We start from the raw sequence: 109,029 nt of genomic DNA on the forward strand, positions 1-109,029 counted from the left end.
CCGTTCCTGCGCCATTAAGATTTCCCTCTTGAAGAGTGCCCAGCCTTCCTGGGCCCCTCTGCCCTTCAGAACCGCCTCCCAAGGGACTCCACCAACTAGTGTCCTGAGCAGCTCAAAGTCAGCCCTCCAAAAGTCCAATACAGCGGTTTTACTGGTCCCCTTCCTGGCCTCGCCGAGAATAGTGAACTCCACTATTTCGTGGTCACTTTGCCCAAGACAGCTCCCGACAATTACATCCTCCACCAGTCCTTCTCTGTTTGTGAAGAGAAGGTCTAGCGGGGCACCACCCCTGGTAGGTTCACATTCTTATAATGTTTCCAATCTGACGTTTGATTTAATAATGGGATTATAACTGATGTAAGAAAGTTAGGTCACATGATCCCAAACCTGAGTACATTACTCTAGTTCTCAGTATGTATTGGTGTGAGATTAATGTGTTTGTATGCCACAAAGGGGCCAACTAACTTTCCTTGCTAGGTCACCCTGAAACAATTTGATTTAATCTTTAAAAATCTTAATTACCATAACCTCACACAGCCTGTGAATTTTCTTGGAACTGTCAGAAAGTTTCTTGTGCTTCTTATTCTGAGAGCTTTTAACCCAAAACATTTTAACTGTCTGTTGACCTTGCAATAATGATTACACCTCAATTATTGCACAAGATCTTGAAATACTGCTGGCCTACACAACAAAAAAAATTATTTAAAAAAATCAGGCTGCTAAGTGTAAGTAAATAAAACACACACACACACACAAGTACTTATGAACAATACTAACAAAGTAACTATTAGTATGAATAATGAAATCATGTTACACTCCATTTATCATTTTTTATTGCTACCATTTAGGAAAGCAGAAAAGGCAAGGAAGAAAACTAAAGCCTCAATGGCAAAAGGTTTAAGAAGCCAAGCCATGCGGAAGACTTCATGGAATCCCCTGTGGTGAGGTGATAGCTAACTGTATGTTTTTCATGTGGATCGGGGGGTTGTTCAGAGCTTGTGGCTTGGCTGCAGTACACCTGGCTTGTTTGGGGAATCACTGCTGAGTGGAAAAAGAATCTTAGAAATGTGTGAGAAAGCACCATTCTTCTTGATGGGCTATTAACTAACCTAAATAAGTCAGTTGGAATGGCTCAGCTGAAAATGAAGAGAAAGTGTCAGTCCCAGAGAGCAAATAAACGTGATTATTAAAATGTAAAGGAAGGGTGAAAGGAAGAGACAATGGTGTTGGTGTTAATGACTAAATTTGCAGAAACAGAGATGACAATGCAAAAGCTGCAAGATTTATGTGGTACATTAATATTCTATTGTTAATAATAATAAAAAAAAGTTCTTTAAATGGATAAATGATAAGAAAAAAATATGGCAGTCAACACGATCTTTCTGTCTCAACAATATACAACATGGAAGTGGCCAGGTAAAAGAAATTGGCAATGCGTATAGGAGTGGGAAGACAGACTAAAGACAGGATCATTACACTGCAAAATAAAAATAGCTAGTTAATAGTTCATAACAGGACTACAGCTGATTCAAAGACTGGATATGAGCAGTAGAATAACTGAAACATACAGCAGTAAATGACCTGGAGGGGGAAAAAAAAAAAAAAAAAAAAAAAAAAAAAAAGACTTTAAATTAGTACTGCAGAATGCAAAACTGGATGTTATATGGACAGCATATTCATACATCTATTGTTTGAACCCCCAGCTCTAACAAATTATTTCAGCAGAATACTACCTTCTTCCTCCTCATCCAGTGGAACCTCTGCCACAACTCCCTTGATGCTTGTGTCAGGCTCAAGTTCCACACTCAGTGACCATAGCAGTTTCAGATTCTTCTGCTTCCCTAAGGATTTTCTGGTATTTCTTCCCACCAGTTGTCTCACAGCACCTTGTGTCCACCATTATAAAGCCCCAAGTTTGTGGATGTCAGTCTGTCAAACGGATCCTAAAAACAGGTCACTGCCCCAGTTTTGTTAGCAGAACATCCCCATGCATAATTATGCCAATGCAACACAGGAAGCAGTAGAAAAGATGAGGGAGAGGACAACAGGAAACCTTTTAGTATGGTCACTGAGACAAGGCACAGGGCTACGAGGGAAAGCTGTTTAAAATAAACCAGCCAAGCTTTGGGGCATAGAATCATAGAATCATTTAGGTTGAAAATGACCTCCAAGATCATCAAGTCCAACTGTTAACCTAGCACTGCCAAATCTACCACTAAACCATGCCCCTAAGCACCACACCCACATGTCTTTTGAAGACCTTCAGGGATGGTGACTCAACCAGTTCCCTGGGCAGTCTGTTACAATGCTTCAGAACCCTTTGAATAAAGAAATGTTTCCTAATATCCAACTTAAACCTCCCCTAGTGCAACTTGAAGCTATTTCCTCGTCCTATCGCTTGTTGCTTAGGAGAAGAGACCATCCCCCACCCCACTGCAACCTCTCCTGAGGTAGTTGTAGGGAGCAATAAGGTCTCCCCTAAGCTTCCTCTTCTCTAGACTAAACAACCCCAGCTCCCCCAGTTGCTCCTCATAATACCTGTTCTCTAGATCCTTTACCAGCTTTGTTGCCCTCCTTTGGACATGCTCCAGCACCTCAATGTCTTTCTTGTAGTGAGAGGTCCAAAACTGAACATGTATGACGAGTACAGAGGAGCAATGTCAAACCTACACAATACAATTTCTTGAGTTTGACCTGATTTTACTAACCAAATAGAAAAAAAATAATAAAAGGGTTAATAGCTAAAAACAAAACAAACAAACAAAGAAAAAGGCGTGAGCCTTAACATGTAAGGTAAGTTTTCAGTTGTTATTGTTTGCCATGATTTTGCACGTGGAATTTGAAGGTACTTTGTATCCTCCTCCATAGGAAAGGGGCTGAAATATTTGACATAAAGGATGTTCTTTCCAAAAGAACTGGGCATTTATATATTTTTTGATAGTGTGAGTCCATTCTGCTGTACATTGTTTAGTTCAGTTTCACTCATACTTCCTGTGGGATCACTTGTTGGATTGGATAAATATGACCTTTTATATATAGTATGACCTTTTGGAATGATTGAGGGATGTGTTGAGGAGAACCTTGATTATTGTGTCTTTGGTGTTGTTGATGGTATTGCAGTTGTTGCCATAGTGAGATCTTGTTTGATTTCATGTTTTCCGATCCATAGAAAATTCACTTTTAGATTGTTAGATTGAAAACAGGAATAAGCAAGTTTTTTTTTTTTTTTTTTTTTTTTTTAATCTTCTTCCAGAGTAAGCTAAAATTCTTTAAGAATTTTTTGCGAACATTCAATTGCAGGATGAAATACAGCAAAGACCAATATATATTCAACGGAATTTCTCCTTCTTAATATAAGTAAATCCCAATGTTGTGGCTTATTCAAAGAAGTGGTCAAATTATTGGGGAGTGCTTTCTTCAATGAAGAAATTAATATTCAAAGAAGATGGAGACTGCTGTAAGTATTCTTTTCAGAGCTGGTACCTGGTTCTAGCCACCTCCTATTACTGTGTATGAGTCATGCTGCTGCTCCTGCAGCGTTCTGCTGCTGGAGATTCAATTAAACATGATACATCCATCTCCTGAACTTCCATTTTGACATTCTTCCACATATATCTCTACACATTTAAGTTATTATTCCACAGGTTTTCTCAAGCTCATTACAGTAGCATTTAAAGTCTTGTAAATTGTTCCTAGTGGTCTAAACAGTTAAAACACCAGTAATACGGTTGAGCTGAAGACATGTCACTTGCTTTTAGTTATGCAAAGCCAATGATTCGCACAGCACCACTTGATGTTCCTCCACACAAAAGTTAGGGTTAATCTTAATATTTCAAGTAGTATAAAACTCACTCTTGTCTCTGACAAGATTTGGGATTCTGCGAGTTGTCATTGTACTGATATTCTACTGCCCTTCTCTATGTTTACAGAATAGAAAAAGATCTTCTAAAACAATATATATATATAAAATAAAACACAGAAGTACAATAACAGAAAAGCATGACAAGTAATAATGCGTCTAAAATAGATTCTACTTTAATGTGAGACAGTAACAACACATAAAGATACAATGTTTTTTCTTCATAAAACTAAGTTCATGCCCACAGGGACCCTCTATATTACAGCCAGCTGAAGCTTCAAATTTAAACCATGCGTATATAGTTCAGTGTTGTTTTATACCCTGCTCAATAAAACAATGGCATAAATCAATTGCACAGCTGCTACTGGCATTTCAGAAACAATTTAGTGACAAAAAGAATCACCCAATCTATCCATCTATCCAATACCCATCACAATAACATTCATCAGAATATTACTGACAAGTCTGTTTCAGGGCTGATGGAGCAGATTCCTCTCTCTCTTATGGAAACACTTACTGGGAAATTCCTGTGTCTCTGCTCTGCATCAGAGGGACAATCAGGAAATTCCTCTGTGGCTACAAATTGTTACTGTGCATACTGTATCCTACTGCACAGAGAAATGTCCCCTTTCGACATCTAGCAATGCTGGAGGATAGAGTAGCGTCTTTTGGCTGTATAACAAAGGTGTTTTAAGTCAATATTTGGTTTCTTATTACTATCACCTATCTGCATCATTATTTCACTGATTAACCAATAACTTCATATTTCTAGTGGTGATGTTCATGTCTTGACTTCTGGTTTTTATACATATGATACAAAAATACTCATATGGAACACTGCAAAGTGTTTGGAAGCGGTTTGCTTGTGACTGAAATGGAGGAAGCGATAAGGTTGTCCCTACAGTCTGAAGGATAAAATCCAGGTGGCCATGAGAGGTGGTGGGTGAACAAAATGACTGTCTTGACACATCTAAAACAAAATGAAGTTATCAGCAAGGCCTGTTGCGTAAAAACCATAGTGCGAGTACAGTGACTGAGGCAAAATTGTACTTGGAAGGGGGTTCATTCCCTATTTCTGTGCTTTTTGCCTGAAGAAACGGAACATATTTCAACGACACAGAGACGGATTCCCGTGGAACCCGACGCTGCTGCCGCCTCAGGGGCGCTCGGGCACGCCGGGCCGAGCCGGAGGGGCAGGGCGAAGGTGCCGCCCGCCTCGCCGGGCACCCCCTCCACCGCCGCCATCCCCTCACAGCCCCCTCAAGCCCCAACGGCTTTTCCCGCCGCGCCGCCACGTGACGAATGGTGCGTGTGTGTGGGGGTACCCTGGCGGCCCCCATCCCGCAGCCCCGCGCCAGCCAATGGGGAGGGCGGGTTTGGCATCTCCCTGCCTCCCCATTGGGCAGCAGCCGCAGTAGCAGCAGCAGCAGTAGCAGCAGTAGCAGCAGTAGCAGTAGTAGCATCAGTAGCAGTAGTAGCAGCAGTAGCAGCAGTACTGCCGGCGCCCTCCCGGCCCCCCTCCGCTCTGCAGTCTGCTGCTGCTGCTGCTGCTGCTGCTGCTGCCGCGCCGGGGCTCGCGCACGCTCCAACCGCCGCAGTAGCCGCGGCTCTGCGGGGCGGGGCGGGGCGGGGCGGCGCGGGGCGGGGCGGGGCGCGGTGCCCGCCCGCAGCGGGGATGCTGCTGCCGCCGCTGCTGCCCGTCAGGGGACAGCGGGCGGCCGCGGCGCCCGGCGGCGTGAGCGGCCCCCGAGCCCCTTGGCAGCGCTAGGGCCGGGGTAAAAGAGGGGAGGGGGGGAGGGAGGAGGCGGCGGCGGCGGCTCCGGCTGCCACCTGCTCGGCAGCGGAGGCGCAGCGCCAAGGCGGGGGCGGCCGAGCCGGCCGCAAAGGGCCGCTGCCCTTCCTCCTCTTCCTCCTCTTCCTCCTCCTCCTCCTCCTGGGCACCGTCCCCCGCTGGCGGGGAGGCGGAGGGGGCGGCCGGCTGTGCCCAAGGGAGGGAGGGAGGGAGGGAGGAAGGATGCCCGTGCTCCGCAAGGCGCTGCGGGTCTCCAATCGCTCCATGCTCGCCTTCATCTTCTTCTTCTCCTTCTCCTCCTCCTGCCTCTACTTCATCTATGTGGCCCCCGGCATCGGTGAGTCCTGGGGGGGGGGAGGGGGGGTGCTCCCCTCTGAGGGGATGAGGCGGGAGGGGGAGGTTGGGGGGGGGATCCGCGACCCCTCAGCATCCCCTGGGCACCCCCTGGGCACCCCCAGGCACCCCCAGCCGCCTGCCCCGGCCCCTCCCGTGCCCGCCCCCCCCGCTGCTGAGGGCTGCGAGCGGCCAGCGGGGCGCTGCCGGCCGGTGTTCGCCTGGCATCTTTGTTCTGCCGGCTCCCAGCGCTCTAGAAGGTTCAGCTGCCGGCGAGAGGTAGGTCGGTGCCGTGGTAATAAAGCAGGCGTGGATGGCAGCTGGGAGTGGGTCAGAATACTTGTCGTGTTCGTCTGTCACCGGGACGGGTCTCTCCTCGCAGGCTTCCCCGCTTCTGAAAGCGCTGCAGCGAGCGGGGAGACGAGCTGCGTAAGAAATGCTGCATAGGGTAACTGCGAGCCTGGGCCGGGTTTTAAAAAACACACATCACAAAGCACTAGTCAACGTGCTGTTTGCTTAGGTCACTCGTATGTTGTTTCTGGGAGGGCATCGGGCTTTTTCTCACTGAATGAGCCTTTCAGGACAAGTCAGCGTTCGCCCTGAGATAATCTGTGTGGTGCTCCATATTTCACTGTGTTGTGTGTCTGTTGGCTAGGCTGTGCTTGCCCTTTTTCCCAAGGAATGTTGACACTTTCTCCGGCACTTCTGACTCCCAAAGTATCTGTGTAGCCATCTCACTGTATTGCCTCAGCGCTTAAAACTCCTATCTGCAGTCATTGCAACGAAATGTCTGTCCACACTGCTTAGGTGTCTGAATCCCTGCAGTAATTGTTTCCTGCTGACTGCTGTTTAGCTTCCTCAGGTTCATAATCTGTGTAGCTTTTAAACCACTTCAGGGTGCAGCTACTTCACCCATACTTACCTAATTCATTCCTGTGATGGAATGATGCTGCTAGGGTCCATTTAGACATCTTAGTTCTCCAAGACACTCGTGTAATATCATAATAGACTGTAAATACAACCACTTGGCTTATGGTTTAGAAAGCAAAGTGCCATTTCCACGTTTTTATAATAGAACTATTAACACACATAATAAGTGTAGCTGGAGTTTTACTGCAGAATCATTTAAATGTTTCTTCTTCACTGGATATTGTCTTAGCAGCATTTGCACAGGACCTTGTTCAGAGTCAGAGTCTCTAATAACTAGACTCTCTTAACTGACTTCATTTTGCTATTGAGTTAGATGTTTGTTCAGTTTTCTTTGTACCAGCAGAGAAATGAAAACAACAGAATGCACCAACAGAATTCTTGGGGTCGGTTACTTGGGCCTGACGAACATTTAAAAACAAAACACACCATACTCACCTAAACTGGTCTCTCTTGCTATCTGAGATGTATATACTGCAGTCAGCCCTTTCAAGCTGTAGTTTTACAATACAAAAACCTTCAGTAGTTAGATAAGTTTGTGAGATTACAGCTCGTTCCAGCTCCTGTTCAATGGCGTGCTGCCCTGTGTATGCAGTTGTTGTGAACTAATCCAGCTTAAACAAATAAAAACCCTACAACATTTTGTCTCTGATACTTCTCAAATACAGTTCAGAATGCTGCTGTCCTGTGCCGGTCTTACTGGGGTAGTGAACATATAAAATGGTAAAGGAAAGGGCAATAGGAAATCTTATGCTGCTGATCTAAGTGTGTCAACTTGCAGACGTGATGGTTTCCCAGGAATTTGCTCCTGGAAATGTTACTGTGTACAATAGAGAGAAAGAAGATCAAATACTGTCCTAAAATAAAACCCAACAGCCACCCTGGCAATTTTCTTGGAGGGGAATTGTGTAGGTCAGCGGTATGCTGGAAAGTGGGAGAAGAAGTATAAGTGGGTTATGGTGCAGAATGATTTCCTGAAATGCCAAAATGGAGTGAAAATTTGAATTCTTACTGGGCTGGTGGGGTGGAGTTCCCTCCTAGCACGCAGTTCTTGGCTTATCAAAGAGAGATGTCTGCACAAGGAAGTCCTTAGTGCTATGAGAGTTTTCAGAGAGGCTAGCACATTGTCTCTGTCTTTCATGCCCATTAGAAGACAGTATTGCTGCATTTTGTAATGAAACTGCAGGTTTTGTGAATTTGAAATACTGCTAATTTGTTTAGAGGGAAAAATCTCAAGTGCTTATTTTAATGTTTTTAATTATTTCTAAATTGTAAATATTTGCACAGTAATTATATGTATGTCACTTCTCTTTTTTTTTTTTTTTTTTTTTTTTTTTTTGTAGAAGGTTCACAGAACATTAGTTCTTTGGGAAATAGGAACGTCTGTTATCCTGTGTATTTCAGAATATGGGGGAGGAAAAGCATTCAAAGTCCAGGGTTTTGGTTTTGAGACTAAGGCATATAATATTCCACATAATATAATACAGGGCTTATGTGGTTGAGAAGAATTCATGTGCTATGTTTTTCCTGCACCTCCTTTCCCCACTTCCCCAAGAACAGAAGATAGGGTGGGGTAGAGATGGCTGCAACCTTACCTCAGCACCGCCTCTCTTGTTTTGGTAGTCAGAGGAGCTTGAACACTAATGCAGATTGATATGTGAGTGCTGATTAGAGAAGAAAACTACTTTTTCTGAATAGATGTTTAAAAACAAACAAACAACTAGAAGGATTAGGTAGCAAAATGAAACGGTAGAAAAAAATCTAAATGTTTAAAAATTTCATTTTAATGTGTAAATGAGACTTCTGTGCATTAGTCTCATGTATCTGATGGAAGGAAGCATCGCTTTGACAGAAGGACCATTTTTCTGACAGTGTTCATCTGGTGCTCCTTCTCCAGTACTTGAAATAGAAGATACAAGCTGAAGACACTGATTTTGAATTAATTAATGAAGATGGCATGTGATTCTGAAACTTCCTTGGAAGTTCCAATTATCTCTACATATTGCAGGTAGAGTCTGAGGAACCTACCTGAGAGCTGGAATCTTTGGCAACAATTGATTCTTATTCAGTGTTGCAGATACCAATACAGATAAAAGCATCTTTAATAGTCAATGTGTGGTGGTGCTGACAGCTATTGAAAACACATTTAGCTTCACATTTACATCATGGAGTGTCCCCAAAGATGAGGAGAACTGGACAAAGTTGGAAGGCTGTGGTAAGAGCATTAAGAGAGAGCATTTACTGATCTTATTTCACTGCCAAGGCAATCTGAGAATTCCCAAAGACTTTTTTTTCTTAGTAGGCTCTTCAATATTTCTATCAGCATCATAACTGAAATCATGCTGGACAGTATAACTGGTTTCAAAAAACAATCTGGGTTATTTTTTCTGTCTGGCTCCAGCAGAGGACTTTTACCAGCACCTTACAGCTCTCAATATGGTAGTGAACTGCAGTCTTGCTTGGCCAAGTGCACATGGTAGTGCTTGTGAGGACTGGTTTGGGAGCAGTGCAGGGATCAGGGAAGATGCAGTCTGGTTTTGGCATCAGTAACCAGAAGTCCTGCACAATGGAATGAGACTGAGGATAAAAAAAACAGCTACTGTTTTCTCTTTCCTGGTCTTCTGCTTATCTTATTGAAACCTTATGCCTTCTCTGGCAATCCTAACCGAGGGGCAGCTGTGCTGGCTAGGTGGAACTTCAAAACATCTCCATCAGTTTCAGCTCACAAATTTGATATTGTGAAATTGATATCACATTTGATATCATTTTTTTTTCTCCTATTCTGTATTAGGAAATCATTTTTCTAGTAGGAAAAGATTATATCACTCCTTCTGAACTTAAGCAGAAATGGAGGAAAGAGCTGAAAATGCTTTCCGCAAGATAATTAGTAGCCGGTGCTTCCAGGTGCACAGCCCATAGATATGGGTACAGCCTCTGTGCTAATGTTCTTTTTCCCGACATCTTTTTTTTTTTTTTTTTTTCCCCTGATGTTTCCAAAAGCTTTCTGTTTCTTTCTGTTTGATCACAGAACAATTTAGATCAGCAGGGACCTCTGGAAGTCATCTGATCCAACCTCCTGCTGAAAGCAGATCCTATTATATCAGGTTGCTCAGGACCATGTCCAGTTGAGTTTTGCATATCTCTAGGAATGGAGATTCTGCACTACCTCTGGGCAACTTTTTCCCATGTTTAAAAACACAGAGAAAATTGTAACACATAACTGGAATTTCCCATCTCGTGTCTTGCGTTCATTGTCTTTTCTCTCTTCTCTGTGTAGCTCCAAGAAGTGTTCAGTTTCATCTTCTGTATGCATTTCCACTACAGAGCTTAAGACAACAAAAAAATCACTCTCCCCATAGCCATTTCTACTTACAACTGAACAAACCTATTTCTTTCATTTTCTTCTTGTAAATCACGCGCTTTCCCCTGGACTTGCTCGGATATGTTAATATCTTTCTTTTATTGGAATCCCCAAAGTAGCTGGAATACCTAAATATGGTTTTCACAAGTAGCTGGATAGAGGAGAATTGCTGCTCTTGAACTTGGGGCTATGATGTTGTTTCTAATACAGGGCAGCATGCTGTTGATTGTGTTTGCTACAATGATGCACAGATGAGTCTGACTTTTTTTTTTTTTTTAATAGAGTGTGTGTCTTCAAGGCAGTAAGTTTAATACAGCTCAAGGGCTGCACTGAAACAGGAATAATACAGCTAGTCTGTTTAAAACAGAATAAATCCTTTGTTTGTCTTCTCTATGCTGTGTGAAAGTGTCATCTGATAAATGGATGATGGGTGTTGCAGGATGTGGTAGATGTTCGCATTTCTTTTTTTTTTTTTTTTTTTTTTTTTTTTCTGCTGGCTCCTTTTACTGCTTTCTAGGAAATCCTTCTTGCGGGTCTCTTACAAGTTTCTTGAATGAGTGAAACTTTTCTATCCCTTTGCTTCATTCTTTCTGCAGGAAAATGCCTGTGCTACAAACATGGTTGGAAGCTATTTTTGGCTTTACTTAGGTCCATCTGTTATCAAAGGCTTCATCTGGAATAAATTATTTCAGAATTAGCTATTGAATTATTTTTGACTTGCTGCATAATTGGCTAATAGGATGAGATTGGAGAGTAGGTAGAACAACAGAACAGAGTATCCTGAGTTGGAAGGGAACCACGAGGATCATTGAGTCCAACTGTATATCAAATATGTTAGAAGTTGTGTTGAAGATTATATCAGGTGTCACAGTGTCACACTTAAAATATTGCTAGAGAAAGCTTAATTATTGTTCGTTCTTCACCCATAAGTGGAGACTTGACCAATGAGATTTCCTCTTACTGGCTCTGATTAGTGGTTAAACTGACAGCTATTCAATCCCTCACAGCCAGAGGACTCACCAATTAGGCATATTCTTTGTGGCAGTGAGTATGCAGACATTGTCTGGAGTATTGAAAAAACACTGCCACTAAAACTAATTTGAAGCCTCTCTGTTATAGCCAATACAGATTTGTCCATCTGCACTGTCTGAATGATCCCTATTAACCTCCAGACACATCTGTAGTTATTCATATTTCCAACAGATTGAAGTGATCTGCACCTTTCTAATACGTGTTCCCTACAAGGAGGTATTCATACACAGACTCAAAAGCAGTCTCCCCATGCCCATGAAATAAGTTTGGAGTTATTGTTAAACTGCAAATTATGCAAAATTGGTTTTAAAGATTCAGCAATAAATCAAGTCAAAAAATGGTTTCAAAGCATACACATTTTTGCATTTTTCTGATTGTTTCATGTGCTTCAAAAACTTCTGATTAGCAACAAACATAACAATAAATAAAATCTTATGAATTATTTAGTCTAAGTTGAACACTTCTCTAGAATTTATCTATGCTCTCTGTAGATTTCAGTTTGCAGACGGGAACTAGTTTCCATCAGTCTTAGCTTGCTTTGGTTATTCTCCTTTACTGCAAAGTTATTTATTAAATCTGCTTAGTTATTTATTAAATCTGCTTTAAAGTCTCTATTTGTAAAAAATATTCCTAGCACCTCAATTCTTGACTGTGATGTTTTAGAAGCCATCTTAAATTGAATTCTCCTTACTATGTATTTAGATTACTGTTTAGAATTTAATCTGAACCTTGAGATGAGAAGAGATCCACATGAGACTTGTTCTAGAAAGCTGTGAAATGATTTCCCATTTACCATTACTAGTTGAGATCTTTCTGTTAAGCAGTTTGAATCAATCTCTCTTTTTTTTTTTTTTTTTTTTTTTTTTTTTCAGTGTATTGAATGTGCTTTTTGGAAGCCCTATGAAAACAGGTGTTGACTAGCAAATCTGTAACTTTGGAGGAAAAGGCCATTTGGCAAGACTTGTTTCCATAAAGCAGTGTCTATAACATTTTAATTTTTGCAGTGTTCCTGGATTCTCTATAAAATATCCCCATCTGAGCTTTTCAATATATTTTTTTTTTCCTGAAGATGAGTGTATAATGTTGTTGGGGTTGCTCTGTTCGTAACCTTCTTGTATTTTAAGTATTGAGTGTTAACTTTTTTTTTATTACTGTGGAATTGTACTTGAAATAAGGCTTTTTTATTATTTTATGATAAAGTTTATGATTTCAAAATGAAATGTGTAATCTCCAAGTCTGTTCATCTTTTACTCTTTGGTATCTTAAAAGTCATAGTCTGTGGTCTCATTAATGCTTTTCTGACTGTCTTGCTGAAATAATCGCGGCGCTATCTTCTTCCTTCTGTTCTTCAGAATGTCAGTCATTAGCCCAGGACTTCTGATGACTGACCTGTGGAGGTGCATCTCTGATCACTGATGTAGGTCTGGATCAATTGTCAGTGAAATCTTTATCTGAACTAGGTATGAGTTCTTGCTCACACTTGAGATTAGGTGGAGCATTTTGTACAGTATTTATTCCAAGGCATCCTATATGGGCACTGCACTTCTCATAACCATGCACATTATGTGACAGCCTGGGTTCTATACATTTCTTGAGTTAGGAGTGCAGTTTCTTGTTTACTATGGACCATGTGCAGTGAAATAAGGAGAATATGAAGAAAACTAGTTGTGAGTGGTTACATTGTGTTTTGTTTGATTAAAACTGAAAATTTTACTTCCTGTTATGTGCATCGTATTTCATGGTAACAGGCATGGTGATTGGTACAAATGCAGCAAGATAATAGCTGAAGGAAATCTTCATGACAACAAAGGCAGTGTTTCTGGAAGCCTGTGCCAAGCTCAGGGAGATAACCCATATTCAAGTACTACTGGCAATTGAAAAGAGGATTGCCGTGGAAGTTCCCAAACTGTAGTCCTCGGTATTCTGCTCTCGGTCTTGTTCTCTTAACATGCTTGCAGGAAAGACTTAATTTTCTCTGACATTTCTTGCTGTTGTAGTTTATCTGGAATGCTTTGCTGTCACAGCTGGGTGATCTGACACGTAATGCTCTTTTATGCAATGCTCTTTTACACAGGCCTTTGCTGACAAACCTGTGCTAATAGAGCAGATTTATTTTTACGACTAAGTTAATATCTTTGATTTCACATGATGCTCTTAGCTTCTAAAGTAATTAATTGGCAACTCAAGCATCTGCCATCACTTGAGCAGCTGTTGAACAGTAATAGATTATAAAGTCAGTCAGGCAGTGGCAAGGTGCGGTGCTTTATCAGTTTTGAGGCTGGATACTGCGTAGGTTTTCTTTTGCTTTGTGCTCTAGTGCATCTATGAATAGATTAGCATAAAAGAGAGACAGCTGGGATATTATGCTAAGATAAGGTGTTGTTGTCTGTTGCAGACCAGCTATGCCAATCAGAAGGACCGAATTATGAAAGATACATTGACACACAATATTTATTTTTCAATAGAAGAACCTCCTGTCACATGAGGGTGTGAGGGAGAGGTTACAGTTCTGGAAGATTAAGTGTGATCATTAATTTGATAGTGGAAACTATGGGCCCTGCCCAGATTTGTTGCAAGGAGTTCTCTGGTATAAAGAACAACTGCTGGAGTATTATCTTTCAAGTAAAGTGTTATCTTTATTTGCGGTAGACTCTCAAGCAGCTGCTACAAAATGTGTAGAGTAAGTGCATAGAAAGGAAGATACTGCATTGTGTTTATGTATTTGGGTGGAAGTTTATGGTGATTTGGCAAATGGATTGGCCGGGAAGATGAGGTGTTGAATTGGCATAGACTCCAAGAATAGCTTGATTCAAACATGGCAAGGTTAGATCTTCCTATTAGCAAGTGCAGTTTAGGACAAGGTGGCAGCAGGCTTTGCCTGGTTGTTTTTTTGGATCCTATCTGTTTGTGACACCTATTTTTTAGAGAAATATCTTTTCTAGCTTTGTCTGTCACAAAGGTCTGATATGTTTGTTCTCATTTTTCTCCTTTTCTGCAGAAGCAGCAAGTTCTCCTTCATAAACAGGCTTTCAAAAAGGGGAGATATAGGTGATTTTGCAGAAAATCTGTTCTGTCAAGGTTTATGTCTGCCTTCTCATCTGGTCTAGCATAAAGTTTCTATAGGAACTGAGGGCAATTATTGGCCCTCTTAACTTTTCTGTGGACTTGTTTGAAGGTCTTAGTCTTAGTTCTGTCCTTAGTACTGTGTCAGGTTCCTAAAACTGCAGCAGTAGTCTGTTAGGAAAATATTCCTTCCATTGACTTCTGGAGCAAATATTTCCTTTCAAACAGGAGCAATACTGGAGAATATGCTTGCTGACTACAAAGTGTCCATAATTTCTGTCACTGTTTGTCTAATAAGTGACAGAGCTTAGGGATATGGTTTAGTGGAGGGCCGTTAGCGTTAGGTTGGAGGTTGGACTCGATGACCTTGAGGTCTCTTCCAACCTAGAAATTCTGTGATTCTGTGATATCTCTGTATAACAGCTGAAGTGCATGCGCTCGATGGGTTTGATAGCAGCCAGAAAAAATAAAAATAAATCCCAAGGCTAATGAACATGTAAGTAGAAGGGAAAGCACCGAGCATTACTGTTAGGAAAGGTGATATTCTTAGGAAGCTTGAGGTTGTGGTGCTAATGGGGGAAAAAAAAAAAAAAAAAAAAAGGATCAAGAAGAAGCTAGTGAAATGACTTATGGGCTGTCTGAAAGAGGTCTAAGCATAGAACTCTGGGGGCATGCAATACTGAGTCTAATAGTCTAATATATACCTATAAAAAGGCTCTTAATTTTGTCACAGCTTAGTAAATGGGTGTCGCAGTTAATGCTACATTACCATGCTGCTTATGTTCAGACAGTGGTCATAGGTGTATGAAAACATCTTTTCTCTTGTAAAATCATAATCTGTGTTTCATTGTATAAAGATGTATAAGGTTGCACAATAACTGCTGTGGAGAAAAACAGTAATTTGACTTTGGGGAATAATTCTGGGAATGGACACCTCTGAAGGCAGAGCTCAATAAAAGTTTGAATGTCTTGAACTCTTGAAGAGTATTGACTTGTCTATTCTTGTATCTATCAGAGTTGTAGATCTAGCTTATATTGATTTTGTTTTATTTTGTTTTATTTTGTTTTATTTCCTGTTGCCCAAAATACATTTAAGTGAACAGTTTCCTACTTGCAACAAAAAGTGGTTTGTCTAGAAGCGTTGGTGACTTAATAGCAGAAATACACCCTGATGTGAGTCAGGTTGTACTTTAATTCAGGTTAAAACTGTGCAAAGAACAAAGTTGGATGTATCCTGATGTTCCGGGTCTGGCTTGGGTGGAGTTACTTTGTTTCATAGCAGCTCATATGGTGCTATCTTTTGGATTTGTGACCAAAACGATGTTGCTGAACACCAGTGTTTTAGCTGTTACCGAACAGCTTTTGTACAGCATCTAGGCCTTTTCTGATTCCCATGCTGTCCTACCCCCAGGCAAGTAAGTTTGGGATGGGTAAAAAGTTGGGAGGGGATGTAGCTGAGACAGAGAACCCATAGTGACCAAAGAGAGGTTCCATACTATATGATGTCATGCTCAGCAACAAAATTGTGTCCCCCTCACCCTGAAGTAGTGGTTGCTGACAGAACATTACTGGTTTTGCATCATTTTTTTATTTTTTATTTATTTATTTTTTAATCCCTTCACTTTATTAAACTGTCTTAATCTTAACCCATGAGGTTTTGCTTTCCCACTCCCTTGCTTTTCTCCTTCCATTTTTTTCCCCATCCCACTGGGGGTTAGTGAGCGAGCCCCTGGTAGGGGCTTACCTGCCAGCCAAGGTCAACACACCACACCTGATAAATGGGAGTTAATGTTATGTCTCTGTAAACCTGCTATTCTGTAGTGTTAGAAAGTCTTCCAACTTTCTTTCTGTTTAGGACTGAGAGTTGTCTTGAAATCAGATTTGGAGCTTTGAATAAAGGGCTGAGAGAGAGGAATATTTCATAATGTTGCTATGAGTATTGTAATTACTCAGAATGTTGACTTACTTGTGCTTGATGCCTATAATAAATATTTCACATCATTATCAAGCATTAATACTTTAAGATTGGCAGTGATTTGTAGCAGTTGTATACTGAAACAGCTGTTGGGGGTTGAAAGCAGTGCATTTTGATCGAAAGTTGTGTTAACTAGTGAGTTAACAGTTCTTTGGGGGCAGTTCTCTGGGACTAAGGAATTTCTGGATTTTTTTTTTTCTATCCAGTGTTTCTCTGATGTATGTATTTATGCATGTATGAGAGATGGATGCATAAGCATCTCCATATGAGAACATTTTTATTGGTAAATGCAGTTGATTCCCTGTACTGGTAAATGCTTTTGGTAAGCTAAAGAGAAATGAAGGTGTCATATAAAATTTATATTGACTTTTTATAGTTTTATATAGACCTGTGACTGAGTTTATAGTATTCTCGTTTTGTTGCTGTTACATTTCACTCTGTGGTTCTTCATTCTGGAGGATTAATGCTCACTAGCCATGAATTCAGACCGAGTAGTAAATACTGAACATGTTATAAATAGATGTTAGAATAATTTGGAAATACCTTATTTTAATTCAAAATTTCAATTGCCTTTTGTTTTATCAGCAAACACATATCTCTTTATGGTGCAAGCTCGTGGTATCATGTTGAAAGAAAATGTAAAAACAATAGGACACATGATCAGATTGTACACTAACAAAAACACTACGTTGAATGGAACAGGTAAGAATATTTCTTTTTTAATTTCATTTTAGAAGAGCTTTTTGGGATGCAGGGGGGAAACCTACACAAAACAAACCTTAAAGACACAGCTCGATCATGAAAGCCGAGACACAAGCACTACTTTTCAGTAACTAGAGAGAAGACCAAAGAGTTACTGTATATCAGTTCACTTCAGTAGGAAAAATGTCATAGCTGTAACAAAGATACCTTAATTGAATTACTGTTAATGTGGTAAAAAGTTATTTAATCATGCTGCATGGAATTGGCTACTTACAAAGTCAGCGTTGTCACCTGTCTGATGATACGTTACAAAATCAGTGGATAACTTTGTTTTTTACAAAAGTCAATTCTTCTTTTTAAGATTATCCTGAAGGAAACAATTCTAGTGACTGTGTTGCTCAAACAACAATGTATCTTCCAGAAAACTTCACTTACTCTCCTTACCAGGCTTGTCCAGAGAAGCTGCCTTACATGAGTAAGTTTTAAATTGACATTAATGTTTATCTGGTAAATTGGATTGTACTTAAAACAAAATGTAATTACTTTAAAAAAGTAATAAAAGTATGTAACAAAACTAAATTATTTCAATAGTAAGAATTTTAGTTACCCAGCTTTGGGAATCAAATAAAAAGTTCTGACAATATCAACTCAGTAACTGAAGAAAAGGGATGGTTATTGTACCAGTTGAAAAATGTGTATAAATTAGTATTTCTTGGGATACTTTCAAGGAATCTGGCAGATGAATTCTGCCAAATTAGTTAATTCAAAACTGTACTAGCTTCCGCTAAACTGTTCCTCTTGTGTGTTAGTTTACTGTCCAGAAGTGGAGGGATAAGGGAAGTCAGTTGTTGATGAGTCTAATTTTATCACATAATCTTAAATCACTAATGCAAATGTGTTTGCACTGAAGTGTATTTGGAATTGCCAGAATAGAGACTTCCATTCTACTTTGCCATCCTTCCTATAAACCTCATTGGCTGTACGGAAATCTACCAGAATTTGCCTTCATATTACTGCTCTCTTTTTCATCTTTTTTGAGAGATCTCTTCATTTGTACCGTGTTGTGCTGAATTTAATGAAAAATTATACTTTTAATAGACAGTAATTCACTGGATAAGTTACCATTCAGCAAGGAGATATATATCCCACCCTTTGGTTTTCATGCGTCACTTTTTAATATCTATCTGTGTATAGTTCTATAAATAGAACTTCTTTCAAGGTTATCTAATATAATGAAATGTTGCAGATGGTCCTGAGATGGTCAAAGAAAACAGCTTGTTGAATCACATATATTTTGACCTACCCAGTCATCTATGGTTGTTACAGAAGTCAACTATATTTCTTCACATGACTAAATTCAATTTGCAAAATTTGTATCCTGGAATGAGAATGGTAAAATCATATTTTGTCCCAAGTACATGTGCTCTTAAAACATGAGTAGCTAGTGGCTTCTGTATGACTCAGTCTTTCAGGTTACAATGCACTGGTTGAGCACTGCTACGCTACTTCATAACTGGAGCAAGATACCTCTACTTCAACATAAAAGCAGTATGAAAGAATTTTTCATATCTTCTGTAATTCAGAATCAGTATAATTTTAATACTGGCTTGACATGTAAATGGAATGCAGACGAGTTGTTTCAGCTATATGAAATAAAACTCTTATGTTAAGGTCATCTCAATTTTATACTAGTTTGCAAAGGTCACTGCAATTAGAAGTAGTGGCTCTCAGTGAGCTATAAGAAATATACAGATCTTTAGTATGATCACCTCAATACCCTGGGATTAAATGTACCTTAACCATTATAATGAATATTAGAATTTAATATTAATAATTATAATAAATATTAGTATTTAACAAATAATTTTCAGTGGAAGTTCTCCAGAACTTATAGATTCTAGTGTTCCATCAGGTGAATGATTGAGATTTTCTTAATATTCAATCTGCATTTACTCCCCTCTGCCTCCTTCTACCTACCCCCCACATCCAAAAAAATCATTGGATTTTTCCTTGTGCTTCTCTGTGATGCTTGGACAAGAGTTGGTTGCCGTCTGTATAACAAAATATTGTGTTTAGGAAAAGACAAAGTTTTTGTCGATCTTCTTATTGGTAGATAAACCAATTCTTTCAGTCTTTCTAGACTGCGTAGTTCTAAAACTCTTGTGATTCTTGATTTTGTACCATAGACTTTCTCTAATTTGATTTCCTTTTGAAACATCATACCCAGCTAAAGCCCTGGTAGGACTAAGGCAACAAAACAAACCAGTAATTACCTTCTCTGTCTTTCATACAACAGCTGTTAATGTATTCCAGAATGAGATTTGCCATTTTTGTGCAATTGCATTACAGTTTATTGTCTCATATTAATATGCAATCCATTAGAAACCATCAAAATCTCTTTATGCATACTGTAGCGTGGCCAAGTATATCCTGTTTTGTATGTGAATGTTTCATTTCTCCTAAAGTAACAATCCATAGATACATTTATATATTTAATTTCACTCGGTTTCAATACGTATCCCTAATTTGTTGATTTTTATTTTTTTTTTTGTCCAGATTCTGTTCTTCATAATGCTTTCTGCTTCCTTTGCTTTATTCTTTTTGTTTCTTTTCAGGTTTTATAAATAAATCTGTCTTTTGTTGTAGCTTGACAGTAATGGAAGTAGTGAATACTAAATGCAGATCTTTCCTTCTTCTGCACTCCCCACCAATGACAATGAAACACTACAGATACCTGTTCACCCTTCTCCTGCGTACTTTGATAGTACCAGTGTTTCAGGATCTACTATAGTTTACTATACTTTTTAAGCAATCTGGAGAGAATTTAGTCATGTTCCATAAAATTAAAAGTGTCCGCCTTCTCTAAATATTGTTTAATTAGTCCTGGCTCCTACATTTTTTTTTTTTTTTACATTTAAATATTTCTCATCATCCAGTGGTCACATCTAAGACTAAGATCTTAGTACTTCACATCTTCGTACTTCACATTGTGTATTTTGTGTATTGTTTGATTCCTTTTGTGGTGTAACAATTGATATTTATTTTTATTTTTTCTGTTAGATTCTTTAACTCAATTGCATGGTTCTTGATGCTTCTCTGTCTCTTGATAATCGAAATTGATTTGATACTGTAACTAACAGTTATTTGTTGTATTTTCCAAAAATTTAAATCTTTCAAAAGAGTCTAGGTAGCTAGTCAATTCAGTATTACAGCATCAAGCAATTACAAAATGTTTTCCTTCTTTCCATGAAAAGATCTCTTGCATGTAGTTGCAGGGGAGAAAATGGTAACAATTTATTTCATCGTCCTTAAAATTTCAACCTTTACCAAATACTTGAGTTTAAAGACAAAAAATAAAGAATGTTTTATGGTATCTGTCAGAAAGTTATTGTAAAATCTTTATTTGACGATCTAGTATTTTCTTGTAATAAGTACTAGCCTGATTTTTTTTGCTACCATATTGTAGTCTGTATTCAATATCTTGCTGAAATCCTCTTTGATCAGTATCCATTTGCAAATATTTTTCCTGTTGGGCTAATCAGTTCTATCAGTGGTAATTCTCAAATCTGTCCACTTGCTATAAATTGGTCTGATACAGTCAGTGGGTGAAGTCTGCATATGAAATAAATATATAGAATTTAAATTGCTGGATTTAGAATGTAGGTGCATATTTAGAATGAAGGTGCATATTCTTTTTAGAAGAAGTGCAGGCAGAGAGACACCTAGAATTTGAATGTCAGTTTAGTAGTGCAGATGAATTGGAATTGTTAACAGTAGAAGTAGAAATAGAAGGTGACTTTTTTTTTTTTTTTAGAAGAGATACAAAACTGAAATTGTCTTGTTCTTTGTCTTCTGAGATGAACATTTTGCTTATGGGATTCATTGAAGGGATTTTTGTATTGGGAAATACTGACATTAATTCTGTAAAAGCTTAACATTAAGAGGATTCTATGAATTGTGTGATGTTATTTTTTTCTCTCTTTTTTTTATTTTTTTTAATCTATATTGTAATGTAAATCAAATTTCCTGATTCTATTTGCCTGTGATAAATCTTTCAGAGTTAGATCTTAATTGAAATTAATTAATATAAATTTTTCCTCTATTTAGGAGGCCTTATTGATGTCAATATGAGTGAAATTAGTTTTGATGAAATTCAGCAGCTATTTTCAAAAGACTTAGACATTAAACCAGGAGGACACTGGAAACCAAAAGACTGTAAGCCACGATGGAAGGTGAGATATTTTTTTGCCTTTTTTTTTTTTTTTCCTATTTGTATTCAACAATAGTTAACAATTGTAAGCACTCAACCTTTTACTGTTATAGATTTATATAACATCTTGTATACTATATTGTATCTATTGTGCTGTGTTTAGGAAGACACTAGAGCTTGTAGAAAAGCATGAAATGGTTTCCTTGTAGACATAAACTTTTCCAATGTTTGTATTGCTTAATGCAATACAAATGATCATAAAAGGAAAATCATATTTAACTTTTACGTAATAACTTTTTCTTCTTTTTTTTTTAATTGCTTGAGCAAAATTCCAAGCTGCTTTCTTAGTGGAAATGACATGTTGTAGAACACTGAGCCAATTTTAAAGTAAAAATTAAAAAGATTGTATAAGCCACAGAAGACTTAATTTGTATTAAAACATCACAATTTAAAAATGTTAATATAATAGCTTGCTATAAATAATTTTTTGAAGGTGGCAATCCTCATTCCTTTCCGGAATCGCCATGAGCATCTTCCAATTTTTTTCCGGCATCTGATACCTATGTTGCAGAAGCAGCGGCTGGAATTTGCCTTCTATGTTGTTGAACAGGTAACAACACTTATTTGAAAAGTGATTCTTTGGGATTTATAATTTAAATTTAAAAATTGTTTCACTGCCCTTCTAAGCCTTTGAGTGAAAAAGGAGAGTTCAGCTCCATTTCCAGGATTATGCTATGTCCTTTTTTCAAATGCAGGCTGGTATTTTACGGGTGATAACATGGCCTCTTTGAATCTGTTGTCTTTATAAGTTTTCAAGGTAAAACAACAACAACAACAAATACACATTTTAAGGATAAGAATTGGAAATGGTTGTTTAGGGAAAAACATTTTACAGCACATGTTCACTGGAATCCAATCAAAGACAGTAACTTTAAAGTGTGTTCTATCCAGTTCATATATATGAAATATAGTGGTGGTGTTGATCCTAAAAAATTACCAGCTAGTACCAGCTAGAGACTAAGAGACTCTTCATAAACAGAGAGGAACGATTATGTAGGAAAAACAAAAACCAAAACCAACCAACCAAACAAACAACATAAAACACAAAAACAGCTAACCAGAAATGTCTGCAAGTCACAGTGAAGGAACAAAATAGTTCAGATTAACAGAGGAATTTGCACTGTTGTTGGCTGTAGTAGATAACCTCCCAAAGAAATTGCTGGACTTACTTTTCATGGTTTATCTTATATGATATTTTCATAAGTGAAAAATACCAGAAAACAAATAAAAAGATCCACTAAATTGTCATGAAAAAGTTATTTAAAATGCATTTGCTATATCAAAAGGTCTTGTAAGTTGTACTGTCTTGTTAGTTCAAAATAGAAATGTGGAGATTTAAACTGTGCTAGAAATAAAAATAATTTGAATTTAACTTCATAGAAGTTTCTAAGAAATTGGAAATTCTTATATATGCTTGTCATTAATGTATATATGTAAATGTTACGAAAACATAACAATTACAGCTTGACTAAACAGTCAACTGTTTTAAGAAACAAAATATTTCTTTTTAGTTTATATCAGTATTTCTTTACCTGGTAATATAATGCTGTATTGATCTAGTGCTGTAAGTTACTAGTGCTGTTAAGTTTTGTGCAAGGTAGAAGGTTGCCTAGACTTTTAAATCACAAAATAAGAATTGATGTGGTTGGTGTTAATCAGAACTACTGCTCTGCTTAACTAGAGGAATAACAGACATCTTTGCCAATACTTTTTTAGTGCGGAAGATGATGTATTTCTCATAGTGTTGAAATTATGTCTCTTTCTTCTTGACTCTTACAATTTCTTTTTTGTTTTGTGTTTGAAGACAGGTACACAACCTTTTAATCGTGCAATGCTCTTTAATGTTGGCTTCAAGGAGGCTATGAAGGATGTTGTCTGGGACTGCATTATATTTCATGATGTAGATCACTTACCTGAAAATGACCGTAATTATTATGGGTGTGGAGAAATGCCACGTCATTTTGCAGCAAAGCTGGACAAATACATGTACATGTAAGTAACTAACTTTATCCACATTTTTTCTTAAAGACTCAGAAACATTCTTGAATAGTGTATAACTTTCTAGCAGTTTTGCTGGACAGATCAATAGCAATGCATTGAAAGCACAACTGTGTGTTTGTGCTTCAGGTTGGCAACCAATTAGCTGTCAAAATTTTCAGGATTTTAGATGTATTTAAAAATATATACATTAATTGATACATTACTAATTGTTGATTTTTTTAATTTTTTTTTTTTTTTACAAATGGATAAAGAGCAATTTTTCCAGTTGAATAGTGTCAAAGTACAATAGTTTGAAGGCTTTGCTTCACAGTTCTTTCAGCTTTGAGTCTAAATCAGCCATCTTAAATATGTGGTAGACATGTTTCATGTGATGATACTAACATGAGCTACAGTCTAAAGAGCACCTTTCATGCAAATGAGACACTACTGCAAATATTTTATTCAACTTCCATTTGTATTACTTAATGCCTGTTATCTGTGAACCAGTTTCCCTTAATGGATACATTCCACATCTGTCCTTAATTTAGAGTTCTTTATGTTTTAGTGAAAGGTGTTGCTCAATGAGAAGGCTACTTTCCTAAGTCCAGATAATACAAAACTTGTCTTTTGTTTTCAGTCTTCCATACAATGAGTTCTTTGGTGGGGTAAGTGGACTGACAGTGGAACAATTCAAGAAGATCAATGGATTTCCTAATGCCTTTTGGGGATGGGGTGGAGAAGATGATGATCTTTGGAACAGGTGAGTGTTCAGTGCTTATTAAGTCTTTCTTATTGTTCTCTTATATCCACCATTTGAGAGCAATTCAGCGTTTTTTGTTTTAAATGAACAAATTCTGTCATTTCTAAAGAATTCAGTTTAGTAATATCAGAAAATACTGTGTAAAAGAGTAAGTACGACATTCATTCTTCCTTCACCTCTTTTGGCCTGGGGAGAGTTAACAGTCTTTTAAGAGAGAGGTCTCTTAACACAATAACAGATATAACAACAGATAACAGTATTAAGCATATTTAGTCTAATTCCTCTAGTCTTCTGTATGTTGCTTTTTAATTTTAATTTATATTTCTGTTGCTGCTAGCATTATAGAACAGCATTTTACAGATTGTAGAGCAAGCACGTATTTATTTAATCTTTAATATCACAGGAGCAGTGTCTGAGTGATAGTTTAATTTGTAACTGTAGTGATAGTCACAAACTGGATAACGAATGGCAATGTTTGTTGTATTACTAACTGCACACAGTAAACAATTGTAAAACATTCCAGTAGAGTTCTTAAAACAGATGTCAGCATGACTTCAAAAAGAGATGTTTTAAAGTAGTTATTTGTTTTCCTTGCTATTTTAATTGTTTTTCTTTTCATCCTGCTTTGCAATAAAGCAGGAAATACTAAATAAATAACAATTTATATTTCCCATTTTATTGGTTTTGTCAGCTTTATTTGTCACAGAATCACACATAATCACAGAATTTCTAGGCTGGAAGAGACCTCAAGATCATCGAGTCCAACCTCTGTCATTAGACTAGAAGTTTTGTTTTTGTTTTTATTGGAGATAATGTCAGTAAATGCAAAGACTTAGCTTTAAGAGATCTATTATGTAATTTTAATTTTTGTTGTAACTTATAAAAACATATTTGAACAATTGGGCTTGATGATCTTGAAGGTCTTTTCCAACCTGAATAATTCTATAATTCTATGATATTCTTTATAAAATTGTTTATTTATTGTACTGTAGGGTTCATTATGCTGGATACAATGTAACAAGACCAGAGGGAGATTTAGGGAAGTACAAATCCATTCCTCATCATCACAGAGGTGAAGTCCAGTTTTTAGGACGGTAAGAAAAATTGAAAACTAATCAAACACTACAGCTAAAGATGTAAAGATTTTTCATATATGTGTATATCTTCTGCGCATAAAATGAGCAGTCAGTGCTTCTAAGTGTTACTCCCTCTTTAGGGCTAAACTCTGTATTTTCTTAAACATTATTTATTTATTTATTTATTTATTTATTTATTTATTTATTATGAAAGTGATAGGGTTTGTATGTCAAAAGATATTAATGTCATTCTCTTTGGTCTCTTTGGTGAAGAAAGTTACTATTCTTTAATAGTTTGGGCATTAGCACTGGGAGGGCTTCACTAGTCTTAAATATCTTGCAAAAGGAAGCAGTACAGCTGAGGAAAATGACTCCTTTGTGAAAACCAACTTTAGAACTACTCAAGGATTGATTCTTCCATCATATTTCATTATTTTCTGAGAAAACAGATCTTCTTGTTTCCTGATTATATTGAGCTAAATTTTAGTTTTGTGGTGCCTTTCTTTTGCTACAAAAATGCAAAACACGTTGATAGAGTAGAATAGCAACCAGAATGCAGCAGATGAGCTACTGTTGTAATGTAATGTGAAGAACATCATTATTTAGCAGTTGAGAATAAAGCAGAAAACTGATGTGCACTGTAGACAGTAGTAAATATGTGATATGAAACTAATATATATATTAGTAGCCCATGAGGGAAAACTGCTTTTTAATCAAGTCCAATTTGGATGTTCGCAAATGCAGTTATCTCAAGGATGAAATGAATTTCAGACATTTTGCATGTGTGGTGATACACTGCAAAAGTACCTAGATCTTCTCTTATCTCTATAGTGAGTTTTATAGGGGAAAAAAAAAAAAAAAATGAATGTTCTTTAAAAATTGGATCCACAAGAAGAATATATATAAATTGCCCAGCTTGTTGTCTAGACTTAAGATGAACTTAGGTGCATGTACATACAATGTAATTGTATTGTATGTAATTGTATTAAAAAACCTGGTGAAAGTGGGTGGCTTTTAAAGTTAAGGTAGGTAATTTAGTAATTTCAAATGACTGAGAGGTACTTTCAGGGTTTAAAAAATGTAGCGTTTCAAAATGAACTGTTACAGTGTCATGCCTAACATCAATGGAATGGTTTCTTGCAAATCTTTCTCATGTTTTCTTCTTCCAACTCCCTCTACAGATATAAACTTCTGAGGTATTCCAGAGAACGTCAGTATATTGATGGGTTGAACAATTTAATATATACTCCTAAAATACTTGTCAGTAGATTGTATAAAAATATAACTGTTAATCTCATACCAGAACTTGCTCCTGTTAGAGACTATTGATGGAAATGGAATGACAAAGCAACCCTACTGGAGCAAACTTTTAACACTGGAAGATACTAATAGACAGTATAGACACTGTAAAACAAAACAAAACAAAAACAACAAGAACAACAACAAAAAAAAACCCTCACAACAAACAGCAGCTTAGAATTAGGGATTTTGACCATTGGATGATATGATGCATATTTGGGATGAGAAATAAAATTATTGTATGCACCATGCATTTTTTCTGAAAGAAAAGCCAGCAGCCACCACTCAGATGTTTACAGCATGAGACAACTGTTCAAGCCTTCCTCCTTCATATTCTCTATAATAACCACACAACTAAATAAATTGCAGAAAATAGACTTGTAGCTTCACTGGAAGTAAGACAGATCCTTCTTCCAAGTTTTTTTTTTTAAATACTAAATCGCTCCCTTCTTCCCTCCTCCCTCTCCATATTTAAATGAATGCTTTTGTTCCTTTTTAAAATGTGTTTTGTAAATATGTGATGTAAATTAATGTGTGTACATTGCTTTTAAATTGCTCAATATGCTTCAGTATGTATTTGAGTGCGTTCTCGTTTGAATTCTATTGGAATGTTTTTATTAGCATGAAAGAACAAGTGTAAAATGTAAGTATGCTTAAAAAAAAAGGTTATACCTTATGTGAAATGAAGGAAATATTAATTGTTGGCCAGCTATGACTGTAAACTGTTATACTAGTTTTGAGCTCTAGGCCTCCTGCATATCTATATAGAAGAATCAATTTCATATATATACTTGCTTGAAAGAAAGCTTTTAATTTTATTTATTGCCAGCAAAACTATATGATACCCTGCCTGCCATCTAAATCATATTTATATACATATTGCATGTGTATTATGGAAAATCTTGCAGTTGTTGCGTATTATGATCTACACAAACTCTTAACTGTTTCCGCGTGTGCCACTAGTGTCAATGTCAGGGATTTTAATGCCTAAAACAATGTGTCTGGGTGCATACAGTATTTCGGTATTGTTCTTTTTTTTTTTTTTTTTTTTTTTTTTAATCCTAGTAAACAGCACTTTTATTCCTCCAAAATCAGAAGAGCCAAATATGTATCTTCATTGGAAGAATATTAAAGTTAGATTTTTAAGAAAATAATAAAACATAGTTCTAATGCTTGCAGTGTGGGATTTTCAGAAGCACAATGTGGGCCAAATTGTTCCACTTACAATGGCATAAGTGGAACTGAAAGTAGGCCAGTCCCAAGTGCTTTTTAAAATTCCACCCATAATATATCAATATAGCTATTTAAGGGCCTATTCTGGTACAGTGCTGAATGCTTTTATGATGCACTAAGTATCCTCAAGTCTATGACTTCGAATGAGATTGAGGTTGCACAGTCCCAGTAAGGATTGGTCCTGTCTGTTTCTCTATTTTTGTGGTGTTAAATGTATGAGTAACTAGCCTCTCCTTAGCTTAAAACAAGAAACATATCTTCTTATTTTCTGTTTGCTTGTAATGTTAAGCTACCTATAACTATCTCACTTCTAAGTATTATCTTTTCCTATTTCTTTTTTTTTACATTCCTTGTTAATACTAAGGAAAAGGACTGAATCATTTATTTTTTATGTTAATACAAAGAATACTGACCAAGATCTCCTAAACTGTTTTGTTTGTGACAGTTATTCAACTCTTTAGGAACCAAAGACTGACTCCTGCTCCCATTAAAAATGGAAAGCAGTATATAATAAGGATTGTTTATCCATAGAGTGTTCTGTAATAGCGTTGACAAAGAATACTAACTCATTTCTATGTGTTGCTGCCACAGATAGTGTGGTGCTGTGTATATTTGAGTTTGTTTGCCATAAACATCTTTTATCTCTTTGATGTCCCAGCAGCAAATTTTGCCCTTAGTCATTTTTAAGTAAAGTTACAATCTTAGTTGTAGACATCCCAAATATTTTATAGAAATATAAGATATAATGGAAGTAGTTGAGAACAACTGAAAAGGGATATTTTAAACCTTATGGGAATTACCCTAAAATCTGCCAGTTAATATAGCATCATTTAGCAATGATGCAATGAAAATAACAAAAAGTATAAAGTGAACAGAACATCCTTCAGAAGCATGCTTAAGTGGTTTGATCACCTCCTGGTATATTTTTCTATAACTGGGTGTACAGAATATTCTGAAGAATATGGATAAGGGTAGAGATAATATGTATGTACAACTACATATTAGAGATACATATAGAGATAATAAGTATGAACAACTACATCTTCAAAATAAAATTGGTCTTATTTCATAACAGTAACACAATTCTTCAAGAACTGTTGAATAAATTTTTTAATCCTTCATATAATTTTGAAGTGATATCTGTTTTTCAGTACAAGTTCACTTACAGTTTAACAATTGTGATTATTAAACATCCTTTGGTACTGTAGGTCTTTACCATTTTCTGAAGCATGATTTGGTGCCCATTTGTTAGGCATTCTGTGAAATTGATGTGCAATTTTGAAAAAATTCTAATGCATATATATGTATAGATACATACATATATATACATACTATATTACACATATGCTGTGGCTAAACTAATATAACTTTACAGCTACAAGTTGTTAATCATGTCTGGTCTTAGGAAAAAATTGATTTTAAACCAGGATGTGAATGGATTATGACATATAGCTGAGTTCTTAAAAAGTTTACATTTTGATGCCCCAAAGTGATGGATGTTATATTATGAAATATTAATACTAACACTCCTCTCTAAATAACTGTGATCACTTTGTTGGGAAACTTTAAAAGTCACTATCTTAAATTACATCAAAATAGTGTTTGTATGCTACCTGCTTGAACTCAGTAGTATTCTTTAGTGAATTTTAACATAGACAGTGCCTTCAAACAAAATAAATGTGGTGCAGAACTAAGAGTTGTGCACATTCCTTTTGATATTTTCATAATTCTTGTAAAACATAGAGAGAAGCCGGTCACATTGGCTTTCGCTAATGGTTTTGCTGACCAGGCAAATTAAGGACGTATTCTCTTCAAGGAGTTAGAGGGAGAAGAAAGAGAAAGTATTTTTACAAGATTCTGAAAGTTTTGCAAATTAAAAAGTAAAAATATTACAAAACTATTAACACTGAAATCTGGTCAATATACATGATACTCTTAAGCCCATTTCTGTATTTTAAATTTAAATAGGAGAATATAAAATATAAAATCCATTTCAAACTAGAGAATATATTGAAAAGAAAGTGCAAAATGTCCTTTTTCTTGGATCTTGCCAGTCTATTTTTCTATTATGTTTACTAATGACTGTGTTGTAATGAGTTACTAATGAGCCAGTTACTTAAAAATATTAAAAGCACCCATTGCTTATCAGCAAGAGGAAGTGTACTTAAGATTATTTTATTTGTAGAGGTATGTAAGCTAGGCTTAATGAAAAATGCACTGAAACAAATGCTGGGAATTTCCTGTGTACTATCATATTTTTGTTGTTGTTGTTGTTCATGAAAATGTTTGTACTTTTTTATCATTGTCTTTTATGAAATATAATGTTCTAAAGATTGTGTTGGCTTGTTTATTCTGAGGTTCCGTGGAAAGGTATCTTTTGTGATTTCTTTGCAGACAAAGGGCTCGTTTTTCTAGTACATAATTCCTCAAAAGGACAACAAAATGAAAGGGAGTTTGGCCATCAAATAAATCAGGCTGTGGTGGGATTGAGCTCTAGGCTAACCAATTGTTTTCCCTTTATTGGTATTCATAAGCTTTCAGCTTTTGTTTTTGTTTTCCTGGGCTAAATGACTCAGCATTTTTACATACTTTTCCAAGAAAGCATTGCTATTTTGTTCAATTTCATAATGACTTTTCTCTTGTAGAGGTGTAATTTTCCTTATATATGGATTACAAGAATGTGAAATAGGATTCATCAATATTTCTCTTAGCATTAAATAGAGACCTGGTTTTCTCTGGAAACAGCGATTGTCATTCATACCTTTTCTTTTTTATCTTACAGTTATAAGAAAAGTGTTTGAAGGTTAGAGGTATGCAAGTCTTTTGGGAGGAAAACTTAAACTGAGGACAAAGTTACTTGCAGAACTTTGAGTTTTATGAGAACACACAAATATCTTCAAGTATGTTTGATAGATACACTTCTGCATGCTGGATATGGACTATTCTTGGAAGTTTTACTGGTTATACTATATTTAGAAGTAGGAAAGGAGACTTTAAGTACACATAGCATCCTTATGTGCTATTCTTCCCTGCTGTCACTCAAATGTTGCTTCTGCTTTCATATTTTCAAAAGCAGAATTGGGAGATGAGATTATTTGATTAATATGTGGGACATTGAGTTCCATGTGACTTCATCCATTGTGGGCTTCAGAAATACATAGATAATGGCAGGTGGTGGTTTGCATTTCCTGTGCACTTAATTACCATGAGACATCTTTCAAGTGTGTTTTGTTCACTTTGTTGGCAAGGAATGTAGTTTATTAACTTCATGGAAGACTTCAATCAATATGTTTTTTTCTAAACTTAATGTGTTTCTCTGAATAGTTTTATTCAGCAGAGTTATTGAAAACAAAGTCAATATATCTTCCTAAAGTTAACAAAGGGAATAAACAACTTGACAGTTATTGTTAGTGGTTTAGTATGAAAGGTGCTATGCAAATTCTAAAATTGTTACTACGGTCAGAAACTATGTTTTTACTCTTACCGTTTATGGAAAATTTAACTTACATATCTAAATTTTCATGCTTAATATCTGTTTCTATTCCACTGGCTCACTAACTACTGCTGTAGTTGAGTAAGAAAAGGGACTGAGGAGAGTAGCGATGGAGTAATGTCGATAACCAGCATCATTAGCTGTGAACACCACCTGGAAAAAGAAGAAACAAACACAAGACAAATAAGAATTGATCTCTAGTTATAAACCTACACCTAGATGAAAATATTGTGATTCTTTAATTTGACCTCCCACAAAACTTTGGAAATATCTTCTCATGTGGTGATGTGGCCAGTGATCTGTCCCACATATATAACTGTTTAAATATCCTTTGTTAAAAGCATACTTGCCACTTAAAGTATATTATTTATGTTTTTATCACACATTTATTATCCAAATAATAATTCTTATTATTAAATAGTAATTTCTTTGTTGGTATTGATAAATAACAATGATATTTTTTTTTCTTCTTGAACACTGTGAGTCTTTTTTTTTTTTTTTTTTAAATTAAGGTACAATTTCAAGTATTTTACTACTATCTTATTTTTGTTGTTCTTATGAAGTCCTAAATGTTGAGGAACAGAGTTAAACAGAGCTATCTTTACTCCAAAATGTGTAAGCAATACATTTCTTTAATGCTACTTGAGTATCTAGTAGATACAGAACTACTGCCTTTGGCTGTGACTCAATAATGACCTTCCATAGGAGTGTTATTTACAAGAACCCTTTTAGCATCTGTTCCATCAGCTCATGTTCCTTCAATTCCTCCCTATAGATTAGTAGATTATTTTGTGTTGAGAGAAGAAAGGTGGTAGTCAGGAATAGAGATGTGAACATTTTCTTGATGTTTAATCAATTCTCTTGAACGTTATGAATCTTGCATCTTATCTCTTGTTTAAGTTACAAAAAGCAAGATTGTCCAGTGTTAACCTTCATTGTCATCTAGAATAAGAATTGTCATCTCTTACCCATTTCAGGGAGGCCAAAGCAAAATTTAGCCCGCATGCTTGCCACTTTTTCTCAAGGAGATGAAGAATAGCAGCAGTTGCAAACTGTACAGCTGTATTGGTGCTCACTGATTTGTCACAGTCCAGCAAACAACTAATACAGGACTGCTGTTACTGAAAGTTCACATGAAGGATCTGATACTGTGAAGGGGAAGAACATAGTCCCCAGTGAGTTCTAAACCATGGAGCTGGCCTCAGTTGGTACCTGGTTTGGACCATCTAACCAGTCCCATGCAAATTAAAAAAAAAAATTGTTATATTTCATTCTGTTGTGAATTGAGGATCGAGGCATCCAGAAAACAATTCACACTTCCATTTATTTAGAAATCTAATTTGTAAACTTTGTATGCATCTAGAGAAATATTAGATATAAAACGCAGATAAATTCTTTTCCAAGGAAACTTAATAATCTACCTGTTCTCTCAAATCTAGTCTCAGAATGATAGGTAAGTATAGCCAGAAGGATGGAAAACTTTTTCATCAGTAATGCACCAAAGAGCTCATCAAGAGTTATGGGAAAGCTACTAGGTAGATTCCGTCATGAGTGCATTGTCACAATGCTCTGAGGCTGTAGATTTGAAGTGTTAATACTAAAATATTTTAAAGTGAAAAGTAAGTTCAATATGTGCTATTATTATTCAAATCCTACATATCTAATATATCCTTTGCAACCTATGTACAGAGGAAAATGAATACTCACATCAGCATGTTGATGGAAGGGGTTCAAGCCCAGTTTCTTCCAGTAAGAGGCTGTATCAAGCTCAATCTTGTATATCCCTGTTACAAATTGTTCTTTAGTTGTGAGCTCTCGGAGCTCTCCATTTTCATTGGTTTGTCTGTACAATGGGAGAAGAATGCACTTTTATATTTTGGTTAAAAGCCCTATAAAAATGTAGTTCTCAACAACTGAACTCAAGTGATGTTGCGTAGCTTAAGTAATGTGATGAATACTTCTATTGATCTGGAATGGCTTATGTCCATCTGTATTATGGATGCCTCACAGAGCTTATCTTGGCATTTACTACTCCCATGATCACCACAGCGGATGGCTGCCTGCCATGTCACTACTAGGCATGGTTTGGGGGTGAGCCAAATGTTGACATTATTGTTTGTGGGCTCTTGGCAGAGTCTTAGAGTTAATTAAATGAACTCACATGGAAAACTTCACCATTGCTGTAAGCAATGTGAAAGCTGTATGATGCGCTTAACTATGTAAGTAAATAGGGTCAACTCAACTTTTCCATAGCCTGCTATCTTTTTTAAATATGTTAAATTCTTTTATCAGTAGGAATATTTTTTACAGTCAGCTATTTGAAATCTACTATTTGAAGTGCCTGTACATCAGCCAACAGTGTAGCCTTATGGAATTCCTTGGTATCTGTATTAACTAGTTGGTTTTACATCCTCAAAAAATAGATGCTTTAGTTTGACTTAAAGATGTTTTCAATGCTAGCCAAGGTTATAGAACTGGCTTGAAACAACAGACCTTTGAACACAAACCAAAATCTGGGGCTCTAGAGACAATATTGAATGCTGTCTCTCGAACACATCTCTTGGTTGAAACTTATTTTTGTGGAATAAGTTACATAAAATTAGGTATTTCACCTAGGTTATTCACAAATAACTGCTGCTTGTATATGCTTCTAGTAGTCACAAACACTGTTTTGTGTTCTAGCTGCCAAATCCTTTTCTGAACATACTTTAAACTTACATGCAGAGAAAAATAAAGATTAGAATGTTATTTATATCTTTATCCAGTACACAACTTAAGATTTGTGCTTTAATATCACGTAGAACTATGAAGTCATTTGTATCTTCCAAGATACTGTCAGCAGGTTTTTTTTTTCTTTTTTGTTTTGTTTTGTTTTGTTTTGTTTTTGTTTTTTATTATTCCATTCAAATGTCTCTATTTTTCCTTTGTCATGGCTTGATTATTTTTAGATAACTGTTTCTCTAATAAGATTTCTCAGCTAAAACCAAACATATCTTTAATTAAGAAGAGCTATTTTAGAATCCCTTCCTAACCTTCCATTATTTATAAATAAATAAGACTGGAGAGGTTGATTTAGTATTATCACATCTTTCATATACCTCATCTTAAGGTTACTTTGTTCTTTGATTCAAACCCAAAGTATTTTTTAAGGCTATGATCAACATCCAGCTGTTCAGCCCAGTATGCCAGTATCTCTATAGAAAGTCCCTAAGCTCAAATTTCAAGGTATCTAACCTGAACATCCCCTTAATGGAAAATTACATACATTTCTAGTGACTGAATATTTATGAAGCTATCTTATTTGTGGAATGGGAGGCAAATTATTTAGGTAGGACAACATGAATACATCATTCTTGTTTGGCTTAGTTTGCTTGTGTAGCCTTCACTGTAGCTGTGTTTTTCAAAGACACATATGAGATCCCTGTTGCTTCTGCCAGTGCACTGCTTTACTACACCAAAGAGCCAGTTATGTATGGTTTTTCATGGACTTTCTACAAATGCATCTGAGTCTGGAATCATGCTAGAGAAATTCCTGCACTATGTCAGCTTTAACTCTCATGAGCCCTATCTCCCCATCTTACTTTTTTATTATTATTATTTATTATTATTATTATTATTTTCAAGATAGAATATACTGTATATCCTGGAAATAATGTCTTGGATGAGACTTTGCAAATATCTTGGTCAGAGAATTGTGGAAGAGGGATATTGCTTGTTGAATAGAGAAGGAATGCTAATTTTGGGTAGCCCCTAATAATTGTTTTCAATTTCATATTACATACTTCCATGAAAAAATGTTTTTGAGTTTATAAAATGTTAGTATATACTAAAAATTGATCAATTACACCCCCCCAAAAAACAAACAAACAACAACAAAAAAAAAAAACACAGAAAAAGTTATCTATATTTGAAATTATGCAATGATATTTTTTAAAAGACGTGGCAAGTTTATATATCTGAGAATCTTTTTTTTTTTTTTTTTTTTTTTTCTTGTTAGATATTAATGTTTGTGGGAAAAGTGGTAAGAAAGCTTTATATCAACACTTTCTCATTTTGGCTAATTCCTTTTACTCAAAAAAAAAAAAAAGAAAGAGGCTATCAATTATAAAGTAATATATGTTCTGAACAATTCCACATTTTCTCTTTAGAGCTAAAGTATTGTAGGAAATGGAAAACCTTTCTGAAAGAAGAAAAACAGTCAATAAAGGTGGAATTCTCAACCAGGGTCAGTTTCAAACAAACTAGAGTCTGCCTGACTCCTCTGGTAATAATGCAACTGTTCATTGGTGGTGTTAAAAAGAAAAAAAAAAAGGCCTTTTGTAATGAAATAACATTATAAAACTATTTTGCTAGTTGAAACTGTAGTACAGTTAAATGACAACCTGCAGCTAGTAAAATGCTGTTCATTCAGTAGTGTATCTTTTCTCTGACTAAAAAAGATGTTGTTCATTAGAGAACATGAAGTTTTTTCAACTCTGGCTTTCCCGTTATCTTTCTCTTCTCTCACACATTACTTTGGTATGACTTACTTTGAATTCAACAGTTCCCAAGATCCATCTGCAGCTGCTTTATATAATTTAACTGGAACATTTGGAGCTGGACTTCCTCGGACTGAATCCAGAATTTTTACAACAAGAGGATGCTTGGAATCAGAAGAGTCCTTCAGGTAGGAAGAGAGAATTTTTATGTTGTAAGAAAGGTAAGTCATTGGTCATAATAAAGCAGTAAGGGACCTTGTTCTTTAGCTTTACTGAATATACCATCTGCTCAACAAGATTACTGTGCACTGCAGAAATATATATGCAGAAGGTTTCAGGGGGCTAGAGACAATGGAACCAGGGAGGAAGATGTCAGGGGTTGTAGGGAGGACGGTAGTCATGTACACTTTAGAGACACTGCAGCTGTGTGTGAGAATGTCTTTTTGTTTTCCCTTTGGAGTCACTCATCTACACATCATTTCCAGCATAAATTTTTAACTAAGTTTTGTCCTGAGCAGCAAATAATTAAATTAACAGAAGTAGTAGAAATGTTTAAAAATCTTATAACTCTTCCTTCATATTTTGGGGTGGCAGTTTGAGCAAAGCCTTCTGAATTTGAGGGCTTTTGATGTACTTCTTGCCCTAAAGTTATATGAATTCTGCTGTAAACTGAGTCTTTCCTAGCACCATTTTAGATAAGATTTATTATCTCCTGACAACTATACATGGGAAGAAGAGAAAAACCTTTCTTCAAACATGGGATGGCTGTAGTTTTCTTCTGCACACATTCATTACAAATGGTGGTCATGCCTTGATGTTTTACATACTCAAACATAGAGTTGAATTAGGGCTTTGACTTTCCATTGCCTAATTCTTCAGATGAAAAGTGAGAAAATAGAGCTAAGCAGGGATGAGCTCAAAATAACAGTTGTTGATCTCCATTTAATCATTGCAAAATGGATTGTGACGTAGATGGTAAAATTTGCAAGTTCTCTCATCTATCCCCACTTACAGTCTATGATGTACCAAATATCCCATGGGCCAAAAACCCTGCCCTGTGTCAGAGAATTATATCAGCATATATACCATCCATATGCTCTGAATCTTCAGGCTCACTTTCTGGAATGCCATGCTCCTTGCTACCGTTTCTTTTGAGGTAATGGCAATGGGGTATGTAATGCCACCAGCTATTTTCCTGGCTTTTTCACCCTGTAAACTCAATAGAAGACCTTTATTTTTTCTTCTCTCTCTCTCTCTTTTTTTTTTTTTTTTTTTTTTTTTTTTCACAAGGATGATCAGATACTCACATTCCCAAAGATCAGAGATTGAGAGGAAGAATGAGTAGGAGGAGAGAGAGACTCTAGGAGAGTCCATTCTAAGAGATTTACAGACTGAAGAAGTCTGGATCTCTAGCTTGCTCTGTTGGAGTAAATGAGTCCTCTATAAGTGGAGAGAGGAGAAATGGGATCCTGGCTTTGGCTCTGTTCATTGCTTGCATTAATGAATTCATGCATGGGAGCAGTAAGAGAGAGGACTAGAAAAAACATCACTCCAGCATGGATCTACTCAGCCAATGCAGCTAAAACCAACGTGGGAGGAAGTGCTGGGGACCATAAGGAATACTAGGACTGCAGGACCTTGCCAGAACTGCCTTGAAACTCCTCATGACCTTGTTCATTGTGTTATAAGGACTAAAGCTGCTTTTTGTCCAAGGCTTTTGTGTAGTGACTACGGCATTTTTTCTCTAGCACCCTTTTTCATGTAGCTGGTGAGTCTGATAGCAAGTGCTGCTTCTCTAACCAGAAAGCTCTCTGTTATCACTACAGAAGGAGAAAGAAGGACCAGAAAAAGAACAGGAGAGAACTACAGTCAATACATACCACAAAATCAAAATAATTGTAATAAAATGTAATATTATATTTTTCACTTACACAAATTGTATTAAAGGAAAAAAAAAAAAAAAAGGGCTGGGACTACATCAATATGAAGGGCTTCAATCCTAAGACACTTACCTGTGGTGCAGCTTCAGAGAAAAATGCCAGGCCAGCTAAGAAAATAAGAAATACAGAGTGAAAAGCCATTTTGCTTATCACTAGGAAGTCTCAGTGTCAGCAAGTATAAACTGACAAGGTCTGTGATTTTTATATCAAGGCCTCTAAACTGAAGCTACTTATCAAAAAAACAACATATGACTTTCAACATGCTGCTGATTCTTACTATTTACTTAGTAAATAATGAGAAAATAAGTAACCCATACAAACATGAACCTTGTCTGTGAAAATAAGTATTCTATCACTGCTTTCACTGCTTGTGGGAATGATACCCACAAGAGGATAGTTACCTACCTTCAGTAATCTGTTTTATTGGAAAAAAAATGTCTATTCTGTTTTTCTTTATATATATATATATATATATTTTTTTTTTGTTGAGTAATAGTGCCGTATACTTGTCGTATACTTAAGAGAAATAGAGATTCCTTATCAACTTGACAATTTCAGTTTCTATGAGAATCTCTCTGTGGTTATAGTGGAGCATAATTGACTCATCCATGTTTATCTGTTAAGGGATTTCTCTCTGTGGTAAGTGTATAATGTGTGAACTATCTAGTTTTCTTATGTATTCCCCGGAGGGAAAATACTATCTTTGGCTTCCAGCATGTTAATTAGGTACCTACATACCCATTTCTGAAAGTACAGCTAAATAGCTTTTTAAATCCTGTCACTTTAGTTGTTCCTTAGATTCAGTACAATTTCAGGACTTCATCTGTACAGCTGCAAGTCAGCCCCCACCAGAAGTCTCTGTTTCATTTTAGGAAAATATTATTTCCTGAAATGAAACTCTTTCTGATCTTTGGCTAGGCACATGCAAATACACTCTTACTATATTTACCCTGTCCTCAGGTGGATGACTACATGTAGAGTAGGGATGTTAACCTCTTCTTTCTTTTCCTTTTGTTTTTCTTTTTTTTTTTTTTCATTTTTATTTTTTAAATTATTATTATTTTTATTTTTGATGACAACACCACAACTTTAGGAACATATTTACATTCTAATTAAATGGCTAGGCATAGCCTGCTGCAAATCAAACCTACTGATTTTCAAGCTTTAGGAATAGCAGGTTCCCATGAAATAGCATGCATGCTTCAACATGGGTGCTATTTTGAAACCATCTGCACTGTTTACTAGAATTGTGTAACTTTGTTGGAGTCCAGAAATCATTGGGAAAATTAACTAAATAGCTTGTAAATTCTCTTGGTATGCAGTCATCCCAGTAGGCTCTCAGTGGAGAGATCAACTCCAAGGTCAGTGCAGATGAGTACTGACAGTTTCTGAATGGCATGAGTTCAGTAATGGCCTCTGTCATTTCCATAATCCCATTAAACAATAATTCCTCTGCTTCAGGATATTTTTAAATACAATAGGCCATAAGTCGACAGAAATCATTGTTAAAGCCGTCACACTCATGTGTCCATTTATCAACAATGTTATTTGAATCACAATTACTCTACAATTTGCCTTGTTCTGTTTCTAAAATTTTGAAGAGCATATTAAGGTTATGCTTCTATTTTAGGACTTTTTTTTTTTTTATGGGTATTGGCTAGAGATTTGACTTATTAGAGATTTAATTGGAATGCACCTGAATATGGTAGCCAACTGGGTTAAAGATCAGAGTTGTTAAAAATGGTGGTAATTGAAATTACTTCAGAACTTCCTAGATTCAGTGAGTAGCAATTCTTCCTCTTGAAATCAACAAAGTATGCCTTAAAGTTTCAAGTAAAGCTACATAGATTTTATCCAGCTCTCTACATTTACATATTTTATTAATCTTTCTACATTGTTTGTTGCTAGATATTCAGAATTTCTCCTATTTACCCTGTGACCTAGTTGATTGTGGGACTGTCTCTTCTGTGTGTAAGCTATGAATAGCATAGATGACATTATTATTTTGAGTATGTTTGGTCGGATTTTTTTTTTTCCTGAGGTAGCAGAACTCTAACTTTCCTATTTCAAGCCAGTTCATATGGTGAGATTTTGTTTAAAGTACTGGAGGAAGATAACAGAACCAAAACAAGTGTTAATTTACTTCCATATGCCACACACAGCTTCCAGATGCCCTTTGCATTTGAACACAAATTATGGCACTTTATAACACAATAAAACTTCACCAATAGAGCAGAAATTGTTTTAAAGAAGTAACTTTTTATTGACTTGTTTGAATTTTTGCCAGGTTACAAAATGAAAAATAAACAAACACAAAAACTAATATAGCACAAAGATATGCATTAGCAATAGAAAAACCCTTCCTCCTAAAAGCCTACAATAGTCCTAGCAGAGGAAGGTGTTTGTGTAATGACAGTACTTGTTTATTCCTGGGGATCACTGACAACAGCAGTGGTTGAATAAGAGAAAGGACTGAGGAGAGCGGCAATGGTATAATGGCGGTGACCAGAATCATTAGCAGTGAACACCACCTGGAAAAGAGAAAACTTGTAACCATGATGAACAGCACACATTTGAAACTGCCTTAGCTTTTAAAATTAGGAAGCATGCTCTAGTTCCTGTGTAGACTACTTTGCTAGTTCTGTTCAGTCAATGGTCAGACACCTTTGCAAAGGGTAATGCTCCCCATTAATTTGTTACACATGCTGAAGATGGAGAAATTAGTGTGATTTGGACCAGTGTCCACAAAAGCCTCACCTGTAGTGAAGTGCGGTGAAGACACTGAACACCTGAGTCAGGCATGCCTATTTCTAGTCTGTGATGTGGGGTGGGAGGATGAGAGGGAGGTATCTCAAACAACCAGTAAGAAAGATCTGTGTGAGGTGTCCAAGCTCCAAGCAAGGCAGGCAGTTGGAGTCCAAAGCCACTTTCTGTACTTCAGTGCCTCAGTACTGTTTTTAACACAGCTCATGATGAGTCAGATCTTAATGGAAGAGCTGAGTTACTAGACTTGCAAGAAAAGGAAAAGACCTTTGTTCTAAAAGAATTCACATTTGCTGCTCTCCAAATCAGTTCTTGGAAGGTGAGACATGCAGCTCCCAGGAAAAGTGCCTTCAATTGAGTCCCTTTCTTTGGCTCTCTTTAGTCTAATGCTTGAACTATTTTCTGAACTGTCAAGACTAGAGAGATCCCCCCCTCCACCCTAATCCTGCCAAAGTCTAAGCTGCCAACACATGAGAACTGTAGGCTAGAATTACCTTGTACACAGACGGTGACTGAACTTTGCCCACTTCTTAGGGTAATGGGGTGACTTGTAGACCATTACATCAAAGGAAGGCATCCTAACAGCCTAGCTGGAACAGGATCAACTATGTGCTTTTAAGCACCTTTTGAGGTGAAATTCTTAGGTCCCAGCAATTTTCAGACATCCAAATGGTTAGGGAACATTTATGAGGATTGTCTATTTGACCTAAATCATTCAAGTTGCACCTCAGGCTTTTATGGATCAGGGCCTTAGTCATTTGTTTTAGTCTTCCACAGGTCTCCATAAATTAACAATTTAAAATGTTCTACAAAATAATTCCATAGCCATTCCAGACCACTGAACAGAATGTTTAGAGAAACTTAAATTAAATGGCAGAGTAAGCCTCAAGAATGTAAACAAAATTTTTGGAATTACTAAGTAAATGTCATAGAAAAGAACACACTATAAATCATTGTTGGGCTGAAAGCAAAGGGAAGCATATGACACGATTAAACCCCAAGTATGGAATTTGGGTATCAATGAAATAGCCAACTTTTATTTTCTCACTATGATTGTTTCTTTATCTTTTTTATGCCTCTTTTTTTTTTTTTTCCATTTTTTCCTTTTTTTTTTTTTTTCTATTGCATGTATCATTATGCATGTATTTACTGAGCATCATGAAAAAATGCATACCAAAAAGAACAATTTTTTTGCTGTAATTAGCAATCATACAAGAATTCAGGTGACTGGTATGAGGGAAATCTCCCTGATTAATGAAAAGCTAATTTTTTATAAAATGAAGGCTTCCAAATCTGTATATTTATGATGAAATGAGATATATGCAACAATTGAAGAAGACTATGTTATTTTTGTGTGTTGTTGTTTTGGTTTATTTTGGTTTGTTTGTTTGGTTTTAAAACACTGAGTCCATTCAAATAACATAACTCTTTTTGGACAAAGGTCTCTACTAAACTAAATGGGCACAGCTCCTCTTTGAAGAGCTGTGTCAATTTGTACTTGCAGGGAATTTGGCTACTTCCTCTGGCTTAGCTGACTGTTTACTGTCTTTATTTGCACAATGTTAGGTGGCAGTGAACCATTTTATTGCTTTTTCAGTATCAAAACACTGTATTTGTTCTGTCCAGCTGATGCTGCTGCATGATATATAGGTTATTAGGTATACTTGCAAATACTTACATCAGCATATTCATGGAATGGGGAAAGGCCAAGTCCTTTCCAGTAAGAGCTGGTGTCAAACTCAACCCTGTACGTTCCTTCTACAAACTGTTCTTCTGTTGTGAGCTCATGGATCTCACCGTACTCTGTGGTTTTCCTGTAATGACAAAATATCTACATAAATATTTTATACTGTCATTTAAATGAGATGGTGGCATGAATCCAAAAAATGGAAACAGTCAATGTGGAGTGTTAAATAGCACAGGTGCTGGATAGCCAAATTCAACACTGAATGATTTCTAGTAATCTGAAATAATTCCCTCCTGTGTAGTATATGCTTTGATATTGCAGAACCTGTCCCTGCTAACAGCTTATCCACGTACATCACAAATTAAAGCTGACTTGCTTTCTTTGGTCATTTTTGTTGCTATGGCAGGGATTATAGTTAAGACCCCTGTTTTAATATCATGTTAAACTTGTACTAAGTGCCCTCTGGAACCAAATGTTAGTTGCTTTGGAAAAGGATTGTCATGATGAAAGGCAAGATGCCAATTCTCAAATTATAATTAGAGAAAAGAGATTTTAGTGGCAAATTGTTTTATTCAGTAGTTATTAGCACTGAGACTATAGATTTTACATCTAAACACTGATGTGTTTTTATGTGACCCTGAATGGTAGTGTCTTGGAACAGCAATTTAGTGTCATGAGATTTTATTAATTCAAATTACCATGTCTTGGTCAAAGAGTAGGGTCCTCTTCCACTGGGTGCCATGTAAATGAGCAATAGGAATTGGCAGCTCAGAGAGATTATATATTCAGCATGTAACAAAATGCTGGGTGAATGGAATCCAAAAGCAAGGAGGAAATCTAGCTGGCATTGCACCATATTAGTTTGAAAAAGACCAAACTTTGTTTGACAGATGTTTAAATATTTACATATTTGTCTTCTAACTCCTTTGTATGCCCTTTCCCTCACTGATTTATTTTTATTTCAATCTCTTTATATGATTTTATTTTTTTCTACCGAAAATATCTATATAGCATTTCATAACCACTTGATGTATTTGAAGGAAAAATAAAGAAAACTTTGATTTGAAGAGCTAGTAGGACTTGCCCAGCCTATGACAAGGAATAGCTTGAAAATAGAAACACATAAGGAGGAATAGAGGGAAGAGAGAATGAAATGAGCTACTGCTTCTTATCAGAGAAAGAATCAGTTGTGCTATTACAGCTTTTCTTTCCCAGCCTCCTCCTCCATCTTGCTTATCTTCCTTGGTTACTTGACAAGTAAATGACAGAAGTCTGAATGACGATCTTGTCCTTAAATTAAGAATTTACAAAATCAAAAATGCCGTGGTACTGTTCAGGTTTTCTTAAATTTCAGCTATAGCAATTTGAAGACTGAAAAAGTCTCACAGGTATAGTACAGGTGAAATCAGCTATACCCGGGTATTCTTTCCATACCTGTAGAGAATCCAAGACATGACTGAAACATGTCTCATAGGCAGTCTTTGTAGAAGCGTTAGTATTTCCTTGCTTAAGCTATCTTGCCTTTAGAAAAGGCAAGAGACAAAAGGCTGAAGATCTCATTGGCAAGTGCTCATGTGTCCTTGAAACTGTGAAGCAATTGTTGAGACCCTGAAGAACTGTTCAGGCTGCAGGCTGCAGGTTGGCAATTGACATGTATCTGCTTAGAAGCTAGATGGTTTTGACACAAACTGTTTAAAGGGAAAAAATTATTCGTGACTCAAAATCTTTGTTCATATGAAGAAATTTTAGTTTAAGAAAGACGTGGATGCAGCTTGAATGGTCCTTTCTGTAATTAGCTGATCCAGAGTTGCAGATGTTAACCATCCGGAACAACTGGGAAACAGGAAACAAGGGTTCACTTGAAACCTTCTGTTCACCACCAAGAGTTAATGGCACTTTCTCTTATTTTAGCTATCAAGTGATAGCCATTCAGTGTCAGTGGTTTGCTCATAAGCAAACCGTTAAGTACCACTGTTGTGTGGCATCCTACAGGACAGTGTGTGATTCATATTCTGGGAGGGAGTAGCACAAGGCAGAGCATTTCCTGCATTTAGCCCTGGTAGCAAAATGGTACAAGTGATTCTTTCTGAGCAACATTTGTATTTCTGTATGAGCACTTGTATTTCTATCAGATGTGCTATGACATCTTTTTTTTTCTTTTCTTTTCTTTGATGATGATTCACATACAAGGTCACAATGTTTAGTGAATGCAACTCTCGAACTATAACGCCTAGATTTTCAAAAACATGTGAGCAGTGAGAAGGTCAAAGCTTGTCATGGGAAGAGCTCATAGAGAACCCATATCACATGCTTCCTAGCCCTAGGGCCTTCCTCAGAGTGCATCTCAGCTGTAGTAAAGCTTTTCTTGCATATTTTTGGCCAAGTTTATTTTGAAATAAGCCTCTTAATAAAATCAGCTGTTGTTATGCTAACTTATTCTCTGCCTTTTAAAAGAGAATCATTATTATTTGAAATATTTATTAATATTTTAAATTCTATAGTTACAAAGTTTGCTAAGTTCCCTAAAATGTGTTAGCAAGGCTAAACAACAACTACCAACTAACTAAACTAAAACAGCCAAATAAAACAAAACAAAAAAAAAGCCTTTATAGACATCTATGCAAAATGACTCTTTTACAGTACCTAGCAAATGCATACAGACCTTCAAAATATTAACATGCTGGGTGTAGTTACAGATTGTGTTCCTTGATTGCATTCAAATTTTCAACAGATTTATCACAGATAAACTCTAGTTTTCCCAAAGGAAGAAAATTGCAATCATATGTGAAAAACTATTTCAAACTAGTGCCCTCAGCCTAAGTCGCTGTTGTCACTGAAAGCAGCTTTGGTTAAGATGCAAGCCAAGGGAAAGGTCATAATCTTTACCTGCAGTAAAAATGGTGGTTTAATGTTATTTTATTGCCTTCCCGCAGCAAAATACTTCTGTGCCTAAGGCTATTTTCCTCATTTATTTATTTAAGTAATTTAAATAGATTATTTTCTCAGACTTTCTCTGTAATATAAAGTGCCAAAAGAACTTGGCCGAGAAGAGCCACAGGATTTGTTTCCTTGGACATGTTAAGAGCAGTGTCATAAACTGAACAAGAAAACACTAGTATTCTCAAAAGGTGACAACATTAAACACTGATGTTATATTTATCTTATTCCAGTGTAAATTATACTTTACACATACAAGACCAATTGGTGAAACATTCAAAATAACCTGTATCTCCTGATCACGGCACAAATACTTGTTAGGAGCAAAACATTACCATTGTCCCCACCTCTCTTGAAAGCAACCTGTCAATTTTTAAAGAGGTACTCTGTTGCTTAAAGTATATAAATCCACTCCAAGAGTCATTTGTTCCTAGATTAACACTCACCCTTTGGGGGTGGAGGTGTCTGGTTTTATCTCCTCCTTATTAGGTGGTTGGTTATCTTTCAATGAGGAAAGGTTTTGTCTTCTTGATTGTTTTGAGTTTTATAGAAAGAAACTGTTCAGATAGAGAAAGGTATGTCTCTGCTTGTAGTGTTCTCTGTTTCTCTTTACAGCTTTTATATAAATCATGTTATAAAAGTTCTAGTAAAAGACCACTGGATGCTCTAGTTGTTCCTGTCCACACCTATGCTTGTTGTCCTGTACTTGAATATCATCCTGCTGATAGAGATTTCTCTTAGTTAAAAATCTGAATCAGTCAATTGTTACAATGAAACTTAAATGCATGAATACCTCACTTATTTAAATTTTAGAAAACTGTATCCCTCTGTTCCACATATTTTTCCTGCAGGCTGAAGATAGTAGTATTTGCATGCCTCTCAGTAATGTTCTGAGGATGCTTTGTAACTATAAACCTGTCATAATAGCAAAAGCCATGCAAATCTATAGATATGACAACAAACATGCTGTGGCCATGCTGTGTTTTGTTAAAATGGGACTCTTGAAAACCTTCAGGTTAAGCAGTTTCATCCAACGAGCAAGTTTATTGCACAGAAGAGAACTAATACACTTGTTATTCGTATGTGTAGAGATGGAGCTTACAGAAAGGATTTTGTATGTGACTGTTGAAAATAACGATCTAAATATATATATATATTTGGAGAACGGAAAGGTAATATTGGAGATAGGAGAAAATAATAAGTATTGAATAAACTTTTTTTTTTTTCCAATTAGTATGTATTTAAATTTCAGTAACAAGTATGCTCCACTTGAATCGGATGTATTCTAGACCAAAAATCATGTGCTGTTATAGTGTGGTTTTAGTGTGTATAATTCTGGTTATAGTGTGACATGTGAAAGACAACTTAAAGTTGTTTTGATCAGAGCTCCATTCCCTTTATTTCTCATTTGTTTTCCCAAGGCACCTTGAAAATGTCTCAGTAAGACCACATAACTTACCCAGTGGCAAAGTCCTGCCAGCTTCCATCTGCACCCTTTTTAAAGACTTTAACAGCTACGTTAGCTGCAGGACTTCCTCTGACTGCATCCAGCACTTTCACCATGAGAGGGCATTTGGAATCAACAGAGCCATGGGAGACCTTGGGGAAAGCAGGAGAAGTTATATAGGAGCTGTTCACTAGGCCTGCAAAAGCTTTCTTTCAAAGAGAAGATAGATTGTTCTTGCAGAATTAATGTTGGCTTAAAAGCAAGTTCTTTGCAAAATGGCATTTCAAAGCTAGTTCACTAACATTTATGGCTTACAGCAGAATCTTTGATCTTTATACATATCACTTTATTTTACATACATACATATACACAGTTTGACAAATATTTACAGTTGCATGTGTCCCTGGGAAGATATCGTAAAATACACCTTTTTAGTGAGATCACAGATAAGAAAATAGTAAATTATTTTAATAGGGAATGTTAGGCAACCAAGAAATAAATGCCTACATCATCACTAGGGGTGGAAGAATATATATATACATTTTTTTTTTCATTTTAGTTCTTTAGAGAAGCACTTGTTTGGTGAAAAAAGTAAAGCTATCTCTATATTGAAGATATGGGATGTGAGTCAGAAACTGACATAAACAGAGAAAAATAAAGGGTCACATGTCCTATATCCTACACCCTTTCATAGTGTCCTAAAATAGATGGGTAAATGATGAAAGAAAAGTTTAAAGAATTCTGAAGAAGATACCTAAAAAATGGTATTAAAATAACACTTCAATGAAGTCTAATTGTTGCAGAATTTCATGGCTGAGGAAGATGCTAGTCATCTAGAAAATATAGATGATTCTTGTAATGATTGAGTTTGAATAAAAAAGACTCACCAGTGGTGCAGCTTCAGCGAGAAATACCAGTCCAGCTAAGAAAACAAAAAGAGCAGAGTGAAAGGCCATTCTGCTTGCTGTTAGTGAGTCCTGGTGCCAACAGCTAGGAGCTGATGAGATTTGGGATTTTATACCCAATCCTACAACAAAACAGGCTGCTTATTGGGTGCCCATATGACTCCAAATCTGCTGATTCTGATTATTTGCTTAGTACACAGTCCAATCCTAGAGTCAGTCCATGAATAGCGCAGCCATTGCAGTCAATGGAAAGACTGCGGGATCACTAGAGTAAAGAGAATAAGTAACGGACACAAACATGACCCTTGCCTGGGGAGATTAGACTCGTAGAAAGCCCTCCACAGAATAATGTAAACAACCTTTCTTTGCACAGAATTCCAACTAGTTCTAGGAGATCTACATTCCCTTGGCCTCAGGTTGTGCATGATAATGCCCCACTGTTTTCTCTACATGTGCTCCATGTTTCTTCTCAATGGATTTAATGCTCTCTGAAGACTAGTTCCCAAATATAGAGGTGGACTCCATATAAGTAATGGAGTTTGTTCGTTTTCTGTCTGAGACAGCACTAATGGTCCATGCTTGGAGACAGATTCCCATGTCTGCATCTGCTTTTTTAATAAGAGCAATGTTTATTTTTGAAACCTAATTTAGATAGGATCTGACAACATGCTGACTCTCACCAGAAGTTCCCAAGACTAGGATTCATCATGCCTAACTTTCAGCTAGACACTAAGTCTTCCTCTTAGTCACTGGAAAGAGACCTAGTACAATCTGTCCCCTTGGGAAGGCAGAGGTCTAAGAGAAGAGAAATGAGTCCTCTCTTGTTCCATGGACACGAGCAGAAGCCAAACCAACAGACTGGTAGCTTAAGTTAAGATCTGGCTAACAAACAGTCTAGTTGTCAAACTCTTATCATCCTGGTAGAGTTATTGTTATGCTCTGAAAAGTGCATTTACATATAAGTAGTTTCAGGGGTGAATCCAGCCCTAAGCTAAGTTAGAAGGGAGAAGATGTAACTTGGAGGAGTGGCACGGTATAGCTGGGTTTCTCCAGCTGCATCACATAAAAATTGTACTGCACCCTGTGCTAGTTGAAAGAAACAATCCTTTGGCATTTCTGACTTTCCATGTCCTGAACAACCCTGACTTTATACTTCAGTTCTTTGGAGGTGATGTACTTAGTTGTTACTGATTTCATAGTATTCTAAAAAATGCAATTTTGCTTCTTAAATTGGGTGGGATTATGGTGAAGTTCTTAGAGGTTATAGACAGTATTCTCCAGAAGCTTTTATGCCTTCAGATTGCTTTATGTACTCTGTTCTCTTTTGGCAAAGTTGTGGGTTGGAAAAAATCTATATTACAGTAATCTCCTGAACTGGGATCACAGTGCCCTTTGAACTTACAGCAAAGCAGGCTAATATGTAAGTAGCATTCTATGCTCATTTTGTATGCACGTAAAAGTGAATGTGAGGTGCCCAGCAGTAACAACTCGTGCTGCAGTCTGGTGCTTGTGGGTTCTATTCAGATCTTGGAGAGGTAAACGCTGCTCTTAGTTCAGTGCATCAATGCTTTACTTCCTTATTCTGCTCACATTGTTTATAAATATTTCTCTGAAGTAGTAAGGCTTCGTATGCCAGGAAGAGAATTTATCTGCATTTTAGTGCAAGTAGACTGTCCTCTCATTTTCTGTCAGCTGGTCTGCAAGGAAATTATGCTAAGGAGCTAATGACTCTGTCTGCACCTGGAACTGCCCTCATATGGGAGAAAGACTTCCAAAAAAAAAGGGAAACCTGGGGAAAAAACCTTTTCCTTAGGTTTTCTGTGAGATGAGGGTTTCTGAAAAAATCAGGTCTAGAGTGACAGTATATTTCATCTGTCTGTATTACTGTTTTACTTTCCTCTTTTATAACATTGATCTTTTGTTAGCTGGCTTCTGAAGTGAATAACAAGCATGGAAAATTCTACCCCCAAACCTGTTTTTTTTTTTTTTTTTTTTTTTTTTCTCCTCCTTCCCTTACCGTTTTTTTGTACTCTCCCTCTCCCAAACAAAATCTAAATAGGGATTCTTTGACTATTAGCAGGGTAACCATTTTGGAAAGAAAATAGACTCTGTGTTTTTGTGAATCTTCATTGCCACATTTTGCAGTAACTAGATTATTGCTGTAAACGATAAAATATGAGTGGACTCGGTGAGAAGATAAAAGTCTTCAGTATTTCTCCAACCTAGGAGGCCATAGAACATCTAGAATTTGTACTGAATTCTATTGAAATCCCATGCAAACTTAATGTAGAATTACTATAGCCTAGTGAAACCAATGACAGTTAGACTATTCTCCTTCCATTGTCAGTCTCAACTCACTAATACAAATATTGCCAGTGAAATGGTTTTGCTAAAATACATAGGAGGGTCCAGCAATTTGGAATAGCTGGCTGAGGAGCACAAGGAGTGGAGTATTAGCTGAAAGAAAAAGGCATCTACTTGGAGCCAGAAGAAATGGTGATACTAAAGAGAAGGTAGAGGCTCCTATTTAGATGGTTTTAAATAGAGAAGGATACAGTGGTTCTAGAAGGGCATGGCTATCATCTGGATTGTGTGTGTTTGTACTGTGAGAGTTTTTGACATTTACATCCAACTAAACTCTAAAATTTTACAGAATGTACCAGCCTCAGTGAATGAAATCTTACTATTTTGAGCAAGAATCAAAACACGTGACTGTAGAAGGAGGAAGGAGACAGGAGATGAGTAACTGCTGAGCATGTAGCAAGTGATGATTGATTGACATTTTTAAACACTTTCTGGGTAACGGGAGTCTGAAGTTTGAAGTATTTATGAATAAATAAATAGGAAACCTAAAGAAAAGGGGCTGAGCATAGAAGAGCAAATGGAGTTGGGGAATTCAGTCTTCTAAAGCAGTAAGGGAGCTTCCATGAAGAGCGGGAAACTGGGCAGCTCCCAGAGACTCTGCTATGAGGGCACATGTCACAAGGAGAGCATTGCTACACAGAGCATCATCAGACATGGGGTAGTACCATAAAAGCCCTAATGTAAAGAAATAGTTAACAGGATCACTGAAAACATCTAAAAAAAAAAAAGGGAGAGGAGAGGAGAGGAGAGGAGAGGAGAGGAGAGGAGAGGAAATTTAGGAATTCTGGTGTGGAAGAAAAGGTAAGTTATAAAGTGAACACAGAAATAGAAAGAGGCTATTTTGAGCTGGAGAACATGCAAAACCCAGAAGAAGGGAGTAGCATCCAGGGTGGTTAGATGGCTGGAGAAGAGAAAGGCAAAGAGTCTCTGGTGTGCACAGTAACCACAGCCTTATGGAAGCCAAGAAATATGAGACCCCCCAGCTATGGAAAAAAATAGATAATCCTCAAATATGTAAATACTTTAAGGCTTATCTGAATTCCAAATCAGTTGAAGTTCATTGCTGAAGAATTAGAATTAAAGCCTATTTTTATTGAAAGTGTGTTCCCTGCTTGGAAGCATTATAGTGTTCAGGTCAAGAATAAACATGTCCCGCTAATACTCTTGTTTATGTCAAGGCTTTTTCCAACTGCTTTACAGTATACCTTTCTCTTCCATATAGTCACACACTTAATTTTATTTTACATAAATAAACTCTTTACTCTCTCCTCCATTCTCTTCTGTTTGATTTTATTTAGAAAACCAACCATTTCACATGGAAAAATGCTCAGATATTCTGAAATATATGACTTTGACCATAAAACCCTGTAAGCTACTCATTTGACATCAGCAGGAAATATGCTGATTGATGATAAACCATTCAGTTATTTGAATAAATTTCCTTGCACTTCTTCTACAGAATTGATGAGTTTCTGAGAAAGCATACAAACAAAACCAAAACTTTCTATAGTATAGAGAACTCAACGTGATTTTATTTTATTTTATTTTATTTTATTTTATTTTATTTTATTTTATTTTATTTTATTTTTTATTTTAACTTTTCTAGAGTTACATTCTATTAGGACTTACAGGAAAAGACCTGAGATTTACCTCTTGACAAAGTTTGCCTGAACTTTCTGAGCTATAGTCAAGAACTCTGAATTTTAGTCCAGGCATCTGCCACTGAATTGCTGTGGCAGAGCTCTGGCACATCAGGGCACTGCTGCAGTCAGTGAGAGGTTTTCTGCTGATTTAGCAATTTGCAGATTATTTACCATTATCCTCTCGGCAAAGCTGGAGATAATACTTTTCTAATAAAAATGTGCTTAAGGAAGTTCATGTTTGAGCTTGAATTTCAGTTTGCAAAGAATTGCCTTAAAAATAGTGGCATTTCAGAGGTTTGTGCTAAGTGCATGTTTGTCAGTCAGCCATGCATTTTGATTTTGTATAGGGAGTATGTCTGCATTTAGAGTTTTAATGACCATTCTCAAATTGCCTTGTTCAGAGGACTAACACTGGATATTTTAATGGGAAATAAGGAAACACTACTGCTCAGAAATAGAAAAATAAGAAAATCATCCTTATCTTGTACACTATATCAAGAATGGTTAATCTGATAAAGAGGAAGTGTAAACTGTTAACAAGCAATTTAGAAAACAAGTGGGTTGGACTGGGCTTCAGGTACAAAATTGCATTTTTTGATTATTTCAAGGCTATGTTCAAAGCATCCTAGGACATAACCTAAACTCCAAAAGAATGAAACATCTAAATAGATGATTGTTACTTTGGAGTGTTTGTAATCTATGAATTCACCTGGCACCTTCTCACCTGTGCAGACTTTCACGTTGAAGTGTTTCAATGCTACTTCATTAGCTATCTCTGTAGTCCCTGTCATCCCTCTAAAACAAACTTGTGATCTTCAATATGTCTTCTTGTCTACATACTAATCCATCAGTCTAGACAATTGAATGCACAAATAAATAAATGTATATGCAAAGCTAACTGAATAACCCTTGTGGCAGCCCTGGTGCCTTAACTTTTCATATTGCTGAAAAATACTTTGAACTTGCCAGGGGATCGATGTTTTTTAAAGGTCAATTTCCTTGATAGCAAAATTATGAGATAGTGAAGGTTATCTATTTAATTTCGTACCCTTCTTATAGTAAGAGGTACACAGTAAATCCACAATGTAATGCAAATGTTTCTATTAGCATAAAAAATAACACAGAACACAATTTTCAGGGGGCTTTGTCTAGGCAAAGAATTTAAGGCAGTCTCCACATATACTTGATGTAATGTCAGCGGACTGCAGATGTCAAATGAATAATTAGATCAGACACTGTTGACATTGAAAATCTTCCCCTAGCTGTTATGATCATTAAAAAAGTTCTGTAGAGTTAAATTATAATCTTTTCTTAAGTTACAAATATATTTGCTGAAGCTCCTGTGTCAGCTACTACAGCTATGTACTTTGCTCAGCATCTTGCTGTTTAAGATTGTAAAATGCTGAGTCTAAAGCTTTATTCCCAGACACTTCATTCTGGTACCTGAATACAAATAGGTGTGTGGAAACGCATGTTTTTCCAGCATGTAGGTCCACTTGGGTAGTCCTTTCAAAAGCTTCTTCAAATTTACACAGTGTCAAATTAGCCATTGGTTAATGACTAATCATCTTATAATGCTATTTAAATGACTCAGTTCTTTTTTCAGTGGAGGTCAATATAGGGAGATCACCACATGGACTCATCTGGATGCAGCTTTGAAGTGAACCGTAGCTGGAAAGCCTGTGTTTGCATTTATGCTCTATCATGTGTCCAGGGCTACCTAGCCTCTTTAGTTCATCCACAGATCTGCCCCATCTTGGCATAAGATCACCATCTGCCCTGGATTAAAATCCACTTCGTGTACTGTTGAACAGGAAGAACCAAGTTACAGATATTGTCATGTGCATGGCCATCACACATCCATATCTTTCATTTTAGTAATTGAACTGGAGCCTGCTTCCTGCCAAAAGCCTTGGGGAAATGCTGTACTAATCATTTTATCTCACAAGCTGTGTGTCTGTATCTTTCATGGGCTTCACTGAATATTTACATCAGCTTCCAAGTACATTTACCAGATATACTGGTCTAGCAAAAGCAGATGTGCACCACATTGAAATGGAGTCTGAGAGGAAGCAACCCTCTATCTCTTTTTTTTTTTTTAGAGGGGGAAGAAAAAGGATTCTCAAAAAGCAGTAATGGGCAGATTAGGAACCTTATGTATGAGACAGTAAAAATGGCTGGATTTTCCTTTTTTTTTTTTTTTTTTTTCCTTCTATTTTGCTCTACCTCAACTTTTAAAACAAGAATAAAGTATACTATAACATTTCAAGTAGAAAAACTCCTGGAGAAGGAATAGATACTTTTCTGTGCTGTAGATCCTGCAACAACATGATGCATTAGCAGAAGAAAAGCAAAGGAAAAGAGCTAATAGCTGTTGTATACCAGCCACTGCTCCTAGACAAGCTTACCTGAGCCAAAACCTGTCGCTAGTTATGTCCATAGCAAATGTGACTAAATCTGTGAGGAAGGTAGGAAGTATGGGGTGAAGGAAAATGTTGAATAGCTCTGGGATTCCTAGTGCTTTTCACCATATCGCCAGTAAATAGAGCTAGTTTTGTATTATGTGGGACAAAATTCATTTGTACACTTTGAAATACCGTGGGTTACATGAGTTAGCTGAAGGTTGACTGACAAGTATGGCGTGGTATATTGTAATGGAAAATATACCTTGTGTATGCTTTCATATATGTAAACACAACCTTTTTCCCATATGCATTCTGTATGAAGTGCTGCCTACCTTACATCATTGCAAACACAGATTGCTGCTTTAAATGGACAAACAGAAGCTGCAAGTAAATATTTTTTTCTGATTAAGTCTCTGTGCTTATAACCCCTTTACCTACTACCAGCCAAGCTAGAAGACTGAATTCTAATCAGGTAACAGGTACATGCTCAGTTTTATAGAGTGCAAACTTGACAAAAGTTCAGTGCAACGCTTGCTAAGGGCAAAAATAAGTTTAATTGTTTGCCATCTCTAAACTAGGTACAGAACACCTCCTGTAGCACATAAATAAAGTATACCACTGCTGAGGCTGCAGCTTAGCTGTAGGTATGGCCGTTGCATCACTGCTCTAGACCCACAATTACAGTATTATATATATATATATATATATTTTTTTTTTTTTTTCCACTTGGAATATGCATTTTATCCCTGGGGTAAAATGGGGATTATTTTGGGGGGTATACACCTTCTCTTTCTTGGTCTGCCACACACCATTGCTGAGAAACTGCTCAATCATTAGACTTGTTGTACATCCAGGGGTGCTTTATCAATAACTGTAATGAAGCAGAGACATGATCTGTGTTCAAGACAACCGCAAACAGAACTGCAGCCACCTTATCTACCAGACCCTCTATTTGTCATGCAGTATGTAGTGCCCAGGGGATAAAACAGTAGTTGGTGTAAAGCAGCTTGTCCCGTCTCCACTTAAGGTATGAAAAGAGATGATGGCCTGTAGTCAAGTCAGACAGGCAGCCAGTTTTACTTCCTGGCTCCAACAGCTTATTTTAGAAACCCAGCACAGTGCAAGCAGAATGATCCACAGCACTGGGTGAGCATGGGGAATATCTTAGGGAGTTATTCCCACTGACCATTCTCATTGAGATTTCAAGTAATTTTCTGTGAAGGTTCCTTTTCCTTGCTTGCAACAATTCAATCTAGTTGTAGACCTGTCCGAAAGATCATTTGATGTTGGATGTTTTTCCACTGAATGCTATATGCCTATGACTTAACTACTTTATAAGACCACATGTATCTCACATTCAGGCAGTTATTCTAAGCTCTCACTGCTTGGCTCTAAAATGATAAAATTCTATAATGCAGGGTATGCTGTGGAACCTACCAGTGAAACATGCCTAGGTTTTGTTTTCCTGTTTGGGACATTTTTTTCCTTCAGAAGTTGACTTTATTCTTTTAAAATCTGTTGTGTAAGAAGTGTTGCTTAAGTAAAGTCATCCAGGAAAACCTGGAAGTCCTTTTAGTACATATTGTGGTCATTGTACATACCTACAACCCTTCTAACAGCACAGAGCAGAGCACTGTTCGTGGACCACTCCTGATCAGCTTCTCCCCAGTGTTCCTGCAGAGCTGCTCTGGGGCAGCACTAGGCCACCTGCCCAAAGCCATCTATCTGCCAGGTGCTGCCCCAAAGTTTGTCCCTTTGCTGTGATGTGACACAGCGCACAGCACCCCATGCCTTCCTGAGACTGCATCACAAGCACACAGCTTTGCAGCCACTGGAAACTAGCTCTGGGAGATACATACTGGTAACATAAGTTTCTTTAATCTCCTTCATCTCTGTGATTTCCCCATCTGATCATGTTTGAAAGGAATTTTAATCTTCTTTCATGTAGGCTGGAGAGAACATGGGGGCTGGAAGCTTGTGTGCGGCTATCAGAGTAGTTACGACACTTGGGGTTCACATACTGTCTTAAGTAGCTGTCAAGTGTAGCCAAACAGACAAGTCCTCTGGATCACCTGGGTCCCTCAAAAAGTGTTGAAATATCAGATTGAAATCCTTAGCCACCCTTGCAAGTAAGTATTCTCCTTCAACAGAGGGCGAAAGTCTTGTTCAACTCTGGATGATTTCTTTACTTTTCCTCATGCAATCTAAAAGATTCCTTCTGACCTCAGCATTAGACTTGTCTGCACTACTGCCTTTTGTTTTACATCTGAGCTTTATATTGTCAGATATTTAAAAAAAAAAAAAAAAAAAAAAAAGAAAGTAGCATAGCCTAAGATGGAAAAGAAAAATAGCAAATAGCACCAGCCCATGAGTATTATCTGGGGAATATTTGACTACAGACAGAATTGTAGATCTTTTCTTTATTAGCATCATCTTGATGAGTCTATTGAAGTTTCTCTGCAAAGTACAAAGAGTCTCATAAAAAGAGCACATGCTATTTTTACTCCTTCTTTGTACCATTATGTGAGGAAGGCTGTAAATAGCAGAAGTGTGTAATCGCTAGTCACACTCCTTTTTGTTGCGCAATTTTTCTTTTCTTTCTTTTTTTTTTTTTTCCTTTTTATTTTTTTTTCATTAACCCAGTGTTGGCATGCAGAAATTGGGAAAAAACTCAACTTGTGAAAACCCAGAGCTATCCATGCATTATCAGACATTAACACGTGTGCACACATATGCCTGAAATGGCATGCACAACTGCCTGCTGCATACATGTAACAGGCTTGTAGACAGAGTGCTTACTACCTGAAGAAGTCTGGTGTCCTCTAGTAACACCTACCAGCACAAAGGCAATCACTTTGTGAAACCACCCCTGGGGGTCTTTTAAAAGCCAAATTTCCTTTGGTTGTCCCTTTTGGCCAACCTCGCATCCCACCCCAAAAACCAGCAGAGGCAAGGGAGCAGAGTTCCTGTTTCTGCCCTTCACATTCACCTGCCCCTCATCTCCTTCCCAAGGGGACCCTGCCCCTGGCCCCTGGCACCCAGCAGTTGTGGAGCTCTGCAGCCCCAATGGCCAGACACATACCACCACGGTTAGTCTGGCCTAGGAATAAACAGCTCCAGAAAGCTGGAGCAGAGTTGTGTTTTGTGTTAAAAAAGGTTCGTGCATCTGGCATGGACAGGTCTTGGAACAAAACTTCACTGTAAAAATTTGAAAAAAAAACACATGTCCTTGACTAAAGATAAACAAACCTGGGAAAACAAAGTTAATCCTTTTAAAATGTAAATACTAGATGAAACTTTCATTTTAACTACAACATTGGTTCTGTTGCCCTTTGGCTGGGTTACCTCCCTTCTCTCCTCTGCTGCTGGGCAGCACTGCTGGGGTGGGAGCCCATCCGTCCAACAGTATGGGGACCACAATGCTTCATGTGGGAAGATGCTGACACTGCTGGAGTCTTCTCTGAATATCAGGACATGCTAAGAGAAAGTTATCCAAAGCAGACTGTGAGGGAGAATCTGCTTCTGTTTGAATGTCAAGCAGGGGCTGCAGTCTTACCTGATGTCCCGAAATGCAGCTGAGCCTGGCTGCCAGGCACTTCTTACCATGTCTTTTAACCACGTCTACTTGGCCCCAGATTCATAGCAACATTGCAAAAGATGTCAGCCTGTCTGGCTGCTTCAGACTCATTAGTTAAAAAGCAAAGGAGTAAGAAGAAGGAAAAAAAGGTAAGAGAAAGGAAAAACAACAACAACAACAAAAAACACACACAGACAGATGTAAAGAGATAGGAACCTCTTTACACTTATCTATCTATTTTTGTGGCATTGAAGAAACTAGCTGAAGCTAGGAGAGGGCTGAGGTAGGCTAGTGCTCTCTGTTGAGTGTAGGGTGCCTCTCGGATATAGCACAATGAAGGCTAGTGGCTCTGGGTAGGGACTGCTGCTGTAGAATAATGCTTTCCTGCACCTTTCTCCTGGCATCTCTGTGACACCGTGCATCCCCCAGAAGGTGAGAGAAGTGTTGTTTGTATCCTCCAGTTAAGTGTAATTTCTGGTACAGCAATTTTAGCCCACGGGTCTCTTCGTCCACGTTCCTCCTGCTTACAGTATATGACCTTAACACTAGCCCATGGATGTATTTGTTTGGATTAATCCTGTGTTTCTGTGAATAAAGTTTCCTGATTTTTATAAACAATTTTATTTGCCCAGCAGAGCTGGACTTTGGGCAAATTGAAAGTCAGGTGTCTGCATAACAACACTGAAAGCACAATATAACCTGCACCTGTGAAACCTGCTTTGCCTGCTGAGGGACCTTTTCTCCTCTCTGCCAAAGAGAGGAATTTTAAGTCACCCTGGGTTTCTGTCCTCAATGTGCAATTCTGTTGCTAAGTGGCAACCAAAGCAGATTATCGGATCACAGATTAACAGAAACCTCTATTCAGTGCTCTTGTGTAATTATACATTTCATTCACTCACTTGAGAAATGATTTTTAGGTTTTGCACTCCTACCCCGCTCTCACCCCTGCACAAATCTATTGTTCTTGGGGACTGGCCCAAATCCTAATTAGCCTCAGAGCCCAGGCATGGCTCAGCCTGCCGGGCTGTACGAAGGATCTCTGATCCTATCGTGTCTTGGAAACTAAGGTCCTACCCTAGTCCTTCTGAATGGTTTATTTCAGGAGAAAATGGAATGAGTGAGTAAAATGGGTTAGAGAGCTCAGATCTTTCAGAGGTCTCCCATTTGCTTCCATCATCTAGAAATTACCCATTTCTGTTCCACTTTTCCCAGCCAACACAGTTCCACTCTCTCAAGCAAATGTAATCAAGCAACTTCAGAGTGTGGAGGAAGAAAAAAAGCCAAGTGACCGAGGTAATTCCTTAATGTTATGGGTGAACCTCTGGCAGAAATTCCTTAGAGGGGTCTTTGAGAGAGAAACAGTGAAAGGTACATGGAAAATTCAGGAAACAGTGCAACTGGCCAGTATTAGCGATGCAGACAGAAAGAGAGGCTGTGGAGGAGATTTAATTTGTCAGGTGGGAGGGTGGGGGTCATGCACAGCACTTGCATTCACAGAAGCTTGAGGAGTGAAGGCCTTTTCATGTAGGAGAGAGTCAAAAATTGGTTTAGATTATTTTAGGTAGAAAAGGTGTGAAGAGGAGAACTGTGTGAGGAAGAGGAGAGAAAGATGGGCAGAGAAGTGCATGGATCCATCCCTGTGACTAAGGAGGAGGAAGAAACAAGCCAAACATTTAATGAAAGCAGGGGAGAAGGAAAATGGCTTGGCTAAACTGGAAGTAAAATGTAGGATTGGCATGGATGGATGGTGAGAAACAGAAGCTGCAAAAACAATGAAAGGGAAAGATGAAAAATGAGTGCTAAAAATGCAGGAGAGAGGTAAAGAAGATACCCTTTCAGGAGGTGGTGTAGGCAGTGTCATGCAAACAAACAGAGAAACAGGATGTAGTAATGTATAAAAAAGCAGTTCCGTGGGCAACACAGTATACCTGTTTTCCAGGGAGACAGGCATTTTCTGTGTCTTTATGCTCAAGCCTCCCGGGGAAATGGGAACTCAAGAAATACCAAATCTGATGAAATCTTTTCCAAGGCAGTCTCTGTGTTTTAAGCTGTAGCTGATATTCAGTGTGTGTGCTGCTCATGTGTCTACTCAAGGCCTTGTCCTTTATGAACACCCTGCTCTATGGAGCACCTTGAAAAGGAGGCATTGTGTGTGTGAAATTTTAGAGTGTGTGAAAACACCTTTCTCTTCCTTCCTTCCTTCCTTCCTAGTTTCTGTAATTCTCTTGCCACCCCACTCTACCTTAGCTTTGCGTGTAATTTCTCTTTGGAGGTAATTGCTCGGCTTTTGCTGAATCAGTTTTCATTTCAGACTAGAGGAGTGGGTCCAAAAATGGGAACTCCTCTTGCTGAGATATGTTAATTCAGCTGATCAAGCACAACACAAACATTCACTTTGCAGTTCCTACCCCAGAACAGATTTTTCTCATGTATGTTATAGGCCTCCCTCAGACTTGAAGAATCAAGTCTCATTTCTCTTATCAGCAAGCTACAGAAGATGTTGCAGACTCCTAGTTGCTCTCTGCACAGCACCCGGAATGAGGACAGGAGGTACCTCCCTGTCTTCCCTTCTGGTTAGTGTGCCTTATTGATGTCCACACCTGAGACAGTTTTTTGGGGGGCGTTCAGTCTTAATGGATGTGATTGACCTCAGCACAGCAGTGGTAAGGGAGTGCTCCAGAAGCAGTGGTCTGGGAGAGCTTGCAACATGGAGATGCTGGAAAGCAAGGAGGAGAGCAGGTGGAGGACCAGCGAGTACTTCTGAGTGGTGTACAGCCTCTGCTTTCGGCTGCTGCCCGTATGAACAGTCTGGTTTGGAGAGGAAAAAAAAATGCTTTTAAAGCTTTTGTCTATTATTGGGTATTATCAGGTAGGGCCCTTTATCTCAAGTCATTCTGGAATGAGGAAAAGTACCCTCCAAAAATAGTGCCTTTTCTTTTCACTACTACAGACTTCCTGCAGTCCTTGTGATTAGTCATCTGCAGTCTGAACTCCGTCTTTGACCACAGCAGTCAAAACCTAAACTTTTTTTGGACCCAAGAAATCTAAATGACTAGGATGATTGCAGCCTTGCTGTTTGTCAGCATATCCAGTTCTGACAGGGTAAGCAATCTGTCCCTGACCTTGTAGTGACATTTCTTTATACTAGATGCTGAGGGAAATACCAAGTGAACCAAGTGAACCCTGATGAAGCAAACCCCTTGTGGCATATAGTCTGGTCTCCTCATAAAACACTTCCAGTACCAGCAGGGTGGAAGTGATTGGTCACAAAAGAAATAAGTGCTGAGAGGAGAAAAGCAGCTTTGTGTGGAAAACCTACAGAGCAAGGAAAGAGAAAAGGGGTGATAAAAGTACTGTGTTGCATAGCACATAACAGACCATGCAGGTTCTGAGGAGACTTCCTGTGCTGCTCTGTGTAACTTTTTGCTCTTCTTAGATTTTACTGTAAAAACAAAAGCCTGACCACAATAGATCTCTTGTAAAGGTGTCACTGATAGATTGTCGCTTTTGAGTCAGGGTGACAGTTGCACAGAAACCGCCATGCAGTGACCCAAAATGTTGGGATGTCTTTTTTTTTTTTTTTCCTTTTTTTTTTTTTTTTCTTCCCCGCTGTACCTTTGCTCATCACCTGTATAAAACCATCATGCTTGTAGTGCCACCTCAGTATAAAACCATGCAAAATCAAGAGGAAGAAGAGTGAAGAAAAGGGGGATGGAGAGCTGTTGTGAGAGACTTTGCTCCAGCATTACTTGATGACAAGACTGATAAGAAAACTTACTGCTCCCCCAGGGCAGTGTTTGTTAGCTGCACTTCTATTAACCAGCTTAAGGGTGGTTTTTTGTTTTGTTTTGTTTTGTTTTTTTCCTCACTACAGAACATCTCAGAATTTGTGAAAGAAGAGTGCCATGAATCTATCCTAAGAGATTTGTCCTTTGAGAATAAAAAAGGATTAGTGTGTTGGGGGAGAATGCTGTGTTTAAGAGATCAATGACAAAGTTTGGGAAGTCATTCATCTCTGTTACCATCATGAAACGCTAAAACAGAGAGGCTGTATCACAGTCCAGGACCTTGCTTTTTATTCCCTTTGGCATTATTGACCCCAACAGGTTGCATTTTAATGCCAGTAGAAGATTTCTTTCCGACTGAAGCAAAAATCTTTCTGATGCAACACCAATGGAAAAGCTTCACTGGTTGTCACGCTGCTGAGTTTGGGTGAATTTGTGATAGCCGCTGTGCTGTCTGGCCCTTGCAGAGGTGTTTGCAATACCAGGTTTTCCAGCATCACCGTGTGACCTGAGCCCTACCTTTGGTTTGGCTGCTCCTCTCAACCCCTGTAATGCCTCCAAGTGTTGCCTGCCTGCAGGGAGACAAGAGCAGCAGCAGGCTGCCACCTGGTGGTCTGAGCCACCCTGGTGCCTCCTGCCTCTACTTTTGCTCAGGGAAATGCTTTTTCTCCAAAATTTCTGCCGGGGCAGGCCAGAGTTGGGAAGCGTGTTGGGCTCTGAGCCTGCCTGCAGGCTCCCGAGGGAGATCAGGGATGCCGGGGAGCTCCCGGCTGCAAGGGGCTGATGATGGGGGTAGCAAGCAGGAGCCCTGAAGAAATGCTCTGCACCCTGGTTTCACAGGGGCAGAATAAGGAGCCCAGACACCACAAGCAGTGGTGCCTGGGGAGCTGCTGAGAGCAGCTGCTTGTGTTTTGTGGTTACGGTGGATATGTGTGTTGAGTCTTATGTCAGAAAATGAATTTTAGGGAATATTGGCTTAGGGCTTCATGCTTTGGGATTCATACTTCTATTGGCTTCAGGCTTCTTGCTTTTCTATACAGAAGGAAAGATGTCAATGGTTCTGTTTCAAGAAATGTATTAAACTGTTGATGTCTCTAAGGAAGCAGCTGGTCCTCTGTTGGTAATAAATATAATAAACCAATTCTCTTTTCAATTACACCAGGGAACAGGCCTGGCATTTCTTTATTACCGTGATTCACAAGCTTATCTATTGTGTCACCGAGCCAGCCATAAAAATTAGCAATCGCTCTGTCGCCAAGGTGAAAAAAAGAAAAATAAAGACTGAAGGCATTTTCCTCTTCCCTCTGAAGGACTGGATTTCTTTCCTAACGCTCCACAAACAAGGTTAATGCACTCAGATAGGTCAGGCTGTCAAACTCCTCTAAACAAAACTGCACAGAGCCTGCTGGACAAGTGGGTGGCACAGGGGAGTATTTCAATTCCTGCTGATCCCTTAATCTGGCTGGAGCACAGCGGGAAAAGGTACATGTGGGAGAGAAACAAAGAGGCTATCTGAGCCGCGAGGCTTTCCAGAGGAGGCTCTCTCTGAAATGAGCCCCAGTGGCACTAAGTGCTATTATTTGTGGTAGACATTCCTCCCAGGGCAGCACACATTCCTCACAGGTTCTATCTAACACATAGCAGATGATAATTTCATAAACTCAGGTTTAGAGGTGCATTCAGCACTTTCTCTTCCAGAAATGATTTTTAAAAGAACAGCTTCTCTCCTTCCGTGCCATCACAAGTTATGTCACATTGTCCTTTTCCACAAATCCCAAACTTAGCTGATACAGTAAATCAACTTTCAAGAGCATAAAATCATGTTTACAGCAGAACATCACTATTCTGGAGCTTTTTATTCCAAATTATTATCTTGGCTAAGGTTGCAATTTACTCCTAGCACCAGATTCACCTCAATAATATTTCTATTCCAGTCACATCCTTCAAAGGTATTCTGTTTTGTCATATAGAAAAATACTCCTTCTCAGTGAAAAACACTATACCTGGAAAATGTTTAAAGACACGGTAGGAGAGCACCATGTTCTGCCTTTCCTTTAGTATTTGGCACTCTGGCATTGCCAGCCTGCACTAGGAAGTCTCTGGTAAGATTTGAAGGGAGGGGATCACAATAAAATGGTGAGATCTTTGGTGGGTTATACACAGAAACATCCCTTATAGGTCTGTTAGTGGGGGTATTTAATGCTTTTTTCTATTTACTTGGGTTTTTATTTGTTTTAGCAGAATGTTTACTTAAAAAACTCCTTTAAAAGACTTCCTTAATCACTGGAGGGCTAACTGTACTTCTCTGGTGTCCTGGAAAAAATTGAGGCCAGTTTTTTTGTGACTGCCTTCTCAGCATCTAATATCATGGATTTTAAGCTCAACGGGCGCAAGGTACTTGCATCTTGTTTTAATTGTAAACCATTTTGCAAGAATTTTATTGGATTTAAAAGGAGGAGGACACAACTGGAGAGAGTGAGGATTTATAGGCAGCTGAGCGGTTTTTCTTTGTTGCTCTTTTTCTTTTTTTCTTTTCTTTTTTGTTTTTAACTGCATGTCTTCCACCCACAAAAATAAATAAATAAATAAATAAATAAATGAATAAATAAATAAAGTAATTCTGAATGTCTTGCCATCAGTATTTTGAACTAATTATTTTATGGAGTAACATGAACAGAGTCACCCAGAAAATTTAGCAGCATGTATAATGGTGGTTGCCTCTATTTCAATCATAAGAGAAATTTTCATGTGTGGTAAGACCTGTGTTCAGTTCAATTCCATTTTCCCTTTCTTTGACAAGAACCTCCTAAGAGCTTTAAGGTTGCTGTAAGGTCACTCTGCTTGGATGCTTGTGTGTGAAACACACTTGTTACATGTAGCATCAAATATTTAAGTGCTCATTAATTCAAAGAATGGGACTGTGAGAACAATCCTCTGCCCCTTGGTTAGGACACATCCTTGAGATCTGCCCCAGCTGTTTACCTGCTTTAGTCTCTGTTTTATGTGCCCCCACTGACAGTTGTTTGGGCACAGTGAGCTCAGTGAGAGATTCCACTAGCACTAGCTATCAGCATGGTCTCTAAGCTGGAAAAAGGTGGATAAGGGGACAACCCCAATTTTAGCAGACTAACCTGACCCCAATCTGACACAGACTAATTTGCATGTTTGCTTTAAGAGATGCCTGGAAAAGCACAAACAGAACTGTGAACAGATATAGTTTTGTTTGTGTCAGAGAAAAATGTTTTATTCCTCGAGACAGAATATGAGCAGGAGAAATAGCCCCTTTCCAGTTTACCAAGAATACAGAAAATCAAATATTTTTATAGATCCGTAATTCAGCTCACCCACACTTGTTCACAGAACAAGACAAAGGCAGGATGGATAACAAGCTCTTCTTTAATGGCACTATTGTTTTGGCAGTACTTGTCTGGGGCCCAGATTCGAGAGTGTAAGAAGCTTTCTGTACTTCCTGTAATTGCAAAAGTCAAGCTTGTCATCTACAGGACAAAATGTCAGGTGTATCACAGGATGATAAATGGCAAAGGGTGAGCGCCCTTGCACACGGAGCAGACCTCCCCCTGCCAGCATGAGCTGTGCTGTCGATGTGAGTTACATCAGGTGCAATGCATCATCTGGGAGACGTGGTCAGGCACAACCTAAAAACAAAAGCCCCAAGTACCACGTTCCTTCTACTTGGAAACTCTGCCTTTAGTTATTATTTCAAGAAAAGAAGAAAGGAGTAGTTGGCAATGCTTGCAGATTACAAAAAATAACCTGGCTTGCATTAGAGAGGCAACACTAGGAGGTTTTTTTCAGGGAGGGCAGAAGTCAAGGGAAGTGAGGAGGGCCCTGACCCGACCTGTGTGGGCGACGGGAGAAGGCAGCAAAGGCTGGAGGTCACCCAGGGAGGCCAACACCACCCTGCCCAGGCAGGTAGCCCCGCCACAGCACAGCTCGGTGCCCAGCACCACCTCACTGGCACCCATGCTGGCCTGCGGCCCAGCTGGCCTGCCCTGGCTACAAAAGCCAGGTGCCTGGGGAGGCTGAACTCAAGGCCTGCAGGAGAGCGAAGATAATCATTAGCCAGAAAATCAGTCGAGTTTGTTGCTTAATCACCGGGAGGAGATAGCTCGTCTCCAAGTTTTATTTGCTAGAGATAACAGATCTAAGAGAAATAATCTGATGAAACATTCGAAACGTAGGTCAGGAACCAGCGTGGCGCTGAGGTAGGAGGGGTTATAAACCAGCCCCCAGCGCCCTGTACAAGCTGTTTGCCAGGCACTTTTTTTTCCCTCAGAGCTGTGTCCCAGCACCTTCTGGAGACATTCCCACAGTTCAGCTGGATGCTTTCTGTTGTATATTCCAAGGAAATGAGTTCCAAGGGAATTTTAGTACCAGTACTGTGGCTTTGTACACATAGTACAGTAACTGTAAGTTTCATTCAATCTATGGCAAGTCAAAATTTGCTTAGTATTAAACACTCATTATACTATTAAATGCTATTAAATAAAAATACACTTTTCTGCCTTGGCTCCAATCCTCATGACCCTTTCATCGCAGTCTCAGTGACTGAGTGAATGGGGAGTTGTAAAAAGGAGGATAACCTCCCCACAGACTACACCCATGCAACAGGTAAGCAGACGCCCAGCCCTGCTCTGCTTCCAAACCACATTTGCAGCTTTGCCTACTTCGGTCGGTCTTTTTTTCAGGCTGCAGAAATAAAAAAAAAATGCAGTGTGGGGGATGGCATGGGCCACTGCTACCGAACACTGGCACAACTTATTTTTGTTCAAATCCTTTTGGAGTGCAAAACCCACTTCACCATTTATAGTAGCTTTTTTAACATTGCATGTGCTTTTGCTGGAGGTGAGGACCTTGGCAAAAGTGGTGTCAGTTCTCACATGGAGCACGCCAATCTGGGGAAGCAGGGAATTCAAATCCCTCAAGGAAAGGCCAAAGATCCCCCTCCAGCTATCACACCGTGCCATCCCAGTCCCACCACCACACTCTGGCTGAGGTTTGGGCAGGCAGTGCTACGCAAAGCCGCTCACAACTGGGCCCAAGTAGAAAGGGTTTTCACCCAAGTTGGTTCAGCTGGAGGAGCAGGCACAGTACCTCTTTCTATTATCCACCAGGCAAGAAGAGCAGATGTTTGTGACTGTGTTTTGAGCTCAAGGTGACCACAAAGGCCACCAGGAGGCCAAAGGGGCCAACGAAGGAGATAGCCAGTATCAGCAGCTCGACTACCAGGGCACAAGCAGAGGGAGTGACGGATTGTTGGGATTCTTCAAGGCCATAAGCACTTCCCTGCATGGCCAGCCTCCTGGAGGGAGCAGCTGTTTTGTTTTTTAAACAGATTTACTGCTGATAACCCCACCAAGCTTTAAGCTTTTGATGGTGGATGATGGTCAAATACCCAAGAAAGAATGGAAGCTGGAAGAAAACACCCTATCTTGCAAAACTCCAGGATGGTTCCCCACACATGTTGAGGCACGGCCCAGGAAATGCTTTCTTTTGCGTGCTGGGGACCAGCACTCCGCATGCTTCCTTGGCAATCCTGCTGGGGACAGCCATGTCCTGGTTGCAGCCTGCTAGGTCATGCTTGTCAAGTCTTGTGTACATAGTGAGGATTTGAAGGAACCATAACTCACCACAGAGCAGTGTGAATACAGTCCCTGTCACTCTGGTATTTCAGCCCTAGCATAACCATGCTGTGTTATTTTTAGATAAGAAAATTACAGACTTCGTTTTTCCTTTTGAAGCCAGAAGATAAGTGTCTAGGGCCAGTCCCAGGGTTACCTCGTGGCTGGATGCTAACCAGGCATTTCCATTAGTTTGGGTCTGTGCATTCCTCCCATGACCATTTACAAAACACAGCTTCACTAGAAGCAATGCATTTAATCTGATGAATGTTCTGCCAGCACTAGCACCTGATGATAACATCTAAGTGTTGATAAAAGGTGGGGATTTTGTGTGTTTTCTTTTCCCTCAAACGGCATCATATGTGGCAGACATGATGCCACTGCTCTCTGCACTCACAGCAGTGACAGAAAACTCAGATTTAATCCTTGGTTGAAATGTTGAATAAGTGCTAAAGATTAATGTCTTCATGATGCAATACTAATTCACCTACAATTAGCACTCTTCTGTACCATTTGTCCCACATACTGATATATTTTTTTATTTTTTTATTTTTTTTTATGAATGGTAGAAGTTTGAACAAAAGAAAAAGTGGTAGGAGAATGCTGTAACCTAGCCCCAAGATTAACCTAGCCCTGAAAATTAACTATTAGTAACAGTAGTCTTTTTTTTTTTTTAATCAATAATCTCTTGTCAGTGGAGATTCACTGTTAATGCTCTACTCCAATGTATTTATTACAGCACTAACAAATCTGTGTTGATTACTGAGCAAGAGAAGTTATGAATAAACAATACTTAGCAAAGGCAAGACTTGTGACACAGTCCTTACTGTTAAAGCCTGTTCTTGGCCTGAGTTTTAACAACTGTAAAACAGAGACACTGTCTTCTGCCATGTGGTTTGTAACATGCTTTGGAAGCATAAAAGAGTTTGACTCAAAAGCCCAGTAACATGAGCTGTTGTTATCTTACTTGAAGACTTAAAGAATTTAGTGCTCTTAATCAGCAGGCAGAATTCTTTTTTTTTTTTTTTCTTTTCTTTTTTTTTGTCAGAAGTTAGCAAGAAAGAAACTTTTATTTCATCTGTATCTTCAAGGTAGTCCTTCAGGCTATTTGGGAAATCCCAAACTTAGTTATATCTTTAAACTTTTCATCTGCAGTGGAAAAGCCATTGTCTTACCTGGTCTTAACGCTGAATAAAGAATAGAAAAAATGCAGTACAGTTCTTTATTTCAGATTGCATAAAAATACAGAAGTTCACTTCCTCTAATTGTTGGAAAAAAATGGTCACCACTTAAAACTGTATGCTTGCTTAAAAGTAAAGACATATAATTTAAAAACAAAGTTTGAGAGAGAAATAAGCAACAGGTCTAAGCAAGCTCATCATCTGATTTGCTTGTAAGTACTCCTCCATGTACTGTAACAGCCCATACTTATGTGCACCCTGCTGAGCATAGCCATGTTTCTGACTTTTTATGTTTATGTGTTTAAATCACCTTACCCCTCAAACAAAATACTCTCAAACAAAAAACACTGAAAGTGTTTCTAGTGAAAGGAAAAAACATATCAATGGAAAATGTAGCCTGCAGCTACATGAAAAATCCAGCAGAGATGGAGACAACTGGAAAGCTCCGCAGGTCCGTGGGCTTTGCATTACCTTATGACTAGCTTGCTGATTTTACAGGTATGAGATACACACAGTACTAATATCTGATCTAACACACTTCTTTCCACTCTGACAAAACATGAACTTGTGTATGCTCGTTTTTTCCTATAAAAGTCACTTTAAAATGTTTCAACCTGCATAAAAATAAATATTTACATGTGCATATATACATAGTGCCAAACAGTACAGTACTCTCTTTCCATTTCACCACACAGACTTCATGGAAAGAGAAATAACATTAAGTGTTGCAGAATTATATAGAGATTTCTATATTCTTGTTGGAGCTAATGAAAGCTACCATTGCATGGCACTGTTAAGGCCACAGGAGTTCTGATGCTGGAGTCAGCGCAACATGCATTAGGCTGCATTCCTCTGCTTCTATCTGAGATTTCACAGATAGAATTGAAATCTATTAATTGCACTTGTAAATCAGATCCAACAAATTCCTAAGGGCCATAAACTCTGCTAGCAAAAGCCACTGAATGAATCTGGCTGTAAAGCCAAAGTAAATTTTGGCTGTTTCTCATTAATTATTTAATGACTAATTTGGAGTCAGTGAAAATCTGAATGATACAAATGCTTACTTTTCCATGTCAGTCTACATCTGCAACACATAATGGAATTTTTACACTCAGGTGCCAAAACAACAACAACAAAAAAAACAGTTCTCAGCTCTTTTTGCTACTTGCATATTAGTACAGAGGTTAAAGACAGCAAGTACTGATTGCTTAAGGTACAGATGCTGATAACCTGAAGTTTGAACAACCCTCCAGGAGATCAACACACCACTGCTGTAAGGACTTTGGTGATTCAGGCTTGTCAGGAAGGAGGGATTTCTTAAATTTCCTATGAATTCACAAGGGTGCTGAGACCCACAGCTGCAGCTAAGGGGAGCTGCCCTGCTCCACAAGGTAACAGATGGAAAACATGGTGAAAAACATGGTGAGAAATCGGTGCCCCTCTGGGGGGGGACTTCAGCATAGACTAAACAACAGCTTAGAAACCTAACTTGTGCTTTGCTAGAGTTTAGACTTTTTCTGCTTTCCCATAATATGCAGCTTTGTTCTGTGGTATTATTACAATAACCACATAATAAAAATAGCATATATATAGCAAAATAGTTACAAAAGTAGCAAACAAGGAAAATAAACATTTCCTGCACCTTTGCACTTCCAAAGCTTTGTCACCAATGTTCTGTGCTAACAGCAGACTTCTTTGCTATCTTCTTGGATGCAATCATTGATAGAAGCCACCACACCCAAGTCCACACCATTCTTAAAGCACCAACAAATCCAGGTCTCAAGATAAAGCCCAAAGTGAGATGCATGCTGAAATATAGGCACCACCACGCTTAGGAGCGGGTGTACTGCACTGTGCTGTACTTGGTGACCCTGGAGGACTTGCTCAGCGTGGAGCTGGCAGGAGGTGCCCCCTCCACAGCTGAGCCTACCTGGTTCAGCAGGGAGTCCGTGATCAGCACGTGCTCTTGCCTTCCTGCGCTGGCACCATCTGCCCGCTCAGCTCTGCCTGTCCCCCCTGAAGTTGTGAGGACCTTCTCGTTCACCACCACGCTCTGCCCCTCAGACAAAGCAGGGAAGCTCAGCGAGCCCTGCTCGCCAGCAGGCACTAGCACCCTCTCCCGCTCCCTCACCACCACATACTTTGAGTCGGTGAGGTCCTGAACTGTCATGGTTCCTGCCCTAGTGCCCTCTGACTTCACCATCCTTTCCGTAACCACCACGTTGCTTCCAGAGGGCAGGTCGGGGATTTCCACCATTCCCTGCAAGCTCGATGCAGGGGCCAGCACCCTCTCTGTCACCACCACGTTCTCTGAAAACTGGGGATCTAAAAGAACAGCAGCTGGGTGGGCAGGGCCCCCTGCAGAATAGGATGTTTCCGTCATGGTGACATTGGTCTCCGCGTAGGATGGGGGATGGGGACAGACGTCATGCTGCCCAGACCGTGACGAGAAGGTTGTCTCCGTGACCACCTCCTGGGACACAGCCTCTTGTCCCATGCCACCACCTGCCTGTGCTGGCGGGATGGACGAGAAGTGGCTGCCCGAGGAGAATGCTTGTTTGGAGCTGAAGGCTTTTTGCTGATTTAAGAGCCGTGAGCTTGCATCATGAACGCCGAAGCCAGATTCATTCCTGGAGCTACCATCTTTCATGTCGATGTGTCTACCTATGCATATTTCTGCTAGAGTCTTAAATTTATCTCCTAAATCATCAAGAAAGTGGTCATCAAAGTCGTCCTCAATAAAGCTGCAGCAGCCGATGGAGCCATGGGGGGAGCCAGACTCCCCCTGGGAATAGACCAGGAGACAGTCCCTTGCAGCTTGGGCTTCATCTTCTTCCGCAAAAGAGATAGCTTTCTGAAGACAGGAAGCAAAAACAAGCAAAAGATCATTAATGGCACTTTCAGACAGTAAATTTGAAAAAAATCAGGCATGGTTGGTCAAAAGGATCATAATAAAATTTATCTGAACCCACAGCAACTGTAAACAAACTAAGGACAGTACTAGAACCGCTTTTTGCTTTTTTGAAGTTAGCCTGAACTTAACAGTATGAGAAAAACAAAAAACAAACAAACAAAAAAACAACACAGAGCACTTTGGAATTAAATTGAAAGCCTCAGGTATATCACCATCTCCTACTATTTCCTCCCAGACTACTGTTTACGATACTATTCTGTCCTCACAAACAGACAAAGATATTACGTGTATTTTGGTTCAGTGAATGAACTTCATCTATAACTAGGTCTTTGTGTGAGAGTACCAAAACTGAGAGTATCCTCACATTTAAACACATTAGTACATGCTGACATGTCATCACCTGCCATGGCTCTTCTCACTTGTGTAGCCTGCAGGATCACACCCAAAGAATTAAACAGCAAACAAATCACCAAGTTAAATGGTTTGGCATGCATGGACACATGGTCCAGCATATAAACTGGATCTATGCAGACCATTTTGGAACAAGGTGGGCTTTTGGGTTCAGACTTTATTGCTTCCAGGGCCAGCTCAGTCTGAGAGCAGTGTCTGCAATAGGGCTGCTGTTGGTGCTAGCACAATTATCTTCGTATGCTCTTGCACCAGCTGCAGCTCCAGGAGTGAAGATAGCCAAATCGTCTGGGCCTGCTGAACCAGCTTTACATAATATGGTTACTGGTTTGTGCTCAGAACAACTCTTCTGCCGCATTTGAAATTCTGGAGTGCATATCAGCTCAGGCATCTGTGTAATGGGGTACATATCCAGACCCAAATTGATTCTGTATGTTTATCTGCATTTGATCCTGGAAGCAGGCACATAACCAGAGATGCTTTGACAGAAATCAGCACACACCTGAACTACACAGTTTGGATATCTGTCTAGTTTTTTTTTTGTTTGTTTGTTTCTTTCTTTCTTTTTCTTTTCCTTCTGTTTCTGAGGTACTTTAGCCTCCCAGAGGAGTAGAATCTTAACTAACCTTTTAGCCTCTCATAGTATAACCTTTACTAAGCCCTCCTACAGGAATTCAGCAGGCAGCTATGCTCAAAGTATGCCTTAATATTCAGAACCAAAAAGAGCAGCAGGAAAGTAGAATTGCTACTATTGTGTCTGTTCACCCAGAAAACCAGTAGCTGGAGCACTCAGGAGATGCACAAGTCCTTCCGTCGACTAACCACCTAGATGTGATTCAAACCTGTACAGCTACTCCCCTGCACGGCCCCATTGTCAGCCAGCTGTAGAGAGTGAAAACGTTCTATTTGTAGAGGTGATGGATGATCTGTACACTCTTTGGCTTATGGAAGTGGAGTTTTCCCTATAGGTAGCTCACCAACCTAAGGACTTATGATGGGTGTTACAAAAGAAGCATAGCTGCATTGAGTAGGATTATCCTATTGTTCAATGATTAGATAACAGAAAAATAATTCAGAAAAGGGATTTCAACATGTGCTCCTATGCTTCTGATAAAGCTTCTTTCACCCAAGCTATTGTGCAGACAAATCCAGCACTGTTTCATCAGCTATTTTGAATATGCAGACCCACCCTCTACCATTTGACTTTTGTGGCTTATTTTTCAAAAACTTGCTCCATGATAAGGTCTACAGCTATGACTCATGAAGAGTCATCGGTGCCTCCCTACAGGACAGTTTCGTGTGCTCAAGTCTCTGAGGTTTCTATCACATCATCTGCTTCATGGCTTCTTCCTGGACAAGGAGCTCCTTGGTCACTGGTGAATATTCTGGATCTCAAGCCTTGAGAGAAGGGTCTTGCCATTGGAGATTTGGTGAACAACCTAAGATGCTACAAAACTGAGCACTGTCAAGGTCTACATCCTACATGTGAGCCTAACCCCCAAATCCTTAATGCCCCCACCCACATGCACGCAACATTGACCATTATTGGGATTGCTTACACATACACAAACCTATTTGTTTGTGTTTGTAACAACATAAATGGCATTTCACAGTCCTAAGTGTAAATCTCAGTATACTGTTATTCTCAGGTCATATGCTTACGTCATTGAAGTAGTCTCTTAAAAATTCTTCATTCATGGCTCCTGCAGTTCCCACTGCCATGCCTCTTCCAGCTGTTACCACGTTGCCTTCTCCAGCTGCCATGCCTTCAACACCTCCAGCTGCTGCAGCTCTGGCATGGTAATCAGCACCAGAAAGGAGATGTCTTTGCTCTTCCCATCCTTCCCTGGTAATGATGCTGCAATGCCCTCTTACATTAGAGGCAGAGCTGCCTCCGCATGCTGCACCTTCCTCTGCACTCATTCCTCCTCCTGCTCCTGCTGCTGCTGCTCCTGTTGCTGCTCCTGCTGCTGCTGCTCCAGCAGTCACTCCTTTACAGTTCCCCAGTGCAGTGGGTGGGATGATGCTTTGCAATGGCTGCATGAACAACACAAATTAGGATGTGACATGAAAGCTGTGCTGTCTAGCACACGGAACTCATCAAACCAGCAGCAGGGCTGGGTGGGACCTGGGAGGGTGCTGTCTTACATGTTTGAATTTGCACTTATACATGTTGCTGCAAAGGGCCTCCTGAAAGAGGGTGCAGCTTCCATGACTGTGTTCCCAAGGAGGATCACAGAAGTGTTTCTATAGGTTTTTGTTTTCTTAAAACTGAAAGGGTTGGGAGTGAAAGGGGGTGGGGAGGAAGGCTGCAAATCTCCAGGGCATTCAGCTGTTCCAAAAAAGACTATGCCCAGCTTTGGGGAAGTGTGCATTGCCTGCTTTGCTTATGGAGTTACCTGGCCTTTTTGTCTTTTCTAGCAGTTTGGCTTCCCTGTAAAGTTTGTAAAATTCGTCATGAATTTTCTGTGCCCAAATCAAGGTCTTTTACTTGTTTCTTCATTATTGTGCAAAAGCAGGACAGTGTCATGCATTTTGTTTTTTGGGTTGTGTAGGATAACAAGAAAGAGCAAACATGTTTTGCATTCACTGTTCTTTCTGTATATTTGATGTTTTTTTCTCTCCCTCCCCCCCTTTTCTTCAGTTAGAGTTTTGCTTTGTTTAAGAAGAGAAACACACAAGGAAGTAATTTAAAAGGCAACCTGCAAATTTAAACCAGTGATGGGAAGCTAAGCTTTACAACCTGTTCTTTCACTGTTTTACTCCCAGATAGGCAGAAAACATTCCATGCTTGCAGATGCAAATACTTCACTCTTTATAGCATGGATGCTTTTCCCACACTTCTATCTTATGCTCAGATACTATCAGCATTTGCTTGATTGCTTTGCCTTTACTCTGGAATTTAAGCACTACAGTTGGTATTTTCTAGAGCTGCTGCTGGAATTCACCTTCCAAGCATCCTTCATTGAGCCTGATAGGGTTAACTTTAATTAATGTTCATGTGTAGTTAAAATCTGCTGTGCAGGTTTGAAACATCAGCCCATAATGTGGAGGAGATGCCAAGTGCAAAACTGAACAGTTGGATAGAAATCAAAGAGAAATGCTATTAGGGAAACATGCCTTCTCTTCAGGAGCTGCTCCTTCGCTGTTCCATTTACGCAACATCTCTTCACTGCAGTCTGGTATTGCAGCAAATCCCTTTGCTCCCGAGCCACATGGACACAACAGCAATAGCAGTGGAAGAACTGCAGGGAAACATCAGTCTGACATTACTTATGGGAAGATTAGGGTCAAAGCAGAGTAACAGCAAATGCTAAAGTCTGATCAGCTCCTATATAGAAATTGATCTTTAATGAGTTCATGATCATGAGGGCTAATAAAGACTGCAGACAAATTCCTAAACATTCAAGGCTATTTCCTAGAAACATGTGCCAGAATGGTTTCCTGAATAGTGAACTGTTAATTAACCTGTCACTTCCGCAGATAACCACATGCAGGTATTTATCTAAACTTCTATTGAAGATCTCATATAGCAAAACCAGCCCCTAAATATCATTGTACAACCTCAGCATTTCCAACTCCTCCTGTTCTGTTACTGCTAGATCAAGACAAAACTTCATATGGATTTCACCTCACCAATCCTATGACACGTCTTCAGCATTACCTGAGGGGCTCAGAATAATCCAGTTTCAAGAGGAAAACATCTTCCTGTGGAATTAATTTTGTCTTGCTAGATTGCTGCCACTACAAGCAACGAACTATTGCCATTTCAAGTGCACAACTGGTATATATATGGCCGTAATATGATTACAGGTATTTCTTATTTTTGAGCTTCTGTGTTGTCTTATCAAAGAATAACTTCATTTGCTACTCAGAGTAAGGAACCAGATCTGGGTCTGTAATGAGGATGATAAGCATTGAGAGAGTGCTGCAGTTTAAGTGGGAAGTTAGGGTTCACAGAGGTAAGTGTGGGAAACACTAAAAGGATCCCTTAGTGCTTCTCCCTTGTTATTATGGCATCATAAACAAATATTAAAGTTGTACATATTCATTTCAAAACGCACAGCTTGAAATGCTTTGAGTGTGAAATGCCGATGTCACCAAAATTAACTGGAGATTTGCCATGACTTCACACAGACTAGGAGTTTACACAAGATGATAAAACCTGGGAGTGGGACAGTTTCTTCCTTGGTGCCTTGCGCAATATATTCATAGTTCTTCTGAGATAACATGAAACAATTACTTACGTAGCAGAAGTAAAAACGCCAAGATGATTAGTGCAACCGCTCCTGGTCCCAGGCCCACTGACGTATTGGCAATAAGTTTGTCTTTGCATCCACCATCAGCTGCACATGTACAAACAGTCAGTTGCAGGGACTGCCGCTGAGTGCAGCTGAACCCTTGGAAATCCTGTATTAAGAAGGGAACTTCAGATCTGCCCACCTTCAGGTTCTGGGGGACCAGCTGCACACTGGTGTCTGAGTCAGAATGGTGTGGTTAAAGAAAGAAGAAAAAAAGCACACAAGAAAAAAGTGAACAAAAAGTTAAGTCCTGTAAATGTTCTCAAAATCCCAAAAAGTCCCCTCCAGTTAGGACCACCCAATGCAATCACCTTAAATTCAGAGCTGCTGGTACAGCATGTGTGCTCTTATCAAGTAATTCAAGTGGTAACAAAGCAACCCTGCTCACTTGCAGTCTCAGATAACTATGGAAGAGCTTCACACCAGCAGACCCATCATGTAAGACTACCCAGCTGCTTACATAGCACTAATCTTCACTTCATCCAGACAGCTAAAGTCTGAATTCCCCTAAGACACTGTCAGTCTTTAGGAGATTAATCTGTTGTAGGCCACTGGCAGAGACCAGGTAGCCAGAATTCTAACCAATACTAATCCTGCGGCTGCTCCATGTTGAGGACAGGACTAGGCAAGAGATGCCCAGATAATCCCAGCTGTGGAACACCAACCTGTTTTGAAAAGTCATGATCTCTACAATTACTGCTAGTCTGGCTACAAGCAGGGTAAGAAAACCTAAGAAGATTTCTTTTTTATCCTTAGTTGTGACTGGGACAACTCTGCTGACTGCTTTGTAGTGTTATGATGTAGGACTATGGATGATAAGAATGAATCTAAGAAAAAGAACTTCGTTGTGCCTTCAATCTTCCTTCCAAGTATTTCGGAGGTTTATATGAATAGGAATGTAAGAAGAAAATGCTCATCTCATTTTGAAATATTCATTAAAATTAATTATAATTTAACAATTCATGCTGCTTTGTGGCCAGCATGAACTACTTGATAAGAATAAAGACTTTTATGATTATGTTCTACTGCACTGGATAATTGGACAGGTTACACTGTATTTCCTCTTTTCAAGACCCACACAGATGGATATATATTTTTTTTTTTTTTAAAAAAAAAAAAAAGAAAAAAAGACTTTGGAGTAACTACAGCCAGTTAACAACCGTATCTCCTAGCTCAGTTTTAAAGAAAAGCGTCCTCCAACACTGCATGCTTTTTGTTGGAAGATGGGAATGTACCTCAATCTCAATGTCACCTGTGTCACCTGTACTACATACAGAGGTCATCAAGCGAGAGCAGAACATAGGCAAAGAATCTTCTCATCTGACTTCATATGTTGTTGTTGTTGTGTGTGTGTCTGGATCAGCCAAAGTGTCAGTTTGATTGTAATTAGCAAAGTGCAACATTCCTATGCAACTCCAGAGAACTGCTAGTAATTCAAAATATATTTTCTTACCATTTCTGTTTGCAATTATCCAGTTTTTTGCTGTCCCTTCTGGCTCATCAATGATAGTGAAACTGAAGGGAGCACTGTTTGGGTAACTATCCAAATCACTAGCTGTTACATCAATTAGTTTTGCATCTGAACACACAGTCTGCACCGGATTCTCAATAATTGGGCAGTTATCATTCTCATCTTTAACTTGAATAACAACTGTGCCAGTGACTGTTTTCGCAGGAAGATCTAAGATTAGAAAATATGAAAAATGAAATCAATATTTGACAAGTACAGAAATTTCATCTTAAAATAAAAAAGTAATATTTTCCAAAACACAAACACTTCTGAAATAAGTTCAAGAAATGAGAAACATGTTGGAAGTGCTCTCACTAGATTTTATGGGAGCAATATTTCATTCCTAATGTCAAGAAACATGTTGACAAAATTCTTCTGAAGGCAAGTTTTATTATCTTAACTTTTTTTTTTTCGTGTGTGTGTAGTTACACAATAACATGCAGATTATAAAGAGAATTCTTATTAGATGTAGAAGAAGATTGAAGAGTCTTTCTCACTTAGCTTTCCAAAAAATTTAAGAATGAAATCTGCCCATTATCATAGTGAGAAGCAGGTATTTTCCACCTTAAGAGGGGAAGACCTGTCAATGTAGGTCTTTACAGAACTTCTTGTAACAGTTCACCTCCAGACAGCCAAAGAAGAGAAATGGGCATCCCAAGAACCCAGTCCAAAGTTCATTCAATTTCACAGAGTTGCCCATGCCTCTCCTCCAAATACAGAGCCTATGAGAAATGGCACTAGGTGCCTAACTTTTAGGCAGTTAAAGATAGGGAGGTTAAGCCAACCGTAGTTACAGAAAGACAAACTAAGTCCTAAATGAGCAGGAAATTAACAAAATATATCTGACCAAGCAGCACAAAAACAAAACCCTCTAAACTTACCAGTAGTTACACCCAACATGGTGAAAGTGTACGTGCCGTTTACTACATGTTGTGATTCGTAATCAAGGCTTTTGGCAAGCTGAATTTCACCTGTAACTGTATTTATGTTGATCCAGTTTGCTACGTCTCTTCCTTTGATGTATCTGATTAAGATCACATATAAAGATGTACACATTTATAAAAGATCAAAACAACCATCACCAGAAAAAGCAGCTTCACAGTATGCTTGCTCTTCATTTAGAGCAGAGACCAACCCCCTAGGCCGAGGCCTAATGCTCCTGCCACTGTAATTGGTTTGAACTATTAACCTAAGATTATAAACCTCCCCTGAATGTTGAAACCTGCTTTTCCCTAAGGAATGTAGGTGTGGCAGTGTTATAAAAGGTAGGTTCAGGGAGTGAGAACCAAGCAGGAGGGGAACCTGCTGCTGGCCATGGTGGTCTCCTTCCTTGCTCCCAGCACTGGAAGAACAGCAGCCACCCCAAAGAGGCAGCATTAGAGGCATGGGGGAAAGGGACCCAGGTCTAGTTATGCACCTCTGCCAGTCCACACCATATCTAAATGGCAGTTCAAGATTTTAGCTGAAGAGCTGTGATTCAAAAATCTAAACACAGCTGCATGCACGTGCATGCGGACTTATCTACCCTAACACCCTTTTTGTCCAGTTTCTGTGTGTTTCTGCCTACTCCTTCCTAATGTTTCTGCAGACGATGAAGTCAAATGAGCAAACATGCTCTCAAAAACAGAAAGGCATGACAAATGGCAAGCAAGCACAGATAATTTCAGCACGAACTCTTGGCTCGCCATATATGACAAAACAGATAGGATTTTCAAGCCAACCATTTTCTGCATAATAGAATACTCATGGTGAAGATGTTCTTTTAGGTGTAAACTGTGCATAGTAGAAAACAGATTGCCTTGGAAATTATCTCAGTTCAGTTACCAGATTTTTCAGTAAGATGTGACATGCTCAGTTATGATGGTTATAAAAAGACTCTTACTTTATGTTCGTTGCTACTTTTCCCGTGTCTTCATCAAGTGCTTGATACTGTCCAATAATCTGGGTTACTCGCAGGCTCTCACTTGCAGTAATAATTTTTGTGCCACCAGGGAATACAGGGCCTTCCCGCACATTAATCACTTTAATTTTGATTGGAATTGTTTGTACTTTATAACTGTTTTTAATTGACTTATGGAATTCTGCTTTGTTTGTAACAACAACACCCAAGTTCAGGCTTTGCATTTCTTCATAGTTTAGTTCCTAGAGCAATCAGAAACAAAGAAAAACTCAGAATTTGATAGGATTTGATACCCAGAAAACATTCAGACATTTAATATTTAAATAATACTGGTGAAGGATGCTATAGTAAAAAGAACTGTTGTTTAACATGTTACTCTCAATATAAAAAGCTTTAACTCTTGAAGAGTGCATATCTTATTTTTCATGGATGGCACCATAGTTATGACTTGATGTTATTCAATTTTAACTAATTTAGGGAAGGTGCAATGAGTCCCACACGTATATTCTGTCTTCGCCTTCAGTGAATCAGTACTCAGAATTACTCTGCTCTTCCAATTTTTTTTCAACCAATGCAGTTACTTCAGTAATGTTTATATATATATATGTATATATACTATGTGTATATGTATATATATATATATATATAAATATTCATATACACATTTAAAATAATTATAAATTTTCAGATAACAAAACCAGCACAGCAAAAAAGAAAACGTAGGGCATTATGCATCTTCAGTTCCTGTGGATTAGAGAGCAGTGAAAATTTCATGGAAATTTGTAAAATAAGTAGTCTATCTGTGGCCATGGGAAATAAAGAAAATTAAACTGAGACCAGCAAGGATAGCAAGAATGTGAGAAAGCTTACAGAGTATGTGCTAGCACTGCTACCCAACAACAAGGAAAGTCTGGGGACTTCTGTCTCACTGGATACATCTGCCATCTAATGGAAAGTTAATGGCAAAGCTGGACAAAATCATTATCTTGTACAGAATTATTGAATAGAGCACCAAAAGGTATGACAAAGGAGGAATATCCACCATGTAAATTTACAGTTTACTTACTGCATATAAATTGTGTGTCAATTTATACTAAAAGAATCACTTATTCTAGTATGTAGAAGACTTTCTGAAGAATATACTAACCTTTACAAGAGTCAAAATTCCTTCATTTGTTTTGGTATCTGTTACTATACGAAAAAAGCCACCTTCATTACCAGAAACAAATGAAAAATTCGCCAGCCAGTTATCAGAAAACTCTTCATCTTTATCAAACACTTTTATTCGCATAATTTCCACATTTGCTCTGTTTTCTTCAATGCTTCCTTCAAACTGCAATAAAAAAAAATCTCCTCTTTAAAAAGATGTCACAATTTACTTCATTAATGCAAGAAGGTTTGCATAACATCTTATTAAGCAATGAGATACCAGCAGGTATAGGAACAATCCAAGTATCGTGATAAATGTACTTACTGCATGACCTTGAACCACAGGCAGGTTGTCGTTGACATCCAAAATCTTGATTTCTAAAGAACATGTTGCACCATTTCCTTCTAATGCACCATCACGATCTTTTGCTTCTACCACCAAAGAATAGCTACTTTGTGTCTGTCGTTAAAAAAAATAAAATAAAAATAAAATAAGAAGTGCTTAAACAGGCTTTTTTTCTTCTTTGATGTATTATTGCCATCATATTTTGGTCATCCCTCTCATGCAATAGCCAGTTATAAAATCTCTCTAGCCAGTATTAAATCTCACGTACAACTGTCTCTATTAGAGTAGAGCTGAGGCTTAGAAAAGGATTTCTGAGTTCCGTATTTTCCTCAAAGAATTAGACTGTGCTCAAATGGAGAATGACAAAATTTGATTGGCCATGAACAGGGACAGGAATATATCTGCATGTTAGGGCAGGGCTAGATTCAGAGTTGTTGTCCTCAGATACAGAATGCTAGCATAAACATCACCATCTGCTGGCCAGTGAAAATACATGCGAGCATAAGGAAAACTGCTGGTAATAAGTGGTTTTCAACACTGTTTCACAGCAGCACCTATCCTTAATCTTTGTAAAAAAATTTGTATAGCAGGCTACTCTATATTGCAATCATCAGCTCTGCAGGTGGTGATCTGGATTGTCCTTGCCACACATTCACCAGCAACAGAATGATCCCTTGGATATACAGGAGGGACAGAAAGCAACAGCCATTGGGCTGGAACTGCTAGGGAGGTGACAAGGTGAATGAAAGCTTTCTCTCAGCCCCTCCCACAGTCCCCACAAAATTCACATCAGCCAGGCAAGAAATTGTCCTTTTATCCCAAGTGGGGCGAAGTAAAAAAAAGTGATATAACAGATAGTAGAAGAATGTTGTTAACTGATATATTTTTTTGTTTTTTACCTCTCTGTCAAGGTTTATTGTTGCTACTCGAACCTCTCCAGTATCTTTATTTATGCTGAATGCAGAACTAGGGTTTTGGGATATGATCCTGAAAGCAATTTTGGAATTCGGGTTATTTGGTTCATCTGCATCTGTTGCATTTATCTTCATTACAATTGTACCTGAAAAAAAGCAAACAAAATTGAATATTTGGTTATGCTGCACTGCACTGGCAAGTATTTAACTATAATGTCACAGATAAGAGAGTGCTGTCAGATGTCCTGCACAATTCTTTAATGCCCTTGCCTTTACTTATTTATTTAATAGAGCTGAAGAAGCGTTCTTGAAATCCATCATGTTAAAAGTATGTCATTTAGCAAACAAAATCACACTATCAACACACACCTGCAACCCACAGAATTCAATGCACCAGAACTGTTCAATGGGTCAAACTCTGATAGAGTTCTGATTAAGAAATATGACAGAAAACTGTCAATACTGTACAGAGAAGAGAGAAATGTTTTAGAAAGTAAGTTGCATTTCCCCTCACATCATTCTAAAGGGAGCAGTACTGACTTTGCACCCCAACACCAATAAAAACAATTGCTCTGTTTTGACTGATGTTGTCCAATAGCTTCACTCAAAATACATGGTGGCCACCATGCTGCAATCCCCTTGTAAGTCATGGCACAGGATACTGTCCTCTTGGAAGGGGTCTACTTCAGTGTTCAGTGCCAGTACTTGGGTTTGAATGTTAACTACAATTCAGGCAGAAAGATGATTACCACATGGCTACTACTGACTTGAAAGAGAGCCAAGGGTACTCAATACCTCACATAAGTGGATGGTCAGTAATTTCTGTCTTCGGATTACCATGGCATTGAAATGGACACAATGTCAGGTATTTATTAGGATGTTTTACTCTGGGAAACAGTCTGTTGCTTCAAGATCTCCTCTTACGTTTACTGTCATTAACAGGAAAATTGCCATTAACTTGTTCTCTGAGGTTTGGGTCACTATCATATGCTGTGAACAGCAAAGTACTTCTCCAGCCCATAGACAAAGGGCTATTTTAAGCACAGCAGAGCTGAGTCATAGAATCACAGATTCATTGGATTGGGAGACACCTTAAAGATCATCTAATTCTGACACTCTTGTGATGGACAAGGACACCTCCCATCAGACCAGGTTGCTCAAAGCCCCATCCAGCCTGGCCTTGAACACCTCCAGGGACAGGGCATCCACAGATTGTCTGGGCAACCTGTTCCAGTGCCTTACCACCCCTACAGTGAAGAATTTCTTCCATATATCTCATCTAAATCTACCCTTCTTTAGTTTAAAGCCATTACTCCTTGTCTTATCACTGCATACCCTGTCAGAGTCTGTCCCCAGAGAAGAAGGCTAGAAGTCTGCTATAAGGTCTCCCTGGAGCCTTCTCTCCTTCAGGCTGAATAACCCCAATTCCCTCAGCCTGTCTTCACAGGAGAGGTGCTCCAGCCCTCTGATCATCTTTGTGGCCTAATAACTCTAATAATTCTAATATATCTACGTCCTTCTTGTACTGGGACCTCCTAAAGCCCAAATAGGCTGGAATTGCCAGGCCAGACGACATTTTCCATGCAGTTTCTACTTAAGGACTCAGGTTCCCTGGTTAGTGGTAGCTTTGACACAAAAAGTTACCACAAGAGGAAGTGTTGTTCTCTCTTGCCTTTATGCATCCACTTCCCCTTCATCATACCACACAGCTTAGCCCTGAATAAAAGCTTGCAATCACACTTGGATAACCTGTCCTACAGAAGCCACAGAATGCATTGTTGTTACTTCAGATACGCTGCTGCAAAAATTACATTAACTTATGTCCTTGCATAAGTTGGGAAAAAAACAATTAAAAAATAATTAAAGAACATGTTACCTGTTTCACTTAATTCCTCAACTGAACCAACAAAAACTTCATGTGAAAACACTGGAGGATTGTCATTTATGTCCACAATTTTAATTGGGAGGTCTATTGGATCTTCCAGTTTTGCTCCATTCTTATCTAATGCATGACCTCTGAGCTGAAATAATAGATAAACAATAAAGAAATACAAGTGATTGTGTGTATATATATGTATATATATATATATATATTTCAGAATGTCTCGGGTTGAAAGGGACCTTAAAGATCATCTAGTTCCAACCCCCCTGCCATAGGCAGGGATGTGACCCACTAGATCAGATTGCTCAGAGCCTCATCTCACCTGGGTCTTGAACACCTCCAGGGATGGGGCATCCACAACCTCTCCGGGCAACCTGTGCCAGTGCCTCACCACCCTCTGAGTGAAGAAATTCCTCCTAACCTCTAATCTAAATCTCCCCTCTTTTAGTTTAAAACAATTCCCCCTTGTCCTGTCATTATCTGATTGAGCAAGTAGTCACTCTCCATCTTTTCTATAAGCCCCCTCCTTTAAGTACTGAAAAGCCACAATGAGGTCACCCCGAAGCCTTCTCTTCTCCAGGCTGAGCAGCCCCACCTCTCTCAGCCTTTCTTCATAGGAGAGGTGCTCCACCCTCTGATCACCTTTGTGGCCCTCCTCTGGACCCACTCTAACAGCCCCACATCCTTCTTGTGCTGGGGGCCCCAGACCTGGACATAGAACTCCAGGACACAAGGGCAGAGCAGAGACACACAATCACCTTCCTTGATCTGTTGTTCCTCTGTTGATGCAGCCCAGGACGCAGCTGACATTCTGGGCTACAAGCATGCACTGCTGGCTCATCTTGAGCTTTTTATCCACCAGAACCCCCAAGTCCTTTTCCACAGAGCTGCTCTCAACAACTTCTTATCCCTGTCTGTGCTTGTGTCTGGGATTGCTCCAGCCCAGGTACAGAACCTTGCACTTGGACTTGTTGAACCTCGTTAGGTTCACATGGGACCACATCTCAAGCTTCTCATCCCTTTGGATGGCATCCCTTCCTTCTGTTGTATCGACTGCACCACTCAGGTTGGTGTCTTCAGCAAACCTGCTGTTTGGTGTGGTCAATCCTACTATGTCATCGATGAAGATACTAAACAGCACGGGTCCCAAGACAGATCCCTGAGGGACACCACTCATCACCAGCCTCCACCTGGACATAGAGCCATTGACCACCACTCTCTGTGTGCAATCTTCAAGCCAACTGCTTATTCACTGAATGGTCCACCCATCAAACCCATATCTCTCCAATCTGGAGACCAGGATGTCATGTAGGACCATGTCAAAGGCCTTACAGAAGTCCAGGTAGATGACATCGGTTGGTCTTCTCTTGTCAACTGGTAACAGTCATTCCATCACAGAAGGCCACCAGATTGGTCAGGCTTGATTTACTCTTGGTGAACCTGTGCTGGCTGTCTCAGATCACCTCTTTGTCTTGCATTTGTCTTGACATTGCTTCCAGGAGGATCGGTTCCATGATCTCATGATCTTCCCAAGCACGGGGGTGAGGATCACCAGTCTGTAGTTCCCCAGGTCTTCCTTTCTACCCTTTTTAAAAAATGGGAGTGATGTTTCCCTTTTTCTAGTCACCAGGGACTTTGTCTCACTGCCAGGACTTTTCAAATATGATGGAGAGAGGCTTGGAAACTGGGTCAGCCAATTGCTTCAGGACCCTTGGATGCATGTCATCAGGCCCCATAGATGTGTACTTTTTTAGTTTCATCAGATGGTCTCGAACCTGCTCTTCACTTGCAGGGGGTGGGACTTTGCTCCCCCAGCCCTCATCTACAGGTTCAGGACAATGAGAGACGTGGGAAGTCTGACAGTCAGTGAAGACTGAGGCAAAGAAGTTGTTGAGTACCTCAGCCTTCTCCGTGTCTGTTGTTACCAGTTCACCCTTTACACACATCAGAGGGGGCACTCTCCTTGGCCCTTCTTTTCTGAGCAATGTACCTATAGAATCCTGCTATTGGCATCCCTTGCCAAGCTCAGTTCCATTTGTGCCTTGGCTTTCCTGATCCCATCCCTGCACATCCACACAGCGTCCCTGTGCTCTTTCCGGTCCACATGTCCCTGCTTCCACTGCCTGTGCATTTCCTTCTTGCACCTCCATCTGACTAGCAGGTCCTTGCTCAGCCACACCAGCTGTCTGCCCTCCCTGCCCACTTTCTTACACAGGGGGCTTTAAAGTTCTTGTGCTCTAAGGAAAACATCCTTAAAGAATTGCTAGCTCTGTTCAGCCCCTTTGTCCCTAAGGACAGTGTTACAGGGGAACTCATCCACCAGGTCTTTAAATAGCTTGAAGTTCATTCTTCTAAAGTTCAGGGTCCTGACTTTGCTCTTTGCCAGTCCCGTGTTCACCAAGATCACAAACTCAACCAGGACATGGTCACTGCAGCACGGACTGCCTCCAGTCTTGACCTCTTTAATGAGCTCTTCAGCATTGAATGCATATACAGAAGACAAATATAAAGTAATATATACTATATATAACAAAAATATTAGCACTAACATAACATACATATATGCACATATATAAATGTTCAGAAATGTTAAAACTACTTGAAGTTAACAAATTTAAACAAAATAAATTAAAAAATGCCTAAGAGCACGTATAACGAAAAGGTTACTATTCAACTTACAAACAGCATTGGCGTCTTTTCTCTGTCAACCTTTCCTGTTATGTTCAGGTTCCCAGTCTTTCCATCGATAACAAATAATCCATAAGGAGGTTCTGTTACTCCTTGACCAGATATAGTATAAGTTACCACTATCCCTGCATCTTCACGATCAGAATGTATCTAGGAGGAATGTAAATAGCCTTTGATAAATAAAACCACATTGAAAAACAGAGAGAAAATATTTTAGCTATTTTCATAACAAACAAAAATTAACATTAAATGCAGTTTTCCTACATTCCTTTGAGGGTAAACACGTTGAGATGAATGCAGGAAGAGTTAACTAGTTTGTCTGAGGGACTAGTCTGGGGAGATGAGCATAATGGGTATGGCAACAGCTGGGATCCATGGAGTGGAGAGGTCTGTAGGAGACAATTGGGACTGCTTGGACAAAAGAGAGCTGGACAGCATACAAGCATAAGGAAGACTGACTGGAAAGGCTAGAAAAGCACTGAGTTAAGATAAAAAACTGGAGTGAGGGAAAAAGGAGGAAACTGGCTGCTTAAATGGATGGGGACAAATAAAACAAGGAAAAAGACCATGGAGGAAAAAAAAAAACACAAACATATTAAGAGTCTGGAACAATGAATTCAGCAGAGGAGGTTAAAGTTATTTGAGCAAAGCCTGAAAATGAAACAGGGCACCTTTTTAAAAAAGATGAGTCCTAGGCTATTGAGTGGGACCAGGACTGAAGGGGCTGCATGGACTAGAGATTATACCTTTCCTCTGCTCTCACCAAATATCTGAACTACATGAAACATCTGGAGAAGCACATTTCATTGCACCTGCATCACCATCAAGGGTCAGTCCACACAGAGGATAACAGCCTACTACCATCTGCAGTCAATATATATGCTGAAGTGACCGCTGTGGTGAATTCAGGTTTCAATACTAGTGCTAAACCAAACGTGTACCAGTGTGCCACTACAGGATTAACATCTCGGTTATTTTTAGCCTACTTTCTTAAAAAATTAGGCATATATAATCATGCTGCATGTACAGCTTTCTATCCAATTACGTACATGATTTCTATACAACCATGTACACCAGCAGTTTTGGGAACCACTTGCCAACTTCAACCATAGCTGAGTAGGGGTGATGGAGTGAAAAAAAACAAACTCAAAGATTCTTGTATTATGAAAAGTATTATGAAAATTGTTGGCTGCGAACAGATGAGAGACTGAGCCAAATCAGGCTTCAGAGTAACTCATCTGAAAGAAGGAAACAGAAAGAAATGTGCCAACATTCTACTGAGATTCAATAGTTCATTAAAATTCAAGAAATATTTTTGTCTGTGTTTAGGACAGTCACATCCTTATTCTACATTTTCATCTCTATTTTTTTGTGTATTCTGTGTTTATCTCTTTTCCAAGCTTACTCTAGCAATTGGATTCCTGTATGAATTGTCTTCCTCTTCCCGTATGAAAGCTGGAGGGACTGTCCATTCTCGCTTCTGTCTAACAAGGCTGTTGGGATGAGACAACATGCCACTCCGGCCACTTCGATCATAAACCTGCAAAAAAAAACAAGGTCGAACATCAGCATAACATCTAGCCATTTATGATGAATGCTTTGTTACTGCTGTAGCCCAGACCTTTGAATAGCTTTTGCATAACCTGGGCATTCTGCCTGCCCAAAACACGTGCTGACCTTACCATTCATTTTCTTCCAAGGAGACTACAGACTCTTTTGATAGCTAGTGCCTTTGAAATCATGGAGCAGTGTTAGCCTCTAGAGCCACAATTTAAAACCTGTATGTTCCTCAAGTTGTTTGAATAGAAAAAGTATAGTAATCTTTTCATCAACACAGATGTATAAAAAACAGGCTTTAAATATATGAGCATATTCCCATGGCCAGAGTTTGGTGAAAATGTATTGTTCTGGCTGATTTAACTGCTTGTCACCAGATATAGGAAGAGTTTGCCATTACAGCTGCTAAAACCCACCACTTCTGCCTCATTATACCATTTGGCATCCTATCAATACAGACTTTGCCTCCTCTCTAATACATGATCCTACAACATGCTTGTGTATTAGCTGTCCACTGTCTCAGCTATCCTTTCTCAGCCTCATTGTCACTGAAACCCTTCTTCCTTATGCCCAGCTTAGTCCTGGCTGTGTCTGTTGGTTTCCAGATCCATAGTGAATACCTTCCGTACCATTGCAGTTGATTTCATTTATGGAAAGTTAAAAAAAAAAAAAATCTACAGATGTAACATTTTAAGGAAAGTTTCCTGAAGTTGAATGTCACTCAGTTTGATGGATGTAGAATTGGCCCTATCCTTACATTTCTGCTTTCATTTCGCTACTGAAATGAAAATAAAAACTATACAGTTTTCATTTTTCAGAAAAAATGGGTAAAACCCGAGGTACCTATCAACTGAAGTAAAGCACATCTTTGACCCTTGCTCTTTGATCAGAGAATACTTCTTCAGGCACTGATAAAGAAAAACAGGTTTTCATTATTTCCTACCTTCCAATGGAGTCCACTTCCATAGTTCAAACAGATCTGAAAAGAAAGTTACAATAACCATTATTAATTCCATGTCACTTTAGCAGAAGTAAAACCTAACTTACAACCTAAGCAAAGCCGTAAAGAATAAGAAACCTGACCTCTATCAATCACTATTTACTAATAATGGCTTCTGAAAAATTTACCCATAAGCACTCCCATTAAAAGCATATACTACAATTATAAAATTCAGCACAAATAAATGTTTTGCACTTTTCTCCCTGCAGTAAGCAGATAAGCAGTCAGGCCTTTTAAATAAATATAGACTTTTTTAAACAACTTTTTTTATTTTATTTTAAAGCATCGAGTAATCCTTCAGCATTCCAAAATGATGGGAATTTTCCATAGATTGCAGTGAGTGTTGGTTGCCAGGAGTACCCTGAAGAAAATCTCTCTTCTGGGCAAATCGTGGATTATCCAGGCTGTGGTGGGTTACCACCCACATACAAGAACAAAATGGGTTAAATATTTAAAATCAAGGACATAACAAAGTATCTGCTGAAGTATCAATGACAGACACAGCTCCTTACTTCAACCTTCTCTTGCTATAACATTGTGCATCACAAAACACATTATACAGTTTCCCAAACATCTACGTCTGTGTAAGGGATTAAGAAACAAATAGACTCATTGAGTTAATATAGTTTTTATTCAAGTTCTAAAATACCTTGCTTGCCTAGGATCACTGCAAGTTCTGTGTAAATCATGACAGCAGGACATATTTTGCAGCTATAGTTAAACTTCTAGCACAGACTTTGCTTTTCTCCAGTTGCATTATCTACATGCCAGCACTGATGTCTTTTGGCTTACTGAGTCTGAGAGACAGAGAACAAAAGAATTTCTGACAGCCTGTGATCAGATGTCAGAGGATAATTTTTCCAGTGATGATTTTCCTAACAGAGTATGATCTAGATTCACCCCAAGTAGGCTTTAAGCATCTAATTTGGGAGAATGATTGGCATACATCCATCTCCTACGTAACCAACACTGAGATGTGAATGCTAGCAAGCATTATGTGACAACATTCAGTACTGGCAGTATCCACCTCTTCATCCACTAAGAGTCCAGGATAGCTACACACACCCTCAAACACCTCAGTTTGTTGCCTCATGCTAGATGTAAGCAACTAGAGCCTCTGCTGAATTCTCAGAGCCCCTGTGTTTACATCCATTCCAAATACTCTCTGCAAGTTACAAAATTTTTTAATGTGGCAAAAATGTAGCATTTTGAAACACCAAGGACAAAAAGTAGGTTATTATGGCAGATGAAATCAACAAACAGCTTTTGAGCTTTGTGTAAGCAGATCACAGCATTACGGGATGGCTGGGGCTGGAAGGGACCTCTAGAGGTCACCTGGACCAACCCCCCTGCCCAAGCAGGGCCACCCAGGACCAGGACCAGGTTGTCCAGGACCATATCCAGATGGCTTTCAAAGATCTCCACGGATCTCCACAGCTTCTCTGGGCAATCTGTGCCAGTGCTCCATCCACATAGCTCAGAAGTGCTTCCTGATGTTTAGATGGAACCTCTTCTGTTCCAGCTGGTGCCCACCGTCTCTTGTCCTGGCAGGGAGCACCAGTGAAAGGAGCCTGGATCTATCACCATTGCACCCTCCCTTCAGATATTTACAGCCATTGATGAGATCCCCCCTGAGCTTCCTCTTCTCCTGGCTGAAGCTCAACTCTCTCAGCTTCTCCTTGTAGGAGAGATACTCAGGTGCCTTCACCATTTTTGTGTCCCTGCACTGGATTCTACCCAGTATGTGTGTCCAGGTCTCTTTTGAAGTAAGAAACCCAGAAGTGGACACAGCACTCCAAGTGCAGCCTCAGCAGTGCCGAATAGAAGGGAAGAATCACCTTCTTCAGCCCACTGGCAATGCTTTGCCTGCTGCAGCCAAGAACACTCTTAGCCTTGTTAGCAGCAAGGGCACACTGATGGCTCATGTTCAACTTGGTGTCCACCAGAACTCCCAGGTCCTTCTCTGCAGAGCTGCTTTCCAGCCGGGTGCCCTCAGCATGTCCTGGGGCCTGGGACTGTTCCTCCCCAGCTGCAGGACTCAGCACTTCTTGCTGAACTGCAGAAAGTTCCTGTCGGCCCAGTGCTCCAGCCTGTTGAGGTCCCCCTGGATGGCAGCATGGCTCTCTGCTGAGTCAGCTGCTCCCCCCAGTTTTGTGCCATCTGCGAATTTACTGAGGTGCACTCTAGCCCACCACCCAGACTATTACTGAAGATGTTGAACAGGACTGGACCCAGTACTGACCCCTGGGGTACTCAGCTCGTTATGGGCCTCCAACTAGACAAGCAAATACTTTTATTGTACTCAGCACTATTATATCTACCTACTTTTTGCAATTTCTTCAATTGATTATTATTGATCTTAAGGCCTAAGGAAAAGGAGGCTCATAAAAGGTGATTTCCCACTGAAGTCAGTCAGTGAATATTTCTTTTTCTCTTTGACTGGTTTCCAGTCTGCTGACTGTTCATCCCTTCTGACTCACCCTGATTGCTACCTTGATGATAGCCTTGATGTTATCCTGTTCCCACACAATGCAGCACAGCAGTGGACAAAGTGGGAATAGCAGCAGACTGCTGTTTCAACTTGCACAATAAATCTATTTTTAAAATGGCAATTTTCCCAGTGTATATACCCATATATCCTGAAGACAAAAATCAGCAGGCAGTAAACTCCATAATGTAAGGATCTCACACCTTCCCAATCACATCATTCCCATGAATATTCTTAATCTTATTAGTCATAAGAGTTTTTAAAATTTATGATTAATGAGAGTATTACCAGCAAGACAATGGGTGACAAGAGAACTTTGGTTTCTAGTCAAGGTTTTCCAACAGGAGCTATAACTCTTTTTGAAAGGTTGTCAAGATGTCAGTTTGAACATCCTTGTTTGCTCTTATAGACAAATTGAAAGGAAAGAGGCTGAACAGAGACAAGAGGCGCCAGGCAAGAAGTTTCCTTGTACCAGAAGCCTGAGAATCACAGTATAAACTGAAGTGTCTGAAGTTTACAAATAAGCAGGTCTTCCACTGAGATAACTTTAAAGCAGAGCATACCAACAAAGTGGAAAAAATCACGTTAGTCACTAGAAACAGAAAGCCTTTCATTAAGATAACTCAAGGTAAAAATCAATATGTTTGCTTAGGAATAAAACAGTCTCAAAGTATTCTGCTTTATTGTTAAGGTACTTTTGCATTTGTAATTTTCAATCTATGTTCCACAGTCCATGGAGAATCTCCTCAGGAACTTCAAAGAGAGCTACAAAAGGTGTTTAAGAATGGCAGTTTTATTTGTGAGATACATGAATACATGTGGAAGAAATATATAAAGGTATCCTGCACTTTTATTGAAAATTTGTAAAAGATCCATGAATTTTAAAATGTGGAAAAGCATTTTTAAATGATTTTCTTTTCAAGAAAAATTGAAAAGACACATAACCAACAGGTCCTGAATTTTAAATTTCCCTTTTTTAGTATCCTAGAGCTGCCTTCTATTAAATAGCTTATTAAGAAAACCCTGTCTGTCACTTGGTGTCAATCATAGCCTCAGCACATAAAAAAGCAGACATCTACTGATGAAATCTGATGACACAGACCTGAGAAGGTATTGGCAAAAGACAACTGGATTATTAAAGAAAATGAGTCAGAAAACCCGATGCCTGAAGTAATAAAAATGGAATGAAACGAAACAGGAAAGCAGCTGGAATGGGAGAGGGGATAGGGGAAAAGAGGGTAGCGACGGACATGTGTAGGGAGCACAAGGCTGCTCTTGCACAAATGCGTGTTCATGTATAGTCAAGGAAGTGACTAACGGGACAGATTTTGAATATGCAGCTTCATTTATACAGTAAAGGTACAGACTGAGTAAGCAAGAAGGTATGTGCCTGTATTTGCTTTGCTGTGAAGCATGGAGTCCTATAAATGTGGTCCTGTCGTGTATGTTGGGTGTTACGAGATTTGGATCTTGCACATTCTGTCAGTCAGTTTGGTGCTGAAGACCATGGGCAAGTGGAGAGCAGGAATACTTATAGAAGCAGGCTGAAGGGACATCAGAGGTTATCTCCTGGCCCATCTCCCTGCTCTGGGGCACGAATGAGCTACACCCACCTGCTTCCGGACAACTGTTTAACCTACTCCTAAAACCTAGTGATGGAGATGGCAGCAGTTGCTGCTGAGAACTCAACAGTACACAACACGCACCTTGTGGGTTTTACTTCAGACTAGAATTAGCCTGATACCACAGACCAAACACCCATGAAGTAGATGGAGGCATCTCCCAGCACAATTTCAGCCCAAATGAATTAGATTGACGCACTCTGGAGACTTGCCTCAAAAGCACAATTTGATCCAACAATGTAGGTGCACTCTGCATCCACTGCACGTCCATTTACTGCAACAAATTCAAACATCTATACTGAGATTTCGTAATCTCAAACTGAATCTCCCTCTCTGCAGTGTTCTCCCCACTCCGGGAACAGTGCAATTCCCCTTTCATCATGATTACCTTTTATATATCGGAAAACTTAACATGCATCTTACTTTCTTTTCCCTAGACTAAAGAATCCCAGTTCTTTGGTCTTACTTCAAGAATTATAAAGCAGGATTTCTTGAATTTAGATGACATTTCTTTGTTTTCCCTTAGTCTCTCCTGGACTAATTCAATTTCTTCTGATGGTCTCTGAAATAACATACCTCTTTAGTTGAACAGGATGGAAAAAATATCAGGTCTTTTATATTTCACACCTGCTATCATAACTCACCATAGCATTTTTTTTAACAATGTTTTGCTGTTTAATCAGTCCACAGATGCTTGCAAAATTTTTTGCAATGTTTTAGCATTTGGGGGGAATAGAAACTAGGCTGCTTGAAATTGCATCACCTTTGCTCTTTCTAAAACAAAGAATCCCGTATTTGTTTTTTTCTTTATTCAACTTGACTTTTGAAAAGTAATTGCAACTGGCAGTGATATTACAACAGTAATTTCACGTATTCTGGACTGAACTTCATCACATCCAGCATAACATGTAACATCTCAAACATCATGAGGTACAATCTGAGAAGACATTCAGAGGAAAAAAACACTTGCCCAATAAAACACACACATCTTTCTCAACTATTATCTCAAATACAGAAAGCTTTCTAAGATGTCCTCTGTTGCAGACACGATGCTTACCCGCCACCTATCAGTCTAATGACCCTTGATAGCTGTGTCTACATGGCAGGGCCACGGCTCTGGGTGTGTGCCCTGGACATGATCCAAGCCAGTTCCAACCCTATGGGACATCGCCCGGCACACCTGGACTTTTCTGGTAAAGGGTTGGAAGCAAGGACAGGGGAAAGCTGCCGGGACCTCTGCAAGGCCCCCGGGACCAACGCCATGGGGACATAACCCACAGGCAGGGAGGATGCATGGCCAACCAACAGATGCTTCTAGGAAAAACAGGGAGAGGAAGAACTTGCAGTTCTCAACGCTTCTGATGTAGAAGATGCTATTGGATGACACTGTCTTTCAACTGGTTTTGCTTTTCAATGATTTCCGAAGGTTTTGAAATTATCAGTGCCTCCTCTGCATACTTTATGACAAACGTGACTCTAGACTGAGGCTCACAGAAGCAGCTACTTTCACCCACATTAATGGCTTTGTCCAGATTAGGGAAAAAAACACAACAATGCACACACACAAAGGCAAAACCTTCTTTCTCCTGACACCAACCGAGCAAGGCAGCTTTATTTCCTGGAATATTCCATCCTGCATCGAGGCACCAAGCAGGACTCACTTTTAGTATACCGCACCCTGCCTCGGCTTTAGCTGCAATTGAGGATCATGTGGATTAACAAAAATCATTTTCCACTTTTCTTCAGGCAAAGCAAACAGGGTCCTGCTTGCTGACCTGCAGCCAACACTAAGCCTGTGTCAAGGTTAGCGGGCAACAGCTCTCCCACTCAGTCTGATTTTATAGGTTCTCAAGCTCGGGGAGCAAGGTCCTGATGTACAGCTCTGGCCAGCCTGACCATGCAGCCAGCCTTCCCTGATCCCTGATCCCCATCCCCAGCTCCTGGCTTGGCCCATGGCCTGCCCTCCAGCCTCGCCTTTGCCTGGGCAGCGGCTGCCCGGCTTCCGCAGGCGTTTTGCCAGGCTGGGGTGAGTGGCAGAACAGCAGTGCCTCGGATGTCGAGGAAGGGAAACAGTTAGAAACCATCAGTCCAAATTAAAATAATCAAGCTTTCTTTGGGCTCAGTTCATTACCTTTGATTACTCTTTGATTTTAGCCCAGGACGGCAGGTCTAAAGGCTAATAGCCAACAAGGAGTGAGGGCAGCGGAAAACCTACGTGTCCTGGACTTTTAAGAATTTGGTGTCCGTTCCTCTAACGAAGTGCAGATTTCCAGTAAGTGATACTTATGGTTGCCTCCGGGCACACAAGTAAGGCAACTTACACACACAGACAGCACGCTGCTCAGAAGACGGCAGCAACACGAACTCCTCGCTGCCCTCCCCTCCCTCCGGGAGCCCCGACAAAACCCACCCGCTTCCCTTCCGCGGGGTTCCTCTCCTTTTCCCCTCCTCCCGGGGATCGCCTTCACCCAGCAGCACAAGTCGGGTTTCGGGAACCCGCGACAGACGGCGGGCGGGCTGCCCAGCCCCGACGGGGGGAGCTCGCCCCCAGTCCCCGCGGCACCGGGGCCGGTCGCCACCGCTGTTCCCTCCGTCCCTCGGTCCCTCCGTCTGTCCCAGCACCGCGCAGCCCCCAGCCCTAGCCCCACTCGGCCGGAAGGGGACCCCCCCGTCGTGGCCCGGACTCACCAGCAGCGCCATCAGCCGCGCCACCGCTCCGCTGCCCCGCGACATGGCCGCTGCCTCCACCACCACCACCGCCCTCCGCCGCGGGGTCACCTCCTCCGGCCGCCCGGCGGGGGAAAATGGAGGCGGCCCGTCGAGGGGCGCCCCAAGTAGCCGCGGGTGGGTGGAGAGAGGCGGCGGGGAGGGGGCAGGTGGCGCCCGGGCCGCCCCGCCCCGGCACCTCCCGGCCCGGCCTGGCCCGGCTCAGCCCGGCGGGTGGCCCCGGGGGGGCGGTCGGGAGGTGCCCCCCGAGAGATGCCCCCCGAGAGATGCCCCCCGGGGGCTGTGTGGCCCTCGGCCGGGCGGGGGGTGCCGGGCCCCCCCTGCGGCCCTTCAAGTCGGGGGTTTGTCCCCCCCCCACCCGGGAAGAGGGGCGAGTCGGGGCGTGTAGGAGGCGTGCAAAGTACCTGTGGCAACAAAACGGTAAATTAATGAGAATTAATGAGTAATTGGGGGGGGGAGAGAGTCGTGGGAAAACAAAGTCGGGAGCTGTTTTAGCATAGCCTTCCAACCTTTTCCTGGAATCGCTTTTTTTTTTTTTTTTTAAAATTTGCTTCCAGCCATGTCCTTCCTGCTGCTATCTGGCGGAGATCTTTCCTGGATACACCTGATTAACTGGCGCTGACAAAGACATAACTGATTCTTCACGATGGCGAAACAGTTAAATACAGTTTCCATGCATCCTGCTATACGAGCTACTTACCTAATTGATCTACGATTGCACTCAATTGTAAATGATTTCTGAAGAGGCTGGTTGTGATACCAGGAGTGATGCTTGCTGAGGGAACGTGCCTTGTTGCAGCCTTCCCAATTATACTGTGTTCCCCAATTATATGCTGTAACAATGTGTGATAAATAACTGCATGTTATCCTCGATGCCAGTTGCAACAATTATAATATACAAGGGGACCACTGTCACCTATCAACACTATCAACACTATCACTATCAACAGTATCACCTCACAGTTCATTCTGAAGTTGTGTATATCTGTTTGTAGTTGTTTAGGAAATTGCAATCTATGCAGTTTGCTGATACTGTTACATCAAAATCATTTTCTTACTTAACAAAAACAAAAGGCAGAAACAATATGCTCAAAATGCATAATATCAAGGATTTCTATATTCTTTGTTGTTTCTGTCACTGAGTTACCGCACTCAGTGGGTTGCTTTGTAACAGCACAGAAATGTGTACGTTTGCACAAGAATGCACCCTGAGGTCCTCTGAGGATCTTCTTCAGGGTGTTAGGGGCAAGCATGTAGTTTTGTGCAGATTTGACAGCCAATGGGTGCAGCTAATGTTGCTTAAAACATTGAAATTCTCTTTCGGTAATTCTTGTTTAAGATTAATAAGGTAGAACATGACTTGGAGAGCCTTCATATTATAATACTTTAAATTTTGTGATTTAGAAGTAAATTCTGATTCTAACTGTACATTACATTTCCTGGCCTGATGATGAAGCATAACTGGAAAGTGTTTCATTACATCAGATGGATGTAAGAGAAGAACCTTGATTTGCAACATTTGTCTTAAGCTGGAAATCAGTTCCATGGTACTCTGAACCAGCTTTTACTTGCCTATCCAATGCAGTGCCAGTAAGGTATTAGCAAATATGCATATTTACAATTATTTGCCCTTTTATAATGCTGGTATGACAGAGTAAGAAACTAATCTTATTTCCTTTGAAAAACTCTTGGCACTGTTTTCATTATTTTCAAGAAGCTTACGCTTTCACAGGAAGAAGGAGTAGAATCATCTCTTTTTCAAGGAGCTCAATAACCACAGCAAGACCAGAAGCTATTCTACAGGTTATTTTGTTGGAATTTTGTCATCTGTTCTTGTGTTGCTTATACCAGTCATATGGGTGAGCTACACGTCCTGAACATTCTCAAGGCTCTCAGTCATTAAAAAAAATGTTTGGCTTTTTTTTTTTTTTTTTTTTTTTGACTCGTTTAACAAGTCAAAGCAGGAATAATTATTATGGAAGTTCCTCAGTTCTCTTGCATGGGAAACTATTATTATTCATATTTTACAAAAATAATTTGCCTGATGTTATGAAATAAGTATCAAACTATCAGTTTGTTTCTAACACAACTCCTAGCTATGTCACCATCCCCTGAAGTTTTTCTGCCTTTTCTCTGTTTTAAACTGGCGGCTACAGAACCCTCCTCCTCCCACAACTGTTCTGACCCTAAAACCAGCTTTCATGGGAGGATCCGTGGAACGTTAGATCTTTATTTTCCCTCTGGAGATAGCAGCGGTTCAAAGTTCACAGGCTCCAGAGAACAAAGAAAAAATTCATCTTCGCTTTTAAAACCTTAAAAGCAGTCATGCCCTTCTTCAGCTCAGGAACGAGGCTCTCCACGGTGTGCAGCATGCACCAGGTTGCTGTTTTCTCAAAGTACCAAACATCTGTCTACATTCTCTTGATAAGCTTTGAACAGCAAATAAATTATCTTCTAAAGCAACATAACTTTCCTGGGGAGAGAGGGTTTCTGGGGAGGGAGGATGTTTGCTTTCAGCGATGATAATTGTCAGCAAAAGTATTCTAGCAACTTACAGGCTCAACTAGTGGCTTCTGTGAAAGGGGCTTGGTGACTCACAGGAACCCTGCCTTGTCCCCAGATCTGCTGCCACTCCCTCTTCAAGCTGAGTAATGCTGAACAGCCGTGCAAGGCAGCCCCTGGGTTTGCTGGGGCGGAGGACAAGGGCATTTCTTACAAAAGCTAAGGTAACCTTACTGTTGCAGTTGAAATGTAGGCTGGCTTTTTTTTTTTTTTTTATTTTCCTAGGAAAGTGGTGTTTTTCCTTGTAGTCATGCAATTCAATCAAATGAGTGCTGTGCTTAGCAAGTGGGATTAAGATGGAAATACAGCATATATTCTCATGAAATAAATGCTGGAATCTGATCATGGTTCATATTTAGCTATTAAACAAGTATTTCTTATTGCTTGAAATTATTTTCTTAGAATTTTATTCATTGTTTAAAGATGATCCCAACTGCCACTCTGCTTTTGGAAAAGAGATACCAGTAGAAAGTAGTGCATCAAGCCTGTGCATGAATTTATCACAATTACATGTAGTTACTCAAATTTTGTAATGAATATTGTAGATTCTGTGAAGAAATGTACATATTGCAGAGAAGGGTCCTAAAGCCCTGTCTGACTCCTGGCATCAGAGTAGTTCCATCAGGTATAGCTACAGCTACCATCTCCTACATGCTTGCAGCCCTGGGCCTTTGGGTGAAGGAAAAAATAAAAAAAGGGACAGAAATATATTAACACCAGGGTTTGATGATTAAGTAAACATTCACACTCTCAGAATGGAGCCATTGTTTCCTCTGCGTGCGTTTACCCTGTTTGTTATTCCCCATGCACTGTGCCATGCTCTTCAAACACATTTATGCTGTTTATTCTCCTGTAGCCACCAGAAATAATCCTTCCCTTTCTCCAGTTTTACCTTCTCTCTCTCCCTCAGCTGCTTTCTCTTTATCTTTCTGTCTTCAGCCCTTTCCCCTGTACTCCCTCTCCTATTTTCTGCCTCCTCTTTTCCATGCAGCCAGGCTGGCCAACCTTCCAGGTGCAGCTGCAGCCGTGGCAATGAGTAAACCTGCTGAGCTGTGGGATTGGCGGAGCTGTAAAACCTCGGACCAGACTCTTGCCTTTATCGCGGCATTTTGTTACTGTCTGACAGCAATGAAATACAAGGTCTTTTATGTGTGTGAAACAAGGAGTGGCAGAACAACTCTCGTGTTGTTTCTTGCTGCGTAGCAACCCAAGCTCTGAAGTTGCCTATAGGCCTTGCTTTCAGGGCAGTGTGACTTACCTTTCTGAGGAAACTTGCGTAACAGAAAGCATTTAGGTAGGTACAAGCTAGCTCACGATCCTCCCATACCGCTCGGAGAAATAATAGCTAAGTTTCACTTGAACTGTGGAAGTAATCCCTACCAGTGTTACTGCAATTTTTTAAGTTCAGTATCTGCTGCTGTTGTGCAATACCATGTAAGATTTCAGGAACTGTAGATATAGGGATGTGGCATTCCCTGATCAAGAAAGAAGAGTATTAGTCTCTTTTTTTTTTTTTTTTCCTCATGTCACAATTCAGGTACATGAGCTAATACACTTAAAATTATTGTGTATGCCATTACACTAAGTCAACAGGTAATCTTGGAAGGGGTTGGCTTAGAAAAAAAAAAAAAAGTGTCTCAGTTTTAAAAGAGAACAACACAGGCACAAAAACAGATATCAACTGATCTGAAGGTTATTCTGGAAATCAGAAGAAAAGCAAACCCTCAGATCGGCAGGGTGACTTTCATTTGGAGGCGTAAGTACAAGAACTCAACTGCTTTTTTTTTGTACAGATTGTGGTCATCTAACAAAAGAGATTCTGTAACATGGGTGCTAGTTGTCAATGGACTGGGTGTGATACTGGATAAGGTTCCTTCATATCTTATTTCTTAAAGACTATTTGAAAGTGAGGTTGGTGTTCTATGGATCTGTCTAAATGCTAACTAGAACTTCACCCTCAGTTGTTTCCCCAGAGTACCTTGTTGGAAATTACACTCTTCGCAAGCACTGTCTAGCTTGTTGGAGAGTGCAAGTCTGTCAAATCAATAAGCATAGGAGTTGGCTATGTGTTAGGATATGTTTTCACTACATTTAACAGTTTCTAAGTTTCGAGTCACTACAGCATCCATCCATGTGTGAAAACCTCTCATTAAGTTATGGTAGTGATGCTGTAGCAGAGAGGATAGCTCTGACCTCTGGCTCAACTTTTATTTGTGCTGGTAATTTTTCTGCACTGCAGACTGACCTGTTCAGTGCTGATGCTTTTCCAGTGCTTGCCCTGAATTAGTGACCTGAGTCCACAAGTCACCTCACAGCTGTACAGGAAAAAAAAAACAAACAACAACAACAACAACAAAAAACCCTACAGTAACTCAGCTCATGCCAGAGCCTATGCATGTGTACTGTCTGTACTTCATGATGAGACAGAACTGGCCTTTCATTTTTATGTTCCTATTTTAAGACATTCCTTAAACAACACAATCCTCTACAGTTTGAATAAATATTATTCTGAGATGGAAGGAGAATGGGTTTGGTCTTTATATTTCTTTTTGTTCCCTTGGCAGTACAGAAATAGCTGATAATTCTTTGGTGAGAAATGAATTGCAAAACTGTTTGATGCCAATATGCTGGCATAGGTATTTACATTTAAGACCTAAAATCTGTCTGAGCATTTCCTAGTATTTCTACATCAGGAGAAAAACAAGAAAGAGAGGATAACATTACTTAAATTCATTTGAACATGAGGAAAAGAGTAATAACGTTCAGTGTTGTGCACTAAATTAAAAAACTCCTTCTTTTTCCTCTTTGTACGTTCCTTTGGAGGGTCAGAAAGTGCAGATAGGCAAAAGAGTCATTAGGCAGGAGAAATTCAGCCAGGGAAAATGTACCCATAATTACAATTTTGCCAAAGAAAACTATGAGTTAAGAATTCACCCCAAATAATTCCTTTCCGTATTCTGTAGTGCAGGTTGTCTGGTCATCATTTGGGACTCACAGATAGAATAGATAAACTCTTCAGTAGTCTCCACTTGCTTTTTCATCTGGGCTAATGTCCACATTGGCCTGAAATAAATCTCTTCCCAGCCGGAGCATATTAATTTGGCATTAGGGCATTTATTTAATCCATCTTCTGAATTACTGGAAAATACATGTTTTCCGGTGGAGAATGTGTAGGCCAGAGGAGCACACACATCTCTCCTTCAACCATATGTACATTTCCTGAGAAAGCCCATCTTCCATTTATTTATTTATTTATTTATTTTCAGTTGATGGGCCTTGGGGAATGATCTTTGGTTTCATGGAGTGAGTGTTTTCTGAAAAATTCTGGTGGTGTTATGTGGCATCACTGGGAGCCACAGAGCCAGCACAGAGGAATGAGGTCTGCTTGGTTATGTTTAGTCCTCCCTAGTCTCCTCTAGTCCTCCAGGGTGCATGCAGCTCCTTGGAAACAACTTTCCAAAGGAGAAAGGAGGAGGAACACCCCACCCTGCCAGGAAAGTGTGGGATCTCTGTAGTTTCTTTTAGGAAGGGGAGAATGAGAGGATTCAGCCCTTCACTGAATAACTAAAGTAAGACAACTAAATTACATTGAAACACGGATAACAAAAACAGCTTGACCAGTAATTTTGCCTACTGTCCTACTAAAAGCTAGGTGCAACAAATTGCTTATCTATCTAATGGCATGGACAGCTTTAGCTTATTTATTTATTTATTTGTTTATTTATTTATTTATTTATTTTGTGTCTTTTAGAGAATGAAGATAATAATGTCATGATCTTGAGTGGGCATAGAGTATGTTAAATGTCCATTATCTCTGTACAAATGATTTTCTATCAAACAGACTTAAGGGAGAATTTATGCATTGTCTGACCTTAACTAGCTGTTAGGTTTCATCATTGTTTTCACATTTTATATTGGTACAGATTTTGAAAAAATTAACTTACGTTGTTTTTCACCTCTGTGCATAGTCATGAAGTCCACATCGCTCTTTGCAACACTGCCCTTTCAAAGTCATCTGCCCAACTTGTTTTTTTCTCTGTCATCATAGCTCTGTTAGAATATTTGGACAAAGAGTATAACCACTCTAGAAAGATATAGTACATAAAAAAGTAAAATGTTTATGAGAGAGAAATCTATTAAATTAATATAAATTTAAGCCTGAAAATGTATGTATGGGATAAAAATTAATTCCATCATTAGTTGTAAGATTTTATGAAGGATTGTTGTTGTAGAGCTTTATGCTTTGGGTTTTATATGGGTTTATATAACTCCACTCTTATGGAGTTAGCTGTGTGGTTCTTTTCACTGAGGCACTTTGCATAACTAAATATTCAAAAGAAATGCTTTGGAATACAATGTCTGTAGTGGTGTTTACACTAAAAAATAATATTGTTCCCTAAAAAAATAATGCAGCGTAAATGAGAATGAGTATTGGTCTAACAAATTTTATAAGCAGTTCATATTAATAGTGATAACATAATAACATACTAATAAAAACAGTTCCAAGTTAGCTGGAAAAACAAAATACCTCAGAACGCAGTATATATGTGAATTCTTAAATTTTCTAAATCCTAGATTTAAAAAATGAGAAGCGCACTCAGAGGAAGTCACATGATCCAACCTAATAAAGATAAACATGTCAATCTGAAGATAAAGGCAAACTTGGTTTCTGTATCCTCACAGAGTTGGTAATTGTTTCAGATTCTTTAAAGGTACATTAAGAGATAGGAAGACAATGATAAATTTAAATTGCAAAAAGGAAAATTAAAGTAAGCTATCAGATAAACTTTACAGTAGTGATTAAAGGAGTTGTATCAGCCAGCAGGCTGATAAATCTCATTAGTGGAAGATCTTCATATCAGGATGGCCATCCGTTGGGAAAGATAGCAGTAGAGCTGATCCTGTGTTGAGTCCCTTCCATTCATATTTTCATTAGCGTCAACTGGATTCTGAGCCCTTGACACCTCCAGGCCTTCCTATTCAGCATCTCCTGGTGATCTGATGCAGTCAGGTGCTGTCCATTCATGATACAGAGACTGATCTTATAACTTTGTGTGCACTCAGTATTCCTTGCAATGACTCGAATGTATCATGCTGATAGCTAAAATATTTCCCAGAAGTAGTTTTTTTGTTGTTGTTGTTGTTGTTTTTTTTTCTATCCCTGCCCAAACGCCACCAATAAAAAAGGTCCAAATACTCTTTCACCCTCTTTTATTATCTTTTCTCCAAAAAATCCGAGTAAGAATATATGTTGCCATGAATTTCCCATATTGCCTAGTGTTAGTTGAACGTTGCACCTCAGCCCCTGTTCTCTTAAACATTTCATGTGCGTTTGACTTTGAATCTAGATTCACTCTTCACTTTATTATGTTCGTACCGTAATGATTTCAAACGGCTGGCCTTCTTTAACAGTACTTACTGATGACAAAAGAATAAAGTAATACCATGAAGAAGTCTCCGGCCTGTCATTAAATAGGAGTGCCAAACACGTGCTATAGTTGATAGTGGCTGTGTCAAAAGGTTTTCCTGTTTTGCATATTTTAATATTAGCTAAATTTAATCAAGGAAATTATTTTAAGGGTAAATGAGAAATAAACCTAATCCATAGTTTGAGGAGCTTGATATCCTTATGAGGATATTAATGAGTCATTCTAAAGTTAAAGTTAAACATTCAGCCACATTTCACTTCTGGGGAAGAAAGATATGCTCTCTACATAGTTAAAATTTTTTGTTACCTCAATATGAGGGAAATCAGGATATATTGTACTCAGATATTCACTATATGCTAAGTTTGTCCTGCAAGCTCTTCATTCATGGTGTATATAAGGAAGGTAGTTTTGATATTAAGTTGATATTAAACTTTTGCTGTTGATTTTGTCTGACATTTATGCTGTGTGATATGGCACAGCTGGTGATAATGTTAAACTGAATAGCACACACATGAAGTACTGCAAAGTCCTGCAAGTCTGTCACACATTGGACCTATCATTTTCATTCCTCAGTGGGCTCATGAAACTATTAAATTCCAGCCACACATAGAGCCATTCATTTTCTTAGAGAAACAAAATGTTAAGGATTTTGTTTCCAAAGTAGTTATCATATACTTCCCTTATTAATAAATTTGTTTTTAAGTGTAACATTATGTTGTTAAAAGTGATTACATAGTTACTCTGTGAATCACAAATGGAGATAGAACAAAATAAGAGCTGTCTCCAGTGATTTTTCTGTCTGTTGGGAAAATGGTTATTTCTGCATGGGATGGTTATTGAAAATTCATCTCACCACCTTGGGACCTCTGTTGAATGCAAATACATGCTGATTTTGCTGCCAAAATGCAAAGGACAAAACAAAAACCCAAAAAACATCACCAAACTACAACCACAGACATACCAAAAAGAAAAAAAATATAAAAAAAGCTTAAGGGCTTAAGGGCTGAAGGGCTGTATTCATTTTTTCTTTTTCTTAATGGTTACACAGCTATGAATGTGAGAAGGTACAAAGCTTATTGGTTAACATCAGTGCTAAGACTGACAGCTTTCCATTAATACTTGCCTATTTCAGATTCTTTGATTCCTCTATAAAAAAGTGCAAATCTCAGACAATCTCCTAGCACAAAGACTAGCTAGAATTTCAAAAATGAAAAAAAAAAAAAGTAAAAGCTTCTGTGGAATGCTTGTGTTAGACACTGAACTTGAGCTTAACAAAATTGAAGACATCCCCTCCGTTACTTCGAAGCATGACTGATAAAACTTGCAAGCAAAATGGTTATATTTCTTTGCACTTTGTCTCTGGAAATGGTAATGGGAGATACCATCTAGAAAGCACATGTGAGCCTAGCTCCTCCTGGCACTCCATTCCCAGGTACTCACACAGACAAGGCTATTTAGCTTACAAAAAATAAAAGGCCCAAGCAGTTAGCAAACTAAATTTGCAGGTCGGCCTTATGTGCAATGAATATCAGATGTCAGTGTATACAATGCATGTCTGTTAAGCAATTTTTGTTTATTTTCCTAAGTTGGCTTTTCATAACTGTTCTATTTCATATCTTATTATGCTGTATCTTGAATTCCAAGATGCCGTTTAGCTACCAGAGACAACAAGAATTTGCATTATGCAAAAGTGCATTCAAAACTATCACCAACTGTAATTTTGTCTTTGTTCTCCTTTTTGTTAATTTTTGATGTGCTTGGAATATGAAGGAACTTTATATCCGATGACCCATTTTTGACTTGTACGTGCACTCACATAGATTTCAGTAAAAGTTGCTTGTGCATAACAAATGGTTTTCTTTAACAAAATGTTGCTTTTTTTCCACTAAAGCAGTTCTAAATACAGGAAGATAAGTGATAATTTATCTCTATTGGAATTAGTAGTGCCATTTGTTTCAGTTGATTGATTCAATTTCATTTATGTATGTTTGAAGATGGACAATGTTTTTTAACTGAGTTAACTTACTGAAAAAGTATTTAAATCGTTACCTGAGGTATGTGAGTACCAAAAGGCATGCTGTTTGAAAGATTGATAAAAAGTATGTTAAAATATTAACACAATATAAAATGATAAATTACACTTAATGGTAAATATATTATTCTTTTTTAAAAGCAGTATTTTACCGTCTTCAAATAAATCACTTTTTTTTTTTTAAAGTCTCTGTACAAAATTAGTTGTTATCATGAATACTTGCCTGGGACCTTAGAAATTTGTTTCAGAAATGTCAAAATGTACTGGTTTTACTTTTAGAATCAAATTCTTGTTGCTTGGAGAGGCTCAGCTTGAGCTGTATGCAGTGAGTATACCTGAGATGCCTGTGCTGCCCAAATATTGTAATTCAAGTGTCTTTTGTTCTTTTTCTTCTTTGAGGCTTGTACTCCAGCGTTAATCTACAGATCCTCTGAAGCACTGATTCAGAGCTGGACAGAAGGGTATCACAGAAAAGGGCATCTAATGGGAGAGAACAATGCAGAGAGTGATGACTTGAGGAAATCGTACTGTAATTCCCATGGACCTGATGCAAAGTTCTGTTGTGCCAACCTAAAACAAAGTATCTTAGTCATTTTGATACATGAAATAATTTTGCACTGGGATGCAATGACTTAAGTCAACATTTTTCTTTTTTTTTTCAGTGAAAGAAAACAAAAACTGGATTTTTCCACTACAAACCTTCCGTTTTAAAGAAAATCACATTTTCCACTGCTAGATTAAAAAAAAAGAAAAAAGTCCTGAGTCAGTCTACTTAAACATGATGTTCCAAATGATCATTTATTGTATTTTTTTCGGAGCCATTCAGAAATTATTACAAGCAAAACTCTTAGATTTTTATTTATGAAAACACAATAACACTGTGCTATTACTTGTATTTTAAATAGAATGAAAATGATGCATTTGGTTACTTGGTAGGGAGGAACATTTGAATTATACTGTTATCTTAATTCAAGCAAGATGCTAGGCTCTTTTGGATTTTTGCTTAAATTTAGTGCTATTTTCTTATTGCAAGTAGTACAATATGCTACTCACAGCAGTTTAAATTTGCAATTTATTACCACAGAATCAGGACTGAGCAAAAATAATTGAAACCTGCAGTACAAATTCAGACAGTGTTCCCAAGACAGTAATCTAACAAGATCCCCTGCTAGTGCTCTATTCACTTCCATATGACAGCTTGATTTTAATGCTGCCAAGACCTCAATGAGCCTATGGAAGACTGTAGGATCCTGCTCTCCAAAATCTGAGTAAGTAAAGAAAGTTATACACTTGATGTTGCACACTGCTGACACTTGAGGAGTGTTTGGCTTGAATAGCTTATAGCAGGCTTAAGATCACTGTTTAGAGTTATTTTTCCTTCCTGAAAACCATACTTCCTTACTAATCAGCAGGATTAAAGCCAGGCAGCAAGTGGGTTTCTAAGAAACAGTTGAAGGAAAATAAAATAAAAAAAAAAGCAAAAAAAAAAAAGCAGAACTAATATCTGTTAGTCAGGATTAACCTATATGCTATTTTTTAATAATAAAGCTAGGAAAAGGATTTGCACTGAGTTTTAATGTACCAAGTATTTGTTCATTCACACCTTCAGATACATTTTTGTTCCACAATTTGTAATAACCTAAAAATTTCAACATCTCACTAAGAAAGCAGTCGTAAGAAAGTTTGTACAAATCACACAGCAATAAAGATGAATAATCAGAAATGCACTGGAAATGCACTGCGGAATAATGCTGTGATTGCTGTTTAATTGCTGATCATGAGAAACCAATATTAAGAAAGGCTAGAAAGCTTTTGAGAAATGCAAAATAAAAAGCTATAACTCTTAACCTATGTTAAAATTTACCAAAAGACAGTGCTAGCAAAATAGAGAACCACTGCATAACCTAAAATTGTGCTTTAAAAAAGATTTTTTTTTTTTTTTTTTTTTACTATTAGTTCTTCCCCCTTCTACTTCTAGACATGTGAGAGCCCAGACTCAGCTTGAGCACCCATACTTCACACAGCATTCCTGTTTGAGGGGGGCAGAAAGGATTCAGCATGTGCTCCTGCAGTCTTGTTTTATAACCTTGGAGCATAACTAGGGAAAATATTTGTGATTTGCATAAGACGATTATTTAAATATTTACAAAAAAACTTTTTTTTTTTACATTAAAAATATATCTAATGGAATTGCATAGCTCTCTAAATGCACAGAGAGCCTTTTTGTAAAAGGCTCTGTATATTGCAAAATACTTGCTTTTTTATATATAAATAGGTGGTTAGTGAAATGAAAAGGAGCTTGTCAGTGTTTTAGTGACTTTCAGTAAGTAATATCTGGATCTAAAATCAGACATACAAAAGCTTTATATGTCTTTATATACAACTTTATATATTAGTATCTATTTACCTTCTTTAAAGAATGATTCTAGAAACCATACTTACAATAGTTATCTAACATAAATAGAGAATTAATTCCACTGAAGTCAACACAATTTTAGTGATATTTAATATAATCAAGGCTATAGGATGAAGTAAAAATAGTAATACTTCAGATCACTTTAGAGTGCTACCAGGGGAGTGCATCTAGCATGCTTCAGAAAAAGCTTGAAGCTGTGGAAGGACCTTTTTTAAGGTAGCCTTGAACTTGGCAATGAATCCTGGGGAGCACTGCTGTAAATGGCTGTAGCACAGACTCTGCAGCTTGTCTTTAGCAGCAGACATAGTTGCATTTCAAGAAGTATCATTCAAAAAGCTTTTTTCTGACATGAAACTCAGAAACTTGTCATATAGTTGTTCTGAAATGAATTAATCTGGATTTGAAGGTTTCTTCCCCTTTTTATTGAGTGTGAATTTCACAGACAACTCTTAAACTTTTCACTAACCTGTCCATCAAAGCTGAAGAAGCAAAATTTGAGGGAAAACTACTGATCTGGTGATCTAGCAAAAACAACAACAACAACCAACAATCCCTCCATATAACTCTATTGTATTTACATTGACGTGATGTTGTTGTATACACTATGCTTACTATACATATGATACAGAAGTAAAATGAGATAGATACTACTTTTCAGTATTTTGCTCCTTCAGATCATAATCTAAAGCATGTTAAAGTTTTATTAGAATAACAGAATCCAGTAGAGCTGTTTTTGTGGGAAAATAAAAGCCAGATTTAATTAAGATTATAGAATCATAAAGACTTTTTCAATTAACACATTCAAATAAACTTTCAAAATATCAATGCAAAATACATTGACATATGAAATAACAATTCTCCATGCTGCATATTAGCAAATTTATATTGTTCCCAAGGGTTTTTTCATTTCACGAAGGCCTTCAGCTACCACTGTCAGTATTATAATACTTACTATTGCCTCCCCCCATCACAAAGCTTCTAAGACTTTGTTTTCTTGGCAGTATTTGGGAAGAGAACTGGCATGTTATATTACAGTTCTCGTAAAGTAACCTGATGTTGGATACTTAAATGGTAGTCATAGTTTGGCACAAAAATCTGACTAAATGCTCCTGGTTTTCACCAACGTCCTTCTAGATTTAAGTAAAGCTGTAGTGGTATTGGAAAAAAGATGAAGCCAACAGCTTCTTGGTTTGCAGCATCAATGCTGCAGCTCCACCTATGGCAAATTCCTAGCCACACTCTTGGCCATGAGCATAGCAACATGGCAGGTCATGA

At 38.9% G+C, this 109,029-nt stretch overlaps 4 protein-coding genes across 5 annotated transcripts; 1 reads left to right on the forward strand and 3 right to left on the reverse strand.

Moving 5' to 3' along the window:
- Nucleotides 1–5,873: 5,873 nt before the first annotated feature.
- B4GALT6 (beta-1,4-galactosyltransferase 6) lies at nt 5,874–26,459 on the forward strand (the record flags this gene model as incomplete). Of its 2 annotated transcripts, XM_084306915.1 has the most annotated exons (9): nt 5,874–5,988; nt 16,928–17,044; nt 17,406–17,519; nt 21,152–21,276; nt 21,748–21,864; nt 23,119–23,306; nt 23,932–24,054; nt 25,047–25,148; nt 26,312–26,459. In XM_084306915.1, the coding sequence occupies 9 exons, from the start codon at nt 5,874–5,876 to the stop codon at nt 26,457–26,459; spliced, it is 1,149 nt and encodes a 382-aa protein (XP_084163041.1). The 2 variants fall into 2 exon arrangements, with proteins under 2 accessions (XP_084163041.1, XP_084163042.1); XM_084306916.1 differs by lacking the exon at nt 16,928–17,044.
- A 4,741-nt stretch (nt 26,460–31,200) lies between these two features.
- Nucleotides 31,201–37,714, reverse strand: TTR (transthyretin; the record flags this gene model as incomplete). Its single annotated transcript, XM_084281285.1, has 4 exons — nt 31,201–31,308; nt 32,863–32,998; nt 35,685–35,815; nt 37,646–37,714. The coding sequence occupies 4 exons, from the start codon at nt 37,712–37,714 to the stop codon at nt 31,201–31,203; spliced, it is 444 nt and encodes a 147-aa protein (XP_084137411.1).
- Nucleotides 37,715–39,996: 2,282 nt separating this feature from the next.
- On the reverse strand, nt 39,997–47,363 carry LOC311206215 (transthyretin; the record flags this gene model as incomplete). The annotated part of the gene is made up of 4 exons (XM_084281462.1): nt 39,997–40,104; nt 42,015–42,150; nt 46,420–46,559; nt 47,295–47,363. The coding sequence occupies 4 exons, from the start codon at nt 47,361–47,363 to the stop codon at nt 39,997–39,999; spliced, it is 453 nt and encodes a 150-aa protein (XP_084137588.1).
- Nucleotides 47,364–69,740: 22,377 nt separating this feature from the next.
- DSG2 (desmoglein 2) lies at nt 69,741–95,321 on the reverse strand (the record flags this gene model as incomplete). Its single annotated transcript, XM_084281320.1, has 15 exons — nt 69,741–70,763; nt 72,894–73,268; nt 74,352–74,476; nt 75,479–75,709; nt 76,986–77,213; nt 77,924–78,066; nt 78,925–79,184; nt 80,090–80,275; nt 80,417–80,551; nt 81,337–81,497; nt 83,228–83,372; nt 85,913–86,071; nt 87,327–87,461; nt 88,422–88,457; nt 95,277–95,321. The coding sequence occupies 15 exons, from the start codon at nt 95,319–95,321 to the stop codon at nt 69,741–69,743; spliced, it is 3,387 nt and encodes a 1,128-aa protein (XP_084137446.1).
- Nucleotides 95,322–109,029: the final 13,708 nt, after the last annotated feature.

The sequence above is a fragment of the Netta rufina genome, assembly GCF_964035555.1.
Source record: "Netta rufina genome assembly, chromosome: 2".
Taxonomy (NCBI): Eukaryota; Metazoa; Chordata; class Aves; order Anseriformes; family Anatidae; genus Netta; species Netta rufina.